Source organism: Eubalaena glacialis, chromosome 1 (genome assembly GCF_028564815.1).
Source record: "Eubalaena glacialis isolate mEubGla1 chromosome 1, mEubGla1.1.hap2.+ XY, whole genome shotgun sequence".
NCBI classification, from domain to species: Eukaryota; Metazoa; Chordata; class Mammalia; order Artiodactyla; family Balaenidae; genus Eubalaena; species Eubalaena glacialis.
Genome location: NC_083716.1, coordinates 102,159,410 through 102,300,667, shown reverse-complemented (window position 1 = coordinate 102,300,667; position 141,258 = coordinate 102,159,410).

Here is a 141,258-nt window from a genome sequence, read left to right as displayed (position 1 = left end):
TTTTTTTCAGTGCCAATCAGAGTAGGGAATGAGTGCGACTTCCACGGCATGTTGGAACCTGCTAGAACCGTGCCCGTGAACCTGTGGTAGTGCTGGGGAAATCAAGCTGTCCCAAGAAAGAGTGTACTGTTTTGCCCATCACTCGGCATACACAGTGTGAGTACGAAGGCCTACGGGCCTGGATGTTGTTTAGAAGAGCCAGGGGAGCCTGGGGGTACTCAGTGTTCTTGCAGGGAATAGGGTTTCCAGGCGAGGCACCTAGGTGTCCCGCAAAGCGTACTGGCGTTCAAATGCTGCAGAGCAGCGGCTACCGCCTCATGGAAACTGCTGCACGCCTCCGCTTCTGCAGAGCAATTCAGGGCCTTACCTCGAGGCAAGTCCTCACGTTGAGTGTCCCGTGAGCGACACCGCATGGTAGGATGCTGACTTTCTCCTTGAGTAGAGAGACTTCAGGTACGAGGTCCTCTAAGAATTCTAAGCAGAGTGTTTTCTCATGGCAGCTCAAACGAGGGCAATGTCGAAGACTTCCAGGCCATGTTGGACTGCCTAGAAATGTGGTTCTGCTGTTGTTCGAGGGCTCTGGAAATGTAGCACGCCTGAAGTAACGTGCAGTGTGTTGCCCATCACTCGGCAGACACAGAGGGCCTCCGAGGGACCTATGGGCCTCGATGTTGCTCAGTAGGCCCACAGGGGTGTGGGGGTACTCAGTGATCTTGGAACGAAAATGATGCTCACCCGAGGGGCCTAGGAGTTCTCAAAGGGTACCTTCTTTAAAATAAAGCAGAACAGCGACTAAGAGCTCATGGGAAGAGCTGCCTGCCTCCCGTTCTGCATGGCTACTCGGGGCCTTACCTCGAGGCAAGGACTCACGTTGAGATTCCCTTTAGCTCTAGAGCATGGCTAGATGAGCCCCACCCCGGCCATGGAAGCACCCTGTGTAGCCAGAGAAAACCCATTTTCTTCCCAGACCCATGCCTACGGCGTCCAGAGGCCTGACAACAGCAGAGAATTTCAGGGAGCTTCCAGGGAGCATGAATGGGGCTTTCCAAATGGAAAAGCAAGGCTAGTACCATCCCGCCCCCATTTCCATGGGCACACGCAGCATACATCCCTGTGGTTTCTGACAAGACAAAAGAGACACAGAGCACACACTTCGTCCTTCCCTGAATCAACTCCTCGAGGCAGGGTGTTCTGCATGTAGTGAACGGCCTCAACCAAGGCGCGCCCTAGCTAGACCTCTGGGCCCGTGCCTCTTCAGAAGCCTGCAGTGCTACAGGAAAAACTGTGCTTTAGTGGCAATAGGAACGCAAGCCGACTTTCTCCTGGAGGCAGGGTGACTTCAGGTAGGAGGTCCTGGTTGGAAGGCGAAGCCTAGTGTTTTTTTTCAGTGCCAATCAGAGTAGGGAATGAGTGCGACTTCCACGGCATGTTGGAACCTGCTAGAACCGTGCCCGTGAACCTGTGGTAGTGCTGGGGAAATCAAGCTGTCCCAAGAAAGAGTGTACTGTTTTGCCCATCACTCGGCATACACAGTGTGAGTACGAAGGCCTACGGGCCTGGATGTTGTTTAGAAGAGCCAGGGGAGCCTGGGGGTACTCAGTGTTCTTGCAGGGAATAGGGTTTCCAGGCGAGGCACCTAGGTGTCCCGCAAAGCGTACTGGCGTTCAAATGCTGCAGAGCAGCGGCTACGGCCTCATGGAAACTGCTGCACGCCTCCGCTTCTGCAGAGCAATTCAGGGCCTTACCTCGAGGCAAGTCCTCACGTTGAGTGTCCCGTGAGCGACACCGCATGGTAGGATGCTGACTTTCTCCTTGAGTAGAGAGACTTCAGGTACGAGGTCCTCTAAGAATTCTAAGCAGAGTGTTTTCTCATGGCAGCTCAAACGAGGGCAATGTCGAAGACTTCCAGGCCATGTTGGACTGCCTAGAATTGTGGTTCTGATGTTGTTCGAGGGCTCTGGAAATGTAGCACGCCTGAAGTAACGTGCAGTGTGTTGCCCATCACTCGGCAGACACAGAGGGCCTCCGAGGGACCTATGGGCCTCGATGTTGCTCAGTAGGCCCACAGGGGTGTGGGGGTACTCAGTGATCTTGGAACGAAAATGATGCTCACCCGAGGGGCCTAGGAGTTCTCAAAGGGTACCTTCTTTAAAATAAAGCAGAACAGCGACTAAGAGCTCATGGGAAGAGCTGCCTGCCTCCCGTTCTGCATGGCTACTCGGGGCCTTACCTCGAGGCAAGGACTCACGTTGAGATTCCCTTTAGCTCTAGAGCATGGCTAGATGAGCCCCACCCCGGCCATGGAAGCACCCTGTGTAGCCAGAGAAAACCCATTTTCTTCCCAGACCCATGCCTACGGCGTCCAGAGGCCTGACAACAGCAGAGAATTTCAGGGAGCTTCCAGGGAGCATGAATGGGGCTTTCCAAATGGAAAAGCAAGGCTAGTACCATCCCGCCCCCATTTCCATGGGCACCCGCAGCATACATCCCTGTGGTTTCTGACAAGTCAAAAGAGACACAGAGCACACACTTCGTCCTTCCCTGAATCAACTCCTCGAGGCAGGGTGTTCTGCATGTAGTGAACGGCCTCAACCAAGGCGCGCCCTAGCTAGACCTCTGGGCCCTTGCTTCTTCAGAAGCCTGCAGTGCTACAGGAAAAACTGTGCTTTAGTGGCAATAGGAACGCAAGCCGACTTTCTCCTGGAGGCAGGGTGACTTCAGGTAGGAGGTCCTGGTTGGAAGGCGAAGCCTAGTGTTTTTTTTTCAGTGCCAATCAGAGTAGGGAATGAGTGCGACTTCCACGGCATGTTGGAACCTGCTAGAACCGTGCCCGTGAACCTGTGGTAGTGCTGGGGAAATCAAGCTGTCCCAAGAAAGAGTGTACTGTTTTGCCCATCACTCGGCATACACAGTGAGTACGAAGGCCTACGGGCCTGGATGTTGTTTAGAAGAGCCAGGGGAGCCTGGGGGTACTCAGTGTTCTTGCAGGGAATAGGGTTTCCAGGCGAGGCACCTAGGTGTCCCGCAAAGCGTACTGGCGTTCAAATGCTGCAGAGCAGCGGCTACCGCCTCATGGAAACTGCTGCACGCCTCCGCTTCTGCAGAGCAATTCAGGGCCTTACCTCGAGGCAAGTCCTCACGTTGAGTGTCCCGTGAGCGACACCGCATGGTAGGATGCTGACTTTCTCCTTGAGTAGAGAGACTTCAGGTACGAGGTCCTCTAAGAATTCTAAGCAGAGTGTTTTCTCATGGCAGCTCAAACGAGGGCAATGTCGAAGACTTCCAGGCCATGTTGGACTGCCTAGAAATGTGGTTCTGCTGTTGTTCGAGGGCTCTGGAAATGTAGCACGCCTGAAGTAACGTGCAGTGTGTTGCCCATCACTCGGCAGACACAGAGGGCCTCCGAGGGACCTATGGGCCTCGATGTTGCTCAGTAGGCCCACAGGGGTGTGGGGGTACTCAGTGATCTTGGAACGAAAATGATGCTCACCCGAGGGGCCTAGGAGTTCTCAAAGGGTACCTTCTTTAAAATAAAGCAGAACAGCGACTAAGAGCTCATGGGAAGAGCTGCCTGCCTCCCGTTCTGCATGGCTACTCGGGGCCTTACCTCGAGGCAAGGACTCACGTTGAGATTCCCTTTAGCTCTAGAGCATGGCTAGATGAGCCCCACCCCGGCCATGGAAGCACCCTGTGTAGCCAGAGAAAACCCATTTTCTTCCCAGACCCATGCCTACGGCGTCCAGAGGCCTGACAACAGCAGAGAATTTCAGGGAGCTTCCAGGGAGCATGAATGGGGCTTTCCAAATGGAAAAGCAAGGCTACTACCATCCCGCCCCCATTTCCATGGGCACACGCAGCATACATCCCTGTGGTTTCTGACAAGTCAAAAGAGACACAGAGCACACACTTCGTCCTTCCCTGAATCAACTCCTCGAGGCAGGGTGTTCTGCATGTAGTGAACGGCCTCAACCAAGGCGCGCCCTAGCTAGACCTCTGGGCCCTTGCTTCTTCAGAAGCCTGCAGTGCTACAGGAAAAACTGTGCTTTAGTGGCAATAGGAACGCAAGCCGACTTTCTCCTGGAGGCAGGGTGACTTCAGGTAGGAGGTCCTGGTTGGAAGGCGAAGCCTAGTGTTTTTTTTTCAGTGCCAATCAGAGTAGGGAATGAGTGCGACTTCCACGGCATGTTGGAACCTGCTAGAACCGTGCCCGTGAACCTGTGGTAGTGCTGGGGAAATCAAGCTGTCCCAAGAAAGAGTGTACTGTTTTGCCCATCACTCGGCATACACAGTGAGTACGAAGGCCTACGGGCCTGGATGTTGTTTAGAAGAGCCAGGGGAGCCTGGGGGTACTCAGTGTTCTTGCAGGGAATAGGGTTTCCAGGCGAGGCACCTAGGTGTCCCGCAAAGCGTACTGGCGTTCAAATGCTGCAGAGCAGCGGCTACCGCCTCATGGAAACTGCTGCACGCCTCCGCTTCTGCAGAGCAATTCAGGGCCTTACCTCGAGGCAAGTCCTCACGTTGAGTGTCCCGTGAGCGACACCGCATGGTAGGATGCTGACTTTCTCCTTGAGTAGAGAGACTTCAGGTACGAGGTCCTCTAAGAATTCTAAGCAGAGTGTTTTCTCATGGCAGCTCAAACGAGGGCAATGTCGAAGACTTCCAGGCCATGTTGGACTGCCTAGAAATGTGGTTCTGCTGTTGTTCGAGGGCTCTGGAAATGTAGCACGCCTGAAGTAACGTGCAGTGTGTTACCCATCACTCGGCAGACACAGAGGGCCTCCGAGGGACCTATGGGCCTCGATGTTGCTCAGTAGGCCCACAGGGGTGTGGGGGTACTCAGTGATCTTGGAACGAAAATGATGCTCACCCGAGGGGCCTAGGAGTTCTCAAAGGGTACCTTCTTTAAAATAAAGCAGAACAGCGACTAAGAGCTCATGGGAAGAGCTGCCTGCCTCCCGTTCTGCATGGCTACTCGGGGCCTTACCTCGAGGCAAGGACTCACGTTGAGATTCCCTTTAGCTCTAGAGCATGGCTAGATGAGCCCCACCCCGGCCATGGAAGCACCCTGTGTAGCCAGAGAAAACCCATTTTCTTCCCAGACCCATGCCTACGGCGTCCAGAGGCCTGACAACAGCAGAGAATTTCAGGGAGCTTCCAGGGAGCATGAATGGGGCTTTCCAAATGGAAAAGCAAGGCTAGTACCATCCCGCCCCCATTTCCATGGGCACACGCAGCATACATCCCTGTGGTTTCTGACAAGTCAAAAGAGACACAGAGCACACACTTCGTCCTTCCCTGAATCAACTCCTCGAGGCAGGGTGTTCTGCATGTAGTGAACGGCCTCAACCAAGGCGCGCCCTAGCTAGACCTCTGGGCCCGTGCCTCTTCAGAAGCCTGCAGTGCTACAGGAAAAACTGTGCTTTAGTGGCAATAGGAACGCAAGCCGACTTTCTCCTGGAGGCAGGGTGACTTCAGGTAGGAGGTCCTGGTTGGAAGGCGAAGCCTAGTGTTGTTTTTCAGTGCCAATCAGAGTAGGGAATGAGTGCGACTTCCACGGCATGTTGGAACCTGCTAGAACCGTGCCCGTGAACCTGTGGTAGTGCTGGGGAAATCAAGCTGTCCCAAGAAAGAGTGTACTGTTTTGCCCATCACTCGGCATACACAGTGTGAGTACGAAGGCCTACGGGCCTGGATGTTGTTTAGAAGAGCCAGGGGAGCCTGGGGGTACTCAGTGTTCTTGCAGGGAATAGGGTTTCCAGGCGAGGCACCTAGGTGTCCCGCAAAGCGTACTGGCGTTCAAATGCTGCAGAGCAGCGGCTACCGCCTCATGGAAACTGCTGCACGCCTCCGCTTCTGCAGAGCAATTCAGGGCCTTACCTCGAGGCAAGTCCTCACGTTGAGTGTCCCGTGAGCGACACCGCATGGTAGGATGCTGACTTTCTCCTTGAGTAGAGAGACTTCAGGTACGAGGTCCTCTAAGAATTCTAAGCAGAGTGTTTTCTCATGGCAGCTCAAACGAGGGCAATGTCGAAGACTTCCAGGCCATGTTGGACTGCCTAGAAATGTGGTTCTGCTGTTGTTCGAGGGCTCTGGAAATGTAGCACGCCTGAAGTAACGTGCAGTGTGTTGCCCATCACTCGGCAGACACAGAGGGCCTCCGAGGGACCTATGGGCCTCGATGTTGCTCAGTAGGCCCACAGGGGTGTGGGGGTACTCAGTGATCTTGGAACGAAAATGATGCTCACCCGAGGGGCCTAGGAGTTCTCAAAGGGTACCTTCTTTAAAATAAAGCAGAACAGCGACTAAGAGCTCATGGGAAGAGCTGCCTGCCTCCCGTTCTGCATGGCTACTCGGGGCCTTACCTCGAGGCAAGGACTCACGTTGAGATTCCCTTTAGCTCTAGAGCATGGCTAGATGAGCCCCACCCCGGCCATGGAAGCACCCTGTGTAGCCAGAGAAAACCCATTTTCTTCCCAGACCCATGCCTACGGCGTCCAGAGGCCTGACAACAGCAGAGAATTTCAGGGAGCTTCCAGGGAGCATGAATGGGGCTTTCCAAATGGAAAAGCAAGGCTAGTACCATCCCGCCCCCATTTCCATGGGCACACGCAGCATACATCCCTGTGGTTTCTGACAAGTCAAAAGAGACACAGAGCACACACTTCGTCCTTCCCTGAATCAACTCCTCGAGGCAGGGTGTTCTGCATGTAGTGAACGGCCTCAACCAAGGCGCGCCCTAGCTAGACCTCTGGGCCCGTGCCTCTTCAGAAGCCTGCAGTGCTACAGGAAAAACTGTGCTTTAGTGGCAATAGGAACGCAAGCCGACTTTCTCCTGGAGGCAGGGTGACTTCAGGTAGGAGGTCCTGGTTGGAAGGCGAAGCCTAGTGTTGTTTTTCAGTGCCAATCAGAGTAGGGAATGAGTGCGACTTCCACGGCATGTTGGAACCTGCTAGAACCGTGCCCGTGAACCTGTGGTAGTGCTGGGGAAATCAAGCTGTCCCAAGAAAGAGTGTACTGTTTTGCCCATCACTCGGCATACACAGTGTGAGTACGAAGGCCTACGGGCCTGGATGTTGTTTAGAAGAGCCAGGGGAGCCTGGGGGTACTCAGTGTTCTTGCAGGGAATAGGGTTTCCAGGCGAGGCACCTAGGTGTCCCGCAAAGCGTACTGGCGTTCAAATGCTGCAGAGCAGCGGCTACCGCCTCATGGAAACTGCTGCACGCCTCCGCTTCTGCAGAGCAATTCAGGGCCTTACCTCGAGGCAAGTCCTCACGTTGAGTGTCCCGTGAGCGACACCGCATGGTAGGATGCTGACTTTCTCCTTGAGTAGAGAGACTTCAGGTACGAGGTCCTCTAAGAATTCTAAGCAGAGTGTTTTCTCATGGCAGCTCAAACGAGGGCAATGTCGAAGACTTCCAGGCCATGTTGGACTGCCTAGAAATGTGGTTCTGCTGTTGTTCGAGGGCTCTGGAAATGTAGCACGCCTGAAGTAACGTGCAGTGTGTTGCCCATCACTCGGCAGACACAGAGGGCCTCCGAGGGACCTATGGGCCTCGATGTTGCTCAGTAGGCCCACAGGGGTGTGGGGGTACTCAGTGATCTTGGAACGAAAATGATGCTCACCCGAGGGGCCTAGGAGTTCTCAAAGGGTACCTTCTTTAAAATAAAGCAGAACAGCGACTAAGAGCTCATGGGAAGAGCTGCCTGCCTCCCGTTCTGCATGGCTACTCGGGGCCTTACCTCGAGGCAAGGACTCACGTTGAGATTCCCTTTAGCTCTAGAGCATGGCTAGATGAGCCCCACCCCGGCCATGGAAGCACCCTGTGTAGCCAGAGAAAACCCATTTTCTTCGCAGACCCATGCCTACGGCGTCCAGAGGCCTGACAACAGCAGAGAATTTCAGGGAGCTTCCAGGGAGCATGAATGGGGCTTTCCAAATGGAAAAGCAAGGCTAGTACCATCCCGCCCCCATTTCCATGGGCACACGCAGCATACATCCCTGTGGTTTCTGACAAGACAAAAGAGACACAGAGCACACACTTCGTCCTTCCCTGAATCAACTCCTCGAGGCAGGGTGTTCTGCATGTAGTGAACGGCCTCAACCAAGGCGCGCCCTAGCTAGACCTCTGGGCCCGTGCCTCTTCAGAAGCCTGCAGTGCTACAGGAAAAACTGTGCTTTAGTGGCAATAGGAACGCAAGCCGACTTTCTCCTGGAGGCAGGGTGACTTCAGGTAGGAGGTCCTGGTTGGAAGGCGAAGCCTAGTGTTGTTTTTCAGTGCCAATCAGAGTAGGGAATGAGTGCGACTTCCACGGCATGTTGGAACCTGCTAGAACCGTGCCCGTGAACCTGTGGTAGTGCTGGGGAAATCAAGCTGTCCCAAGAAAGAGTGTACTGTTTTGCCCATCACTCGGCATACACAGTGTGAGTACGAAGGCCTACGGGCCTGGATGTTGTTTAGAAGAGCCAGGGGAGCCTGGGGGTACTCAGTGTTCTTGCAGGGAATAGGGTTTCCAGGCGAGGCACCTAGGTGTCCCGCAAAGCGTACTGGCGTTCAAATGCTGCAGAGCAGCGGCTACCGCCTCATGGAAACTGCTGCACGCCTCCGCTTCTGCAGAGCAATTCAGGGCCTTACCTCGAGGCAAGTCCTCACGTTGAGTGTCCCGTGAGCGACACCGCATGGTAGGATGCTGACTTTCTCCTTGAGTAGAGAGACTTCAGGTACGAGGTCCTCTAAGAATTCTAAGCAGAGTGTTTTCTCATGGCAGCTCAAACGAGGGCAATGTCGAAGACTTCCAGGCCATGTTGGACTGCCTAGAAATGTGGTTCTGCTGTTGTTCGAGGGCTCTGGAAATGTAGCACGCCTGAAGTAACGTGCAGTGTGTTGCCCATCACTCGGCACACACAGAGGGCCTCCGAGGGACCTATGGGCCTCGATGTTGCTCAGTAGGCCCACAGGGGTGTGGGGGTACTCAGTGATCTTGGAACGAAAATGATGCTCACCCGAGGGGCCTAGGAGTTCTCAAAGGGTACCTTCTTTAAAATAAAGCAGAACAGCGACTAAGAGCTCATGGGAAGAGCTGCCTGCCTCCCGTTCTGCATGGCTACTCGGGGCCTTACCTCGAGGCAAGGACTCACGTTGAGATTCCCTTTAGCTCTAGAGCATGGCTAGATGAGCCCCACCCCGGCCATGGAAGCACCCTGTGTAGCCAGAGAAAACCCATTTTCTTCCCAGACCCATGCCTACGGCGTCCAGAGGCCTGACAACAGCAGAGAATTTCAGGGAGCTTCCAGGGAGCATGAATGGGGCTTTCCAAATGGAAAAGCAAGGCTACTACCATCCCGCCCCCATTTCCATGGGCACACGCAGCATACATCCCTGTGGTTTCTGACAAGTCAAAAGAGACACAGAGCACACACTTCGTCCTTCCCTGAATCAACTCCTCGAGGCAGGGTGTTCTGCATGTAGTGAACGGCCTCAACCAAGGCGCGCCCTAGCTAGACCTCTGGGCCCTTGCTTCTTCAGAAGCCTGCAGTGCTACAGGAAAAACTGTGCTTTAGTGGCAATAGGAACGCAAGCCGACTTTCTCCTGGAGGCAGGGTGACTTCAGGTAGGAGGTCCTGGTTGGAAGGCGAAGCCTAGTGTTTTTTTTTCAGTGCCAATCAGAGTAGGGAATGAGTGCGACTTCCACGGCATGTTGGAACCTGCTAGAACCGTGCCCGTGAACCTGTGGTAGTGCTGGGGAAATCAAGCTGTCCCAAGAAAGAGTGTACTGTTTTGCCCATCACTCGGCATACACAGTGTGAGTACGAAGGCCTACGGGCCTGGATGTTGTTTAGAAGAGCCAGGGGAGCCTGGGGGTACTCAGTGTTCTTGCAGGGAATAGGGTTTCCAGGCGAGGCACCTAGGTGTCCCGCAAAGCGTACTGGCGTTCAAATGCTGCAGAGCAGCGGCTACCGCCTCATGGAAACTGCTGCACGCCTCCGCTTCTGCAGAGCAATTCAGGGCCTTACCTCGAGGCAAGTCCTCACGTTGAGTGTCCCGTGAGCGACACCGCATGGTAGGATGCTGACTTTCTCCTTGAGTAGAGAGACTTCAGGTACGAGGTCCTCTAAGAATTCTAAGCAGAGTGTTTTCTCATGGCAGCTCAAACGAGGGCAATGTCGAAGACTTCCAGGCCATGTTGGACTGCCTAGAAATGTGGTTCTGCTGTTGTTCGAGGGCTCTGGAAATGTAGCACGCCTGAAGTAACGTGCAGTGTGTTGCCCATCACTCGGCAGACACAGAGGGCCTCCGAGGGACCTATGGGCCTCGATGTTGCTCAGTAGGCCCACAGGGGTGTGGGGGTACTCAGTGATCTTGGAACGAAAATGATGCTCACCCGAGGGGCCTAGGAGTTCTCAAAGGGTACCTTCTTTAAAATAAAGCAGAACAGCGACTAAGAGCTCATGGGAAGAGCTGCCTGCCTCCCGTTCTGCATGGCTACTCGGGGCCTTACCTCGAGGCAAGGACTCACGTTGAGATTCCCTTTAGCTCTAGAGCATGGCTAGATGAGCCCCACCCCGGCCATGGAAGCACCCTGTGTAGCCAGAGAAAACCCATTTTCTTCGCAGACCCATGCCTACGGCGTCCAGAGGCCTGACAACAGCAGAGAATTTCAGGGAGCTTCCAGGGAGCATGAATGGGGCTTTCCAAATGGAAAAGCAAGGCTAGTACCATCCCGCCCCCATTTCCATGGGCACACGCAGCATACATCCCTGTGGTTTCTGACAAGACAAAAGAGACACAGAGCACACACTTCGTCCTTCCCTGAATCAACTCCTCGAGGCAGGGTGTTCTGCATGTAGTGAACGGCCTCAACCAAGGCGCGCCCTAGCTAGACCTCTGGGCCCGTGCCTCTTCAGAAGCCTGCAGTGCTACAGGAAAAACTGTGCTTTAGTGGCAATAGGAACGCAAGCCGACTTTCTCCTGGAGGCAGGGTGACTTCAGGTAGGAGGTCCTGGTTGGAAGGCGAAGCCTAGTGTTGTTTTTCAGTGCCAATCAGAGTAGGGAATGAGTGCGACTTCCACGGCATGTTGGAACCTGCTAGAACCGTGCCCGTGAACCTGTGGTAGTGCTGGGGAAATCAAGCTGTCCCAAGAAAGAGTGTACTGTTTTGCCCATCACTCGGCATACACAGTGTGAGTACGAAGGCCTACGGGCCTGGATGTTGTTTAGAAGAGCCAGGGGAGCCTGGGGGTACTCAGTGTTCTTGCAGGGAATAGGGTTTCCAGGCGAGGCACCTAGGTGTCCCGCAAAGCGTACTGGCGTTCAAATGCTGCAGAGCAGCGGCTACCGCCTCATGGAAACTGCTGCACGCCTCCGCTTCTGCAGAGCAATTCAGGGCCTTACCTCGAGGCAAGTCCTCACGTTGAGTGTCCCGTGAGCGACACCGCATGGTAGGATGCTGACTTTCTCCTTGAGTAGAGAGACTTCAGGTACGAGGTCCTCTAAGAATTCTAAGCAGAGTGTTTTCTCATGGCAGCTCAAACGAGGGCAATGTCGAAGACTTCCAGGCCATGTTGGACTGCCTAGAAATGTGGTTCTGCTGTTGTTCGAGGGCTCTGGAAATGTAGCACGCCTGAAGTAACGTGCAGTGTGTTGCCCATCACTCGGCACACACAGAGGGCCTCCGAGGGACCTATGGGCCTCGATGTTGCTCAGTAGGCCCACAGGGGTGTGGGGGTACTCAGTGATCTTGGAACGAAAATGATGCTCACCCGAGGGGCCTAGGAGTTCTCAAAGGGTACCTTCTTTAAAATAAAGCAGAACAGCGACTAAGAGCTCATGGGAAGAGCTGCCTGCCTCCCGTTCTGCATGGCTACTCGGGGCCTTACCTCGAGGCAAGGACTCACGTTGAGATTCCCTTTAGCTCTAGAGCATGGCTAGATGAGCCCCACCCCGGCCATGGAAGCACCCTGTGTAGCCAGAGAAAACCCATTTTCTTCCCAGACCCATGCCTACGGCGTCCAGAGGCCTGACAACAGCAGAGAATTTCAGGGAGCTTCCAGGGAGCATGAATGGGGCTTTCCAAATGGAAAAGCAAGGCTAGTACCATCCCGCCCCCATTTCCATGGGCACACGCAGCATACATCCCTGTGGTTTCTGACAAGTCAAAAGAGACACAGAGCACACACTTCGTCCTTCCCTGAATCAACTCCTCGAGGCAGGGTGTTCTGCATGTAGTGAACGGCCTCAACCAAGGCGCGCCCTAGCTAGACCTCTGGGCCCTTGCCTCTTCAGAAGCCTGCAGTGCTACAGGAAAAACTGTGCTTTAGTGGCAATAGGAACGCAAGCCGACTTTCTCCTGGAGGCAGGGTGACTTCAGGTAGGAGGTCCTGGTTGGAAGGCGAAGCCTATTGTTTTTTTTTCAGTGCCAATCAGAGTAGGGAATGAGTGCGACTTCCACGGCATGTTGGAACCTGCTAGAACCGTGCCCGTGAACCTGTGGTAGTGCTGGGGAAATCAAGCTGTCCCAAGAAAGAGTGTACTGTTTTGCCCATCACTCGGCATACACAGTGTGAGTACGAAAGCCTACGGGCCTGGATGTTGTTTAGAAGAGGCAGGGGAGCCTGGGGGTACTCAGTGTTCTTGCAGGGAATAGGGTTTCCAGGCGAGGCACCTAGGTGTCCCGCAAAGCGTACTGGCGTTCAAATGCTGCAGAGCAGCGGCTACCGCCTCATGGAAACTGCTGCACGCCTCCGCTTCTGCAGAGCAATTCAGGGCCTTACCTCGAGGCAAGTCCTCACGTTGAGTGTCCCGTGAGCGACACCGCATGGTAGGATGCTGACTTTCTCCTTGAGTAGAGAGACTTCAGGTACGAGGTCCTCTAAGAATTCTAAGCAGAGTGTTTTCTCATGGCAGCTCAAACGAGGGCAATGTCGAAGACTTCCAGGCCATGTTGGACTGCCTAGAAATGTGGTTCTGCTGTTGTTCGAGGGCTCTGGAAATGTAGCACGCCTGAAGTAACGTGCAGTGTGTTGCCCATCACTCGGCACACACAGAGGGCCTCCGAGGGACCTATGGGCCTCGATGTTGCTCAGTAGGCCCACAGGGGTGTGGGGGTACTCAGTGATCTTGGAACGAAAATGATGCTCACCCGAGGGGCCTAGGAGTTCTCAAAGGGTACCTTCTTTAAAATAAAGCAGAACAGCGACTAAGAGCTCATGGGAAGAGCTGCCTGCCTCCCGTTCTGCATGGCTACTCGGGGCCTTACCTCGAGGCAAGGACTCACGTTGAGATTCCCTTTAGCTCTAGAGCATGGCTAGATGAGCCCCACCCCGGCCATGGAAGCACCCTGTGTAGCCAGAGAAAACCCATTTTCTTCCCAGACCCATGCCTACGGCGTCCAGAGGCCTGACAACAGCAGAGAATTTCAGGGAGCTTCCAGGGAGCATGAATGGGGCTTTCCAAATGGAAAAGCAAGGCTAGTACCATCCCGCCCCCATTTCCATGGGCACACGCAGCATACATCCCTGTGGTTTCTGACAAGTCAAAAGAGACACAGAGCACACACTTCGTCCTTCCCTGAATCAACTCCTCGAGGCAGGGTGTTCTGCATGTAGTGAACGGCCTCAACCAAGGCGCGCCCTAGCTAGACCTCTGGGCCCGTGCCTCTTCAGAAGCCTGCAGTGCTACAGGAAAAACTGTGCTTTAGTGGCAATAGGAACGCAAGCCGACTTTCTCCTGGAGGCAGGGTGACTTCAGGTAGGAGGTCCTGGTTGGAAGGCGAAGCCTAGTGTTGTTTTTCAGTGCCAATCAGAGTAGGGAATGAGTGCGACTTCCACGGCATGTTGGAACCTGCTAGAACCGTGCCCGTGAACCTGTGGTAGTGCTGGGGAAATCAAGCTGTCCCAAGAAAGAGTGTACTGTTTTGCCCATCACTCGGCATACACAGTGTGAGTACGAAGGCCTACGGGCCTGGATGTTGTTTAGAAGAGCCAGGGGAGCCTGGGGGTACTCAGTGTTCTTGCAGGGAATAGGGTTTCCAGCCGAGGCACCTAGGTGTCCTGCAAAGCGTACTGGCGTTCAAATGCTGCAGAGCAGCGGCTACCGCCTCATGGAAACTGCTGCACGCCTCCGCTTCTGCAGAGCAATTCAGGGCCTTACCTCGAGGCAAGTCCTCACGTTGAGTGTCCCGTGAGCGACACCGCATGGTAGGATGCTGACTTTCTCCTTGAGTAGAGAGACTTCAGGTACGAGGTCCTCTAAGAATTCTAAGCAGAGTGTTTTCTCATGGCAGCTCAAACGAGGGCAATGTCGAAGACTTCCAGGCCATGTTGGACTGCCTAGAAATGTGGTTCTGCTGTTGTTCGAGGGCTCTGGAAATGTAGCACGCCTGAAGTAACGTGCAGTGTGTTGCCCATCACTCGGCACACACAGAGGGCCTCCGAGGGACCTATGGGCCTCGATGTTGCTCAGTAGGCCCACAGGGGTGTGGGGGTACTCAGTGATCTTGGAACGAAAATGATGCTCACCCGAGGGGCCTAGGAGTTCTCAAAGGGTACCCTTCTTTAAAATAAAGCAGAACAGCGACTAAGAGCTCATGGGAAGAGCTGCCTGCCTCCCGTTCTGCATGGCTACTCGGGGCCTTACCTCGAGGCAAGGACTCACGTTGAGATTCCCTTTAGCTCTAGAGCATGGCTAGATGAGCCCCACCCCGGCCATGGAAGCACCCTGTGTAGCCAGAGAAAACCCATTTTCTTCCCAGACCCATGCCTACGGCGTCCAGAGGCCTGACAACAGCAGAGAATTTCAGGGAGCTTCCAGGGAGCATGAATGGGGCTTTCCAAATGGAAAAGCAAGGCTAGTACCATCCCGCCCCCATTTCCATGGGCACACGCAGCATACATCCCTGTGGTTTCTGACAAGTCAAAAGAGACACAGAGCACACACTTCGTCCTTCCCTGAATCAACTCCTCGAGGCAGGGTGTTCTGCATGTAGTGAACGGCCTCAACCAAGGCGCGCCCTAGCTAGACCTCTGGGCCCTTGCTTCTTCAGAAGCCTGCAGTGCTACAGGAAAAACTGTGCTTTAGTGGCAATAGGAACGCAAGCCGACTTTCTCCTGGAGGCAGGGTGACTTCAGGTAGGAGGTCCTGGTTGGAAGGCGAAGCCTAGTGTTTTTTTTTCAGTGCCAATCAGAGTAGGGAATGAGTGCGACTTCCACGGCATGTTGGAACCTGCTAGAACCGTGCCCGTGAACCTGTGGTAGTGCTGGGGAAATCAAGCTGTCCCAAGAAAGAGTGTACTGTTTTGCCCATCACTCGGCATACACAGTGTGAGTACGAAGGCCTACGGGCCTGGATGTTGTTTAGAAGAGCCAGGGGAGCCTGGGGGTACTCAGTGTTCTTGCAGGGAATAGGGTTTCCAGGCGAGGCACCTAGGTGTCCCGCAAAGCGTACTGGCGTTCAAATGCTGCAGAGCAGCGGCTACCGCCTCATGGAAACTGCTGCACGCCTCCGCTTCTGCAGAGCAATTCAGGGCCTTACCTCGAGGCAAGTCCTCACGTTGAGTGTCCCGTGAGCGACACCGCATGGTAGGATGCTGACTTTCTCCTTGAGTAGAGAGACTTCAGGTACGAGGTCCTCTAAGAATTCTAAGCAGAGTGTTTTCTCATGGCAGCTCAAACGAGGGCAATGTCGAAGACTTCCAGGCCATGTTGGACTGCCTAGAAATGTGGTTCTGCTGTTGTTCGAGGGCTCTGGAAATGTAGCACGCCTGAAGTAACGTGCAGTGTGTTGCCCATCACTCGGCACACACAGAGGGCCTCCGAGGGACCTATGGGCCTCGATGTTGCTCAGTAGGCCCACAGGGGTGTGGGGGTACTCAGTGATCTTGGAACGAAAATGATGCTCACCCGAGGGGCCTAGGAGTTCTCAAAGGGTACCTTCTTTAAAATAAAGCAGAACAGCGACTAAGAGCTCATGGGAAGAGCTGCCTGTCTCCCGTTCTGCATGGCTACTCGGGGCCTTACCTCGAGGCAAGGACTCACGTTGAGATTCCCTTTAGCTCTAGAGCATGGCTAGATGAGCCCCACCCCGGCCATGGAAGCACCCTGTGTAGCCAGAGAAAACCCATTTTCTTCCCAGACCCATGCCTACGGCGTCCAGAGGCCTGACAACAGCAGAGAATTTCAGGGAGCTTCCAGGGAGCATGAATGGGGCTTTCCAAATGGAAAAGCAAGGCTAGTACCATCCCGCCCCCATTTCCATGGGCACACGCAGCATACATCCCTGTGGTTTCTGACAAGTCAAAAGAGACACAGAGCACACACTTCGTCCTTCCCTGAATCAACTCCTCGAGGCAGGGTGTTCTGCATGTAGTGAACGGCCTCAACCAAGGCGCGCCCTAGCTAGACCTCTGGGCCCTTGCTTCTTCAGAAGCCTGCAGTGCTACAGGAAAAACTGTGCTTTAGTGGCAATAGGAACGCTAGCCGACTTTCTCCTGGAGGCAGGGTGACTTCAGGTAGGAGGTCCTGGTTGGAAGGCGAAGCCTATTGTTTTTTTTTCAGTGCCAATCAGAGTAGGGAATGAGTGCGACTTCCACGGCATGTTGGAACCTGCTAGAACCGTGCCCGTGAACCTGTGGTAGTGCTGGGGAAATCAAGCTGTCCCAAGAAAGAGTGTACTGTTTTGCCCATCACTCGGCATACACAGTGTGAGTACGAAGGCCTACGGGCCTGGATGTTGTTTAGAAGAGCCAGGGGAGCCTGGGGGTACTCAGTGTTCTTGCAGGGAATAGGGTTTCCAGGCGAGGCACCTAGGTGTCCCGCAAAGCGTACTGGCGTTCAAATGCTGCACAGCAGCGGCTACCGCCTCATGGAAACTGCTGCACGCCTCCGCTTCTGCAGAGCAATTCAGGGCCTTACCTCGAGGCAAGTCCTCACGTTGAGTGTCCCGTGAGCGACACCGCATGGTAGGATGCTGACTTTCTCCTTGAGTAGAGAGACTTCAGGTACGAGGTCCTCTAAGAATTCTAAGCAGAGTGTTTTCTCATGGCAGCTCAAACGAGGGCAATGTCGAAGACTTCCAGGCCATGTTGGACTGCCTAGAAATGTGGTTCTGCTGTTGTTCGAGGGCTCTGGAAATGTAGCACGCCTGAAGTAACGTGCAGTGTGTTGCCCATCACTCGGCAGACACAGAGGGCCTCCGAGGGACCTATGGGCCTCGATGTTGCTCAGTAGGCCCACAGGGGTGTGGGGGTACTCAGTGATCTTGGAACGAAAATGATGCTCACCCGAGGGGCCTAGGAGTTCTCAAAGGGTACCTTCTTTAAAATAAAGCAGAACAGCGACTAAGAGCTCATGGGAAGAGCTGCCTGCCTCCCGTTCTGCATGGCTACTCGGGGCCTTACCTCGAGGCAAGGACTCACGTTGAGATTCCCTTTAGCTCTAGAGCATGGCTAGATGAGCCCCACCCCGGCCATGGAAGCACCCTGTGTAGCCAGAGAAAACCCATTTTCTTCCCAGACCCATGCCTACGGCGTCCAGAGGCCTGACAACAGCAGAGAATTTCAGGGAGCTTCCAGGGAGCATGAATGGGGCTTTCCAAATGGAAAAGCAAGGCTAGTACCATCCCGCCCCCATTTCCATGGGCACACGCAGCATACATCCCTGTGGTTTCTGACAAGACAAAAGAGACACAGAGCACACACTTCGTCCTTCCCTGAATCAACTCCTCGAGGCAGGGTGTTCTGCATGTAGTGAACGGCCTCAACCAAGGCGCGCCCTAGCTAGACCTCTGGGCCCGTGCCTCTTCAGAAGCCTGCAGTGCTACAGGAAAAACTGTGCTTTAGTGGCAATAGGAACGCAAGCCGACTTTCTCCTGGAGGCAGGGTGACTTCAGGTAGGAGGTCCTGGTTGGAAGGCGAAGCCTAGTGTTGTTTTTCAGTGCCAATCAGAGTAGGGAATGAGTGCGACTTCCACGGCATGTTGGAACCTGCTAGAACCGTGCCCGTGAACCTGTGGTAGTGCTGGGGAAATCAAGCTGTCCCAAGAAAGAGTGTACTGTTTTGCCCATCACTCGGCATACACAGTGTGAGTACGAAGGCCTATGGGCCTGGATGTTGTTTAGAAGAGCCAGGGGAGCCTGGGGGTACTCAGTGTTCTTGCAGGGAATAGGGTTTCCAGGCGAGGCACCTAGGTGTCCCGCAAAGCGTACTGGCGTTCAAATGCTGCAGAGCAGCGGCTACCGCCTCATGGAAACTGCTGCACGCCTCCGCTTCTGCAGAGCAATTCAGGGCCTTACCTCGAGGCAAGTCCTCACGTTGAGTGTCCCGTGAGCGACACCGCATGGTAGGATGCTGACTTTCTCCTTGAGTAGAGAGACTTCAGGTACGAGGTCCTCTAAGAATTCTAAGCAGAGTGTTTTCTCATGGCAGCTCAAACGAGGGCAATGTCGAAGACTTCCAGGCCATGTTGGACTGCCTAGAAATGTGGTTCTGCTGTTGTTCGAGGGCTCTGGAAATGTAGCACGCCTGAAGTAACGTGCAGTGTGTTGCCCATCACTCGGCAGACACAGAGGGCCTCCGAGGGACCTATGGGCCTCGATGTTGCTCAGTAGGCCCACAGGGGTGTGGGGGTACTCAGTGATCTTGGAACGAAAATGATGCTCACCCGAGGGGCCTAGGAGTTCTCAAAGGGTACCTTCTTTAAAATAAAGCAGAACAGCGACTAAGAGCTCATGGGAAGAGCTGCCTGCCTCCCGTTCTGCATGGCTACTCGGGGCCTTACCTCGAGGCAAGGACTCACGTTGAGATTCCCTTTAGCTCTAGAGCATGGCTAGATGAGCCCCACCCCGGCCATGGAAGCACCCTGTGTAGCCAGAGAAAACCCATTTTCTTCCCAGACCCATGCCTACGGCGTCCAGAGGCCTGACAACAGCAGAGAATTTCAGGGAGCTTCCAGGGAGCATGAATGGGGCTTTCCAAATGGAAAAGCAAGGCTAGTACCATCCCGCCCCCATTTCCATGGGCACCCGCAGCATACATCCCTGTGGTTTCTGACAAGTCAAAAGAGACACAGAGCACACACTTCGTCCTTCCCTGAATCAACTCCTCGAGGCAGGGTGTTCTGCATGTAGTGAACGGCCTCAACCAAGGCGCGCCCTAGCTAGACCTCTGGGCCCGTGCCTCTTCAGAAGCCTGCAGTGCTACAGGAAAAACTGTGCTTTAGTGGCAATAGGAACGCAAGCCGACTTTCTCCTGGAGGCAGGGTGACTTCAGGTAGGAGGTCCTGGTTGGAAGGCGAAGCCTAGTGTTGTTTTTCAGTGCCAATCAGAGTAGGGAATGAGTGCGACTTCCACGGCATGTTGGAACCTGCTAGAACCGTGCCCGTGAACCTGTGGTAGTGCTGGGGAAATCAAGCTGTCCCAAGAAAGAGTGTACTGTTTTGCCCATCACTCGGCATACACAGTGTGAGTACGAAGGCCTACGGGCCTGGATGTTGTTTAGAAGAGCCAGGGGAGCCTGGGGGTACTCAGTGTTCTTGCAGGGAATAGGGTTTCCAGGCGAGGCACCTAGGTGTCCCGCAAAGCGTACTGGCGTTCAAATGCTGCAGAGCAGCGGCTACCGCCTCATGGAAACTGCTGCACGCCTCCGCTTCTGCAGAGCAATTCAGGGCCTTACCTCGAGGCAAGTCCTCACGTTGAGTGTCCCGTGAGCGACACCGCATGGTAGGATGCTGACTTTCTCCTTGAGTAGAGAGACTTCAGGTACGAGGTCCTCTAAGAATTCTAAGCAGAGTGTTTTCTCATGGCAGCTCAAACGAGGGCAATGTCGAAGACTTCCAGGCCATGTTGGACTGCCTAGAAATGTGGTTCTGCTGTTGTTCGAGGGCTCTGGAAATGTAGCACGCCTGAAGTAACGTGCAGTGTGTTGCCCATCACTCGGCACACACAGAGGGCCTCCGAGGGACCTATGGGCCTCGATGTTGCTCAGTAGGCCCACAGGGGTGTGGGGGTACTCAGTGATCTTGGAACGAAAATGATGCTCACCCGAGGGGCCTAGGAGTTCTCAAAGGGTACCTTCTTTAAAATAAAGCAGAACAGCGACTAAGAGCTCATGGGAAGAGCTGCCTGCCTCCCGTTCTGCATGGCTACTCGGGGCCTTACCTCGAGGCAAGGACTCACGTTGAGATTCCCTTTAGCTCTAGAGCATGGCTAGATGAGCCCCACCCCGGCCATGGAAGCACCCTGTGTAGCCAGAGAAAACCCATTTTCTTCCCAGACCCATGCCTACGGCGTCCAGAGGCCTGACAACAGCAGAGAATTTCAGGGAGCTTCCAGGGAGCATGAATGGGGCTTTCCAAATGGAAAAGCAAGGCTAGTACCATCCCGCCCCCATTTCCATGGGCACACGCAGCATACATCCCTGTGGTTTCTGACAAGTCAAAAGAGACACAGAGCACACACTTCGTCCTTCCCTGAATCAACTCCTCGAGGCAGGGTGTTCTGCATGTAGTGAACGGCCTCAACCAAGGCGCGCCCTAGCTAGACCTCTGGGCCCTTGCCTCTTCAGAAGCCTGCAGTGCTACAGGAAAAACTGTGCTTTAGTGGCAATAGGAACGCAAGCCGACTTTCTCCTGGAGGCAGGGTGACTTCAGGTAGGAGGTCCTGGTTGGAAGGCGAAGCCTAGTGTTGTTTTTCAGTGCCAATCAGAGTAGGGAATGAGTGCGACTTCCACGGCATGTTGGAACCTGCTAGAACCGTGCCCGTGAACCTGTGGTAGTGCTGGGGAAATCAAGCTGTCCCAAGAAAGAGTGTACTGTTTTGCCCATCACTCGGCATACACAGTGTGAGTACGAAGGCCTATGGGCCTGGATGTTGTTTAGAAGAGCCAGGGGAGCCTGGGGGTACTCAGTGTTCTTGCAGGGAATAGGGTTTCCAGGCGAGGCACCTAGGTGTCCCGCAAAGCGTACTGGCGTTCAAATGCTGCAGAGCAGCGGCTACCGCCTCATGGAAACTGCTGCACGCCTCCGCTTCTGCAGAGCAATTCAGGGCCTTACCTCGAGGCAAGTCCTCACGTTGAGTGTCCCGTGAGCGACACCGCATGGTAGGATGCTGACTTTCTCCTTGAGTAGAGAGACTTCAGGTACGAGGTCCTCTAAGAATTCTAAGCAGAGTGTTTTCTCATGGCAGCTCAAACGAGGGCAATGTCGAAGACTTCCAGGCCATGTTGGACTGCCTAGAAATGTGGTTCTGCTGTTGTTCGAGGGCTCTGGAAATGTAGCACGCCTGAAGTAACGTGCAGTGTGTTGCCCATCACTCGGCACACACAGAGGGCCTCCGAGGGACCTATGGGCCTCGATGTTGCTCAGTAGGCCCACAGGGGTGTGGGGGTACTCAGTGATCTTGGAACGAAAATGATGCTCACCCGAGGGGCCTAGGAGTTCTCAAAGGGTACCTTCTTTAAAATAAAGCAGAACAGCGACTAAGAGCTCATGGGAAGAGCTGCCTGCCTCCCGTTCTGCATGGCTACTCGGGGCCTTACCTCGAGGCAAGGACTCACGTTGAGATTCCCTTTAGCTCTAGAGCATGGCTAGATGAGCCCCACCCCGGCCATGGAAGCACCCTGTGTAGCCAGAGAAAACCCATTTTCTTCCCAGACCCATGCCTACGGCGTCCAGAGGCCTGACAACAGCAGAGAATTTCAGGGAGCTTCCAGGGAGCATGAATGGGGCTTTCCAAATGGAAAAGCAAGGCTAGTACCATCCCGCCCCCATTTCCATGGGCACACGCAGCATACATCCCTGTGGTTTCTGACAAGTCAAAAGAGACACAGAGCACACACTTCGTCCTTCCCTGAATCAACTCCTCGAGGCAGGGTGTTCTGCATGTAGTGAACGGCCTCAACCAAGGCGCGCCCTAGCTAGACCTCTGGGCCCTTGCTTCTTCAGAAGCCTGCAGTGCTACAGGAAAAACTGTGCTTTAGTGGCAATAGGAACGCAAGCCGACTTTCTCCTGGAGGCAGGGTGACTTCAGGTAGGAGGTCCTGGTTGGAAGGCGAAGCCTAGTGTTATTTTTTCAGTGCCAATCAGAGTAGGGAATGAGTGCGACTTCCACGGCATGTTGGAACCTGCTAGAACCGTGCCCGTGAACCTGTGGTAGTGCTGGGGAAATCAAGCTGTCCCAAGAAAGAGTGTACTGTTTTGCCCATCACTCGGCATACACAGTGTGAGTACGAAGGCCTACGGGCCTGGATGTTGTTTAGAAGAGCCAGGGGAGCCTGGGGGTACTCAGTGTTCTTGCAGGGAATAGGGTTTCCAGGCGAGGCACCTAGGTGTCCCGCAAAGCGTACTGGCGTTCAAATGCTGCAGAGCAGTGGCTACCGCCTCATGGAAACTGCTGCACGCCTCCGCTTCTGCAGAGCAATTCAGGGCCTTACCTCGAGGCAAGTCCTCACGTTGAGTGTCCCGTGAGCGACACCGCATGGTAGGATGCTGACTTTCTCCTTGAGTAGAGAGACTTCAGGTACGAGGTCCTCTAAGAATTCTAAGCAGAGTGTTTTCTCATGGCAGCTCAAACGAGGGCAATGTCGAAGACTTCCAGGCCATGTTGGACTGCCTAGAAATGTGGTTCTGCTGTTGTTCGAGGGCTCTGGAAATGTAGCACGCCTGAAGTAACGTGCAGTGTGTTGCCCATCACTCGGCAGACACAGAGGGCCTCCGAGGGACCTATGGGCCTCGATGTTGCTCAGTAGGCCCACAGGGGTGTGGGGGTACTCAGTGATCTTGGAACGAAAATGATGCTCACCCGAGGGGCCTAGGAGTTCTCAAAGGGTACCTTCTTTAAAATAAAGCAGAACAGCGACTAAGAGCTCATGGGAAGAGCTGCCTGCCTCCCGTTCTGCATGGCTACTCGGGGCCTTACCTCGAGGCAAGGACTCACGTGGAGATTCCCTTTAGCTCTAGAGCATGGCTAGATGAGCCCCACCCCGGCCATGGAAGCACCCTGTGTAGCCAGAGAAAACCCATTTTCTTCCCAGACCCATGCCTACGGCGTCCAGAGGCCTGACAACAGCAGAGAATTTCAGGGAGCTTCCAGGGAGCATGAATGGGGCTTTCCAAATGGAAAAGCAAGGCTAGTACCATCCCGCCCCCATTTCCATGGGCACCCGCAGCATACATCCCTGTGGTTTCTGACAAGTCAAAAGAGACACAGAGCACACACTTCGTCCTTCCCTGAATCAACTCCTCGAGGCAGGGTGTTCTGCATGTAGTGAACGGCCTCAACCAAGGCGCGCCCTAGCTAGACCTCTGGGCCCGTGCCTCTTCAGAAGCCTGCAGTGCTACAGGAAAAACTGTGCTTTAGTGGCAATAGGAACGCAAGCCGACTTTCTCCTGGAGGCAGGGTGACTTCAGGTAGGAGGTCCTGGTTGGAAGGCGAAGCCTAGTGTTGTTTTTCAGTGCCAATCAGAGTAGGGAATGAGTGCGACTTCCACGGCATGTTGGAACCTGCTAGAACCGTGCCCGTGAACCTGTGGTAGTGCTGGGGAAATCAAGCTGTCCCAAGAAAGAGTGTACTGTTTTGCCCATCACTCGGCATACACAGTGTGAGTACGAAGGCCTACGGGCCTGGATGTTGTTTAGAAGAGCCAGGGGAGCCTGGGGGTACTCAGTGTTCTTGCAGGGAATAGGGTTTCCAGGCGAGGCACCTAGGTGTCCCGCAAAGCGTACTGGCGTTCAAATGCTGCAGAGCAGCGGCTACCGCCTCATGGAAACTGCTGCACGCCTCCGCTTCTGCAGAGCAATTCAGGGCCTTACCTCGAGGCAAGTCCTCACGTTGAGTGTCCCGTGAGCGACACCGCATGGTAGGATGCTGACTTTCTCCTTGAGTAGAGAGACTTCAGGTACGAGGTCCTCTAAGAATTCTAAGCAGAGTGTTTTCTCATGGCAGCTCAAACGAGGGCAATGTCGAAGACTTCCAGGCCATGTTGGACTGCCTAGAAATGTGGTTCTGCTGTTGTTCGAGGGCTCTGGAAATGTAGCACGCCTGAAGTAACGTGCAGTGTGTTGCCCATCACTCGGCACACACAGAGGGCCTCCGAGGGACCTATGGGCCTCGATGTTGCTCAGTAGGCCCACAGGGGTGTGGGGGTACTCAGTGATCTTGGAACGAAAATGATGCTCACCCGAGGGGCCTAGGAGTTCTCAAAGGGTACCTTCTTTAAAATAAAGCAGAACAGCGACTAAGAGCTCATGGGAAGAGCTGCCTGCCTCCCGTTCTGCATGGCTACTCGGGGCCTTACCTCGAGGCAAGGACTCACGTGGAGATTCCCTTTAGCTCTAGAGCATGGCTAGATGAGCCCCACCCCGGCCATGGAAGCACCCTGTGTAGCCAGAGAAAACCCATTTTCTTCCCAGACCCATGCCTACGGCGTCCAGAGGCCTGACAACAGCAGAGAATTTCAGGGAGCTTCCAGGGAGCATGAATGGGGCTTTCCAAATGGAAAAGCAAGGCTAGTACCATCCCGCCCCCATTTCCATGGGCACCCGCAGCATACATCCCTGTGGTTTCTGACAAGTCAAAAGAGACACAGAGCACACACTTCGTCCTTCCCTGAATCAACTCCTCGAGGCAGGGTGTTCTGCATGTAGTGAACGGCCTCAACCAAGGCGCGCCCTAGCTAGACCTCTGGGCCCGTGCCTCTTCAGAAGCCTGCAGTGCTACAGGAAAAACTGTGCTTTAGTGGCAATAGGAACGCAAGCCGACTTTCTCCTGGAGGCAGGGTGACTTCAGGTAGGAGGTCCTGGTTGGAAGGCGAAGCCTAGTGTTGTTTTTCAGTGCCAATCAGAGTAGGGAATGAGTGCGACTTCCACGGCATGTTGGAACCTGCTAGAACCGTGCCCGTGAACCTGTGGTAGTGCTGGGGAAATCAAGCTGTCCCAAGAAAGAGTGTACTGTTTTGCCCATCACTCGGCATACACAGTGTGAGTACGAAGGCCTACGGGCCTGGATGTTGTTTAGAAGAGCCAGGGGAGCCTGGGGGTACTCAGTGTTCTTGCAGGGAATAGGGTTTCCAGGCGAGGCACCTAGGTGTCCCGCAAAGCGTACTGGCGTTCAAATGCTGCAGAGCAGCGGCTACCGCCTCATGGAAACTGCTGCACGCCTCCGCTTCTGCAGAGCAATTCAGGGCCTTACCTCGAGGCAAGTCCTCACGTTGAGTGTCCCGTGAGCGACACCGCATGGTAGGATGCTGACTTTCTCCTTGAGTAGAGAGACTTCAGGTACGAGGTCCTCTAAGAATTCTAAGCAGAGTGTTTTCTCATGGCAGCTCAAACGAGGGCAATGTCGAAGACTTCCAGGCCATGTTGGACTGCCTAGAAATGTGGTTCTGCTGTTGTTCGAGGGCTCTGGAAATGTAGCACGCCTGAAGTAACGTGCAGTGTGTTGCCCATCACTCGGCACACACAGAGGGCCTCCGAGGGACCTATGGGCCTCGATGTTGCTCAGTAGGCCCACAGGGGTGTGGGGGTACTCAGTGATCTTGGAACGAAAATGATGCTCACCCGAGGGGCCTAGGAGTTCTCAAAGGGTACCTTCTTTAAAATAAAGCAGAACAGCGACTAAGAGCTCATGGGAAGAGCTGCCTGCCTCCCGTTCTGCATGGCTACTCGGGGCCTTACCTCGAGGCAAGGACTCACGTGGAGATTCCCTTTAGCTCTAGAGCATGGCTAGATGAGCCCCACCCCGGCCATGGAAGCACCCTGTGTAGCCAGAGAAAACCCATTTTCTTCCCAGACCCATGCCTACGGCGTCCAGAGGCCTGACAACAGCAGAGAATTTCAGGGAGCTTCCAGGGAGCATGAATGGGGCTTTCCAAATGGAAAAGCAAGGCTAGTACCATCCCGCCCCCATTTCCATGGGCACCCGCAGCATACATCCCTGTGGTTTCTGACAAGTCAAAAGAGACACAGAGCACACACTTCGTCCTTCCCTGAATCAACTCCTCGAGGCAGGGTGTTCTGCATGTAGTGAACGGCCTCAACCAAGGCGCGCCCTAGCTAGACCTCTGGGCCCGTGCCTCTTCAGAAGCCTGCAGTGCTACAGGAAAAACTGTGCTTTAGTGGCAATAGGAACGCAAGCCGACTTTCTCCTGGAGGCAGGGTGACTTCAGGTAGGAGGTCCTGGTTGGAAGGCGAAGCCTAGTGTTGTTTTTCAGTGCCAATCAGAGTAGGGAATGAGTGCGACTTCCACGGCATGTTGGAACCTGCTAGAACCGTGCCCGTGAACCTGTGGTAGTGCTGGGGAAATCAAGCTGTCCCAAGAAAGAGTGTACTGTTTTGCCCATCACTCGGCATACACAGTGTGAGTACGAAGGCCTACGGGCCTGGATGTTGTTTAGAAGAGCCAGGGGAGCCTGGGGGTACTCAGTGTTCTTGCAGGGAATAGGGTTTCCAGGCGAGGCACCTAGGTGTCCCGCAAAGCGTACTGGCGTTCAAATGCTGCAGAGCAGCGGCTACCGCCTCATGGAAACTGCTGCACGCCTCCGCTTCTGCAGAGCAATTCAGGGCCTTACCTCGAGGCAAGTCCTCACGTTGAGTGTCCCGTGAGCGACACCGCATGGTAGGATGCTGACTTTCTCCTTGAGTAGAGAGACTTCAGGTACGAGGTCCTCTAAGAATTCTAAGCAGAGTGTTTTCTCATGGCAGCTCAAACGAGGGCAATGTCGAAGACTTCCAGGCCATGTTGGACTGCCTAGAAATGTGGTTCTGCTGTTGTTCGAGGGCTCTGGAAATGTAGCACGCCTGAAGTAACGTGCAGTGTGTTGCCCATCACTCGGCACACACAGAGGGCCTCCGAGGGACCTATGGGCCTCGATGTTGCTCAGTAGGCCCACAGGGGTGTGGGGGTACTCAGTGATCTTGGAACGAAAATGATGCTCACCCGAGGGGCCTAGGAGTTCTCAAAGGGTACCTTCTTTAAAATAAAGCAGAACAGCGACTAAGAGCTCATGGGAAGAGCTGCCTGCCTCCCGTTCTGCATGGCTACTCGGGGCCTTACCTCGAGGCAAGGACTCACGTGGAGATTCCCTTTAGCTCTAGAGCATGGCTAGATGAGCCCCACCCCGGCCATGGAAGCACCCTGTGTAGCCAGAGAAAACCCATTTTCTTCCCAGACCCATGCCTACGGCGTCCAGAGGCCTGACAACAGCAGAGAATTTCAGGGAGCTTCCAGGGAGCATGAATGGGGCTTTCCAAATGGAAAAGCAAGGCTAGTACCATCCCGCCCCCATTTCCATGGGCACCCGCAGCATACATCCCTGTGGTTTCTGACAAGTCAAAAGAGACACAGAGCACACACTTCGTCCTTCCCTGAATCAACTCCTCGAGGCAGGGTGTTCTGCATGTAGTGAACGGCCTCAACCAAGGCGCGCCCTAGCTAGACCTCTGGGCCCGTGCCTCTTCAGAAGCCTGCAGTGCTACAGGAAAAACTGTGCTTTAGTGGCAATAGGAACGCAAGCCGACTTTCTCCTGGAGGCAGGGTGACTTCAGGTAGGAGGTCCTGGTTGGAAGGCGAAGCCTAGTGTTGTTTTTCAGTGCCAATCAGAGTAGGGAATGAGTGCGACTTCCACGGCATGTTGGAACCTGCTAGAACCGTGCCCGTGAACCTGTGGTAGTGCTGGGGAAATCAAGCTGTCCCAAGAAAGAGTGTACTGTTTTGCCCATCACTCGGCATACACAGTGTGAGTACGAAGGCCTACGGGCCTGGATGTTGTTTAGAAGAGCCAGGGGAGCCTGGGGGTACTCAGTGTTCTTGCAGGGAATAGGGTTTCCAGGCGAGGCACCTAGGTGTCCCGCAAAGCGTACTGGCGTTCAAATGCTGCAGAGCAGCGGCTACCGCCTCATGGAAACTGCTGCACGCCTCCGCTTCTGCAGAGCAATTCAGGGCCTTACCTCGAGGCAAGTCCTCACGTTGAGTGTCCCGTGAGCGACACCGCATGGTAGGATGCTGACTTTCTCCTTGAGTAGAGAGACTTCAGGTACGAGGTCCTCTAAGAATTCTAAGCAGAGTGTTTTCTCATGGCAGCTCAAACGAGGGCAATGTCGAAGACTTCCAGGCCATGTTGGACTGCCTAGAAATGTGGTTCTGCTGTTGTTCGAGGGCTCTGGAAATGTAGCACGCCTGAAGTAACGTGCAGTGTGTTGCCCATCACTCGGCACACACAGAGGGCCTCCGAGGGACCTATGGGCCTCGATGTTGCTCAGTAGGCCCACAGGGGTGTGGGGGTACTCAGTGATCTTGGAACGAAAATGATGCTCACCCGAGGGGCCTAGGAGTTCTCAAAGGGTACCTTCTTTAAAATAAAGCAGAACAGCGACTAAGAGCTCATGGGAAGAGCTGCCTGCCTCCCGTTCTGCATGGCTACTCGGGGCCTTACCTCGAGGCAAGGACTCACGTTGAGATTCCCTTTAGCTCTAGAGCATGGCTAGATGAGCCCCACCCCGGCCATGGAAGCACCCTGTGTAGCCAGAGAAAACCCATTTTCTTCCCAGACCCATGCCTACGGCGTCCAGAGGCCTGACAACAGCAGAGAATTTCAGGGAGCTTCCAGGGAGCATGAATGGGGCTTTCCAAATGGAAAAGCAAGGCTAGTACCATCCCGCCCCCATTTCCATGGGCACACGCAGCATACATCCCTGTGGTTTCTGACAAGTCAAAAGAGACACAGAGCACACACTTCGTCCTTCCCTGAATCAACTCCTCGAGGCAGGGTGTTCTGCATGTAGTGAACGGCCTCAACCAAGGCGCGCCCTAGCTAGACCTCTGGGCCCGTGCCTCTTCAGAAGCCTGCAGTGCTACAGGAAAAACTGTGCTTTAGTGGCAATAGGAACGCAAGCCGACTTTCTCCTGGAGGCAGGGTGACTTCAGGTAGGAGGTCCTGGTTGGAAGGCGAAGCCTAGTGTTGTTTTTCAGTGCCAATCAGAGTAGGGAATGAGTGCGACTTCCACGGCATGTTGGAACCTGCTAGAACCGTGCCCGTGAACCTGTGGTAGTGCTGGGGAAATCAAGCTGTCCCAAGAAAGAGTGTACTGTTTTGCCCATCACTCGGCATACACAGTGTGAGTACGAAGGCCTACGGGCCTGGATGTTGTTTAGAAGAGCCAGGGGAGCCTGGGGGTACTCAGTGTTCTTGCAGGGAATAGGGTTTCCAGGCGAGGCACCTAGGTGTCCCGCAAAGCGTACTGGCGTTCAAATGCTGCAGAGCAGCGGCTACCGCCTCATGGAAACTGCTGCACGCCTCCGCTTCTGCAGAGCAATTCAGGGCCTTACCTCGAGGCAAGTCCTCACGTTGAGTGTCCCGTGAGCGACACCGCATGGTAGGATGCTGACTTTCTCCTTGAGTAGAGAGACTTCAGGTACGAGGTCCTCTAAGAATTCTAAGCAGAGTGTTTTCTCATGGCAGCTCAAACGAGGGCAATGTCGAAGACTTCCAGGCCATGTTGGACTGCCTAGAAATGTGGTTCTGCTGTTGTTCGAGGGCTCTGGAAATGTAGCACGCCTGAAGTAACGTGCAGTGTGTTGCCCATCACTCGGCACACACAGAGGGCCTCCGAGGGACCTATGGGCCTCGATGTTGCTCAGTAGGCCCACAGGGGTGTGGGGGTACTCAGTGATCTTGGAACGAAAATGATGCTCACCCGAGGGGCCTAGGAGTTCTCAAAGGGTACCTTCTTTAAAATAAAGCAGAACAGCGACTAAGAGCTCATGGGAAGAGCTGCCTGCCTCCCGTTCTGCATGGCTACTCGGGGCCTTACCTCGAGGCAAGGACTCACGTGGAGATTCCCTTTAGCTCTAGAGCATGGCTAGATGAGCCCCACCCCGGCCATGGAAGCACCCTGTGTAGCCAGAGAAAACCCATTTTCTTCCCAGACCCATGCCTACGGCGTCCAGAGGCCTGACAACAGCAGAGAATTTCAGGGAGCTTCCAGGGAGCATGAATGGGGCTTTCCAAATGGAAAAGCAAGGCTAGTACCATCCCGCCCCCATTTCCATGGGCACCCGCAGCATACATCCCTGTGGTTTCTGACAAGTGAAAAGAGACACAGAGCACACACTTCGTCCTTCCCTGAATCAACTCCTCGAGGCAGGGTGTTCTGCATGTAGTGAACGGCCTCAACCAAGGCGCGCCCTAGCTAGACCTCTGGGCCCGTGCCTCTTCAGAAGCCTGCAGTGCTACAGGAAAAACTGTGCTTTAGTGGCAATAGGAACGCAAGCCGACTTTCTCCTGGAGGCAGGGTGACTTCAGGTAGGAGGTCCTGGTTGGAAGGCGAAGCCTAGTGTTATTTTTTCAGTGCCAATCAGAGTAGGGAATGAGTGCGACTTCCACGGCATGTTGGAACCTGCTAGAACCGTGCCCGTGAACCTGTGGTAGTGCTGGGGAAATCAAGCTGTCCCAAGAAAGAGTGTACTGTTTTGCCCATCACTCGGCATACACAGTGTGAGTACGAAGGCCTACGGGCCTGGATGTTGTTTAGAAGAGCCAGGGGAGCCTGGGGGTACTCAGTGTTCTTGCAGGGAATAGGGTTTCCAGGCGAGGCACCTAGGTGTCCCGCAAAGCGTACTGGCGTTCAAATGCTGCAGAGCAGCGGCTACCGCCTCATGGAAACTGCTGCACGCCTCCGCTTCTGCAGAGCAATTCAGGGCCTTACCTCGAGGCAAGTCCTCACGTTGAGTGTCCCGTGAGCGACACCGCATGGTAGGATGCTGACTTTCTCCTTGAGTAGAGAGACTTCAGGTACGAGGTCCTCTAAGAATTCTAAGCAGAGTGTTTTCTCATGGCAGCTCAAACGAGGGCAATGTGGAAGACTTCCAGGCCATGTTGGACTGCCTAGAAATGTGGTTCTGCTGTTGTTCGAGGGCTCTGGAAATGTAGCACGCCTGAAGTAACGTGCAGTGTGTTGCCCATCACTCGGCAGACACAGAGGGCCTCCGAGGGACCTATGGGCCTCGATGTTGCTCAGTAGGCCCACAGGGGTGTGGGGGTACTCAGTGATCTTGGAACGAAAATGATGCTCACCCGAGGGGCCTAGGAGTTCTCAAAGGGTACCTTCTTTAAAATAAAGCAGAACAGCGACTAAGAGCTCATGGGAAGAGCTGCCTGCCTCCCGTTCTGCATGGCTACTCGGGGCCTTACCTCGAGGCAAGGACTCACGTTGAGATTCCCTTTAGCTCTAGAGCATGGCTAGATGAGCCCCACCCCGGCCATGGAAGCACCCTGTGTAGCCAGAGAAAACCCATTTTCTTCCCAGACCCATGCCTACGGCGTCCAGAGGCCTGACAACAGCAGAGAATTTCAGGGAGCTTCCAGGGAGCATGAATGGGGCTTTCCAAATGGAAAAGCAAGGCTAGTACCATCCCGCCCCCATTTCCATGGGCACCCGCAGCATACATCCCTGTGGTTTCTGACAAGTCAAAAGAGACACAGAGCACACACTTCGTCCTTCCCTGAATCAACTCCTCGAGGCAGGGTGTTCTGCATGTAGTGAACGGCCTCAACCAAGGCGCGCCCTAGCTAGACCTCTGGGCCCGTGCCTCTTCAGAAGCCTGCAGTGCTACAGGAAAAACTGTGCTTTAGTGGCAATAGGAACGCAAGCCGACTTTCTCCTGGAGGCAGGGTGACTTCAGGTAGGAGGTCCTGGTTGGAAGGCGAAGCCTAGTGTTGTTTTTCAGTGCCAATCAGAGTAGGGAATGAGTGCGACTTCCACGGCATGTTGGAACCTGCTAGAACCGTGCCCGTGAACCTGTGGTAGTGCTGGGGAAATCAAGCTGTCCCAAGAAAGAGTGTACTGTTTTGCCCATCACTCGGCATACACAGTGTGAGTACGAAGGCCTACGGGCCTGGATGTTGTTTAGAAGAGCCAGGGGAGCCTGGGGGTACTCAGTGTTCTTGCAGGGAATAGGGTTTCCAGGCGAGGCACCTAGGTGTCCCGCAAAGCGTACTGGCGTTCAAATGCTGCAGAGCAGCGGCTACCGCCTCATGGAAACTGCTGCACGCCTCCGCTTCTGCAGAGCAATTCAGGGCCTTACCTCGAGGCAAGTCCTCACGTTGAGTGTCCCGTGAGCGACACCGCATGGTAGGATGCTGACTTTCTCCTTGAGTAGAGAGACTTCAGGTACGAGGTCCTCTAAGAATTCTAAGCAGAGTGTTTTCTCATGGCAGCTCAAACGAGGGCAATGTCGAAGACTTCCAGGCCATGTTGGACTGCCTAGAAATGTGGTTCTGCTGTTGTTCGAGGGCTCTGGAAATGTAGCACGCCTGAAGTAACGTGCAGTGTGTTGCCCATCACTCGGCACACACAGAGGGCCTCCGAGGGACCTATGGGCCTCGATGTTGCTCAGTAGGCCCACAGGGGTGTGGGGGTACTCAGTGATCTTGGAACGAAAATGATGCTCACCCGAGGGGCCTAGGAGTTCTCAAAGGGTACCTTCTTTAAAATAAAGCAGAACAGCGACTAAGAGCTCATGGGAAGAGCTGCCTGCCTCCCGTTCTGCATGGCTACTCGGGGCCTTACCTCGAGGCAAGGACTCACGTTGAGATTCCCTTTAGCTCTAGAGCATGGCTAGATGAGCCCCACCCCGGCCATGGAAGCACCCTGTGTAGCCAGAGAAAACCCATTTTCTTCCCAGACCCATGCCTACGGCGTCCAGAGGCCTGACAACAGCAGAGAATTTCAGGGAGCTTCCAGGGAGCATGAATGGGGCTTTCCAAATGGAAAAGCAAGGCTAGTACCATCCCGCCCCCATTTCCATGGGCACCCGCAGCATACATCCCTGTGGTTTCTGACAAGTGAAAAGAGACACAGAGCACACACTTCGTCCTTCCCTGAATCAACTCCTCGAGGCAGGGTGTTCTGCATGTAGTGAACGGCCTCAACCAAGGCGCGCCCTAGCTAGACCTCTGGGCCCGTGCCTCTTCAGAAGCCTGCAGTGCTACAGGAAAAACTGTGCTTTAGTGGCAATAGGAACGCAAGCCGACTTTCTCCTGGAGGCAGGGTGACTTCAGGTAGGAGGTCCTGGTTGGAAGGCGAAGCCTAGTGTTATTTTTTCAGTGCCAATCAGAGTAGGGAATGAGTGCGACTTCCACGGCATGTTGGAACCTGCTAGAACCGTGCCCGTGAACCTGTGGTAGTGCTGGGGAAATCAAGCTGTCCCAAGAAAGAGTGTACTGTTTTGCCCATCACTCGGCATACACAGTGTGAGTACGAAGGCCTACGGGCCTGGATGTTGTTTAGAAGAGCCAGGGGAGCCTGGGGGTACTCAGTGTTCTTGCAGGGAATAGGGTTTCCAGGCGAGGCACCTAGGTGTCCCGCAAAGCGTACTGGCGTTCAAATGCTGCAGAGCAGCGGCTACCGCCTCATGGAAACTGCTGCACGCCTCCGCTTCTGCAGAGCAATTCAGGGCCTTACCTCGAGGCAAGTCCTCACGTTGAGTGTCCCGTGAGCGACACCGCATGGTAGGATGCTGACTTTCTCCTTGAGTAGAGAGACTTCAGGTACGAGGTCCTCTAAGAATTCTAAGCAGAGTGTTTTCTCATGGCAGCTCAAACGAGGGCAATGTGGAAGACTTCCAGGCCATGTTGGACTGCCTAGAAATGTGGTTCTGCTGTTGTTCGAGGGCTCTGGAAATGTAGCACGCCTGAAGTAACGTGCAGTGTGTTGCCCATCACTCGGCAGACACAGAGGGCCTCCGAGGGACCTATGGGCCTCGATGTTGCTCAGTAGGCCCACAGGGGTGTGGGGGTACTCAGTGATCTTGGAACGAAAATGATGCTCACCCGAGGGGCCTAGGAGTTCTCAAAGGGTACCTTCTTTAAAATAAAGCAGAACAGCGACTAAGAGCTCATGGGAAGAGCTGCCTGCCTCCCGTTCTGCATGGCTACTCGGGGCCTTACCTCGAGGCAAGGACTCACGTGGAGATTCCCTTTAGCTCTAGAGCATGGCTAGATGAGCCCCACCCCGGCCATGGAAGCACCCTGTGTAGCCAGAGAAAACCCATTTTCTTCCCAGACCCATGCCTACGGCGTCCAGAGGCCTGACAACAGCAGAGAATTTCAGGGAGCTTCCAGGGAGCATGAATGGGGCTTTCCAAATGGAAAAGCAAGGCTAGTACCATCCCGCCCCCATTTCCATGGGCACACGCAGCATACATCCCTGTGGTTTCTGACAAGTCAAAAGAGACACAGAGCACACACTTCGTCCTTCCCTGAATCAACTCCTCGAGGCAGGGTGTTCTGCATGTAGTGAACGGCCTCAACCAAGGCGCGCCCTAGCTAGACCTCTGGGCCCTTGCTTCTTCAGAAGCCTGCAGTGCTACAGGAAAAACTGTGCTTTAGTGGCAATAGGAACGCAAGCCGACTTTCTCCTGGAGGCAGGGTGACTTCAGGTAGGAGGTCCTGGTTGGAAGGCGAAGCCTAGTGTTATTTTTTCAGTGCCAATCAGAGTAGGGAATGAGTGCGACTTCCACGGCATGTTGGAACCTGCTAGAACCGTGCCCGTGAACCTGTGGTAGTGCTGGGGAAATCAAGCTGTCCCAAGAAAGAGTGTACTGTTTTGCCCATCACTCGGCATACACAGTGTGAGTACGAAGGCCTACGGGCCTGGATGTTGTTTAGAAGAGCCAGGGGAGCCTGGGGGTACTCAGTGTTCTTGCAGGGAATAGGGTTTCCAGGCGAGGCACCTAGGTGTCCCGCAAAGCGTACTGGCGTTCAAATGCTGCAGAGCAGCGGCTACCGCCTCATGGAAACTGCTGCACGCCTCCGCTTCTGCAGAGCAATTCAGGGCCTTACCTCGAGGCAAGTCCTCACGTTGAGTGTCCCGTGAGCGACACCACATGGTAGGATGCTGACTTTCTCCTTGAGTAGAGAGACTTCAGGTACGAGGTCCTCTAAGAATTCTAAGCAGAGTGTTTTCTCATGGCAGCTCAAACGAGGGCAATGTCGAAGACTTCCAGGCCATGTTGGACTGCCTAGAAATGTGGTTCTGCTGTTGTTCGAGGGCTCTGGAAATGTAGCACGCCTGAAGTAACGTGCAGTGTGTTGCCCATCACTCGGCAGACACAGAGGGCCTCCGAGGGACCTATGGGCCTCGATGTTGCTCAGTAGGCCCACAGGGGTGTGGGGGTACTCAGTGATCTTGGAACGAAAATGATGCTCACCCGAGGGGCCTAGGAGTTCTCAAAGGGTACCTTCTTTAAAATAAAGCAGAACAGCGACTAAGAGCTCATGGGAAGAGCTGCCTGCCTCCCGTTCTGCATGGCTACTCGGGGCCTTACCTCGAGGCAAGGACTCACGTGGAGATTCCCTTTAGCTCTAGAGCATGGCTAGATGAGCCCCACCCCGGCCATGGAAGCACCCTGTGTAGCCAGAGAAAACCCATTTTCTTCCCAGACCCATGCCTACGGCGTCCAGAGGCCTGACAACAGCAGAGAATTTCAGGGAGCTTCCAGGGAGCATGAATGGGGCTTTCCAAATGGAAAAGCAAGGCTAGTACCATCCCGCCCCCATTTCCATGGGCACACGCAGCATACATCCCTGTGGTTTCTGACAAGTCAAAAGAGACACAGAGCACACACTTCGTCCTTCCCTGAATCAACTCCTCGAGGCAGGGTGTTCTGCATGTAGTGAACGGCCTCAACCAAGGCGCGCCGTAGCTAGACCTCTGGGCCCGTGCCTCTTCAGAAGCCTGCAGTGCTACAGGAAAAACTGTGCTTTAGTGGCAATAGGAACGCAAGCCGACTTTCTCCTGGAGGCAGGGTGACTTCAGGTAGGAGGTCCTGGTTGGAAGGCGAAGCCTAGTGTTGTTTTTCAGTGCCAATCAGAGTAGGGAATGAGTGCGACTTCCACGGCATGTTGGAACCTGCTAGAACCGTGCCCGTGAACCTGTGGTAGTGCTGGGGAAATCAAGCTGTCCCAAGAAAGAGTGTACTGTTTTGCCCATCACTCGGCATACACAGTGTGAGTACGAAGGCCTACGGGCCTGGATGTTGTTTAGAAGAGCCAGGGGAGCCTGGGGGTACTCAGTGTTCTTGCAGGGAATAGGGTTTCCAGGCGAGGCACCTAGGTGTCCCGCAAAGCGTACTGGCGTTCAAATGCTGCAGAGCAGCGGCTACCGCCTCATGGAAACTGCTGCACGCCTCCGCTTCTGCAGAGCAATTCAGGGCCTTACCTCGAGGCAAGTCCTCACGTTGAGTGTCCCGTGAGCGACACCGCATGGTAGGATGCTGACTTTCTCCTTGAGTAGAGAGACTTCAGGTACGAGGTCCTCTAAGAATTCTAAGCAGAGTGTTTTCTCATGGCAGCTCAAACGAGGGCAATGTCGAAGACTTCCAGGCCATGTTGGACTGCCTAGAAATGTGGTTCTGCTGTTGTTCGAGGGCTCTGGAAATGTAGCACGCCTGAAGTAACGTGCAGTGTGTTGCCCATCACTCGGCACACACAGAGGGCCTCCGAGGGACCTATGGGCCTCGATGTTGCTCAGTAGGCCCACAGGGGTGTGGGGGTACTCAGTGATCTTGGAACGAAAATGATGCTCACCCGAGGGGCCTAGGAGTTCTCAAAGGGTACCTTCTTTAAAATAAAGCAGAACAGCGACTAAGAGCTCATGGGAAGAGCTGCCTGCCTCCCGTTCTGCATGGCTACTCGGGGCCTTACCTCGAGGCAAGGACTCACGTGGAGATTCCCTTTAGCTCTAGAGCATGGCTAGATGAGCCCCACCCCGGCCATGGAAGCACCCTGTGTAGCCAGAGAAAACCCATTTTCTTCCCAGACCCATGCCTACGGCGTCCAGAGGCCTGACAACAGCAGAGAATTTCAGGGAGCTTCCAGGGAGCATGAATGGGGCTTTCCAAATGGAAAAGCAAGGCTAGTACCATCCCGCCCCCATTTCCATGGGCACACGCAGCATACATCCCTGTGGTTTCTGACAAGACAAAAGAGACACAGAGCACACACTTCGTCCTTCCCTGAATCAACTCCTCGAGGCAGGGTGTTCTGCATGTAGTGAACGGCCTCAACCAAGGCGCGCCCTAGCTAGACCTCTGGGCCCGTGCCTCTTCAGAAGCCTGCAGTGCTACAGGAAAAACTGTGCTTTAGTGGCAATAGGAACACAAGCCGACTTTCTCCTGGAGGCAGGGTGACTTCAGGTAGGAGGTCCTGGTTGGAAGGCGAAGCCTAGTGTTGTTTTTCAGTGCCAATCAGAGTAGGGAATGAGTGCGACTTCCACGGCATGTTGGAACCTGCTAGAACCGTGCCCGTGAACCTGTGGTAGTGCTGGGGAAATCAAGCTGTCCCAAGAAAGAGTGTACTGTTTTGCCCATCACTCGGCATACACAGTGTGAGTACGAAGGCCTACGGGCCTGGATGTTGTTTAGAAGAGCCAGGGGAGCCTGGGGGTACTCAGTGTTCTTGCAGGGAATAGGGTTTCCAGGCGAGGCACCTAGGTGTCCCGCAAAGCGTACTGGCGTTCAAATGCTGCAGAGCAGCGGCTACCGCCTCATGGAAACTGCTGCACGCCTCCGCTTCTGCAGAGCAATTCAGGGCCTTACCTCGAGGCAAGTCCTCACGTTGAGTGTCCCGTGAGCGACACCGCATGGTAGGATGCTGACTTTCTCCTTGAGTAGAGAGACTTCAGGTACGAGGTCCTCTAAGAATTCTAAGCAGAGTGTTTTCTCATGGAAGCTCAAACGAGGGCAATGTCGAAGACTTCCAGGCCATGTTGGACAGCCTAGAAATGTGGTTCTGCTGTTGTTCGAGGGCTCTGGAAATGTAGCACGCCTGAAGTAACGTGCAGTGTGTTGCCCATCACTCGGCACACACAGAGGGCCTCCGAGGGACCTATGGGCCTCGATGTTGCTCAGTAGGCCCACAGGGGTGTGGGGGTACTCAGTGATCTTGGAACGAAAATGATGCTCACCCGAGGGGCCTAGGAGTTCTCAAAGGGTACCTTCTTTAAAATAAAGCAGAACAGCGACTAAGAGCTCATGGGAAGAGCTGCCTGCCTCCCGTTCTGCATGGCTACTCGGGGCCTTACCTCGAGGCAAGGACTCACGTGGAGATTCCCTTTAGCTCTAGAGCATGGCTAGATGAGCCCCACCCCGGCCATGGAAGCACCCTGTGTAGCCAGAGAAAACCCATTTTCTTCCCAGACCCATGCCTACGGCGTCCAGAGGCCTGACAACAGCAGAGAATTTCAGGGAGCTTCCAGGGAGCATGAATGGGGCTTTCCAAATGGAAAAGCAAGGCTAGTACCATCCCGCCCCCATTTCCATGGGCACCCGCAGCATACATCCCTGTGGTTTCTGACAAGTCAAAAGAGACACAGAGCACACACTTCGTCCTTCCCTGAATCAACTCCTCGAGGCAGGGTGTTCTGCATGTAGTGAACGGCCTCAACCAAGGCGCGCCCTAGCTAGACCTCTGGGCCCGTGCCTCTTCAGAAGCCTGCAGTGCTACAGGAAAAACTGTGCTTTAGTGGCAATAGGAACGCAAGCCGACTTTCTCCTGGAGGCAGGGTGACTTCAGGTAGGAGGTCCTGGTTGGAAGGCGAAGCCTAGTGTTGTTTTTCAGTGCCAATCAGAGTAGGGAATGAGTGCGACTTCCACGGCATGTTGGAACCTGCTAGAACCGTGCCCGTGAACCTGTGGTAGTGCTGGGGAAATCAAGCTGTCCCAAGAAAGAGTGTACTGTTTTGCCCATCACTCGGCATACACAGTGTGAGTACGAAGGCCTACGGGCCTGGATGTTGTTTAGAAGAGCCAGGGGAGCCTGGGGGTACTCAGTGTTCTTGCAGGGAATAGGGTTTCCAGGCGAGGCACCTAGGTGTCCCGCAAAGCGTACTGGCGTTCAAATGCTGCAGAGCAGCGGCTACCGCCTCATGGAAACTGCTGCACGCCTCCGCTTCTGCAGAGCAATTCAGGGCCTTACCTCGAGGCAAGTCCTCACGTTGAGTGTCCCGTGAGCGACACCGCATGGTAGGATGCTGACTTTCTCCTTGAGTAGAGAGACTTCAGGTACGAGGTCCTCTAAGAATTCTAAGCAGAGTGTTTTCTCATGGCAGCTCAAACGAGGGCAATGTCGAAGACTTCCAGGCCATGTTGGACTGCCTAGAAATGTGGTTCTGCTGTTGTTCGAGGGCTCTGGAAATGTAGCACGCCTGAAGTAACGTGCAGTGTGTTGCCCATCACTCGGCACACACAGAGGGCCTCCGAGGGACCTATGGGCCTCGATGTTGCTCAGTAGGCCCACAGGGGTGTGGGGGTACTCAGTGATCTTGGAACGAAAATGATGCTCACCCGAGGGGCCTAGGAGTTCTCAAAGGGTACCTTCTTTAAAATAAAGCAGAACAGCGACTAAGAGCTCATGGGAAGAGCTGCCTGCCTCCCGTTCTGCATGGCTACTCGGGGCCTTACCTCGAGGCAAGGACTCACGTGGAGATTCCCTTTAGCTCTAGAGCATGGCTAGATGAGCCCCACCCCGGCCATGGAAGCACCCTGTGTAGCCAGAGAAAACCCATTTTCTTCCCAGACCCATGCCTACGGCGTCCAGAGGCCTGACAACAGCAGAGAATTTCAGGGAGCTTCCAGGGAGCATGAATGGGGCTTTCCAAATGGAAAAGCAAGGCTAGTACCATCCCGTCCCCATTTCCATGGGCACACGCAGCATACATCCCTGTGGTTTCTGACAAGTCAAAAGAGACACAGAGCACACACTTCGTCCTTCCCTGAATCAACTCCTCGAGGCAGGGTGTTCTGCATGTAGTGAACGGCCTCAACCAAGGCGCGCCCTAGCTAGACCTCTGGGCCCTTGCTTCTTCAGAAGCCTGCAGTGCTACAGGAAAAACTGTGCTTTAGTGGCAATAGGAACGCAAGCCGACTTTCTCCTGGAGGCAGGGTGACTTCAGGTAGGAGGTCCTGGTTGGAAGGCGAAGCCTATTGTTTTTTTTTCAGTGCCAATCAGAGTAGGGAATGAGTGCGACTTCCACGGCATGTTGGAACCTGCTAGAACCGTGCCCGTGAACCTGTGGTAGTGCTGGGGAAATCAAGCTGTCCCAAGAAAGAGTGTACTGTTTTGCCCATCACTCGGCATACACAGTGTGAGTACGAAGGCCTACGGGCCTGGATGTTGTTTAGAAGAGCCAGGGGAGCCTGGGGGTACTCAGTGTTCTTGCAGGGAATAGGGTTTCCAGGCGAGGCACCTAGGTGTCCCGCAAAGCGTACTGGCGTTCAAATGCTGCAGAGCAGCGGCTACCGCCTCATGGAAACTGCTGCACGCCTCCGCTTCTGCAGAGCAATTCAGGGCCTTACCTCGAGGCAAGTCCTCACGTTGAGTGTCCCGTGAGCGACACCGCATGGTAGGATGCTGACTTTCTCCTTGAGTAGAGAGACTTCAGGTACGAGGTCCTCTAAGAATTCTAAGCAGAGTGTTTTCTCATGGCAGCTCAAACGAGGGCAATGTCGAAGACTTCCAGGCCATGTTGGACTGCCTAGAAATGTGGTTCTGCTGTTGTTCGAGGGCTCTGGAAATGTAGCACGCCTGAAGTAACGTGCAGTGTGTTGCCCATCACTCGGCACACACAGAGGGCCTCCGAGGGACCTATGGGCCTCGATGTTGCTCAGTAGGCCGACAGGGGTATGGGGGTACTCAGTGATCTTGGAACGAAAATGATGCTCACCCGAGGGGCCTAGGAGTTCTCAAAGGGTACCTTCTTTAAAATAAAGCAGAACAGCGACTAAGAGCTCATGGGAAGAGCTGCCTGCCTCCCGTTCTGCATGGCTACTCGGGGCCTTACCTCGAGGCAAGGACTCACGTTGAGATTCCCTTTAGCTCTAGAGCATGGCTAGATGAGCCCCACCCCGGCCATGGAAGCACCCTGTGTAGCCAGAGAAAACCCATTTTCTTCCCAGACCCATGCCTACGGCGTCCAGAGGCCTGACAACAGCAGAGAATTTCAGGGAGCTTCCAGGGAGCATGAATGGGGCTTTCCAAATGGAAAAGCAAGGCTAGTACCATCCCGCCCCCATTTCCATGGGCACACGCAGCATACATCCCTGTGGTTTCTGACAAGACAAAAGAGACACAGAGCACACACTTCGTCCTTCCCTGAATCAACTCCTCGAGGCAGGGTGTTCTGCATGTAGTGAACGGCCTCAACCAAGGCGCGCCCTAGCTAGACCTCTGGGCCCGTGCCTCTTCAGAAGCCTGCAGTGCTACAGGAAAAACTGTGCTTTAGTGGCAATAGGAACACAAGCCGACTTTCTCCTGGAGGCAGGGTGACTTCAGGTAGGAGGTCCTGGTTGGAAGGCGAAGCCTAGTGTTTTTTTTTCAGTGCCAATCAGAGTAGGGAATGAGTGCGACTTCCACGGCATGTTGGAACTTGCTAGAACCGTGCCCGTGAACATGTGGTAGTGCTGGGGAAATCAAGCTGTCCCAGGAAAGTGTGTACTGTTTTGCCCATCACTCGGCATACACAGTGTGAGTACGAAGGCCTACGGGCCTGGATGTTGTTTAGAAGAGCCAGGGGAGCCTGGGGGTACTCAGTGTTCTTGCAGGGAATAGGGTTTCCAGGCGAGGCACCTAGGTGTCCCGCAAAGCGTACTGGCGTTCAAATGCTGCAGAGCAGCGGCTACCGCCTCATGGAAACTGCTGCACGCCTCCGCTTCTGCAGAGCAATTCAGGGCCTTACCTCGAGGCAAGTCCTCACGTTGAGTGTCCCGTGAGCGACACCGCATGGTAGGATGCTGACTTTCTCCTTGAGTAGAGAGACTTCAGGTACGAGGTCCTCTAAGAATTCTAAGCAGAGTGTTTTCTCATGGCAGCTCAAACGAGGGCAATGTCGAAGACTTCCAGGCCATGTTGGACTGCCTAGAAATGTGGTTCTGCTGTTGTTCGAGGGCTCTGGAAATGTAGCACGCCTGAAGTAACGTGCAGTGTGTTGCCCATCACTCGGCACACACAGAGGGCCTCCGAGGGACCTATGGGCCTCGATGTTGCTCAGTAGGCCCACAGGGGTGTGGGGGTACTCAGTGATCTTGGAACGAAAATGATGCTCACCCGAGGGGCCTAGGAGTTCTCAAAGGGTACCTTCTTTAAAATAAAGCAGAACAGCGACTAAGAGCTCATGGGAAGAGCTGCCTGCCTCCCGTTCTGCATGGCTACTCGGGGCCTTACCTCGAGGCAAGGACTCACGTGGAGATTCCCTTTAGCTCTAGAGCATGGCTAGATGAGCCCCACCCCGGCCATGGAAGCACCCTGTGTAGCCAGAGAAAACCCATTTTCTTCCCAGACCCATGCCTACGGCGTCCAGAGGCCTGACAACAGCAGAGAATTTCAGGGAGCTTCCAGGGAGCATGAATGGGGCTTTCCAAATGGAAAAGCAAGGCTAGTACCATCCCGCCCCCATTTCCATGGGCACACGCAGCATACATCCCTGTGGTTTCTGACAAGTCAAAAGAGACACAGAGCACACACTTCGTCCTTCCCTGAATCAACTCCTCGAGGCAGGGTGTTCTGCATGTAGTGAACGGCCTCAACCAAGGCGTGCCCTAGCTAGACCTCTGGGCCCGTGCCTCTTCAGAAGCCTGCAGTGCTACAGGAAAAACTGTGCTTTAGTGGCAATAGGAACGCAAGCCGACTTTCTCCTGGAGGCAGGGTGACTTCAGGTAGGAGGTCCTGGTTGGAAGGCGAAGCCTATTGTTTTTTTTTCAGTGCCAATCAGAGTAGGGAATGAGTGCGACTTCCACGGCATGTTGGAACCTGCTAGAACTGTGCCCGTGAACCTGTGGTAGTGCTGGGGAAATCAAGCTGTCCCAAGAAAGAGTGTAATGTTTTGCCCATCACTCGGCATACACAGTGTGAGTACGAAGGCCTACGGGCCTGGATGTTGTTTAGAAGAGCCAGGGGAGCCTGGAGGTACTCAGTGTTCTTGCAGGGAATAGGGTTTCCAGGCGAGGCACCTAGGTGTCCCGCAAAGCGTACTGGCGTTCAAATGCTGCAGAGCAGCGGCTACCGCCTCATGGAAACTGCTGCACGCCTCCGCTTCTGCAGAGCAATTCAGGGCCTTACCTCGAGGCAAGTCCTCACGTTGAGTGTCCCGTGAGCGACACCGCATGGTAGGATGCTGACTTTCTCCTTGAGTAGAGAGACTTCAGGTACGAGGTCCTCTAAGAATTCTAAGCAGAGTGTTTTCTCATGGCAGCTCAAACGAGGGCAATGTCGAAGACTTCCAGGCCATGTTGGACTGCCTAGAAATGTGGTTCTGCTGTTGTTCGAGGGCTCTGGAAATGTAGCACGCCTGAAGTAACGTGCAGTGTGTTGCCCATCACTCGGCACACACAGAGGGCCTCCGAGGGACCTATGGGCCTCGATGTTGCTCAGTAGGCCCACAGGGGTGTGGGGGTACTCAGTGATCTTGGAACGAAAATGATGCTCACCCGAGGGGCCTAGGAGTTCTCAAAGGGTACCTTCTTTAAAATAAAGCAGAACAGCGACTAAGAGCTCATGGGAAGAGCTGCCTGCCTCCCGTTCTGCATGGCTACTCGGGGCCTTACCTCGAGGCAAGGACTCACGTGGAGATTCCCTTTAGCTCTAGAGCATGGCTAGATGAGCCCCACCCCGGCCATGGAAGCACCCTGTGTAGCCAGAGAAAACCCATTTTCTTCCCAGACCCATGCCTACGGCGTCCAGAGGCCTGACAACAGCAGAGAATTTCAGGGAGCTTCCAGGGAGCATGAATGGGGCTTTCCAAATGGAAAAGCAAGGCTAGTACCATCCCGCCCCCATTTCCATGGGCACACGCAGCATACATCCCTGTGGTTTCTGACAAGTCAAAAGAGACACAGAGCACACACTTCGTCCTTCCCTGAATCAACTCCTCGAGGCAGGGTGTTCTGCATGTAGTGAACGGCCTCAACCAAGGCGCGCCCTAGCTAGACCTCTGGGCCCGTGCCTCTTCAGAAGCCTGCAGTGCTACAGGAAAAACTGTGCTTTAGTGGCAATAGGAACGCAAGCCGACTTTCTCCTGGAGGCAGGGTGACTTCAGGTAGGAGGTCCTGGTTGGAAGGCGAAGCCTAGTGTTTTTTTTTCAGTGCCAATCAGAGTAGGGAATGAGTGCGACTTCCACGGCATGTTGGAACCTGCTAGAACCGTGCCCGTGAACCTGTGGTAGTGCTGGGGAAATCAAGCTGTCCCAAGAAAGAGTGTACTGTTTTGCCCATCACTCGGCATACACAGTGTGAGTACGAAGGCCTACGGGCCTGGATGTTGTTTAGAAGAGCCAGGGGAGCCTGGGGGTACTCAGTGTTCTTGCAGGGAATAGGGTTTCCAGGCGAGGCACCTAGGTGTCCCGCAAAGCGTACTGGCGTTCAAATGCTGCAGAGCAGCGGCTACCGCCTCATGGAAACTGCTGCACGCCTCCGCTTCTGCAGAGCAATTCAGGGCCTTACCTCGAGGCAAGTCCTCACGTTGAGTGTCCCGTGAGCGACACCGCATGGTAGGATGCTGACTTTCTCCTTGAGTAGAGAGACTTCAGGTACGAGGTCCTCTAAGAATTCTAAGCAGAGTGTTTTCTCATGGCAGCTCAAACGAGGGCAATGTCGAAGACTTCCAGGCCATGTTGGACTGCCTAGAAATGTGGTTCTGCTGTTGTTCGAGGGCTCTGGAAATGTAGCACGCCTGAAGTAACGTGCAGTGTGTTGCCCATCACTCGGCACACACAGAGGGCCTCCGAGGGACCTATGGGCCTCGATGTTGCTCAGTAGGCCCACAGGGGTGTGGGGGTACTCAGTGATCTTGGAACGAAAATGATGCTCACCCGAGGGGCCTAGGAGTTCTCAAAGGGTACCTTCTTTAAAATAAAGCAGAACAGCGACTAAGAGCTCATGGGAAGAGCTGCCTGCCTCCCGTTCTGCATGGCTACTCGGGGCCTTACCTCGAGGCAAGGACTCACGTGGAGATTCCCTTTAGCTCTAGAGCATGGCTAGATGAGCCCCACCCCGGCCATGGAAGCACCCTGTGTAGCCAGAGAAAACCCATTTTCTTCCCAGACCCATGCCTACGGCGTCCAGAGGCCTGACAACAGCAGAGAATTTCAGGGAGCTTCCAGGGAGCATGAATGGGGCTTTCCAAATGGAAAAGCAAGGCTAGTACCATCCCGCCCCCATTTCCATGGGCACCCGCAGCATACATCCCTGTGGTTTCTGACAAGTCAAAAGAGACACAGAGCACACACTTCGTCCTTCCCTGAATCAACTCCTCGAGGCAGGGTGTTCTGCATGTAGTGAACGGCCTCAACCAAGGCGCGCCCTAGCTAGACCTCTGGGCCCGTGCCTCTTCAGAAGCCTGCAGTGCTACAGGAAAAACTGTGCTTTAGTGGCAATAGGAACGCAAGCCGACTTTCTCCTGGAGGCAGGGTGACTTCAGGTAGGAGGTCCTGGTTGGAAGGCGAAGCCTATTGTTTTTTTTTCAGTGCCAATCAGAGTAGGGAATGAGTGCGACTTCCACGGCATGTTGGAACCTGCTAGAACCGTGCCCGTGAACCTGTGGTAGTGCTGGGGAAATCAAGCTGTCCCAAGAAAGAGTGTACTGTTTTGCCCATCACTCGGCATACACAGTGTGAGTACGAAGGCCTACGGGCCTGGATGTTGTTTAGAAGAGCCAGGGGAGCCTGGGGGTACTCAGTGTTCTTGCAGGGAATAGGGTTTCCAGGCGAGGCACCTAGGTGTCCCGCAAAGCGTACTGGCGTTCAAATGCTGCAGAGCAGCGGCTACCGCCTCATGGAAACTGCTGCACGCCTCCGCTTCTGCAGAGCAATTCAGGGCCTTACCTCGAGGCAAGTCCTCACGTTGAGTGTCCCGTGAGCGACACCGCATGGTAGGATGCTGACTTTCTCCTTGAGTAGAGAGACTTCAGGTACGAGGTCCTCTAAGAATTCTAAGCAGAGTGTTTTCTCATGGCAGCTCAAACGAGGGCAATGTCGAAGACTTCCAGGCCATGTTGGACTGCCTAGAAATGTGGTTCTGCTGTTGTTCGAGGGCTCTGGAAATGTAGCACGCCTGAAGTAACGTGCAGTGTGTTGCCCATCACTCGGCACACACAGAGGGCCTCCGAGGGACCTATGGGCCTCGATGTTGCTCAGTAGGCCCACAGGGGTGTGGGGGTACTCAGTGATCTTGGAACGAAAATGATGCTCACCCGAGGGGCCTAGGAGTTCTCAAAGGGTACCTTCTTTAAAATAAAGCAGAACAGCGACTAAGAGCTCATGGGAAGAGCTGCCTGCCTCCCGTTCTGCATGGCTACTCGGGGCCTTACCTCGAGGCAAGGACTCACGTTGAGATTCCCTTTAGCTCTAGAGCATGGCTAGATGAGCCCCACCCCGGCCATGGAAGCACCCTGTGTAGCCAGAGAAAACCCATTTTCTTCCCAGACCCATGCCTACGGCGTCCAGAGGCCTGACAACAGCAGAGAATTTCAGGGAGCTTCCAGGGAGCATGAATGGGGCTTTCCAAATGGAAAAGCAAGGCTAGTACCATCCCGCCCCCATTTCCATGGGCACACGCAGCATACATCCCTGTGGTTTCTGACAAGTCAAAAGAGACACAGAGCACACACTTCGTCCTTCCCTGAATCAACTCCTCGAGGCAGGGTGTTCTGCATGTAGTGAACGGCCTCAACCAAGGCGCGCCCTAGCTAGACCTCTGGGCCCGTGCCTCTTCAGAAGCCTGCAGTGCTACAGGAAAAACTGTGCTTTAGTGGCAATAGGAACGCAAGCCGACTTTCTCCTGGAGGCAGGGTGACTTCAGGTAGGAGGTCCTGGTTGGAAGGCGAAGCCTATTGTTTTTTTTTCAGTGCCAATCAGAGTAGGGAATGAGTGCGACTTCCACGGCATGTTGGAACCTGCTAGAACCGTGCCCGTGAACCTGTGGTAGTGCTGGGGAAATCAAGCTGTCCCAAGAAAGAGTGTACTGTTTTGCCCATCACTCGGCATACACAGTGTGAGTACGAAGGCCTACGGGCCTGGATGTTGTTTAGAAGAGCCAGGGGAGCCTGGGGGTACTCAGTGTTCTTGCAGGGAATAGGGTTTCCAGGCGAGGCACCTAGGTGTCCCGCAAAGCGTACTGGCGTTCAAATGCTGCAGAGCAGCGGCTACCGCCTCATGGAAACTGCTGCACGCCTCCGCTTCTGCAGAGCAATTCAGGGCCTTACCTCGAGGCAAGTCCTCACGTTGAGTGTCCCGTGAGCGACACCGCATGGTAGGATGCTGACTTTCTCCTTGAGTAGAGAGACTTCAGGTACGAGGTCCTCTAAGAATTCTAAGCAGAGTGTTTTCTCATGGCAGCTCAAACGAGGGCAATGTCGAAGACTTCCAGGCCATGTTGGACTGCCTAGAAATGTGGTTCTGCTGTTGTTCGAGGGCTCTGGAAATGTAGCACGCCTGAAGTAACGTGCAGTGTGTTGCCCATCACTCGGCACACACAGAGGGCCTCCGAGGGACCTATGGGCCTCGATGTTGCTCAGTAGGCCCACAGGGGTGTGGGGGTACTCAGTGATCTTGGAACGAAAATGATGCTCACCCGAGGGGCCTAGGAGTTCTCAAAGGGTACCTTCTTTAAAATAAAGCAGAACAGCGACTAAGAGCTCATGGGAAGAGCTGCCTGCCTCCCGTTCTGCATGGCTACTCGGGGCCTTACCTCGAGGCAAGGACTCACGTTGAGATTCCCTTTAGCTCTAGAGCATGGCTAGATGAGCCCCACCCCGGCCATGGAAGCACCCTGTGTAGCCAGAGAAAACCCATTTTCTTCCCAGACCCATGCCTACGGCGTCCAGAGGCCTGACAACAGCAGAGAATTTCAGGGAGCTTCCAGGGAGCATGAATGGGGCTTTCCAAATGGAAAAGCAAGGCTAGTACCATCCCGCCCCCATTTCCATGGGCACACGCAGCATACATCCCTGTGGTTTCTGACAAGTCAAAAGAGACACAGAGCACACACTTCGTCCTTCCCTGAATCAACTCCTCGAGGCAGGGTGTTCTGCATGTAGTGAACGGCCTCAACCAAGGCGCGCCCTAGCTAGACCTCTGGGCCCGTGCCTCTTCAGAAGCCTGCAGTGCTACAGGAAAAACTGTGCTTTAGTGGCAATAGGAACGCAAGCCGACTTTCTCCTGGAGGCAGGGTGACTTCAGGTAGGAGGTCCTGGTTGGAAGGCGAAGCCTATTGTTTTTTTTTCAGTGCCAATCAGAGTAGGGAATGAGTGCGACTTCCACGGCATGTTGGAACCTGCTAGAACCGTGCCCGTGAACCTGTGGTAGTGCTGGGGAAATCAAGCTGTCCCAAGAAAGAGTGTACTGTTTTGCCCATCACTCGGCATACACAGTGTGAGTACGAAGGCCTACGGGCCTGGATGTTGTTTAGAAGAGCCAGGGGAGCCTGGGGGTACTCAGTGTTCTTGCAGGGAATAGGGTTTCCAGGCGAGGCACCTAGGTGTCCCGCAAAGCGTACTGGCGTTCAAATGCTGCAGAGCAGCGGCTACCGCCTCATGGAAACTGCTGCACGCCTCCGCTTCTGCAGAGCAATTCAGGGCCTTACCTCGAGGCAAGTCCTCACGTTGAGTGTCCCGTGAGCGACACCGCATGGTAGGATGCTGACTTTCTCCTTGAGTAGAGAGACTTCAGGTACGAGGTCCTCTAAGAATTCTAAGCAGAGTGTTTTCTCATGGCAGCTCAAACGAGGGCAATGTCGAAGACTTCCAGGCCATGTTGGACTGCCTAGAAATGTGGTTCTGCTGTTGTTCGAGGGCTCTGGAAATGTAGCACGCCTGAAGTAACGTGCAGTGTGTTGCCCATCACTCGGCACACACAGAGGGCCTCCGAGGGACCTATGGGCCTCGATGTTGCTCAGTAGGCCCACAGGGGTGTGGGGGTACTCAGTGATCTTGGAACGAAAATGATGCTCACCCGAGGGGCCTAGGAGTTCTCAAAGGGTACCTTCTTTAAAATAAAGCAGAACAGCGACTAAGAGCTCATGGGAAGAGCTGCCTGCCTCCCGTTCTGCATGGCTACTCGGGGCCTTACCTCGAGGCAAGGACTCACGTGGAGATTCCCTTTAGCTCTAGAGCATGGCTAGATGAGCCCCACCCCGGCCATGGAAGCACCCTGTGTAGCCAGAGAAAACCCATTTTCTTCCCAGACCCATGCCTACGGCGTCCAGAGGCCTGACAACAGCAGAGAATTTCAGGGAGCTTCCAGGGAGCATGAATGGGGCTTTCCAAATGGAAAAGCAAGGCTAGTACCATCCCGCCCCCATTTCCATGGGCACCCGCAGCATACATCCCTGTGGTTTCTGACAAGTCAAAAGAGACACAGAGCACACACTTCGTCCTTCCCTGAATCAACTCCTCGAGGCAGGGTGTTCTGCATGTAGTGAACGGCCTCAACCAAGGCCCGCCCTAGCTAGACCTCTGGGCCCGTGCCTCTTCAGAAGCCTGCAGTGCTACAGGAAAAACTGTGCTTTAGTGGCAATAGGAACGCAAGCCGACTTTCTCCTGGAGGCAGGGTGACTTCAGGTAGGAGGTCCTGGTTGGAAGGCGAAGCCTAGTGTTGTTTTTCAGTGCCAATCAGAGTAGGGAATGAGTGCGACTTCCACGGCATGTTGGAACCTGCTAGAACCGTGCCCGTGAACCTGTGGTAGTGCTGGGGAAATCAAGCTGTCCCAAGAAAGAGTGTACTGTTTTGCCCATCACTCGGCATACACAGTGTGAGTACGAAGGCCTACGGGCCTGGATGTTGTTTAGAAGAGCCAGGGGAGCCTGGGGGTACTCAGTGTTCTTGCAGGGAATAGGGTTTCCAGGCGAGGCACCTAGGTGTCCCGCAAAGCGTACTGGCGTTCAAATGCTGCAGAGCAGCGGCTACCGCCTCATGGAAACTGCTGCACGCCTCCGCTTCTGCAGAGCAATTCAGGGCCTTACCTCGAGGCAAGTCCTCACGTTGAGTGTCCCGTGAGCGACACCGCATGGTAGGATGCTGACTTTCTCCTTGAGTAGAGAGACTTCAGGTACGAGGTCCTCTAAGAATTCTAAGCAGAGTGTTTTCTCATGGCAGCTCAAACGAGGGCAATGTCGAAGACTTCCAGGCCATGTTGGACTGCCTAGAAATGTGGTTCTGCTGTTGTTCGAGGGCTCTGGAAATGTAGCACGCCTGAAGTAACGTGTAGTGTGTTGCCCATCACTCGGCACACACAGAGGGCCTCCGAGGGACCTATGGGCCTCGATGTTGCTCAGTAGGCCCACAGGGGTGTGGGGGTACTCAGTGATCTTGGAACGAAAATGATGCTCACCCGAGGGGCCTAGGAGTTCTCAAAGGGTACCTTCTTTAAAATAAAGCAGAACAGCGACTAAGAGCTCATGGGAAGAGCTGCCTGCCTCCCGTTCTGCATGGCTACTCGGGGCCTTACCTCGAGGCAAGGACTCACGTGGAGATTCCCTTTAGCTCTAGAGCATGGCTAGATGAGCCCCACCCCGGCCATGGAAGCACCCTGTGTAGCCAGAGAAAACCCATTTTCTTCCCAGACCCATGCCTACGGCGTCCAGAGGCCTGACAACAGCAGAGAATTTCAGGGAGCTTCCAGGGAGCATGAATGGGGCTTTCCAAATGGAAAAGCAAGGCTAGTACCATCCCGCCCCCATTTCCATGGGCACACGCAGCATACATCCCTGTGGTTTCTGACAAGTCAAGAGACACAGAGCACACACTTCGTCCTTCCCTGAATCAACTCCTCGAGGCAGGGTGTTCTGCATGTAGTGAACGGCCTCAACCAAGGCGCGCCCTAGCTAGACCTCTGGGCCCGTGCCTCTTCAGAAGCCTGCAGTGCTACAGGAAAAACTGTGCTTTAGTGGCAATAGGAACGCAAGCCGACTTTCTCCTGGAGGCAGGGTGACTTCAGGTAGGAGGTCCTGGTTGGAAGGCGAAGCCTATTGTTTTTTTTTCAGTGCCAATCAGAGTAGGGAATGAGTGCGACTTCCACGGCATGTTGGAACCTGCTAGAACCGTGCCCGTGAACCTGTGGTAGTGCTGGGGAAATCAAGCTGTCCCAAGAAAGAGTGTACTGTTTTGCCCATCACTCGGCATACACAGTGTGAGTACGAAGGCCTACGGGCCTGGATGTTGTTTAGAAGAGCCAGGGGAGCCTGGGGGTACTCAGTGTTCTTGCAGGGAATAGGGTTTCCAGGCGAGGCACCTAGGTGTCCCGCAAAGCGTACTGGCGTTCAAATGCTGCAGAGCAGCGGCTACCGCCTCATGGAAACTGCTGCACGCCTCCGCTTCTGCAGAGCAATTCAGGGCCTTACCTCGAGGCAAGTCCTCACGTTGAGTGTCCCGTGAGCGACACCGCATGGTAGGATGCTGACTTTCTCCTTGAGTAGAGAGACTTCAGGTACGAGGTCCTCTAAGAATTCTAAGCAGAGTGTTTTCTCATGGCAGCTCAAACGAGGGCAATGTCGAAGACTTCCAGGCCATGTTGGACTGCCTAGAAATGTGGTTCTGCTGTTGTTCGAGGGCTCTGGAAATGTAGCACGCCTGAAGTAACGTGCAGTGTGTTGCCCATCACTCGGCACACACAGAGGGCCTCCGAGGGACCTATGGGCCTCGATGTTGCTCAGTAGGCCCACAGGGGTGTGGGGGTACTCAGTGATCTTGGAACGAAAAAGATGCTCACCCGAGGGGCCTAGGAGTTCTCAAAGGGTACCTTCTTTAAAATAAAGCAGAACAGCGACTAAGAGCTCATGGGAAGAGCTGCCTGCCTCCCGTTCTGCATGGCTACTCGGGGCCTTACCTCGAGGCAAGGACTCACGTTGAGATTCCCTTTAGCTCTAGAGCATGGCTAGATGAGCCCCACCCCGGCCATGGAAGCACCCTGTGTAGCCAGAGAAAACCCATTTTCTTCCCAGACCCATGCCTACGGCGTCCAGAGGCCTGACAACAGCAGAGAATTTCAGGGAGCTTCCAGGGAGCATGAATGGGGCTTTCCAAATGGAAAAGCAAGGCTAGTACCATCCCGCCCCCATTTCCATGGGCACACGCAGCATACATCCCTGTGGTTTCTGACAAGTCAAAAGAGACACAGAGCACACACTTCGTCCTTCCCTGAATCAACTCCTCGAGGCAGGGTGTTCTGCATGTAGTGAACGGCCTCAACCAAGGCGCGCCCTAGCTAGACCTCTGGGCCCTTGCTTCTTCAGAAGCCTGCAGTGCTACAGGAAAAACTGTGCTTTAGTGGCAATAGGAACGCAAGCCGACTTTCTCCTGGAGGCAGGGTGACTTCAGGTAGGAGGTCCTGGTTGGAAGGCGAAGCCTATTGTTTTTTTTTCAGTGCCAATCAGAGTAGGGAATGAGTGCGACTTCCACGGCATGTTGGAACCTGCTAGAACCGTGCCCATGAACCTGTGGTAGTGCTGGGGAAATCAAGCTGTCCCAAGAAAGAGTGTACTGTTTTGCCCATCACTCGGCATACACAGTGTGAGTACGAAGGCCTACGGGCCTGGATGTTGTTTAGAAGAGCCAGGGGAGCCTGGGGGTACTCAGTGTTCTTGCAGGGAATAGGGTTTCCAGGCGAGGCACCTAGGTGTCCCGCAAAGCGTACTGGCGTTCAAATGCTGCAGAGCAGCGGCTACCGCCTCATGGAAACTGCTGCACGCCTCCGCTTCTGCAGAGCAATTCAGGGCCTTACCTCGAGGCAAGTCCTCACGTTGAGTGTCCCGTGAGCGACACCGCATGGTAGGATGCTGACTTTCTCCTTGAGTAGAGAGACTTCAGGTACGAGGTCCTCTAAGAATTCTAAGCAGAGTGTTTTCTCATGGCAGCTCAAACGAGGGCAATGTCGAAGACTTCCAGGCCATGTTGGACTGCCTAGAAATGTGGTTCTGCTGTTGTTCGAGGGCTCTGGAAATGTAGCACGCCTGAAGTAACGTGCAGTGTGTTGCCCATCACTCGGCACACACAGAGGGCCTCCGAGGGACCTATGGGCCTCGATGTTGCTCAGTAGGCCCACAGGGGTGTGGGGGTACTCAGTGATCTTGGAACGAAAATGATGCTCACCCGAGGGGCCTAGGAGTTCTCAAAGGGTACCTTCTTTAAAATAAAGCAGAACAGCGACTAAGAGCTCATGGGAAGAGCTGCCTGCCTCCCGTTCTGCATGGCTACTCGGGGCCTTACCTCGAGGCAAGGACTCACGTTGAGATTCCCTTTAGCTCTAGAGCATGGCTAGATGAGCCCCACCCCGGCCATGGAAGCACCCTGTGTAGCCAGAGAAAACCCATTTTCTTCCCAGACCCATGCCTACGGCGTCCAGAGGCCTGACAACAGCAGAGAATTTCAGGGAGCTTCCAGGGAGCATGAATGGGGCTTTCCAAATGGAAAAGCAAGGCTAGTACCATCCCGCCCCCATTTCCATGGGCACACGCAGCATACATCCCTGTGGTTTCTGACAAGTCAAAAGAGACACAGAGCACACACTTCGTCCTTCCCTGAATCAACTCCTCGAGGCAGGGTGTTCTGCATGTAGTGAACGGCCTCAACCAAGGCGCGCCCTAGCTAGACCTCTGGGCCCGTGCCTCTTCAGAAGCCTGCAGTGCTACAGGAAAAACTGTGCTTTAGTGGCAATAGGAACGCAAGCCGACTTTCTCCTGGAGGCAGGGTGACTTCAGGTAGGAGGTCCTGGTTGGAAGGCGAAGCCTATTGTTTTTTTTTCAGTGCCAATCAGAGTAGGGAATGAGTGCGACTTCCACGGCATGTTGGAACCTGCTAGAACCGTGCCCGTGAACCTGTGGTAGTGCTGGGGAAATCAAGCTGTCCCAAGAAAGAGTGTACTGTTTTGCCCATCACTCGGCATACACAGTGTGAGTACGAAGGCCTACGGGCCTGGATGTTGTTTAGAAGAGCCAGGGGAGCCTGGGGGTACTCAGTGTTCTTGCAGGGAATAGGGTTTCCAGGCGAGGCACCTAGGTGTCACGCAAAGCGTACTGGCGTTCAAATGCTGCAGAGCAGCGGCTACCGCCTCATGGAAACTGCTGCACGCCTCCGCTTCTGCAGAGCAATTCAGGGCCTTACCTCGAGGCAAGTCCTCACGTTGAGTGTCCCGTGAGCGACACCGCATGGTAGGATGCTGACTTTCTCCTTGAGTAGAGAGACTTCAGGTACGAGGTCCTCTAAGAATTCTAAGCAGAGTGTTTTCTCATGGCAGCTCAAACGAGGGCAATGTCGAAGACTTCCAGGCCATGTTGGACTGCCTAGAAATGTGGTTCTGCTGTTGTTCGAGGGCTCTGGAAATGTAGCACGCCTGAAGTAACGTGCAGTGTGTTGCCCATCACTCGGCACACACAGAGGGCCTCCGAGGGACCTATGGGCCTCGATGTTGCTCAGTAGGCCCACAGGGGTGTGGGGGTACTCAGTGATCTTGGAACGAAAATGATGCTCACCCGAGGGGCCTAGGAGTTCTCAAAGGGTACCTTCTTTAAAATAAAGCAGAACAGCGACTAAGAGCTCATGGGAAGAGCTGCCTGCCTCCCGTTCTGCATGGCTACTCGGGGCCTTACCTCGAGGCAAGGACTCACGTGGAGATTCCCTTTAGCTCTAGAGCATGGCTAGATGAGCCCCACCCCGGCCATGGAAGCACCCTGTGTAGCCAGAGAAAACCCATTTTCTTCCCAGACCCATGCCTACGGCGTCCAGAGGCCTGACAACAGCAGAGAATTTCAGGGAGCTTCCAGGGAGCATGAATGGGGCTTTCCAAATGGAAAAGCAAGGCTAGTACCATCCCGCCCCCATTTCCATGGGCACCCGCAGCATACATCCCTGTGGTTTCTGACAAGTCAAAAGAGACACAGAGCACACACTTCGTCCTTCCCTGAATCAACTCCTCGAGGCAGGGTGTTCTGCATGTAGTGAACGGCCTCAACCAAGGCGCGCCCTAGCTAGACCTCTGGGCCCGTGCCTCTTCAGAAGCCTGCAGTGCTACAGGAAAAACTGTGCTTTAGTGGCAATAGGAACGCAAGCCGACTTTCTCCTGGAGGCAGGGTGACTTCAGGTAGGAGGTCCTGGTTGGAAGGCGAAGCCTAGTGTTGTTTTTCAGTGCCAATCAGAGTAGGGAATGAGTGCGACTTCCACGGCATGTTGGAACCTGCTAGAACCGTGCCCGTGAACCTGTGGTAGTGCTGGGGAAATCAAGCTGTCCCAAGAAAGAGTGTACTGTTTTGCCCATCACTCGGCATACACAGTGTGAGTACGAAGGCCTACGGGCCTGGATGTTGTTTAGAAGAGCCAGGGGAGCCTGGGGGTACTCAGTGTTCTTGCAGGGAATAGGGTTTCCAGGCGAGGCACCTAGGTGTCCCGCAAAGCGTACTGGCGTTCAAATGCTGCAGAGCAGCGGCTACCGCCTCATGGAAACTGCTGCACGCCTCCGCTTCTGCAGAGCAATTCAGGGCCTTACCTCGAGGCAAGTCCTCACGTTGAGTGTCCCGTGAGCGACACCGCATGGTAGGATGCTGACTTTCTCCTTGAGTAGAGAGACTTCAGGTACGAGGTCCTCTAAGAATTCTAAGCAGAGTGTTTTCTCATGGCAGCTCAAACGAGGGCAATGTCGAAGACTTCCAGGCCATGTTGGACTGCCTAGAAATGTGGTTCTGCTGTTGTTCGAGGGCTCTGGAAATGTAGCACGCCTGAAGTAACGTGCAGTGTGTTGCCCATCACTCGGCACACACAGAGGGCCTCCGAGGGACCTATGGGCCTCGATGTTGCTCAGTAGGCCCACAGGGGTGTGGGGGTACTCAGTGATCTTGGAACGAAAATGATGCTCACCCGAGGGGCCTAGGAGTTCTCAAAGGGTACCTTCTTTAAAATAAAGCAGAACAGCGACTAAGAGCTCATGGGAAGAGCTGCCTGCCTCCCGTTCTGCATGGCTACTCGGGGCCTTACCTCGAGGCAAGGACTCACGTTGAGATTCCCTTTAGCTCTAGAGCATGGCTAGATGAGCCCCACCCCGGCCATGGAAGCACCCTGTGTAGCCAGAGAAAACCCATTTTCTTCCCAGACCCATGCCTACGGCGTCCAGAGGCCTGACAACAGCAGAGAATTTCAGGGAGCTTCCAGGGAGCATGAATGGGGCTTTCCAAATGGAAAAGCAAGGCTAGTACCATCCCGCCCCCATTGCCATGGGCACACGCAGCATACATCCCTGTGGTTTCTGACAAGTCAAAAGAGACACAGAGCACACACTTCGTCCTTCCCTGAATCAACTCCTCGAGGCAGGGTGTTCTGCATGTAGTGAACGGCCTCAACCAAGGCGCGCCCTAGCTAGACCTCTGGGCCCGTGCCTCTTCAGAAGCCTGCAGTGCTACAGGAAAAACTGTGCTTTAGTGGCAATAGGAACGCAAGCCGACTTTCTCCTGGAGGCAGGGTGACTTCAGGTAGGAGGTCCTGGTTGGAAGGCGAAGCCTAGTGTTGTTTTTCAGTGCCAATCAGAGTAGGGAATGAGTGCGACTTCCACGGCATGTTGGAACCTGCTAGAACCGTGCCCGTGAACCTGTGGTAGTGCTGGGGAAATCAAGCTGTCCCAAGAAAGAGTGTACTGTTTTGCCCATCACTCGGCATACACAGTGTGAGTACGAAGGCCTACGGGCCTGGATGTTGTTTAGAAGAGCCAGGGGAGCCTGGGGGTACTCAGTGTTCTTGCAGGGAATAGGGTTTCCAGGCGAGGCACCTAGGTGTCCCGCAAAGCGTACTGGCGTTCAAATGCTGCAGAGCAGCGGCTACCGCCTCATGGAAACTGCTGCACGCCTCCGCTTCTGCAGAGCAATTCAGGGCCTTACCTCGAGGCAAGTCCTCACGTTGAGTGTCCCGTGAGCGACACCGCATGGTAGGATGCTGACTTTCTCCTTGAGTAGAGAGACTTCAGGTACGAGGTCCTCTAAGAATTCTAAGCAGAGTGTTTTCTCATGGCAGCTCAAACGAGGGCAATGTCGAAGACTTCCAGGCCATGTTGGACTGCCTAGAAATGTGGTTCTGCTGTTGTTCGAGGGCTCTGGAAATGTAGCACGCCTGAAGTAACGTGCAGTGTGTTGCCCATCACTCGGCACACACAGAGGGCCTCCGAGGGACCTATGGGCCTCGATGTTGCTCAGTAGGCCCACAGGGGTGTGGGGGTACTCAGTGATCTTGGAACGAAAATGATGCTCACCCGAGGGGCCTAGGAGTTCTCAAAGGGTACCTTCTTTAAAATAAAGCAGAACAGCGACTAAGAGCTCATGGGAAGAGCTGCCTGCCTCCCGTTCTGCATGGCTACTCGGGGCCTTACCTCGAGGCAAGGACTCACGTTGAGATTCCCTTTAGCTCTAGAGCATGGCTAGATGAGCCCCACCCCGGCCATGGAAGCACCCTGTGTAGCCAGAGAAAACCCATTTTCTTCCCAGACCCATGCCTACGGCGTCCAGAGGCCTGACAACAGCAGAGAATTTCAGGGAGCTTCCAGGGAGCATGAATGGGGCTTTCCAAATGGAAAAGCAAGGCTAGTACCATCCCGCCCCCATTTCCATGGGCACACGCAGCATACATCCCTGTGGTTTCTGACAAGTCAAAAGAGACACAGAGCACACACTTCGTCCTTCCCTGAATCAACTCCTCGAGGCAGGGTGTTCTGCATGTAGTGAACGGCCTCAACCAAGGCGCGCCCTAGCTAGACCTCTGGGCCCGTGCCTCTTCAGAAGCCTGCAGTGCTACAGGAAAAACTGTGCTTTAGTGGCAATAGGAACGCAAGCCGACTTTCTCCTGGAGGCAGGGTGACTTCAGGTAGGAGGTCCTGGTTGGAAGGCGAAGCCTATTGTTTTTTTTTCAGTGCCAATCAGAGTAGGGAATGAGTGCGACTTCCACGGCATGTTGGAACCTGCTAGAACCGTGCCCGTGAACCTGTGGTAGTGCTGGGGAAATCAAGCTGTCCCAAGAAAGAGTGTACTGTTTTGCCCATCACTCGGCATACACAGTGTGAGTACGAAGGCCTACGGGCCTGGATGTTGTTTAGAAGAGCCAGGGGAGCCTGGGGGTACTCAGTGTTCTTGCAGGGAATAGGGTTTCCAGGCGAGGCACCTAGGTGTCCCGCAAAGCGTACTGGCGTTCAAATGCTGCAGAGCAGCGGCTACCGCCTCATGGAAACTGCTGCACGCCTCCGCTTCTGCAGAGCAATTCAGGGCCTTACCTCGAGGCAAGTCCTCACGTTGAGTGTCCCGTGAGCGACACCGCATGGTAGGATGCTGACTTTCTCCTTGAGTAGAGAGACTTCAGGTACGAGGTCCTCTAAGAATTCTAAGCAGAGTGTTTTCTCATGGCAGCTCAAACGAGGGCAATGTCGAAGACTTCCAGGCCATGTTGGACTGCCTAGAAATGTGGTTCTGCTGTTGTTCGAGGGCTCTGGAAATGTAGCACGCCTGAAGTAACGTGCAGTGTGTTGCCCATCACTCGGCACACACAGAGGGCCTCCGAGGGACCTATGGGCCTCGATGTTGCTCAGTAGGCCCACAGGGGTGTGGGGGTACTCAGTGATCTTGGAACGAAAATGATGCTCACCCGAGGGGCCTAGGAGTTCTCAAAGGGTACCTTCTTTAAAATAAAGCAGAACAGCGACTAAGAGCTCATGGGAAGAGCTGCCTGCCTCCCGTTCTGCATGGCTACTCGGGGCCTTACCTCGAGGCAAGGACTCACGTTGAGATTCCCTTTAGCTCTAGAGCATGGCTAGATGAGCCCCACCCCGGCCATGGAAGCACCCTGTGTAGCCAGAGAAAACCCATTTTCTTCCCAGACCCATGCCTACGGCGTCCAGAGGCCTGACAACAGCAGAGAATTTCAGGGAGCTTCCAGGGAGCATGAATGGGGCTTTCCAAATGGAAAAGCAAGGCTAGTACCATCCCGCCCCCATTTCCATGGGCACCCGCAGCATACATCCCTGTGGTTTCTGACAAGTCAAAAGAGACACAGAGCACACACTTCGTCCTTCCCTGAATCAACTCCTCGAGGCAGGGTGTTCTGCATGTAGTGAACGGCCTTAACCAAGGCGCGCCCTAGCTAGACCTCTGGGCCCGTGCCTCTTCAGAAGCCTGCAGTGCTACAGGAAACACTGTGCTTTAGTGGCAATAGGAACGCAAGCCGACTTTCTCCTGGAGGCAGGGTGACTTCAGGTAGGAGGTCCTGGTTGGAAGGCGAAGCCTAGTGTTGTTTTTCAGTGCCAATCAGAGTAGGGAATGAGTGCGACTTCCACGGCATGTTGGAACCTGCTAGAACCGTGCCCGTGAACCTGTGGTAGTGCTGGGGAAATCAAGCTGTCCCAAGAAAGAGTGTACTGTTTTGCCCATCACTCGGCATACACAGTGTGAGTACGAAGGCCTACGGGCCTGGATGTTGTTTAGAAGAGCCAGGGGAGCCTGGGGGTACTCAGTGTTCTTGCAGGGAATAGGGTTTCCAGGCGAGGCACCTAGGTGTCCCGCAAAGCGTACTGGCGTTCAAATGCTGCAGAGCAGCGGCTACCGCCTCATGGAAACTGCTGCACGCCTCCGCTTCTGCAGAGCAATTCAGGGCCTTACCTCGAGGCAAGTCCTCACGTTGAGTGTCCCGTGAGCGACACTGCATGGTAGGATGCTGACTTTCTCCTTGAGTAGAGAGACTTCAGGTACGAGGTCCTCTAAGAATTCTAAGCAGAGTGTTTTCTCATGGCAGCTCAAACGAGGGCAATGTCGAAGACTTCCAGGCCATGTTGGACTGCCTAGAAATGTGGTTCTGCTGTTGTTCGAGGGCTCTGGAAATGTAGCACGCCTGAAGTAACGTGCAGTGTGTTGCCCATCACTCGGCACACACAGAGGGCCTCCGAGGGACCTATGGGCCTCGATGTTGCTCAGTAGGCCCACAGGGGTGTGGGGGTACTCAGTGATCTTGGAACGAAAATGATGCTCACCCGAGGGGCCTAGGAGTTCTCAAAGGGTACCTTCTTTAAAATAAAGCAGAACAGCGACTAAGAGCTCATGGGAAGAGCTGCCTGCCTCCCGTTCTGCATGGCTACTCGGGGCCTTACCTCGAGGCAAGGACTCACGTGGAGATTCCCTTTAGCTCTAGAGCATGGCTAGATGAGCCCCACCCCGGCCATGGAAGCACCCTGTGTAGCCAGAGAAAACCCATTTTCTTCCCAGACCCATGCCTACGGCGTCCAGAGGCCTGACAACAGCAGAGAATTTCAGGGAGCTTCCAGGGAGCATGAATGGGGCTTTCCAAATGGAAAAGCAAGGCTAGTACCATCCCGCCCCCATTTCCATGGGCACACGCAGCATACATCCCTGTGGTTTCTGACAAGTCAAAAGAGACACAGAGCACACACTTCGTCCTTCCCTGAATCAACTCCTCGAGGCAGGGTGTTCTGCATGTAGTGAACGGCCTCAACCAAGGCGCGCCCTAGCTAGACCTCTGGGCCCGTGCCTCTTCAGAAGCCTGCAGTGCTACAGGAAAAACTGTGCTTTAGTGGCAATAGGAACGCAAGCCGACTTTCTCCTGGAGGCAGGGTGACTTCAGGTAGGAGGTCCTGGTTGGAAGGCGAAGCCTAGTGTTGTTTTTCAGTGCCAATCAGAGTAGGGAATGAGTGCGACTTCCACGGCATGTTGGAACCTGCTAGAACCGTGCCCGTGAACCTGTGGTAGTGCTGGGGAAATCAAGCTGTCCCAAGAAAGAGTGTACTGTTTTGCCCATCACTCGGCATACACAGTGTGAGTACGAAGGCCTACGGGCCTGGATGTTGTTTAGAAGAGCCAGGGGAGCCTGGGGGTACTCAGTGTTCTTGCAGGGAATAGGGTTTCCAGGCGAGGCACCTAGGTGTCCCGCAAAGCGTACTGGCGTTCAAATGCTGCAGAGCAGCGGCTACCGCCTCATGGAAACTGCTGCACGCCTCCGCTTCTGCAGAGCAATTCAGGGCCTTACCTCGAGGCAAGTCCTCACGTTGAGTGTCCCGTGAGCGACACCGCATGGTAGGATGCTGACTTTCTCCTTGAGTAGAGAGACTTCAGGTACGAGGTCCTCTAAGAATTCTAAGCAGAGTGTTTTCTCATGGCAGCTCAAACGAGGGCAATGTCGAAGACTTCCAGGCCATGTTGGACTGCCTAGAAATGTGGTTCTGCTGTTGTTCGAGGGCTCTGGAAATGTAGCACGCCTGAAGTAACGTGCAGTGTGTTGCCCATCACTCGGCAGACACAGAGGGCCTCCGAGGGACCTATGGGCCTCGATGTTGCTCAGTAGGCCCACAGGGGTGTGGGGGTACTCAGTGATCTTGGAACGAAAATGATGCTCACCCGAGGGGCCTAGGAGTTCTCAAAGGGTACCTTCTTTAAAATAAAGCAGAACAGCGACTAAGAGCTCATGGGAAGAGCTGCCTGCCTCCCGTTCTGCATGGCTACTCGGGGCCTTACCTCGAGGCAAGGACTCACGTGGAGATTCCCTTTAGCTCTAGAGCATGGCTAGATGAGCCCCACCCCGGCCATGGAAGCACCCTGTGTAGCCAGAGAAAACCCATTTTCTTCCCAGACCCATGCCTACGGCGTCCAGAGGCCTGACAACAGCAGAGAATTTCAGGGAGCTTCCAGGGAGCATGAATGGGGCTTTCCAAATGGAAAAGCAAGGCTAGTACCATCCCGCCCCCATTTCCATGGGCACACGCAGCATACATCCCTGTGGTTTCTGACAAGACAAAAGAGACACAGAGCACACACTTCGTCCTTCCCTGAATCAACTCCTCGAGGCAGGGTGTTCTGCATGTAGTGAACGGCCTCAACCAAGGCGCGCCCTAGCTAGACCTCTGGGCCCGTGCCTCTTCAGAAGCCTGCAGTGCTACAGGAAAAACTGTGCTTTAGTGGCAATAGGAACGCAAGCCGACTTTCTCCTGGAGGCAGGGTGACTTCAGGTAGGAGGTCCTGGTTGGAAGGCGAAGCCTAGTGTTTTTTTTCAGTGCCAATCAGAGTAGGGAATGAGTGCGACTTCCACGGCATGTTGGAACCTGCTAGAACCGTGCCCGTGAACCTGTGGTAGTGCTGGGGAAATCAAGCTGTCCCAGGAAAGAGTGTACTGTTTTGCCCATCACTCGGCATACACAGTGTGAGTACGAAGGCCTACGGGCCTGGATGTTGTTTAGAAGAGCCAGGGGAGCCTGGGGGTACTCAGTGTTCTTGCAGGGAATAGGGTTTCCAGGCGAGGCACCTAGGTGTCCCGCAAAGCGTACTGGCGTTCAAATGCTGCAGAGCAGCGGCTACCGCCTCATGGAAACTGCTGCACGCCTCCGCTTCTGCAGAGCAATTCAGGGCCTTACCTCGAGGCAAGTCCTCACGTTGAGTGTCCCGTGAGTGACACCGCATGGTAGGATGCTGACTTTCTCCTTGAGTAGAGAGACTTCAGGTACGAGGTCCTCTAAGAATTCTAAGCAGAGTGTTTTCTCATGGCAGCTCAAACGAGGGCAATGTCGAAGACTTCCAGGCCATGTTGGACTGCCTAGAATTGTGGTTCTGATGTTGTTCGAGGGCTCTGGAAATGTAGCACGCCTGAAGTAACGTGCAGTGTGTTGCCCATCACTCGGCAGACACAGAGGGCCTCCGAGGGACCTATGGGCCTCGATGTTGCTCAGTAGGCCCACAGGGGTGTGGGGGTACTCAGTGATCTTGGAACGAAAATGATGCTCACCCGAGGGGCCTAGGAGTTCTCAAAGGGTACCTTCTTTAAAATAAAGCAGAACAGCGACTAAGAGCTCATGGGAAGAGCTGCCTGCCTCCCGTTCTGCATGGCTACTCGGGGCCTTACCTCGAGGCAAGGACTCACGTTGAGATTCCCTTTAGCTCTAGAGCATGGCTAGATGAGCCCCACCCCGGCCATGGAAGCACCCTGTGTAGCCAGAGAAAACCCATTTTCTTCCCAGACCCATGCCTACGGCGTCCAGAGGCCTGACAACAGCAGAGAATTTCAGGGAGCTTCCAGGGAGCATGAATGGGGCTTTCCAAATGGAAAAGCAAGGCTAGTACCATCCCGCCCCCATTTCCATGGGCACACGCAGCATACATCCCTGTGGTTTCTGACAAGTCAAAAGAGACACAGAGCACACACTTCGTCCTTCCCTGAATCAACTCCTCGAGGCAGGGTGTTCTGCATGTAGTGAACGGCCTCAACCAAGGCGCGCCCTAGCTAGACCTCTGGGCCCTTGCTTCTTCAGAAGCCTGCAGTGCTACAGGAAAAACTGTGCTTTAGTGGCAATAGGAACGCAAGCCGACTTTCTCCTGGAGGCAGGGTGACTTCAGGTAGGAGGTCCTGGTTGGAAGGCGAAGCCTATTGTTTTTTTTTCAGTGCCAATCAGAGTAGGGAATGAGTGCGACTTCCACGGCATGTTGGAACCTGCTAGAACCGTGCCCGTGAACCTGTGGTAGTGCTGGGGAAATCAAGCTGTCCCAAGAAAGAGTGTACTGTTTTGCCCATCACTCGGCATACACAGTGTGAGTACGAAGGCCTACGGGCCTGGATGTTGTTTAGAAGAGCCAGGGGAGCCTGGGGGTACTCAGTGTTCTTGCAGGGAATAGGGTTTCCAGGCGAGGCACCTAGGTGTCCCGCAAAGCGTACTGGCGTTCAAATGCTGCAGAGCAGCGGCTACCGCCTCATGGAAACTGCTGCACGCCTCCGCTTCTGCAGAGCAATTCAGGGCCTTACCTCGAGGCAAGTCCTCACATTGAGTGTCCCGTGAGCGACACCGCATGGTAGGATGCTGACTTTCTCCTTGAGTAGAGAGACTTCAGGTACGAGGTCCTCTAAGAATTCTAAGCAGAGTGTTTTCTCATGGCAGCTCAAACGAGGGCAATGTCGAAGACTTCCAGGCCATGTTGGACTGCCTAGAAATGTGGTTCTGCTGTTGTTCGAGGGCTCTGGAAATGTAGCACGCCTGAAGTAACGTGCAGTGTGTTGCCCATCACTCGGCACACACAGAGGGCCTCCGAGGGACCTATGGGCCTCGATGTTGCTCAGTAGGCCCACAGGGGTGTGGGGGTACTCAGTGATCTTGGAACGAAAATGATGCTCACCCGAGGGGCCTAGGAGTTCTCAAAGGGTACCTTCTTTAAAATAAAGCAGAACAGCGACTAAGAGCTCATGGGAAGAGCTGCCTGCCTCCCGTTCTGCATGGCTACTCGGGGCCTTACCTCGAGGCAAGGACTCACGTTGAGATTCCCTTTAGCTCTAGAGCATGGCTAGATGAGCCCCACCCCGGCCATGGAAGCACCCTGTGTAGCCAGAGAAAACCCATTTTCTTCCCAGACCCATGCCTACGGCGTCCAGAGGCCTGACAACAGCAGAGAATTTCAGGGAGCTTCCAGGGAGCATGAATGGGGCTTTCCAAATGGAAAAGCAAGGCTAGTACCATCCCGCCCCCATTTCCATGGGCACACGCAGCATACATCCCTGTGGTTTCTGACAAGACAAAAGAGACACAGAGCACACACTTCGTCCTTCCCTGAATCAACTCCTCGAGGCAGGGTGTTCTGCATGTAGTGAACGGCCTCAACCAAGGCGCGCCCTAGCTAGACCTCTGGGCCCGTGCCTCTTCAGAAGCCTGCAGTGCTACAGGAAACACTGTGCTTTAGTGGCAATAGGAACGCAAGCCGACTTTCTCCTGGAGGCAGGGTGACTTCAGGTAGGAGGTCCTGGTTGGAAGGCGAAGCCTAGTGTTTTTATTCTGTGCCAATCAGAGTAGGGAATGAGTGCGACTTCCACGGCATATTGGAACCTGCTAGAACCGTGCCCGTGAACCTGTGGTAGTGCTGGGGAAATCAAGCTGTCCCAAGAAAGAGTGTACTGTTTTGCCCATCACTCGGCATACACAGTGTGAGTACGAAGGCCTACGGGCCTGGATGTTGTTTAGAAGAGCCAGGGGAGCCTGGGGGTACTCAGTGTTCTTGCAGGGAATAGGGTTTCCAGGCGAGGCACCTAGGTGTCCCGCAAAGCGTACTGGCGTTCAAATGCTGCAGAGCAGCGACTACGGCCTCATGGAAACTGCTGCACGCCTCCGCTTCTGCAGAGCAATTCAGGGCCTTACCTCGAGGCAAGTCCTCACGTTGAGTGTCCCGTGAGCGACACCGCATGGTAGGATGCTGACTTTCTCCTTGAGTAGAGAGACTTCAGGTACGAGGTCCTCTAAGAATTCTAAGCAGAGTGTTTTCTCATGGCAGCTCAAACGAGGGCAATGTCGAAGACTTCCAGGCCATGTTGGACTGCCTAGAATTGTGGTTCTGATGTTGTTCGAGGGCTCTGGAAATGTAGCACGCCTGAAGTAACGTGCAGTGTGTTGCCCATCACTCGGCAGACACAGAGGGCCTCCGAGGGACCTATGGGCCTCGATGTTGCTCAGTAGGCCCACAGGGGTGTGGGGGTACTCAGTGATCTTGGAACGAAAATGATGCTCACCCGAGGGGCCTAGGAGTTCTCAAAGGGTACCTTCTTTAAAATAAAGCAGAACAGCGACTAAGAGCTCATGGGAAGAGCTGCCTGCCTCCCGTTCTGCATGGCTACTCGGGGCCTTACCTCGAGGCAAGGACTCACGTTGAGATTCCCTTTAGCTCTAGAGCATGGCTAGATGAGCCCCACCCCGGCCATGGAAGCACCCTGTGTAGCCAGAGAAAACCCATTTTCTTCCCAGACCCATGCCTACGGCGTCCAGAGGCCTGACAACAGCAGAGAATTTCAGGGAGCTTCCAGGGAGCATGAATGGGGCTTTCCAAATGGAAAAGCAAGGCTAGTACCATCCCGCCCCCATTTCCATGGGCACATGCAGCATACATCCCTGTGGTTTCTGACAAGTCAAAAGAGACACAGAGCACACACTTCGTCCTTCCCTGAATCAACTCCTCGAGGCAGGGTGTTCTGCATGTAGTGAACGGCCTCAACCAAGGCGCGCCCTAGCTAGACCTCTGGGCCCGTGCCTCTTCAGAAGCCTGCAGTGCTACAGGAAAAACTGTGCTTTAGTGGCAATAGGAACGCAAGCCGACTTTCTCCTGGAGGCAGGGTGACTTCAGGTAGGAGGTCCTGGTTGGAAGGCGAAGCCTAGTGTTGTTTTTCAGTGCCAATCAGAGTAGGGAATGAGTGCGACTTCCACGGCATGTTGGAACCTGCTAGAACCGTGCCCGTGAACCTGTGGTAGTGCTGGGGAAATCAAGCTGTCCCAAGAAAGAGTGTACTGTTTTGCCCATCACTCGGCATACACAGTGTGAGTACGAAGGCCTACGGGCCTGGATGTTGTTTAGAAGAGCCAGGGGAGCCTGGGGGTACTCAGTGTTCTTGCAGGGAATAGGGTTTCCAGGCGAGGCACCTAGGTGTCCCGCAAAGCGTACTGGCGTTCAAATGCTGCAGAGCAGCGGCTACCGCCTCATGGAAACTGCTGCACGCCTCCGCTTCTGCAGAGCAATTCAGGGCCTTACCTCGAGGCAAGTCCTCACGTTGAGTGTCCCGTGAGCGACACCGCATGGTAGGATGCTGACTTTCTCCTTGAGTAGAGAGACTTCAGGTACGAGGTCCTCTAAGAATTCTAAGCAGAGTGTTTTCTCATGGCAGCTCAAACGAGGGCAATGTCGAAGACTTCCAGGCCATGTTGGACTGCCTAGAAATGTGGTTCTGCTGTTGTTCGAGGGCTCTGGAAATGTAGCACGCCTGAAGTAACGTGCAGTGTGTTGCCCATCACTCGGCAGACACAGAGGGCCTCCGAGGGACCTATGGGCCTCGATGTTGCTCAGTAGGCCCACAGGGGTGTGGGGGTACTCAGTGATCTTGGAACGAAAATGATGCTCACCCGAGGGGCCTAGGAGTTCTCAAAGGGTACCCTTCTTTAAAATAAAGCAGAACAGCGACTAAGAGCTCATGGGAAGAGCTGCCTGCCTCCCGTTCTGCATGGCTACTCGGGGCCTTACCTCGAGGCAAGGACTCACGTTGAGATTCCCTTTAGCTCTAGAGCATGGCTAGATGAGCCCCACCCCGGCCATGGAAGCACCCTGTGTAGCCAGAGAAAACCCATTTTCTTCCCAGACCCATGCCTACGGCGTCCAGAGGCCTGACAACAGCAGAGAATTTCAGGGAGCTTCCAGGGAGCATGAATGGGGCTTTCCAAATGGAAAAGCAAGGCTAGTACCATCCCGCCCCCATTTCCATGGGCACACGCAGCATACATCCCTGTGGTTTCTGACAAGACAAAAGAGACACAGAGCACACACTTCGTCCTTCCCTGAATCAACTCCTCGAGGCAGGGTGTTCTGCATGTAGTGAACGGCCTCAACCAAGGCGCGCCCTAGCTAGACCTCTGGGCCCGTGCCTCTTCAGAAGCCTGCAGTGCTACAGGAAAAACTGTGCTTTAGTGGCAATAGGAACGCAAGCCGACTTTCTCCTGGAGGCAGGGTGACTTCAGGTAGGAGGTCCTGGTTGGAAGGCGAAGCCTAGTGTTTTTTTTCAGTGCCAATCAGAGTAGGGAATGAGTGCGACTTCCACGGCATGTTGGAACCTGCTAGAACCGTGCCCGTGAACCTGTGGTAGTGCTGGGGAAATCAAGCTGTCCCAAGAAAGAGTGTACTGTTTTGCCCATCACTCGGCATACACAGTGTGAGTACGAAGGCCTACGGGCCTGGATGTTGTTTAGAAGAGCCAGGGGAGCCTGGGGGTACTCAGTGTTCTTGCAGGGAATAGGGTTTCCAGGCGAGGCACCTAGGTGTCCCGCAAAGCGTACTGGCGTTCAAATGCTGCAGAGCAGCGACTACGGCCTCATGGAAACTGCTGCACGCCTCCGCTTCTGCAGAGCAATTCAGGGCCTTACCTCGAGGCAAGTCCTCACGTTGAGTGTCCCGTGAGCGACACCGCATGGTAGGATGCTGACTTTCTCCTTGAGTAGAGAGACTTCAGGTACGAGGTCCTCTACGAATTCTAAGCAGAGTGTTTTCTCATGGCAGCTCAAACGAGGGCAATGTCGAAGACTTCCAGGCCATGTTGGACTGCCTAGAATTGTGGTTCTGCTGTTGTTCGAGGGCTCTGGAAATGTAGCACGCCTGAAGTAACGTGCAGTGTGTTGCCCATCACTCGGCAGACACAGAGGGCCTCCGAGGGACCTATGGGCCTCGATGTTGCTCAGTAGGCCCACAGGGGTGTGGGGGTACTCAGTGATCTTGGAACGAAAATGATGCTCACCCGAGGGGCCTAGGAGTTCTCAAAGGGTACCTTCTTTAAAATAAAGCAGAACAGCGACTAAGAGCTCATGGGAAGAGCTGCCTGCCTCCCGTTCTGCATGGCTACTCGGGGCCTTACCTCGAGGCAAGGACTCACGTTGAGATTCCCTTTAGCTCTAGAGCATGGCTAGATGAGCCCCACCCCGGCCATGGAAGCACCCTGTGTAGCCAGAGAAAACCCATTTTCTTCCCAGACCCATGCCTACGGCGTCCAGAGGCCTGACAACAGCAGAGAATTTCAGGGAGCTTCCAGGGAGCATGAATGGGGCTTTCCAAATGGAAAAGCAAGGCTAGTACCATCCCGCCCCCATTTCCATGGGCACACGCAGCATACATCCCTGTGGTTTCTGACAAGTCAAAAGAGACACAGAGCACACACTTCGTCCTTCCCTGAATCAACTCCTCGAGGCAGGGTGTTCTGCATGTAGTGAACGGCCTCAACCAAGGCGCGCCCTAGCTAGACCTCTGGGCCCGTGCCTCTTCAGAAGCCTGCAGTGCTACAGGAAAAACTGTGCTTTAGTGGCAATAGGAACGCAAGCCGACTTTCTCCTGGAGGCAGGGTGACTTCAGGTAGGAGGTCCTGGTTGGAAGGCGAAGCCTATTGTTTTTTTTTCAGTGCCAATCAGAGTAGGGAATGAGTGCGACTTCCACGGCATGTTGGAACCTGCTAGAACCGTGCCCGTGAACCTGTGGTAGTGCTGGGGAAATCAAGCTGTCCCAAGAAAGAGTGTACTGTTTTGCCCATCACTCGGCATACACAGTGTGAGTACGAAGGCCTACGGGCCTGGATGTTGTTTAGAAGAGCCAGGGGAGCCTGGGGGTACTCAGTGTTCTTGCAGGGAATAGGGTTTCCAGGCGAGGCACCTAGGTGTCCCGCAAAGCGTACTGGCGTTCAAATGCTGCAGAGCAGCGGCTACCGCCTCATGGAAACTGCTGCACGCCTCCGCTTCTGCAGAGCAATTCAGGGCCTTACCTCGAGGCAAGTCCTCACGTTGAGTGTCCCGTGAGCGACACCGCATGGTAGGATGCTGACTTTCTCCTTGAGTAGAGAGACTTCAGGTACGAGGTCCTCTAAGAATTCTAAGCAGAGTGTTTTCTCATGGCAGCTCAAACGAGGGCAATGTCGAAGACTTCCAGGCCATGTTGGACTGCCTAGAAATGTGGTTCTGCTGTTGTTCGAGGGCTCTGGAAATGTAGCACGCCTGAAGTAACGTGCAGTGTGTTGCCCATCACTCGGCAGACACAGAGGGCCTCCGAGGGACCTATGGGCCTCGATGTTGCTCAGTAGGCCCACAGGGGTGTGGGGGTACTCAGTGATCTTGGAACGAAAATGATGCTCACCCGAGGGGCCTAGGAGTTCTCAAAGGGTACCTTCTTTAAAATAAAGCAGAACAGCGACTAAGAGCTCATGGGAAGAGCTGCCTGCCTCCCGTTCTGCATGGCTACTCGGGGCCTTACCTCGAGGCAAGGACTCACGTTGAGATTCCCTTTAGCTCTAGAGCATGGCTAGATGAGCCCCACCCCGGCCATGGAAGCACCCTGTGTAGCCAGAGAAAACCCATTTTCTTCCCAGACCCATGCCTACGGCGTCCAGAGGCCTGACAACAGCAGAGAATTTCAGGGAGCTTCCAGGGAGCATGAATGGGGCTTTCCAAATGGAAAAGCAAGGCTAGTACCATCCCGCCCCCATTTCCATGGGCACACGCAGCATACATCCCTGTGGTTTCTGACAAGTCAAAAGAGACACAGAGCACACACTTCGTCCTTCCCTGAATCAACTCCTCGAGGCAGGGTGTTCTGCATGTAGTGAACGGCCTCAACCAAGGCGCGCCCTAGCTAGACCTCTGGGCCCGTGCCTCTTCAGAAGCCTGCAGTGCTACAGGAAAAACTGTGCTTTAGTGGCAATAGGAACGCAAGCCGACTTTCTCCTGGAGGCAGGGTGACTTCAGGTAGGAGGTCCTGGTTGGAAGGCGAAGCCTATTGTTTTTTTTTCAGTGCCAATCAGAGTAGGGAATGAGTGCGACTTCCACGGCATGTTGGAACCTGCTAGAACCGTGCCCGTGAACCTGTGGTAGTGCTGGGGAAATCAAGCTGTCCCAAGAAAGAGTGTACTGTTTTGCCCATCACTCGGCATACACAGTGTGAGTACGAAGGCCTACGGGCCTGGATGTTGTTTAGAAGAGCCAGGGGAGCCTGGGGGTACTCAGTGTTCTTGCAGGGAATAGGGTTTCCAGGCGAGGCACCTAGGTGTCCCGCAAAGCGTACTGGCGTTCAAATGCTGCAGAGCAGCGGCTACCGCCTCATGGAAACTGCTGCACGCCTCCGCTTCTGCAGAGCAATTCAGGGCCTTACCTCGAGGCAAGTCCTCACGTTGAGTGTCCCGTGAGCGACACCGCATGGTAGGATGCTGACTTTCTCCTTGAGTAGAGAGACTTCAGGTACGAGGTCCTCTAAGAATTCTAAGCAGAGTGTTTTCTCATGGCAGCTCAAACGAGGGCAATGTCGAAGACTTCCAGGCCATGTTGGACTGCCTAGAAATGTGGTTCTGCTGTTGTTCGAGGGCTCTGGAAATGTAGCACGCCTGAAGTAACGTGCAGTGTGTTGCCCATCACTCGGCACACACAGAGGGCCTCCGAGGGACCTATGGGCCTCGATGTTGCTCAGTAGGCCCACAGGGGTGTGGGGGTACTCAGTGATCTTGGAACGAAAATGATGCTCACCCGAGGGGCCTAGGAGTTCTCAAAGGGTACCTTCTTTAAAATAAAGCAGAACAGCGACTAAGAGCTCATGGGAAGAGCTGCCTGCCTCCCGTTCTGCATGGCTACTCGGGGCCTTACCTCGAGGCAAGGACTCACGTTGAGATTCCCTTTAGCTCTAGAGCATGGCTAGATGAGCCCCACCCCGGCCATGGAAGCACCCTGTGTAGCCAGAGAAAACCCATTTTCTTCCCAGACCCATGCCTACGGCGTCCAGAGGCCTGACAACAGCAGAGAATTTCAGGGAGCTTCCAGGGAGCATGAATGGGGCTTTCCAAATGGAAAAGCAAGGCTAGTACCATCCCGCCCCCATTTCCATGGGCACACGCAGCATACATCCCTGTGGTTTCTGACAAGTCAAAAGAGACACAGAGCACACACTTCGTCCTTCCCTGAATCAACTCCTCGAGGCAGGGTGTTCTGCATGTAGTGAACGGCCTCAACCAAGGCGCGCCCTAGCTAGACCTCTGGGCCCGTGCCTCTTCAGAAGCCTGCAGTGCTACAGGAAAAACTGTGCTTTAGTGGCAATAGGAACGCAAGCCGACTTTCTCCTGGAGGCAGGGTGACTTCAGGTAGGAGGTCCTGGTTGGAAGGCGAAGCCTATTGTTTTTTTTTCAGTGCCAATCAGAGTAGGGAATGAGTGCGACTTCCACGGCATGTTGGAACCTGCTAGAACCGTGCCCGTGAACCTGTGGTAGTGCTGGGGAAATCAAGCTGTCCCAAGAAAGAGTGTACTGTTTTGCCCATCACTCGGCATACACAGTGTGAGTACGAAGGCCTACGGGCCTGGATGTTGTTTAGAAGAGCCAGGGGAGCCTGGGGGTACTCAGTGTTCTTGCAGGGAATAGGGTTTCCAGGCGAGGCACCTAGGTGTCCCGCAAAGCGTACTGGCGTTCAAATGCTGCAGAGCAGCGGCTACCGCCTCATGGAAACTGCTGCACGCCTCCGCTTCTGCAGAGCAATTCAGGGCCTTACCTCGAGGCAAGTCCTCACGTTGAGTGTCCCGTGAGCGACACCGCATGGTAGGATGCTGACTTTCTCCTTGAGTAGAGAGACTTCAGGTACGAGGTCCTCTAAGAATTCTAAGCAGAGTGTTTTCTCATGGCAGCTCAAACGAGGGCAATGTCGAAGACTTCCAGGCCATGTTGGACTGCCTAGAAATGTGGTTCTGCTGTTGTTCGAGGGCTCTGGAAATGTAGCACGCCTGAAGTAACGTGCAGTGTGTTGCCCATCACTCGGCACACACAGAGGGCCTCCGAGGGACCTATGGGCCTCGATGTTGCTCAGTAGGCCCACAGGGGTGTGGGGGTACTCAGTGATCTTGGAACGAAAATGATGCTCACCCGAGGGGCCTAGGAGTTCTCAAAGGGTACCTTCTTTAAAATAAAGCAGAACAGCGACTAAGAGCTCATGGGAAGAGCTGCCTGCCTCCCGTTCTGCATGGCTACTCGGGGCCTTACCTCGAGGCAAGGACTCACGTTGAGATTCCCTTTAGCTCTAGAGCATGGCTAGATGAGCCCCACCCCGGCCATGGAAGCACCCTGTGTAGCCAGAGAAAACCCATTTTCTTCCCAGACCCATGCCTACGGCGTCCAGAGGCCTGACAACAGCAGAGAATTTCAGGGAGCTTCCAGGGAGCATGAATGGGGCTTTCCAAATGGAAAAGCAAGGCTAGTACCATCCCGCCCCCATTTCCATGGGCACACGCAGCATACATCCCTGTGGTTTCTGACAAGTCAAAAGAGACACAGAGCACACACTTCGTCCTTCCCTGAATCAACTCCTCGAGGCAGGGTGTTCTGCATGTAGTGAACGGCCTCAACCAAGGCGCGCCCTAGCTAGACCTCTGGGCCCGTGCCTCTTCAGAAGCCTGCAGTGCTACAGGAAAAACTGTGCTTTAGTGGCAATAGGAACGCAAGCCGACTTTCTCCTGGAGGCAGGGTGACTTCAGGTAGGAGGTCCTGGTTGGAAGGCGAAGCCTATTGTTTTTTTTTCAGTGCCAATCAGAGTAGGGAATGAGTGCGACTTCCACGGCATGTTGGAACCTGCTAGAACCGTGCCCGTGAACCTGTGGTAGTGCTGGGGAAATCAAGCTGTCCCAAGAAAGAGTGTACTGTTTTGCCCATCACTCGGCATACACAGTGTGAGTACGAAGGCCTACGGGCCTGGATGTTGTTTAGAAGAGCCAGGGGAGCCTGGGGGTACTCAGTGTTCTTGCAGGGAATAGGGTTTCCAGGCGAGGCACCTAGGTGTCCCGCAAAGCGTACTGGCGTTCAAATGCTGCAGAGCAGCGGCTACCGCCTCATGGAAACTGCTGCACGCCTCCGCTTCTGCAGAGCAATTCAGGGCCTTACCTCGAGGCAAGTCCTCACGTTGAGTGTCCCGTGAGCGACACCGCATGGTAGGATGCTGACTTTCTCCTTGAGTAGAGAGACTTCAGGTACGAGGTCCTCTAAGAATTCTAAGCAGAGTGTTTTCTCATGGCAGCTCAAACGAGGGCAATGTCGAAGACTTCCAGGCCATGTTGGACTGCCTAGAAATGTGGTTCTGCTGTTGTTCGAGGGCTCTGGAAATGTAGCACGCCTGAAGTAACGTGCAGTGTGTTGCCCATCACTCGGCACACACAGAGGGCCTCCGAGGGACCTATGGGCCTCGATGTTGCTCAGTAGGCCCACAGGGGTGTGGGGGTACTCAGTGATCTTGGAACGAAAATGATGCTCACCCGAGGGGCCTAGGAGTTCTCAAAGGGTACCTTCTTTAAAATAAAGCAGAACAGCGACTAAGAGCTCATGGGAAGAGCTGCCTGCCTCCCGTTCTGCATGGCTACTCGGGGCCTTACCTCGAGGCAAGGACTCACGTTGAGATTCCCTTTAGCTCTAGAGCATGGCTAGATGAGCCCCACCCCGGCCATGGAAGCACCCTGTGTAGCCAGAGAAAACCCATTTTCTTCCCAGACCCATGCCTACGGCGTCCAGAGGCCTGACAACAGCAGAGAATTTCAGGGAGCTTCCAGGGAGCATGAATGGGGCTTTCCAAATGGAAAAGCAAGGCTAGTACCATCCCGCCCCCATTTCCATGGGCACACGCAGCATACATCCCTGTGGTTTCTGACAAGTCAAAAGAGACACAGAGCACACACTTCGTCCTTCCCTGAATCAACTCCTCGAGGCAGGGTGTTCTGCATGTAGTGAACGGCCTCAACCAAGGCGCGCCCTAGCTAGACCTCTGGGCCCGTGCCTCTTCAGAAGCCTGCAGTGCTACAGGAAAAACTGTGCTTTAGTGGCAATAGGAACGCAAGCCGACTTTCTCCTGGAGGCAGGGTGACTTCAGGTAGGAGGTCCTGGTTGGAAGGCGAAGCCTATTGTTTTTTTTTCAGTGCCAATCAGAGTAGGGAATGAGTGCGACTTCCACGGCATGTTGGAACCTGCTAGAACCGTGCCCGTGAACCTGTGGTAGTGCTGGGGAAATCAAGCTGTCCCAAGAAAGAGTGTACTGTTTTGCCCATCACTCGGCATACACAGTGTGAGTACGAAGGCCTACGGGCCTGGATGTTGTTTAGAAGAGCCAGGGGAGCCTGGGGGTACTCAGTGTTCTTGCAGGGAATAGGGTTTCCAGGCGAGGCACCTAGGTGTCCCGCAAAGCGTACTGGCGTTCAAATGCTGCAGAGCAGCGGCTACCGCCTCATGGAAACTGCTGCACGCCTCCGCTTCTGCAGAGCAATTCAGGGCCTTACCTCGAGGCAAGTCCTCACGTTGAGTGTCCCGTGAGCGACACCGCATGGTAGGATGCTGACTTTCTCCTTGAGTAGAGAGACTTCAGGTACGAGGTCCTCTAAGAATTCTAAGCAGAGTGTTTTCTCATGGCAGCTCAAACGAGGGCAATGTCGAAGACTTCCAGGCCATGTTGGACTGCCTAGAAATGTGGTTCTGCTGTTGTTCGAGGGCTCTGGAAATGTAGCACGCCTGAAGTAACGTGCAGTGTGTTGCCCATCACTCGGCACACACAGAGGGCCTCCGAGGGACCTATGGGCCTCGATGTTGCTCAGTAGGCCCACAGGGGTGTGGGGGTACTCAGTGATCTTGGAACGAAAATGATGCTCACCCGAGGGGCCTAGGAGTTCTCAAAGGGTACCTTCTTTAAAATAAAGCAGAACAGCGACTAAGAGCTCATGGGAAGAGCTGCCTGCCTCCCGTTCTGCATGGCTACTCGGGGCCTTACCTCGAGGCAAGGACTCACGTTGAGATTCCCTTTAGCTCTAGAGCATGGCTAGATGAGCCCCACCCCGGCCATGGAAGCACCCTGTGTAGCCAGAGAAAACCCATTTTCTTCCCAGACCCATGCCTACGGCGTCCAGAGGCCTGACAACAGCAGAGAATTTCAGGGAGCTTCCAGGGAGCATGAATGGGGCTTTCCAAATGGAAAAGCAAGGCTAGTACCATCCCGCCCCCATTTCCATGGGCACACGCAGCATACATCCCTGTGGTTTCTGACAAGTCAAAAGAGACACAGAGCACACACTTCGTCCTTCCCTGAATCAACTCCTCGAGGCAGGGTGTTCTGCATGTAGTGAACGGCCTCAACCAAGGCGCGCCCTAGCTAGACCTCTGGGCCCGTGCCTCTTCAGAAGCCTGCAGTGCTACAGGAAAAACTGTGCTTTAGTGGCAATAGGAACGCAAGCCGACTTTCTCCTGGAGGCAGGGTGACTTCAGGTAGGAGGTCCTGGTTGGAAGGCGAAGCCTATTGTTTTTTTTTCAGTGCCAATCAGAGTAGGGAATGAGTGCGACTTCCACGGCATGTTGGAACCTGCTAGAACCGTGCCCGTGAACCTGTGGTAGTGCTGGGGAAATCAAGCTGTCCCAAGAAAGAGTGTACTGTTTTGCCCATCACTCGGCATACACAGTGTGAGTACGAAGGCCTACGGGCCTGGATGTTGTTTAGAAGAGCCAGGGGAGCCTGGGGGTACTCAGTGTTCTTGCAGGGAATAGGGTTTCCAGGCGAGGCACCTAGGTGTCCCGCAAAGCGTACTGGCGTTCAAATGCTGCAGAGCAGCGGCTACCGCCTCATGGAAACTGCTGCACGCCTCCGCTTCTGCAGAGCAATTCAGGGCCTTACCTCGAGGCAAGTCCTCACGTTGAGTGTCCCGTGAGCGACACCGCATGGTAGGATGCTGACTTTCTCCTTGAGTAGAGAGACTTCAGGTACGAGGTCCTCTAAGAATTCTAAGCAGAGTGTTTTCTCATGGCAGCTCAAACGAGGGCAATGTCGAAGACTTCCAGGCCATGTTGGACTGCCTAGAAATGTGGTTCTGCTGTTGTTCGAGGGCTCTGGAAATGTAGCACGCCTGAAGTAACGTGCAGTGTGTTGCCCATCACTCGGCAGACACAGAGGGCCTCCGAGGGACCTATGGGCCTCGATGTTGCTCAGTAGGCCCACAGGGGTGTGGGGGTACTCAGTGATCTTGGAACGAAAATGATGCTCACCCGAGGGGCCTAGGAGTTCTCAAAGGGTACCTTCTTTAAAATAAAGCAGAACAGCGACTAAGAGCTCATGGGAAGAGCTGCCTGCCTCCCGTTCTGCATGGCTACTCGGGGCCTTACCTCGAGGCAAGGACTCACGTTGAGATTCCCTTTAGCTCTAGAGCATGGCTAGATGAGCCCCACCCCGGCCATGGAAGCACCCTGTGTAGCCAGAGAAAACCCATTTTCTTCCCAGACCCATGCCTACGGCGTCCAGAGGCCTGACAACAGCAGAGAATTTCAGGGAGCTTCCAGGGAGCATGAATGGGGCTTTCCAAATGGAAAAGCAAGGCTAGTACCATCCCGCCCCCATTTCCATGGGCACACGCAGCATACATCCCTGTGGTTTCTGACAAGTCAAAAGAGACACAGAGCACACACTTCGTCCTTCCCTGAATCAACTCCTCGAGGCAGGGTGTTCTGCATGTAGTGAACGGCCTCAACCAAGGCGCGCCCTAGCTAGACCTCTGGGCCCTTGCTTCTTCAGAAGCCTGCAGTGCTACAGGAAAAACTGTGCTTTAGTGGCAATAGGAACGCAAGCCGACTTTCTCCTGGAGGCAGGGTGACTTCAGGTAGGAGGTCCTGGTTGGAAGGCGAAGCCTATTGTTTTTTTTTCAGTGCCAATCAGAGTAGGGAATGAGTGCGACTTCCACGGCATGTTGGAACCTGCTAGAACCGTGCCCGTGAACCTGTGGTAGTGCTGGGGAAATCAAGCTGTCCCAAGAAAGAGTGTACTGTTTTGCCCATCACTCGGCATACACAGTGTGAGTACGAAGGCCTACGGGCCTGGATGTTGTTTAGAAGAGCCAGGGGAGCCTGGGGGTACTCAGTGTTCTTGCAGGGAATAGGGTTTCCAGGCGAGGCACCTAGGTGTCCCGCAAAGCGTACTGGCGTTCAAATGCTGCAGAGCAGCGGCTACCGCCTCATGGAAACTGCTGCACGCCTCCGCTTCTGCAGAGCAATTCAGGGCCTTACCTCGAGGCAAGTCCTCACGTTGAGTGTCCCGTGAGCGACACCGCATGGTAGGATGCTGACTTTCTCCTTGAGTAGAGAGACTTCAGGTACGAGGTCCTCTAAGAATTCTAAGCAGAGTGTTTTCTCATGGCAGCTCAAACGAGGGCAATGTCGAAGACTTCCAGGCCATGTTGGACTGCCTAGAAATGTGGTTCTGCTGTTGTTCGAGGGCTCTGGAAATGTAGCACGCCTGAAGTAACGTGCAGTGTGTTGCCCATCACTCGGCACACACAGAGGGCCTCCGAGGGACCTATGGGCCTCGATGTTGCTCAGTAGGCCCACAGGGGTGTGGGGGTACTCAGTGATCTTGGAACGAAAATGATGCTCACCCGAGGGGCCTAGGAGTTCTCAAAGGGTACCTTCTTTAAAATAAAGCAGAACAGCGACTAAGAGCTCATGGGAAGAGCTGCCTGCCTCCCGTTCTGCATGGCTACTCGGGGCCTTACCTCGAGGCAAGGACTCACGTGGAGATTCCCTTTAGCTCTAGAGCATGGCTAGATGAGCCCCACCCCGGCCATGGAAGCACCCTGTGTAGCCAGAGAAAACCCATTTTCTTCCCAGACCCATGCCTACGGCGTCCAGAGGCCTGACAACAGCAGAGAATTTCAGGGAGCTTCCAGGGAGCATGAATGGGGCTTTCCAAATGGAAAAGCAAGGCTAGTACCATCCCGCCCCCATTTCCATGGGCACACGCAGCATACATCCCTGTGGTTTCTGACAAGACAAAAGAGACACAGAGCACACACTTCGTCCTTCCCTGAATCAACTCCTCGAGGCAGGGTGTTCTGCATGTAGTGAACGGCCTCAACCAAGGCGCGCCCTAGCTAGACCTCTGGGCCCGTGCCTCTTCAGAAGCCTGCAGTGCTACAGGAAAAACTGTGCTTTAGTGGCAATAGGAACGCAAGCCGACTTTCTCCTGGAGGCAGGGTGACTTCAGGTAGGAGGTCCTGGTTGGAAGGTGAAGCCTAGTGTTTTTTTTTCAGTGCCAATCAGAGTAGGGAATGAGTGCGACTTCCACGGCATGTTGGAACCTGCTAGAACCGTGCCCGTGAACCTGTGGTAGTGCTGGGGAAATCAAGCTGTCCCAAGAAAGAGTGTACTGTTTTGCCCATCACTCGGCATACACAGTGTGAGTACGAAGGCCTACGGGCCTGGATGTTGTTTAGAAGAGCCAGGGGAGCCTGGGGGTACTCAGTGTTCTTGCAGGGAATAGGGTTTCCAGGCGAGGCACCTAGGTGTCCCGCAAAGCGTACTGGCGTTCAAATGCTGCAGAGCAGCGGCTACCGCCTCATGGAAACTGCTGCACGCCTCCGCTTCTGCAGAGCAATTCAGGGCCTTACCTCGAGGCAAGTCCTCACGTTGAGTGTCCCGTGAGCGACACCGCATGGTAGGATGCTGACTTTCTCCTTGAGTAGAGAGACTTCAGGTACGAGGTCCTCTAAGAATTCTAAGCAGAGTGTTTTCTCATGGCAGCTCAAACGAGGGCAATGTCGAAGACTTCCAGGCCATGTTGGACTGCCTAGAAATGTGGTTCTGCTGTTGTTCGAGGGCTCTGGAAATGTAGCACGCCTGAAGTAACGTGCAGTGTGTTGCCCATCACTCGGCAGACACAGAGGGCCTCCGAGGGACCTATGGGCCTCGATGTTGCTCAGTAGGCCCACAGGGGTGTGGGGGTACTCAGTGATCTTGGAACGAAAATGATGCTCACCCGAGGGGCCTAGGAGTTCTCAAAGGGTACCTTCTTTAAAATAAAGCAGAACAGCGACTAAGAGCTCATGGGAAGAGCTGCCTGCCTCCCGTTCTGCATGGCTACTCGGGGCCTTACCTCGAGGCAAGGACTCACGTTGAGATTCCCTTTAGCTCTAGAGCATGGCTAGATGAGCCCCACCCCGGCCATGGAAGCACCCTGTGTAGCCAGAGAAAACCCATTTTCTTCCCAGACCCATGCCTACGGCGTCCAGAGGCCTGACAACAGCAGAGAATTTCAGGGAGCTTCCAGGGAGCATGAATGGGGCTTTCCAAATGGAAAAGCAAGGCTAGTACCATCCCGCCCCCATTTCCATGGGCACACGCAGCATACATCCCTGTGGTTTCTGACAAGTCAAAAGAGACACAGAGCACACACTTCGTCCTTCCCTGAATCAACTCCTCGAGGCAGGGTGTTCTGCATGTAGTGAACGGCCTCAACCAAGGCGCGCCCTAGCTAGACCTCTGGGCCCGTGCCTCTTCAGAAGCCTGCAGTGCTACAGGAAAAACTGTGCTTTAGTGGCAATAGGAACGCAAGCCGACTTTCTCCTGGAGGCAGGGTGACTTCAGGTAGGAGGTCCTGGTTGGAAGGCGAAGCCTATTGTTTTTTTTTCAGTGCCAATCAGAGTAGGGAATGAGTGCGACTTCCACGGCATGTTGGAACCTGCTAGAACCGTGCCCGTGAACCTGTGGTAGTGCTGGGGAAATCAAGCTGTCCCAAGAAAGAGTGTACTGTTTTGCCCATCACTCGGCATACACAGTGTGAGTACGAAGGCCTACGGGCCTGGATGTTGTTTAGAAGAGCCAGGGGAGCCTGGGGGTACTCAGTGTTCTTGCAGGGAATAGGGTTTCCAGGCGAGGCACCTAGGTGTCCCGCAAAGCGTACTGGCGTTCAAATGCTGCAGAGCAGCGGCTACCGCCTCATGGAAACTGCTGCACGCCTCCGCTTCTGCAGAGCAATTCAGGGCCTTACCTCGAGGCAAGTCCTCACGTTGAGTGTCCCGTGAGCGACACCGCATGGTAGGATGCTGACTTTCTCCTTGAGTAGAGAGACTTCAGGTACGAGGTCCTCTAAGAATTCTAAGCAGAGTGTTTTCTCATGGCAGCTCAAACGAGGGCAATGTCGAAGACTTCCAGGCCATGTTGGACTGCCTAGAAATGTGGTTCTGCTGTTGTTCGAGGGCTCTGGAAATGTAGCACGCCTGAAGTAACGTGCAGTGTGTTGCCCATCACTCGGCACACACAGAGGGCCTCCGAGGGACCTATGGGCCTCGATGTTGCTCAGTAGGCCCACAGGGGTGTGGGGGTACTCAGTGATCTTGGAACGAAAATGATGCTCACCCGAGGGGCCTAGGAGTTCTCAAAGGGTACCTTCTTTAAAATAAAGCAGAACAGCGACTAAGAGCTCATGGGAAGAGCTGCCTGCCTCCCGTTCTGCATGGCTACTCGGGGCCTTACCTCGAGGCAAGGACTCACGTTGAGATTCCCTTTAGCTCTAGAGCATGGCTAGATGAGCCCCACCCCGGCCATGGAAGCACCCTGTGTAGCCAGAGAAAACCCATTTTCTTCCCAGACCCATGCCTACGGCGTCCAGAGGCCTGACAACAGCAGAGAATTTCAGGGAGCTTCCAGGGAGCATGAATGGGGCTTTCCAAATGGAAAAGCAAGGCTAGTACCATCCCGCCCCCATTTCCATGGGCACACGCAGCATACATCCCTGTGGTTTCTGACAAGTCAAAAGAGACACAGAGCACACACTTCGTCCTTCCCTGAATCAACTCCTCGAGGCAGGGTGTTCTGCATGTAGTGAACGGCCTCAACCAAGGCGCGCCCTAGCTAGACCTCTGGGCCCGTGCCTCTTCAGAAGCCTGCAGTGCTACAGGAAAAACTGTGCTTTAGTGGCAATAGGAACGCAAGCCGACTTTCTCCTGGAGGCAGGGTGACTTCAGGTAGGAGGTCCTGGTTGGAAGGCGAAGCCTAGTGTTGTTTTTCAGTGCCAATCAGAGTAGGGAATGAGTGCGACTTCCACGGCATGTTGGAACCTGCTAGAACCGTGCCCGTGAACCTGTGGTAGTGCTGGGGAAATCAAGCTGTCCCAAGAAAGAGTGTACTGTTTTGCCCATCACTCGGCATACACAGTGTGAGTACGAAGGCCTACGGGCCTGGATGTTGTTTAGAAGAGCCAGGGGAGCCTGGGGGTACTCAGTGTTCTTGCAGGGAATAGGGTTTCCAGGCGAGGCACCTAGGTGTCCCGCAAAGCGTACTGGCGTTCAAATGCTGCAGAGCAGCGGCTACCGCCTCATGGAAACTGCTGCACGCCTCCGCTTCTGCAGAGCAATTCAGGGCCTTACCTCGAGGCAAGTCCTCACGTTGAGTGTCCCGTGAGCGACACCGCATGGTAGGATGCTGACTTTCTCCTTGAGTAGAGAGACTTCAGGTACGAGGTCCTCTAAGAATTCTAAGCAGAGTGTTTTCTCATGGCAGCTCAAACGAGGGCAATGTCGAAGACTTCCAGGCCATGTTGGACTGCCTAGAAATGTGGTTCTGCTGTTGTTCGAGGGCTCTGGAAATGTAGCACGCCTGAAGTAACGTGCAGTGTGTTGCCCATCACTCGGCACACACAGAGGGCCTCCGAGGGACCTATGGGCCTCGATGTTGCTCAGTAGGCCCACAGGGGTGTGGGGGTACTCAGTGATCTTGGAACGAAAATGATGCTCACCCGAGGGGCCTAGGAGTTCTCAAAGGGTACCTTCTTTAAAATAAAGCAGAACAGCGACTAAGAGCTCATGGGAAGAGCTGCCTGCCTCCCGTTCTGCATGGCTACTCGGGGCCTTACCTCGAGGCAAGGACTCACGTTGAGATTCCCTTTAGCTCTAGAGCATGGCTAGATGAGCCCCACCCCGGCCATGGAAGCACCCTGTGTAGCCAGAGAAAACCCATTTTCTTCCCAGACCCATGCCTACGGCGTCCAGAGGCCTGACAACAGCAGAGAATTTCAGGGAGCTTCCAGGGAGCATGAATGGGGCTTTCCAAATGGAAAAGCAAGGCTAGTACCATCCCGCCCCCATTTCCATGGGCACACGCAGCATACATCCCTGTGGTTTCTGACAAGTCAAAAGAGACACAGAGCACACACTTCGTCCTTCCCTGAATCAACTCCTCGAGGCAGGGTGTTCTGCATGTAGTGAACGGCCTCAACCAAGGCGCGCCCTAGCTAGACCTCTGGGCCCTTGCTTCTTCAGAAGCCTGCAGTGCTACAGGAAAAACTGTGCTTTAGTGGCAATAGGAACGCAAGCCGACTTTCTCCTGGAGGCAGGGTGACTTCAGGTAGGAGGTCCTGGTTGGAAGGCGAAGCCTAGTGTTTTTTTTTTCAGTGCCAATCAGAGTAGGGAATGAGTGCGACTTCCACGGCATGTTGGAACCTGCTAGAACCGTGCCCGTGAACCTGTGGTAGTGCTGGGGAAATCAAGCTGTCCCAAGAAAGAGTGTACTGTTTTGCCCATCACTCGGCATACACAGTGTGAGTATGAAGGCCTACGGGCCTGGATGTTGTTTAGAAGAGCCAGGGGAGCCTGGGGGTACTCAGTGTTCTTGCAGGGAATAGGGTTTCCAGGCGAGGCACCTAGGTGTCCCGCAAAGCGTACTGGCGTTCAAATGCTGCAGAGCAGCGGCTACCGCCTCATGGAAACTGCTGCACGCCTCCGCTTCTGCAGAGCAATTCAGGGCCTTACCTCGAGGCAAGTCCTCACGTTGAGTGTCCCGTGAGCGACACCGCATGGTAGGATGCTGACTTTCTCCTTGAGTAGAGAGACTTCAGGTACGAGGTCCTCTAAGAATTCTAAGCAGAGTGTTTTCTCATGGCAGCTCAAACGAGGGCAATGTCGAAGACTTCCAGGCCATGTTGGACTGCCTAGAAATGTGGTTCTGCTGTTGTTCGAGGGCTCTGGAAATGTAGCACGCCTGAAGTAACGTGCAGTGTGTTGCCCATCACTCGGCACACACAGAGGGCCTCCGAGGGACCTATGGGCCTCGATGTTGCTCAGTAGGCCCACAGGGGTGTGGGGGTACTCAGTGATCTTGGAACGAAAATGATGCTCACCCGAGGGGCCTAGGAGTTCTCAAAGGGTACCTTCTTTAAAATAAAGCAGAACAGCGACTAAGAGCTCATGGGAAGAGCTGCCTGCCTCCCGTTCTGCATGGCTACTCGGGGCCTTACCTCGAGGCAAGGACTCACGTTGAGATTCCCTTTAGCTCTAGAGCATGGCTAGATGAGCCCCACCCCGGCCATGGAAGCACCCTGTGTAGCCAGAGAAAACCCATTTTCTTCCCAGACCCATGCCTACGGCGTCCAGAGGCCTGACAACAGCAGAGAATTTCAGGGAGCTTCCAGGGAGCATGAATGGGGCTTTCCAAATGGAAAAGCAAGGCTAGTACCATCCCGCCCCCATTTCCATGGGCACACGCAGCATACATCCCTGTGGTTTCTGACAAGTCAAAAGAGACACAGAGCACACACTTCGTCCTTCCCTGAATCAACTCCTCGAGGCAGGGTGTTCTGCATGTAGTGAATGGCCTCAACCAAGGCGCGCCCTAGCTAGACCTCTGGGCCCTTGCTTCTTCAGAAGCCTGCAGTGCTACAGGAAAAACTGTGCTTTAGTGGCAATAGGAACGCAAGCCGACTTTCTCCTGGAGGCAGGGTGACTTCAGGTAGGAGGTCCTGGTTGGAAGGCGAAGCCTATTGTTTTTTTTTCAGTGCCAATCAGAGTAGGGAATGAGTGCGACTTCCACGGCATGTTGGAACCTGCTAGAACCGTGCCCGTGAACCTGTGGTAGTGCTGGGGAAATCAAGCTGTCCCAAGAAAGAGTGTACTGTTTTGCCCATCACTCGGCATACACAGTGTGAGTACGAAGGCCTACGGGCCTGGATGTTGTTTAGAAGAGCCAGGGGAGCCTGGGGGTACTCAGTGTTCTTGCAGGGAATAGGGTTTCCAGGCGAGGCACCTAGGTGTCCCGCAAAGCGTACTGGCGTTCAAATGCTGCAGAGCAGCGGCTACCGCCTCATGGAAACTGCTGCACGCCTCCGCTTCTGCAGAGCAATTCAGGGCCTTACCTCGAGGCAAGTCCTCACGTTGAGTGTCCCGTGAGCGACACCGCATGGTAGGATGCTGACTTTCTCCTTGAGTAGAGAGACTTCAGGTACGAGGTCCTCTAAGAATTCTAAGCAGAGTGTTTTCTCATGGCAGCTCAAACGAGGGCAATGTCGAAGACTTCCAGGCCATGTTGGACTGCCTAGAAATGTGGTTCTGCTGTTGTTCGAGGGCTCTGGAAATGTAGCACGCCTGAAGTAACGTGCAGTGTGTTGCCCATCACTCGGCAGACACAGAGGGCCTCCGAGGGACCTATGGGCCTCGATGTTGCTCAGTAGGCCCACAGGGGTGTGGGGGTACTCAGTGATCTTGGAACGAAAATGATGCTCACCCGAGGGGCCTAGGAGTTCTCAAAGGGTACCTTCTTTAAAATAAAGCAGAACAGCGACTAAGAGCTCATGGGAAGAGCTGCCTGCCTCCCGTTCTGCATGGCTACTCGGGGCCTTACCTCGAGGCAAGGACTCACATTGAGATTCCCTTTAGCTCTAGAGCATGGCTAGATGAGCCCCACCCCGGCCATGGAAGCACCCTGTGTAGCCAGAGAAAACCCATTTTCTTCCCAGACCCATGCCTACGGCGTCCAGAGGCCTGACAACAGCAGAGAATTTCAGGGAGCTTCCAGGGAGCATGAATGGGGCTTTCCAAATGGAAAAGCAAGGCTAGTACCATCCCGCCCCCATTTCCATGGGCACACGCAGCATACATCCCTGTGGTTTCTGACAAGACAAAAGAGACACAGAGCACACACTTCGTCCTTCCCTGAATCAACTCCTCGAGGCAGGGTGTTCTGCATGTAGTGAACGGCCTCAACCAAGGCGCGCCCTAGCTAGACCTCTGGGCCCGTGCCTCTTCAGAAGCCTGCAGTGCTACAGGAAACACTGTGCTTTAGTGGCAATAGGAACGCAAGCCGACTTTCTCCTGGAGGCAGGGTGACTTCAGGTAGGAGGTCCTGGTTGGAAGGCGAAGCCTAGTGTTTTTATTCAGTGCCAATCAGAGTAGGGAATGAGTGCGACTTCCACGGCATGTTGGAACCTGCTAGAACCGTGCCCGTGAACCTGTGGTAGTGCTGGGGAAATCAAGCTGTCCCAAGAAAGAGTGTACTGTTTTGCCCATCACTCGGCATACACAGTGTGAGTACGAAGGCCTACGGGCCTGGATGTTGTTTAGAAGAGCCAGGGGAGCCTGGGGGTACTCAGTGTTCTTGCAGGGAATAGGGTTTCCAGGCGAGGCACCTAGGTGTCCCGCAAAGCGTACTGGCGTTCAAATGCTGCAGAGCAGCGACTACGGCCTCATGGAAACTGCTGCACGCCTCCGCTTCTGCAGAGCAATTCAGGGCCTTACCTCGAGGCAAGTCCTCACGTTGAGTGTCCCGTGAGCGACACCGCATGGTAGGATGCTGACTTTCTCCTTGAGTAGAGAGACTTCAGGTACGAGGTCCTCTAAGAATTCTAAGCAGAGTGTTTTCTCATGGCAGCTCAAACGAGGGCAATGTCGAAGACTTCCAGGCCATGTTGGACTGCCTAGAATTGTGGTTCTGATGTTGTTCGAGGGCTCTGGAAATGTAGCACGCCTGAAGTAACGTGCAGTGTGTTGCCCATCACTCGGCAGACACAGAGGGCCTCCGAGGGACCTATGGGCCTCGATGTTGCTCAGTAGGCCCACAGGGGTGTGGGGGTACTCAGTGATCTTGGAACGAAAATGATGCTCACCCGAGGGGCCTAGGAGTTCTCAAAGGGTACCTTCTTTAAAATAAAGCAGAACAGCGACTAAGAGCTCATGGGAAGAGCTGCCTGCCTCCCGTTCTGCATGGCTACTCGGGGCCTTACCTCGAGGCAAGGACTCACGTTGAGATTCCCTTTAGCTCTAGAGCATGGCTAGATGAGCCCCACCCCGGCCATGGAAGCACCCTGTGTAGCCAGAGAAAACCCATTTTCTTCCCAGACCCATGCCTACGGCGTCCAGAGGCCTGACAACAGCAGAGAATTTCAGGGAGCTTCCAGGGAGCATGAATGGGGCTTTCCAAATGGAAAAGCAAGGCTAGTACCATCCCGCCCCCATTTCCATGGGCACACGCAGCATACATCCCTGTGGTTTCTGACAAGTCAAAAGAGACACAGAGCACACACTTCGTCCTTCCCTGAATCAACTCCTCGAGGCAGGGTGTTCTGCATGTAGTGAACGGCCTCAACCAAGGCGCGCCCTAGCTAGACCTCTGGGCCCGTGCCTCTTCAGAAGCCTGCAGTGCTACAGGAAGAACTGTGCTTTAGTGGCAATAGGAACGCAAGCCGACTTTCTCCTGGAGGCAGGGTGACTTCAGGTAGGAGGTCCTGGTTGGAAGGCGAAGCCTAGTGTTTTTTTTCAGTGCCAATCAGAGTAGGGAATGAGTGCGACTTCCACGGCATGTTGGAACCTGCTAGAACCGTGCCCGTGAACCTGTGGTAGTGCTGGGGAAATCAAGCTGTCCCAAGAAAGAGTGTACTGTTTTGCCCATCACTCGGCATACACAGTGTGAGTACGAAGGCCTACGGGCCTGGATGTTGTTTAGAAGAGCCAGGGGAGCCTGGGGGTACTCAGTGTTCTTGCAGGGAATAGGGTTTCCAGGCGAGGCACCTAGGTGTCCCGCAAAGCGTACTGGCGTTCAAATGCTGCAGAGCAGCGGCTACCGCCTCATGGAAACTGCTGCACGCCTCCGCTTCTGCAGAGCAATTCAGGGCCTTACCTCGAGGCAAGTCCTCACGTTGAGTGTCCCGTGAGCGACACCGCATGGTAGGATGCTGACTTTCTCCTTGAGTAGAGAGACTTCAGGTACGAGGTCCTCTAAGAATTCTAAGCAGAGTGTTTTCTCATGGCAGCTCAAACGAGGGCAATGTCGAAGACTTCCAGGCCATGTTGGACTGCCTAGAAATGTGGTTCTGCTGTTGTTCGAGGGCTCTGGAAATGTAGCACGCCTGAAGTAACGTGCAGTGTGTTGCCCATCACTCGGCAGACACAGAGGGCCTCCGAGGGACCTATGGGCCTCGATGTTGCTCAGTAGGCCCACAGGGGTGTGGGGGTACTCAGTGATCTTGGAACGAAAATGATGCTCACCCGAGGGGCCTAGGAGTTCTCAAAGGGTACCCTTCTTTAAAATAAAGCAGAACAGCGACTAAGAGCTCATGGGAAGAGCTGCCTGCCTCCCGTTCTGCATGGCTACTCGGGGCCTTACCTCGAGGCAAGGACTCACGTTGAGATTCCCTTTAGCTCTAGAGCATGGCTAGATGAGCCCCACCCCGGCCATGGAAGCACCCTGTGTAGCCAGAGAAAACCCATTTTCTTCCCAGACCCATGCCTACGGCGTCCAGAGGCCTGACAACAGCAGAGAATTTCAGGGAGCTTCCAGGGAGCATGAATGGGGCTTTCCAAATGGAAAAGCAAGGCTAGTACCATCCCGCCCCCATTTCCATGGGCACACGCAGCATACATCCCTGTGGTTTCTGACAAGTCAAAAGAGACACAGAGCACACACTTCGTCCTTCCCTGAATCAACTCCTCGAGGCAGGGTGTTCTGCATGTAGTGAACGGCCTCAACCAAGGCGCGCCCTAGCTAGACCTCTGGGCCCTTGCTTCTTCAGAAGCCTGCAGTGCTACAGGAAAAACTGTGCTTTAGTGGCAATAGGAACGCAAGCCGACTTTCTCCTGGAGGCAGGGTGACTTCAGGTAGGAGGTCCTGGTTGGAAGGCGAAGCCTAGTGTTTTTTTTTCAGTGCCAATCAGAGTAGGGAATGAGTGCGACTTCCACGGCATGTTGGAACCTGCTAGAACCGTGCCCGTGAACCTGTGGTAGTGCTGGGGAAATCAAGCTGTCCCAAGAAAGAGTGTACTGTTTTGCCCATCACTCGGCATACACAGTGTGAGTACGAAGGCCTACGGGCCTGGATGTTGTTTAGAAGAGCCAGGGGAGCCTGGGGGTACTCAGTGTTCTTGCAGGGAATAGGGTTTCCAGGCGAGGCACCTAGGTGTCCCGCAAAGCGTACTGGCGTTCAAATGCTGCAGAGCAGCGGCTACCGCCTCATGGAAACTGCTGCACGCCTCCGCTTCTGCAGAGCAATTCAGGGCCTTACCTCGAGGCAAGTCCTCACGTTGAGTGTCCCGTGAGCGACACCGCATGGTAGGATGCTGACTTTCTCCTTGAGTAGAGAGACTTCAGGTACGAGGTCCTCTAAGAATTCTAAGCAGAGTGTTTTCTCATGGCAGCTCAAACGAGGGCAATGTCGAAGACTTCCAGGCCATGTTGGACTGCCTAGAATTGTGGTTCTGCTGTTGTTCGAGGGCTCTGGAAATGTAGCACGCCTGAAGTAACGTGCAGTGTGTTGCCCATCACTCGGCAGACACAGAGGGCCTCCGAGGGACCTATGGGCCTCGATGTTGCTCAGTAGGCCCACAGGGGTGTGGGGGTACTCAGTGATCTTGGAACGAAAATGATGCTCACCCGAGGGGCCTAGGAGTTCTCAAAGGGTACTTTCTTTAAAATAAAGCAGAACAGCGACTAAGAGCTCATGGGAAGAGCTGCCTGCCTCCCGTTCTGCATGGCTACTCGGGGCCTTACCTCGAGGCAAGGACTCACATTGAGATTCCCTTTAGCTCTAGAGCATGGCTAGATGAGCCCCACCCCGGCCATGGAAGCACCCTGTGTAGCCAGAGAAAACCCATTTTCTTCCCAGACCCATGCCTACGGCGTCCAGAGGCCTGACAACAGCAGAGAATTTCAGGGAGCTTCCAGGGAGCATGAATGGGGCTTTCCAAATGGAAAAGCAAGGCTAGTACCATCCCGCCCCCATTTCCATGGGCACACGCAGCATACATCCCTGTGGTTTCTGACAAGACAAAAGAGACACAGAGCACACACTTCGTCCTTCCCTGAATCAACTCCTCGAGGCAGGGTGTTCTGCATGTAGTGAACGGCCTCAACCAAGGCGCGCCCTAGCTAGACCTCTGGGCCCGTGCCTCTTCAGAAGCCTGCAGTGCTACAGGAAAAACTGTGCTTTAGTGGCAATAGGAACGCAAGCCGACTTTCTCCTGGAGGCAGGGTGACTTCAGGTAGGAGGTCCTGGTTGGAAGGCGAAGCCTAGTGTTTTTTTTCAGTGCCAATCAGAGTAGGGAATGAGTGCGACTTCCACGGCATGTTGGAACCTGCTAGAACCGTGCCCGTGAACCTGTGGTAGTGCTGGGGAAATCAAGCTGTCCCAAGAAAGAGTGTACTGTTTTGCCCATCACTCGGCATACACAGTGTGAGTACGAAGGCCTACGGGCCTGGATGTTGTTTAGAAGAGCCAGGGGAGCCTGGGGGTACTCAGTGTTCTTGCAGGGAATAGGGTTTCCAGGCGAGGCACCTAGGTGTCCCGCAAAGCGTACTGGCGTTCAAATGCTGCAGAGCAGCGACTACGGCCTCATGGAAACTGCTGCACGCCTCCGCTTCTGCAGAGCAATTCAGGGCCTTACCTCGAGGCAAGTCCTCACGTTGAGTGTCCCGTGAGCGACACCGCATGGTAGGATGCTGACTTTCTCCTTGAGTAGAGAGACTTCAGGTACGAGGTCCTCTAAGAATTCTAAGCAGAGTGTTTTCTCATGGCAGCTCAAACGAGGGCAATGTCGAAGACTTCCAGGCCATGTTGGACTGCCTAGAATTGTGGTTCTGATGTTGTTCGAGGGCTCTGGAAATGTAGCACGCCTGAAGTAACGTGCAGTGTGTTGCCCATCACTCGGCAGACACAGAGGGCCTCCGAGGGACCTATGGGCCTCGATGTTGCTCAGTAGGCCCACAGGGGTGTGGGGGTACTCAGTGATCTTGGAACGAAAATGATGCTCACCCGAGGGGCCTAGGAGTTCTCAAAGGGTACCCTTCTTTAAAATAAAGCAGAACAGCGACTAAGAGCTCATGGGATTAGCTGCCTGCCTCCCGTTCTGCATGGCTACTCGGGGCCTTACCTCGAGGCAAGGACTCACGTTGAGATTCCCTTTAGCTCTAGAGCATGGCTAGATGAGCCCCACCCCGGCCATGGAAGCACCCTGTGTAGCCAGAGAAAACCCATTTTCTTCCCAGACCCATGCCTACGGCGTCCAGAGGCCTGACAACAGCAGAGAATTTCAGGGAGCTTCCAGGGAGCATGAATGGGGCTTTCCAAATGGAAAAGCAAGGCTAGTACCATCCCGCCCCCATTTCCATGGGCACACGCAGCATACATCCCTGTGGTTTCTGACAAGTCAAAAGAGACACAGAGCACACACTTCGTCCTACCCTGAATCAACTCCTCGAGGCAGGGTGTTCTGCATGTAGTGAACGGCCTCAACCAAGGCGCGCCCTAGCTAGACCTCTGGGCCCTTGCTTCTTCAGAAGCCTGCAGTGCTACAGGAAAAACTGTGCTTTAGTGGCAATAGGAACGCAAGCCGACTTTCTCCTGGAGGCAGGGTGACTTCAGGTAGGAGGTCCTGGTTGGAAGGCGAAGCCTATTGTTTTTTTTTCAGTGCCAATCAGAGTAGGGAATGAGTGCGACTTCCACGGCATGTTGGAACCTGCTAGAACCGTGCCCGTGAACCTGTGGAAGTGCTGGGGAAATCAAGCTGTCCCAAGAAAGAGTGTACTGTTTTGCCCATCACTCGGCATACACAGTGTGAGTACGAAGGCCTACGGGCCTGGATGTTGTTTAGAAGAGCCAGGGGAGCCTGGGGGTACTCAGTGTTCTTGCAGGGAATAGGGTTTCCAGGCGAGGCACCTAGGTGTCCCGCAAAGCGTACTGGCGTTCAAATGCTGCAGAGCAGCGGCTACCGCCTCATGGAAACTGCTGCACGCCTCCGCTTCTGCAGAGCAATTCAGGGCCTTACCTCGAGGCAAGTCCTCACGTTGAGTGTCCCGTGAGCGACACCGCATGGTAGGATGCTGACTTTCTCCTTGAGTAGAGAGACTTCAGGTACGAGGTCCTCTAAGAATTCTAAGCAGAGTGTTTTCTCATGGCAGCTCAAACGAGGGCAATGTCGAAGACTTCCAGGCCATGTTGGACTGCCTAGAAATGTGGTTCTGCTGTTGTTCGAGGGCTCTGGAAATGTAGCACGCCTGAAGTAACGTGCAGTGTGTTGCCCATCACTCGGCAGACACAGAGGGCCTCCGAGGGACCTATGGGCCTCGATGTTGCTCAGTAGGCCCACAGGGGTGTGGGGGTACTCACTGATCTTGGAACGAAAATGATGCTCACCCGAGGGGCCTAGGAGTTCTCAAAGGGTACCTTCTTTAAAATAAAGCAGAACAGCGACTAAGAGCTCATGGGAAGAGCTGCCTGCCTCCCGTTCTGCATGGCTACTCGGGGCCTTACCTCGAGGCAAGGACTCACGTTGAGATTCCCTTTAGCTCTAGAGCATGGCTAGATGAGCCCCACCCCGGCCATGGAAGCACCCTGTGTAGCCAGAGAAAACCCATTTTCTTCCCAGACCCATGCCTACGGCGTCCAGAGGCCTGACAACAGCAGAGAATTTCAGGGAGCTTCCAGGGAGCATGAATGGGGCTTTCCAAATGGAAAAGCAAGGCTAGTACCATCCCGCCCCCATTTCCATGGGCACCCGCAGCATACATCCCTGTGGTTTCTGACAAGACAAAAGAGACACAGAGCACACACTTCGTCCTTCCCTGAATCAACTCCTCGAGGCAGGGTGTTCTGCATGTAGTGAACGGCCTCAACCAAGGCGCGCCCTAGCTAGACCTCTGGGCCCGTGCCTCTTCAGAAGCCTGCAGTGCTACAGGAAAAACTGTGCTTTAGTGGCAATAGGAACGCAAGCCGACTTTCTCCTGGAGGCAGGGTGACTTCAGGTAGGAGGTCCTGGTTGGAAGGCGAAGCCTAGTGTTGTTTTTCAGTGCCAATCAGAGTAGGGAATGAGTGCGACTTCCACGGCATGTTGGAACCTGCTAGAACCGTGCCCGTGAACCTGTGGTAGTGCTGGGGAAATCAAGCTGTCCCAAGAAAGAGTGTACTGTTTTGCCCATCACTCGGCATACACAGTGTGAGTACGAAGGCCTACGGGCCTGGATGTTGTTTAGAAGAGCCAGGGGAGCCTGGGGGTACTCAGTGTTCTTGCAGGGAATAGGGTTTCCAGGCGAGGCACCTAGGTGTCCCGCAAAGCGTACTGGCGTTCAAATGCTGCAGAGCAGCGGCTACCGCCTCATGGAAACTGCTGCACGCCTCCGCTTCTGCAGAGCAATTCAGGGCCTTACCTCGAGGCAAGTCCTCACGTTGAGTGTCCCGTGAGCGACACCGCATGGTAGGATGCTGACTTTCTCCTTGAGTAGAGAGACTTCAGGTACGAGGTCCTCTAAGAATTCTAAGCAGAGTGTTTTCTCATGGCAGCTCAAACGAGGGCAATGTCGAAGACTTCCAGGCCATGTTGGACTGCCTAGAAATGTGGTTCTGCTGTTGTTCGAGGGCTCTGGAAATGTAGCACGCCTGAAGTAACGTGCAGTGTGTTGCCCATCACTCGGCACACACAGAGGGCCTCCGAGGGACCTATGGGCCTCGATGTTGCTCAGTAGGCCCACAGGGGTGTGGGGGTACTCAGTGATCTTGGAACGAAAATGATGCTCACCCGAGGGGCCTAGGAGTTCTCAAAGGGTACCTTCTTTAAAATAAAGCAGAACAGCGACTAAGAGCTCATGGGAAGAGCTGCCTGCCTCCCGTTCTGCATGGCTACTCGGGGCCTTACCTCGAGGCAAGGACTCACGTTGAGATTCCCTTTAGCTCTAGAGCATGGCTAGATGAGCCCCACCCCGGCCATGGAAGCACCCTGTGTAGCCAGAGAAAACCCATTTTCTTCCCAGACCCATGCCTACGGCGTCCAGAGGCCTGACAACAGCAGAGAATTTCAGGGAGCTTCCAGGGAGCATGAATGGGGCTTTCCAAATGGAAAAGCAAGGCTAGTACCATCCCGCCCCCATTTCCATGGGCACACGCAGCATACATCCCTGTGGTTTCTGACAAGTCAAAAGAGACACAGAGCACACACTTCGTCCTTCCCTGAATCAACTCCTCGAGGCAGGGTGTTCTGCATGTAGTGAACGGCCTCAACCAAGGCGCGCCCTAGCTAGACCTCTGGGCCCTTGCTTCTTCAGAAGCCTGCAGTGCTACAGGAAAAACTGTGCTTTAGTGGCAATAGGAACGCAAGCCGACTTTCTCCTGGAGGCAGGGTGACTTCAGGTAGGAGGTCCTGGTTGGAAGGCGAAGCCTAGTGTTGTTTTTCAGTGCCAATCAGAGTAGGGAATGAGTGCGACTTCCACGGCATGTTGGAACCTGCTAGAACCGTGCCCATGAACCTGTGGTAGTGCTGGGGAAATCAAGCTGTCCCAAGAAAGAGTGTACTGTTTTGCCCATCACTCGGCATACACAGTGTGAGTACGAAGGCCTACGGGCCTGGATGTTGTTTAGAAGAGCCAGGGGAGCCTGGGGGTACTCAGTGTTCTTGCAGGGAATAGGGTTTCCAGGCGAGGCACCTAGGTGTCCCGCAAAGCGTACTGGCGTTCAAATGCTGCAGAGCAGCGGCTACCGCCTCATGGAAACTGCTGCACGCCTCCGCTTCTGCAGAGCAATTCAGGGCCTTACCTCGAGGCAAGTCCTCACGTTGAGTGTCCCGTGAGCGACACCGCATGGTAGGATGCTGACTTTCTCCTTGAGTAGAGAGACTTCAGGTACGAGGTCCTCTAAGAATTCTAAGCAGAGTGTTTTCTCATGGCAGCTCAAACGAGGGCAATGTCGAAGACTTCCAGGCCATGTTGGACTGCCTAGAAATGTGGTTCTGCTGTTGTTCGAGGGCTCTGGAAATGTAGCACGCCTGAAGTAACGTGCAGTGTGTTGCCCATCACTCGGCAGACACAGAGGGCCTCCGAGGGACCTATGGGCCTCGATGTTGCTCAGTAGGCCCACAGGGGTGTGGGGGTACTCAGTGATCCTGGAACGAAAATGATGCTCACCCGAGGGGCCTAGGAGTTCTCAAAGGGTACCTTCTTTAAAATAAAGCAGAACAGCGACTAAGAGCTCATGGGAAGAGCTGCCTGCCTCCCGTTCTGCATGGCTACTCGGGGCCTTACCTCGAGGCAAGGACTCACGTTGAGATTCCCTTTAGCTCTAGAGCATGGCTAGATGAGCCCCACCCCGGCCATGGAAGCACCCTGTGTAGCCAGAGAAAACCCATTTTCTTCCCAGACCCATGCCTACGGCGTCCAGAGGCCTGACAACAGCAGAGAATTTCAGGGAGCTTCCAGGGAGCATGAATGGGGCTTTCCAAATGGAAAAGCAAGGCTAGTACCATCCCGCCCCCATTTCCATGGGCACACGCAGCATACATCCCTGTGGTTTCTGACAAGTCAAAAGAGACACAGAGCACACACTTCGTCCTTCCCTGAATCAACTCCTCGAGGCAGGGTGTTCTGCATGTAGTGAACGGCCTCAACCAAGGCGCGCCCTAGCTAGACCTCTGGGCCCGTGCCTCTTCAGAAGCCTGCAGTGCTACAGGAAAAACTGTGTTTTAGTGGCAATAGGAACGCAAGCCGACTTTCTCCTGGAGGCAGGGTGACTTCAGGTAGGAGGTCCTGGTTGGAAGGCGAAGCCTAGTGTTGTTTTTCAGTGCCAATCAGAGTAGGGAATGAGTGCGACTTCCACGGCATGTTGGAACCTGCTAGAACCGTGCCCGTGAACCTGTGGTAGTGCTGGGGAAATCAAGCTGTCCCAAGAAAGAGTGTACTGTTTTGCCCATCACTCGGCATACACAGTGTGAGTACGAAGGCCTACGGGCCTGGATGTTGTTTAGAAGAGCCAGGGGAGCCTGGGGGTACTCAGTGTTCTTGCAGGGAATAGGGTTTCCAGGCGAGGCACCTAGGTGTCCCGCAAAGCGTACTGGCATTCAAATGCTGCAGAGCAGCGGCTACGGCCTCATGGAAACTGCTGCACGCCTCCGCTTCTGCAGAGCAATTCAGGGCCTTACCTCGAGGCAAGTCCTCACGTTGAGTGTCCCGTGAGCGACACCGCATGGTAGGATGCTGACTTTCTCCTTGAGTAGAGAGACTTCAGGTACGAGGTCCTCTAAGAATTCTAAGCAGAGTGTTTTCTCATGGCAGCTCAAACGAGGGCAATGTCGAAGACTTCCAGGCCATGTTGGACTGCCTAGAAATGTGGTTCTGCTGTTGTTCGAGGGCTCTGGAAATGTAGCACGCCTGAAGTAACGTGCAGTGTGTTGCCCATCACTCGGCAGACACAGAGGGCCTCCGAGGGACCTATGGGCCTTGATGTTGCTCAGTAGGCCCACAGGGGTGTGGGGGTACTCAGTGATCTTGGAACGAAAATGATGCTCACCCGAGGGGCCTAGGAGTTCTCAAAGGGTACCTTCTTTAAAATAAAGCAGAACAGCGACTAAGAGCTCATGGGAAGAGCTGCCTGCCTCCCGTTCTGCATGGCTACTCGGGGCCTTACCTCGAGGCAAGGACTCACGTTGAGATTCCCTTTAGCTCTAGAGCATGGCTAGATGAGCCCCACCCCGGCCATGGAAGCACCCTGTGTAGCCAGAGAAAACCCATTTTCTTCCCAGACCCATGCCTACGGCGTCCAGAGGCCTGACAACAGCAGAGAATTTCAGGGAGCTTCCAGGGAGCATGAATGGGGCTTTCCAAATGGAAAAGCAAGGCTAGTACCATCCCGCCCCCATTTCCATGGGCACACGCAGCATACATCCCTGTGGTTTCTGACAAGTCAAAAGAGACACAGAGCACACACTTCGTCCTTCCCTGAATCAACTCCTCGAGGCAGGGTGTTCTGCATGTAGTGAACGGCCTCAACCAAGGCGCGCCCTAGCTAGACCTCTGGGCCCTTGCTTCTTCAGAAGCCTGCAGTGCTACAGGAAAAACTGTGCTTTAGTGGCAATAGGAACGCAAGCCGACTTTCTCCTGGAGGCAGGGTGACTTCAGGTAGGAGGTCCTGGTTGGAAGGCGAAGCCTAGTGTTGTTTTTCAGTGCCAATCAGAGTAGGGAATGAGTGCGACTTCCACGGCATGTTGGAACCTGCTAGAACCGTGCCCATGAACCTGTGGTAGTGCTGGGGAAATCAAGCTGTCCCAAGAAAGAGTGTACTGTTTTGCCCATCACTCGGCATACACAGTGTGAGTACGAAGGCCTACGGGCCTGGATGTTGTTTAGAAGAGCCAGGGGAGCCTGGGGGTACTCAGTGTTCTTGCAGGGAATAGGGTTTCCAGGCGAGGCACCTAGGTGTCCCGCAAAGCGTACTGGCGTTCAAATGCTGCAGAGCAGCGGCTACCGCCTCATGGAAACTGCTGCACGCCTCCGCTTCTGCAGAGCAATTCAGGGCCTTACCTCGAGGCAAGTCCTCACGTTGAGTGTCCCGTGAGCGACACCGCATGGTAGGATGCTGACTTTCTCCTTGAGTAGAGAGACTTCAGGTACGAGGTCCTCTAAGAATTCTAAGCAGAGTGTTTTCTCATGGCAGCTCAAACGAGGGCAATGTCGAAGACTTCCAGGCCATGTTGGACTGCCTAGAAATGTGGTTCTGCTGTTGTTCGAGGGCTCTGGAAATGTAGCACGCCTGAAGTAACGTGCAGTGTGTTGCCCATCACTCGGCAGACACAGAGGGCCTCCGAGGGACCTATGGGCCTCGATGTTGCTCAGTAGGCCCACAGGGGTGTGGGGGTACTCAGTGATCCTGGAACGAAAATGATGCTCACCCGAGGGGCCTAGGAGTTCTCAAAGGGTACCTTCTTTAAAATAAAGCAGAACAGCGACTAAGAGCTCATGGGAAGAGCTGCCTGCCTCCCGTTCTGCATGGCTACTCGGGGCCTTACCTCGAGGCAAGGACTCACGTTGAGATTCCCTTTAGCTCTAGAGCATGGCTAGATGAGCCCCACCCCGGCCATGGAAGCACCCTGTGTAGCCAGAGAAAACCCATTTTCTTCCCAGACCCATGCCTACGGCGTCCAGAGGCCTGACAACAGCAGAGAATTTCAGGGAGCTTCCAGGGAGCATGAATGGGGCTTTCCAAATGGAAAAGCAAGGCTAGTACCATCCCGCCCCCATTTCCATGGGCACACGCAGCATACATCCCTGTGGTTTCTGACAAGTCAAAAGAGACACAGAGCACACACTTCGTCCTTCCCTGAATCAACTCCTCGAGGCAGGGTGTTCTGCATGTAGTGAACGGCCTCAACCAAGGCGCGCCCTAGCTAGACCTCTGGGCCCGTGCCTCTTCAGAAGCCTGCAGTGCTACAGGAAAAACTGTGCTTTAGTGGCAATAGGAACGCAAGCCGACTTTCTCCTGGAGGCAGGGTGACTTCAGGTAGGAGGTCCTGGTTGGAAGGCGAAGCCTAGTGTTGTTTTTCAGTGCCAATCAGAGTAGGGAATGAGTGCGACTTCCACGGCATGTTGGAACCTGCTAGAACCGTGCCCGTGAACCTGTGGTAGTGCTGGGGAAATCAAGCTGTCCCAAGAAAGAGTGTACTGTTTTGCCCATCACTCGGCATACACAGTGTGAGTACGAAGGCCTACGGGCCTGGATGTTGTTTAGAAGAGCCAGGGGAGCCTGGGGGTACTCAGTGTTCTTGCAGGGAATAGGGTTTCCAGGCGAGGCACCTAGGTGTCCCGCAAAGCGTACTGGCGTTCAAATGCTGCAGAGCAGCGGCTACGGCCTCATGGAAACTGCTGCACGCCTCCGCTTCTGCAGAGCAATTCAGGGCCTTACCTCGAGGCAAGTCCTCACGTTGAGTGTCCCGTGAGCGACACCGCATGGTAGGATGCTGACTTTCTCCTTGAGTAGAGAGACTTCAGGTACGAGGTCCTCTAAGAATTCTAAGCAGAGTGTTTTCTCATGGCAGCTCAAACGAGGGCAATGTCGAAGACTTCCAGGCCATGTTGGACTGCCTAGAATTGTGGTTCTGATGTTGTTCGAGGGCTCTGGAAATGTAGCACGCCTGAAGTAACGTGCAGTGTGTTGCCCATCACTCGGCAGACACAGAGGGCCTCCGAGGGACCTATGGGCCTCGATGTTGCTCAGTAGGCCCACAGGGGTGTGGGGGTACTCAGTGATCCTGGAACGAAAATGATGCTCACCCGAGGGGCCTAGGAGTTCTCAAAGGGTACCTTCTTTAAAATAAAGCAGAACAGCGACTAAGAGCTCATGGGAAGAGCTGCCTGCCTCCCGTTCTGCATGGCTACTCGGGGCCTTACCTCGAGGCAAGGACTCACGTTGAGATTCCCTTTAGCTCTAGAGCATGGCTAGATGAGCCCCACCCCGGCCATGGAAGCACCCTGTGTAGCCAGAGAAAACCCATTTTCTTCCCAGACCCATGCCTACGGTGTCCAGAGGCCTGACAACAGCAGAGAATTTCAGGGAGCTTCCAGGGAGCATGAATGGGGCTTTCCAAATGGAAAAGCAAGGCTAGTACCATCCCGCCCCCATTTCCATGGGCACACGCAGCATACATCCCTGTGGTTTCTGACAAGACAAAAGAGACACAGAGCACACACTTCGTCCTTCCCTGAATCAACTCCTCGAGGCAGGGTGTTCTGCATGTAGTGAACGGCCTCAACCAAGGCGCGCCCTAGCTAGACCTCTGGGCCCGTGCCTCTTCAGAAGCCTGCAGTGCTACAGGAAAAACTGTGCTTTAGTGGCAATAGGAACGCAAGCCGACTTTCTCCTGGAGGCAGGGTGACTTCAGGTAGGAGGTCCTGGTTGGAAGGCGAAGCCTAGTGTTTTTTTTCAGTGCCAATCAGAGTAGGGAATGAGTGCGACTTCCACGGCATGTTGGAACCTGCTAGAACCGTGCCCGTGAACCTGTGGTAGTGCTGGGGAAATCAAGCTGTCCCAAGAAAGAGTGTACTGTTTTGCCCATCACTCGGCATACACAGTGTGAGTACGAAGGCCTACGGGCCTGGATGTTGTTTAGAAGAGCCAGGGGAGCCTGGGGGTACTCAGTGTTCTTGCAGGGAATAGGGTTTCCAGGCGAGGCACCTAGGTGTCCCGCAAAGCGTACTGGCGTTCAAATGCTGCAGAGCAGCGGCTACCGCCTCATGGAAACTGCTGCACGCCTCCGCTTCTGCAGAGCAATTCAGGGCCTTACCTCGAGGCAAGTCCTCACGTTGAGTGTCCCGTGAGCGACACCGCATGGTAGGATGCTGACTTTCTCCTTGAGTAGAGAGACTTCAGGTACGAGGTCCTCTAAGAATTCTAAGCAGAGTGTTTTCTCATGGCAGCTCAAACGAGGGCAATGTCGAAGACTTCCAGGCCATGTTGGACTGCCTAGAAATGTGGTTCTGCTGTTGTTCGAGGGCTCTGGAAATGTAGCACGCCTGAAGTAACGTGCAGTGTGTTGCCCATCACTCGGCAGACACAGAGGGCCTCCGAGGGACCTATGGGCCTCGATGTTGCTCAGTAGGCCCACAGGGGTGTGGGGGTACTCAGTGATCTTGGAACGAAAATGATGCTCACCCGAGGGGCCTAGGAGTTCTCAAAGGGTACTTTCTTTAAAATAAAGCAGAACAGCGACTAAGAGCTCATGGGAAGAGCTGCCTGCCTCCCGTTCTGCATGGCTACTCGGGGCCTTACCTCGAGGCAAGGACTCACGTTGAGATTCCCTTTAGCTCTAGAGCATGGCTAGATGAGCCCCACCCCGGCCATGGAAGCACCCTGTGTAGCCAGAGAAAACCCATTTTCTTCCCAGACCCATGCCTACGGCGTCCAGAGGCCTGACAACAGCAGAGAATTTCAGGGAGCTTCCAGGGAGCATGAATGGGGCTTTCCAAATGGAAAAGCAAGGCTAGTACCATCCCGCCCCCATTTCCATGGGCACACGCAGCATACATCCCTGTGGTTTCTGACAAGACAAAAGAGACACAGAGCACACACTTCGTCCTTCCCTGAATCAACTCCTCGAGGCAGGGTGTTCTGCATGTAGTGAACGGCCTCAACCAAGGCGCGCCCTAGCTAGACCTCTGGGCCCGTGCCTCTTCAGAAGCCTGCAGTGCTACAGGAAAAACTGTGCTTTAGTGGCAATAGGAACGCAAGCCGACTTTCTCCTGGAGGCAGGGTGACTTCAGGTAGGAGGTCCTGGTTGGAAGGCGAAGCCTAGTGTTTTTTTTCAGTGCCAATCAGAGTAGGGAATGAGTGCGACTTCCACGGCATGTTGGAACCTGCTAGAACCGTGCCCGTGAACCTGTGGTAGTGCTGGGGAAATCAAGCTGTCCCAAGAAAGAGTGTACTGTTTTGCCCATCACTCGGCATACACAGTGTGAGTACGAAGGCCTACGGGCCTGGATGTTGTTTAGAAGAGCCAGGGGAGCCTGGGGGTACTCAGTGTTCTTGCAGGGAATAGGGTTTCCAGGCGAGGCACCTAGGTGTCCCGCAAAGCGTACTGGCGTTCAAATGCTGCAGAGCAGCGACTACGGCCTCATGGAAACTGCTGCACGCCTCCGCTTCTGCAGAGCAATTCAGGGCCTTACCTCGAGGCAAGTCCTCACGTTGAGTGTCCCGTGAGCGACACCGCATGGTAGGATGCTGACTTTCTCCTTGAGTAGAGAGACTTCAGGTACGAGGTCCTCTACGAATTCTAAGCAGAGTGTTTTCTCATGGCAGCTCAAACGAGGGCAATGTCGAAGACTTCCAGGCCATGTTGGACTGCCTAGAATTGTGGTTCTGATGTTGTTCGAGGGCTCTGGAAATGTAGCACGCCTGAAGTAACGTGCAGTGTGTTGCCCATCACTCGGCAGACACAGAGGGCCTCCGAGGGACCTATGGGCCTCGATGTTGCTCAGTAGGCCCACAGGGGTGTGGGGGTACTCAGTGATCTTGGAACGAAAATGATGCTCACCCGAGGGGCCTAGGAGTTCTCAAAGGGTACCCTTCTTTAAAATAAAGCAGAACAGCGACTAAGAGCTCATGGGATTAGCTGCCTGCCTCCCGTTCTGCATGGCTACTCGGGGCCTTACCTCGAGGCAAGGACGCACGTTGAGATTCCCTTTAGCTCTAGAGCATGGCTAGATGAGCCCCACCCCGGCCATGGAAGCACCCTGTGTAGCCAGAGAAAACCCATTTTCTTCCCAGACCCATGCCTACGGCGTCCAGAGGCCTGACAACAGCAGAGAATTTCAGGGAGCTTCCAGGGAGCATGAATGGGGCTTTCCAAATGGAAAAGCAAGGCTAGTACCATCCCGCCCCCATTTCCATGGGCACACGCAGCATACATCCCTGTGGTTTCTGACAAGTCAAAAGAGACACAGAGCACACACTTCGTCCTACCCTGAATCAACTCCTCGAGGCAGGGTGTTCTGCATGTAGTGAACGGCCTCAACCAAGGCGCGCCCTAGCTAGACCTCTGGGCCCTTGCTTCTTCAGAAGCCTGCAGTGCTACAGGAAAAACTGTGCTTTAGTGGCAATAGGAACGCAAGCCGACTTTCTCCTGGAGGCAGGGTGACTTCAGGTAGGAGGTCCTGGTTGGAAGGCGAAGCCTATTGTTTTTTTTTCAGTGCCAATCAGAGTAGGGAATGAGTGCGACTTCCACGGCATGTTGGAACCTGCTAGAACCGTGCCCGTGAACCTGTGGTAGTGCTGGGGAAATCAAGCTGTCCCAAGAAAGAGTGTACTGTTTTGCCCATCACTCGGCATACACAGTGTGAGTACGAAGGCCTACGGGCCTGGATGTTGTTTAGAAGAGCCAGGGGAGCCTGGGGGTACTCAGTGTTCTTGCAGGGAATAGGGTTTCCAGGCGAGGCACCTAGGTGTCCCGCAAAGCGTACTGGCGTTCAAATGCTGCAGAGCAGCGGCTACCGCCTCATGGAAACTGCTGCACGCCTCCGCTTCTGCAGAGCAATTCAGGGCCTTACCTCGAGGCAAGTCCTCACGTTGAGTGTCCCGTGAGCGACACCGCATGGTAGGATGCTGACTTTCTCCTTGAGTAGAGAGACTTCAGGTACGAGGTCCTCTAAGAATTCTAAGCAGAGTGTTTTCTCATGGCAGCTCAAACGAGGGCAATGTCGAAGACTTCCAGGCCATGTTGGACTGCCTAGAAATGTGGTTCTGCTGTTGTTCGAGGGCTCTGGAAATGTAGCACGCCTGAAGTAACGTGCAGTGTGTTGCCCATCACTCGGCAGACACAGAGGGCCTCCGAGGGACCTATGGGCCTCGATGTTGCTCAGTAGGCCCACAGGGGTGTGGGGGTACTCAGTGATCTTGGAACGAAAATGATGCTCACCCGAGGGGCCTAGGAGTTCTCAAAGGGTACCTTCTTTCAAATAAAGCAGAACAGCGACTAAGAGCTCATGGGAAGAGCTGCCTGCCTCCCGTTCTGCATGGCTACTCGGGGCCTTACCTCGAGGCAAGGACTCACGTTGAGATTCCCTTTAGCTCTAGAGCATGGCTAGATGAGCCCCACCCCGGCCATGGAAGCACCCTGTGTAGCCAGAGAAAACCCATTTTCTTCCCAGACCCATGCCTACGGCGTCCAGAGGCCTGACAACAGCAGAGAATTTCAGGGAGCTTCCAGGGAGCATGAATGGGGCTTTCCAAATGGAAAAGCAAGGCTAGTACCATCCCGCCCCCATTTCCATGGGCACCCGCAGCATACATCCCTGTGGTTTCTGACAAGACAAAAGAGACACAGAGCACACACTTCGTCCTTCCCTGAATCAACTCCTCGAGGCAGGGTGTTCTGCATGTAGTGAACGGCCTCAACCAAGGCGCGCCCTAGCTAGACCTCTGGGCCCGTGCCTCTTCAGAAGCCTGCAGTGCTACAGGAAAAACTGTGCTTTAGTGGCAATAGGAACGCAAGCCGACTTTCTCCTGGAGGCAGGGTGACTTCAGGTAGGAGGTCCTGGTTGGAAGGCGAAGCCTAGTGTTGTTTTTCAGTGCCAATCAGAGTAGGGAATGAGTGCGACTTCCACGGCATGTTGGAACCTGCTAGAACCGTGCCCGTGAACCTGTGGTAGTGCTGGGGAAATCAAGCTGTCCCAAGAAAGAGTGTACTGTTTTGCCCATCACTCGGCATACACAGTGTGAGTACGAAGGCCTACGGGCCTGGATGTTGTTTAGAAGAGCCAGGGGAGCCTGGGGGTACTCAGTGTTCTTGCAGGGAATAGGGTTTCCAGGCGAGGCACCTAGGTGTCCCGCAAAGCGTACTGGCGTTCAAATGCTGCAGAGCAGCGGCTACCGCCTCATGGAAACTGCTGCACGCCTCCGCTTCTGCAGAGCAATTCAGGGCCTTACCTCGAGGCAAGTCCTCACGTTGAGTGTCCCGTGAGCGACACCGCATGGTAGGATGCTGACTTTCTCCTTGAGTAGAGAGACTTCAGGTACGAGGTCCTCTAAGAATTCTAAGCAGAGTGTTTTCTCATGGCAGCTCAAACGAGGGCAATGTCGAAGACTTCCAGGCCATGTTGGACTGCCTAGAAATGTGGTTCTGCTGTTGTTCGAGGGCTCTGGAAATGTAGCACGCCTGAAGTAACGTGCAGTGTGTTGCCCATCACTCGGCAGACACAGAGGGCCTCCGAGGGACCTATGGGCCTCGATGTTGCTCAGTAGGCCCACAGGGGTGTGGGGGTACTCAGTGATCTTGGAACGAAAATGATGCTCACCCGAGGGGCCTAGGAGTTCTCAAAGGGTACCCTTCTTTAAAATAAAGCAGAACAGCGACTAAGAGCTCATGGGATTAGCTGCCTGCCTCCCGTTCTGCATGGCTACTCGGGGCCTTACCTCGAGGCAAGGACTCACGTTGAGATTCCCTTTAGCTCTAGAGCATGGCTAGATGAGCCCCACCCCGGCCATGGAAGCACCCTGTGTAGCCAGAGAAAACCCATTTTCTTCCCAGACCCATGCCTACGGCGTCCAGAGGCCTGACAACAGCAGAGAATTTCAGGGAGCTTCCAGGGAGCATGAATGGGGCTTTCCAAATGGAAAAGCAAGGCTAGTACCATCCCGCCCCCATTTCCATGGGCACACGCAGCATACATCCCTGTGGTTTCTGACAAGTCAAAAGAGACACAGAGCACACACTTCGTCCTACCCTGAATCAACTCCTCGAGGCAGGGTGTTCTGCATGTAGTGAACGGCCTCAACCAAGGCGCGCCCTAGCTAGACCTCTGGGCCCTTGCTTCTTCAGAAGCCTGCAGTGCTACAGGAAAAACTGTGCTTTAGTGGCAATAGGAACGCAAGCCGACTTTCTCCTGGAGGCAGGGTGACTTCAGGTAGGAGGTCCTGGTTGGAAGGCGAAGCCTATTGTTTTTTTTTCAGTGCCAATCAGAGTAGGGAATGAGTGCGACTTCCACGGCATGTTGGAACCTGCTAGAACCGTGCCCGTGAACCTGTGGAAGTGCTGGGGAAATCAAGCTGTCCCAAGAAAGAGTGTACTGTTTTGCCCATCACTCGGCATACACAGTGTGAGTACGAAGGCCTACGGGCCTGGATGTTGTTTAGAAGAGCCAGGGGAGCCTGGGGGTACTCAGTGTTCTTGCAGGGAATAGGGTTTCCAGGCGAGGCACCTAGGTGTCCCGCAAAGCGTACTGGCGTTCAAATGCTGCAGAGCAGCGGCTACCGCCTCATGGAAACTGCTGCACGCCTCCGCTTCTGCAGAGCAATTCAGGGCCTTACCTCGAGGCAAGTCCTCACGTTGAGTGTCCCGTGAGCGACACCGCATGGTAGGATGCTGACTTTCTCCTTGAGTAGAGAGACTTCAGGTACGAGGTCCTCTAAGAATTCTAAGCAGAGTGTTTTCTCATGGCAGCTCAAACGAGGGCAATGTCGAAGACTTCCAGGCCATGTTGGACTGCCTAGAAATGTGGTTCTGCTGTTGTTCGAGGGCTCTGGAAATGTAGCACGCCTGAAGTAACGTGCAGTGTGTTGCCCATCACTCGGCAGACACAGAGGGCCTCCGAGGGACCTATGGGCCTCGATGTTGCTCAGTAGGCCCACAGGGGTGTGGGGGTACTCAGTGATCTTGGAACGAAAATGATGCTCACCCGAGGGGCCTAGGAGTTCTCAAAGGGTACCTTCTTTAAAATAAAGCAGAACAGCGACTAAGAGCTCATGGGAAGAGCTGCCTGCCTCCCGTTCTGCATGGCTACTCGGGGCCTTACCTCGAGGCAAGGACTCACGTTGAGATTCCCTTTAGCTCTAGAGCATGGCTAGATGAGCCCCACCCCGGCCATGGAAGCACCCTGTGTAGCCAGAGAAAACCCATTTTCTTCCCAGACCCATGCCTACGGCGTCCAGAGGCCTGACAACAGCAGAGAATTTCAGGGAGCTTCCAGGGAGCATGAATGGGGCTTTCCAAATGGAAAAGCAAGGCTAGTACCATCCCGCCCCCATTTCCATGGGCACCCGCAGCATACATCCCTGTGGTTTCTGACAAGACAAAAGAGACACAGAGCACACACTTCGTCCTTCCCTGAATCAACTCCTCGAGGCAGGGTGTTCTGCATGTAGTGAACGGCCTCAACCAAGGCGCGCCCTAGCTAGACCTCTGGGCCCGTGCCTCTTCAGAAGCCTGCAGTGCTACAGGAAAAACTGTGCTTTAGTGGCAATAGGAACGCAAGCCGACTTTCTCCTGGAGGCAGGGTGACTTCAGGTAGGAGGTCCTGGTTGGAAGGCGAAGCCTAGTGTTGTTTTTCAGTGCCAATCAGAGTAGGGAATGAGTGCGACTTCCACGGCATGTTGGAACCTGCTAGAACCGTGCCCGTGAACCTGTGGTAGTGCTGGGGAAATCAAGCTGTCCCAAGAAAGAGTGTACTGTTTTGCCCATCACTCGGCATACACAGTGTGAGTACGAAGGCCTACGGGCCTGGATGTTGTTTAGAAGAGCCAGGGGAGCCTGGGGGTACTCAGTGTTCTTGCAGGGAATAGGGTTTCCAGGCGAGGCACCTAGGTGTCCCGCAAAGCGTACTGGCGTTCAAATGCTGCAGAGCAGCGGCTACCGCCTCATGGAAACTGCTGCACGCCTCCGCTTCTGCAGAGCAATTCAGGGCCTTACCTCGAGGCAAGTCCTCACGTTGAGTGTCCCGTGAGCGACACCGCATGGTAGGATGCTGACTTTCTCCTTGAGTAGAGAGACTTCAGGTACGAGGTCCTCTAAGAATTCTAAGCAGAGTGTTTTCTCATGGCAGCTCAAACGAGGGCAATGTCGAAGACTTCCAGGCCATGTTGGACTGCCTAGAAATGTGGTTCTGCTGTTGTTCGAGGGCTCTGGAAATGTAGCACGCCTGAAGTAACGTGCAGTGTGTTGCCCATCACTCGGCACACACAGAGGGCCTCCGAGGGACCTATGGGCCTCGATGTTGCTCAGTAGGCCCACAGGGGTGTGGGGGTACTCAGTGATCTTGGAACGAAAATGATGCTCACCCGAGGGGCCTAGGAGTTCTCAAAGGGTACCTTCTTTAAAATAAAGCAGAACAGCGACTAAGAGCTCATGGGAAGAGCTGCCTGCCTCCCGTTCTGCATGGCTACTCGGGGCCTTACCTCGAGGCAAGGACTCACGTTGAGATTCCCTTTAGCTCTAGAGCATGGCTAGATGAGCCCCACCCCGGCCATGGAAGCACCCTGTGTAGCCAGAGAAAACCCATTTTCTTCCCAGACCCATGCCTACGGCGTCCAGAGGCCTGACAACAGCAGAGAATTTCAGGGAGCTTCCAGGGAGCATGAATGGGGCTTTCCAAATGGAAAAGCAAGGCTAGTACCATCCCGCCCCCATTTCCATGGGCACACGCAGCATACATCCCTGTGGTTTCTGACAAGTCAAAAGAGACACAGAGCACACACTTCGTCCTTCCCTGAATCAACTCCTCGAGGCAGGGTGTTCTGCATGTAGTGAACGGCCTCAACCAAGGCGCGCCCTAGCTAGACCTCTGGGCCCTTGCTTCTTCAGAAGCCTGCAGTGCTACAGGAAAAACTGTGCTTTAGTGGCAATAGGAACGCAAGCCGACTTTCTCCTGGAGGCAGGGTGACTTCAGGTAGGAGGTCCTGGTTGGAAGGCGAAGCCTAGTGTTGTTTTTCAGTGCCAATCAGAGTAGGGAATGAGTGCGACTTCCACGGCATGTTGGAACCTGCTAGAACCGTGCCCATGAACCTGTGGTAGTGCTGGGGAAATCAAGCTGTCCCAAGAAAGAGTGTACTGTTTTGCCCATCACTCGGCATACACAGTGTGAGTACGAAGGCCTACGGGCCTGGATGTTGTTTAGAAGAGCCAGGGGAGCCTGGGGGTACTCAGTGTTCTTGCAGGGAATAGGGTTTCCAGGCGAGGCACCTAGGTGTCCCGCAAAGCGTACTGGCGTTCAAATGCTGCAGAGCAGCGGCTACCGCCTCATGGAAACTGCTGCACGCCTCCGCTTCTGCAGAGCAATTCAGGGCCTTACCTCGAGGCAAGTCCTCACGTTGAGTGTCCCGTGAGCGACACCGCATGGTAGGATGCTGACTTTCTCCTTGAGTAGAGAGACTTCAGGTACGAGGTCCTCTAAGAATTCTAAGCAGAGTGTTTTCTCATGGCAGCTCAAACGAGGGCAATGTCGAAGACTTCCAGGCCATGTTGGACTGCCTAGAAATGTGGTTCTGCTGTTGTTCGAGGGCTCTGGAAATGTAGCACGCCTGAAGTAACGTGCAGTGTGTTGCCCATCACTCGGCAGACACAGAGGGCCTCCGAGGGACCTATGGGCCTCGATGTTGCTCAGTAGGCCCACAGGGGTGTGGGGGTACTCAGTGATCCTGGAACGAAAATGATGCTCACCCGAGGGGCCTAGGAGTTCTCAAAGGGTACCTTCTTTAAAATAAAGCAGAACAGCGACTAAGAGCTCATGGGAAGAGCTGCCTGCCTCCCGTTCTGCATGGCTACTCGGGGCCTTACCTCGAGGCAAGGACTCACGTTGAGATTCCCTTTAGCTCTAGAGCATGGCTAGATGAGCCCCACCCCGGCCATGGAAGCACCCTGTGTAGCCAGAGAAAACCCATTTTCTTCCCAGACCCATGCCTACGGCGTCCAGAGGCCTGACAACAGCAGAGAATTTCAGGGAGCTTCCAGGGAGCATGAATGGGGCTTTCCAAATGGAAAAGCAAGGCTAGTACCATCCCGCCCCCATTTCCATGGGCACACGCAGCATACATCCCTGTGGTTTCTGACAAGTCAAAAGAGACACAGAGCACACACTTCGTCCTTCCCTGAATCAACTCCTCGAGGCAGGGTGTTCTGCATGTAGTGAACGGCCTCAACCAAGGCGCGCCCTAGCTAGACCTCTGGGCCCGTGCCTCTTCAGAAGCCTGCAGTGCTACAGGAAAAACTGTGTTTTAGTGGCAATAGGAACGCAAGCCGACTTTCTCCTGGAGGCAGGGTGACTTCAGGTAGGAGGTCCTGGTTGGAAGGCGAAGCCTAGTGTTGTTTTTCAGTGCCAATCAGAGTAGGGAATGAGTGCGACTTCCACGGCATGTTGGAACCTGCTAGAACCGTGCCCGTGAACCTGTGGTAGTGCTGGGGAAATCAAGCTGTCCCAAGAAAGAGTGTACTGTTTTGCCCATCACTCGGCATACACAGTGTGAGTACGAAGGCCTACGGGCCTGGATGTTGTTTAGAAGAGCCAGGGGAGCCTGGGGGTACTCAGTGTTCTTGCAGGGAATAGGGTTTCCAGGCGAGGCACCTAGGTGTCCCGCAAAGCGTACTGGCATTCAAATGCTGCAGAGCAGCGGCTACGGCCTCATGGAAACTGCTGCACGCCTCCGCTTCTGCAGAGCAATTCAGGGCCTTACCTCGAGGCAAGTCCTCACGTTGAGTGTCCCGTGAGCGACACCGCATGGTAGGATGCTGACTTTCTCCTTGAGTAGAGAGACTTCAGGTACGAGGTCCTCTAAGAATTCTAAGCAGAGTGTTTTCTCATGGCAGCTCAAACGAGGGCAATGTCGAAGACTTCCAGGCCATGTTGGACTGCCTAGAAATGTGGTTCTGCTGTTGTTCGAGGGCTCTGGAAATGTAGCACGCCTGAAGTAACGTGCAGTGTGTTGCCCATCACTCGGCAGACACAGAGGGCCTCCGAGGGACCTATGGGCCTTGATGTTGCTCAGTAGGCCCACAGGGGTGTGGGGGTACTCAGTGATCTTGGAACGAAAATGATGCTCACCCGAGGGGCCTAGGAGTTCTCAAAGGGTACCTTCTTTAAAATAAAGCAGAACAGCGACTAAGAGCTCATGGGAAGAGCTGCCTGCCTCCCGTTCTGCATGGCTACTCGGGGCCTTACCTCGAGGCAAGGACTCACGTTGAGATTCCCTTTAGCTCTAGAGCATGGCTAGATGAGCCCCACCCCGGCCATGGAAGCACCCTGTGTAGCCAGAGAAAACCCATTTTCTTCCCAGACCCATGCCTACGGCGTCCAGAGGCCTGACAACAGCAGAGAATTTCAGGGAGCTTCCAGGGAGCATGAATGGGGCTTTCCAAATGGAAAAGCAAGGCTAGTACCATCCCGCCCCCATTTCCATGGGCACACGCAGCATACATCCCTGTGGTTTCTGACAAGTCAAAAGAGACACAGAGCACACACTTCGTCCTTCCCTGAATCAACTCCTCGAGGCAGGGTGTTCTGCATGTAGTGAACGGCCTCAACCAAGGCGCGCCCTAGCTAGACCTCTGGGCCCTTGCTTCTTCAGAAGCCTGCAGTGCTACAGGAAAAACTGTGCTTTAGTGGCAATAGGAACGCAAGCCGACTTTCTCCTGGAGGCAGGGTGACTTCAGGTAGGAGGTCCTGGTTGGAAGGCGAAGCCTAGTGTTGTTTTTCAGTGCCAATCAGAGTAGGGAATGAGTGCGACTTCCACGGCATGTTGGAACCTGCTAGAACCGTGCCCATGAACCTGTGGTAGTGCTGGGGAAATCAAGCTGTCCCAAGAAAGAGTGTACTGTTTTGCCCATCACTCGGCATACACAGTGTGAGTACGAAGGCCTACGGGCCTGGATGTTGTTTAGAAGAGCCAGGGGAGCCTGGGGGTACTCAGTGTTCTTGCAGGGAATAGGGTTTCCAGGCGAGGCACCTAGGTGTCCCGCAAAGCGTACTGGCGTTCAAATGCTGCAGAGCAGCGGCTACCGCCTCATGGAAACTGCTGCACGCCTCCGCTTCTGCAGAGCAATTCAGGGCCTTACCTCGAGGCAAGTCCTCACGTTGAGTGTCCCGTGAGCGACACCGCATGGTAGGATGCTGACTTTCTCCTTGAGTAGAGAGACTTCAGGTACGAGGTCCTCTAAGAATTCTAAGCAGAGTGTTTTCTCATGGCAGCTCAAACGAGGGCAATGTCGAAGACTTCCAGGCCATGTTGGACTGCCTAGAAATGTGGTTCTGCTGTTGTTCGAGGGCTCTGGAAATGTAGCACGCCTGAAGTAACGTGCAGTGTGTTGCCCATCACTCGGCAGACACAGAGGGCCTCCGAGGGACCTATGGGCCTCGATGTTGCTCAGTAGGCCCACAGGGGTGTGGGGGTACTCAGTGATCCTGGAACGAAAATGATGCTCACCCGAGGGGCCTAGGAGTTCTCAAAGGGTACCTTCTTTAAAATAAAGCAGAACAGCGACTAAGAGCTCATGGGAAGAGCTGCCTGCCTCCCGTTCTGCATGGCTACTCGGGGCCTTACCTCGAGGCAAGGACTCACGTTGAGATTCCCTTTAGCTCTAGAGCATGGCTAGATGAGCCCCACCCCGGCCATGGAAGCACCCTGTGTAGCCAGAGAAAACCCATTTTCTTCCCAGACCCATGCCTACGGCGTCCAGAGGCCTGACAACAGCAGAGAATTTCAGGGAGCTTCCAGGGAGCATGAATGGGGCTTTCCAAATGGAAAAGCAAGGCTAGTACCATCCCGCCCCCATTTCCATGGGCACACGCAGCATACATCCCTGTGGTTTCTGACAAGTCAAAAGAGACACAGAGCACACACTTCGTCCTTCCCTGAATCAACTCCTCGAGGCAGGGTGTTCTGCATGTAGTGAACGGCCTCAACCAAGGCGCGCCCTAGCTAGACCTCTGGGCCCGTGCCTCTTCAGAAGCCTGCAGTGCTACAGGAAAAACTGTGCTTTAGTGGCAATAGGAACGCAAGCCGACTTTCTCCTGGAGGCAGGGTGACTTCAGGTAGGAGGTCCTGGTTGGAAGGCGAAGCCTAGTGTTGTTTTTCAGTGCCAATCAGAGTAGGGAATGAGTGCGACTTCCACGGCATGTTGGAACCTGCTAGAACCGTGCCCGTGAACCTGTGGTAGTGCTGGGGAAATCAAGCTGTCCCAAGAAAGAGTGTACTGTTTTGCCCATCACTCGGCATACACAGTGTGAGTACGAAGGCCTACGGGCCTGGATGTTGTTTAGAAGAGCCAGGGGAGCCTGGGGGTACTCAGTGTTCTTGCAGGGAATAGGGTTTCCAGGCGAGGCACCTAGGTGTCCCGCAAAGCGTACTGGCGTTCAAATGCTGCAGAGCAGCGGCTACGGCCTCATGGAAACTGCTGCACGCCTCCGCTTCTGCAGAGCAATTCAGGGCCTTACCTCGAGGCAAGTCCTCACGTTGAGTGTCCCGTGAGCGACACCGCATGGTAGGATGCTGACTTTCTCCTTGAGTAGAGAGACTTCAGGTACGAGGTCCTCTAAGAATTCTAAGCAGAGTGTTTTCTCATGGCAGCTCAAACGAGGGCAATGTCGAAGACTTCCAGGCCATGTTGGACTGCCTAGAATTGTGGTTCTGATGTTGTTCGAGGGCTCTGGAAATGTAGCACGCCTGAAGTAACGTGCAGTGTGTTGCCCATCACTCGGCAGACACAGAGGGCCTCCGAGGGACCTATGGGCCTCGATGTTGCTCAGTAGGCCCACAGGGGTGTGGGGGTACTCAGTGATCCTGGAACGAAAATGATGCTCACCCGAGGGGCCTAGGAGTTCTCAAAGGGTACCTTCTTTAAAATAAAGCAGAACAGCGACTAAGAGCTCATGGGAAGAGCTGCCTGCCTCCCGTTCTGCATGGCTACTCGGGGCCTTACCTCGAGGCAAGGACTCACGTTGAGATTCCCTTTAGCTCTAGAGCATGGCTAGATGAGCCCCACCCCGGCCATGGAAGCACCCTGTGTAGCCAGAGAAAACCCATTTTCTTCCCAGACCCATGCCTACGGTGTCCAGAGGCCTGACAACAGCAGAGAATTTCAGGGAGCTTCCAGGGAGCATGAATGGGGCTTTCCAAATGGAAAAGCAAGGCTAGTACCATCCCGCCCCCATTTCCATGGGCACACGCAGCATACATCCCTGTGGTTTCTGACAAGACAAAAGAGACACAGAGCACACACTTCGTCCTTCCCTGAATCAACTCCTCGAGGCAGGGTGTTCTGCATGTAGTGAACGGCCTCAACCAAGGCGCGCCCTAGCTAGACCTCTGGGCCCGTGCCTCTTCAGAAGCCTGCAGTGCTACAGGAAAAACTGTGCTTTAGTGGCAATAGGAACGCAAGCCGACTTTCTCCTGGAGGCAGGGTGACTTCAGGTAGGAGGTCCTGGTTGGAAGGCGAAGCCTAGTGTTTTTTTTCAGTGCCAATCAGAGTAGGGAATGAGTGCGACTTCCACGGCATGTTGGAACCTGCTAGAACCGTGCCCGTGAACCTGTGGTAGTGCTGGGGAAATCAAGCTGTCCCAAGAAAGAGTGTACTGTTTTGCCCATCACTCGGCATACACAGTGTGAGTACGAAGGCCTACGGGCCTGGATGTTGTTTAGAAGAGCCAGGGGAGCCTGGGGGTACTCAGTGTTCTTGCAGGGAATAGGGTTTCCAGGCGAGGCACCTAGGTGTCCCGCAAAGCGTACTGGCGTTCAAATGCTGCAGAGCAGCGGCTACCGCCTCATGGAAACTGCTGCACGCCTCCGCTTCTGCAGAGCAATTCAGGGCCTTACCTCGAGGCAAGTCCTCACGTTGAGTGTCCCGTGAGCGACACCGCATGGTAGGATGCTGACTTTCTCCTTGAGTAGAGAGACTTCAGGTACGAGGTCCTCTAAGAATTCTAAGCAGAGTGTTTTCTCATGGCAGCTCAAACGAGGGCAATGTCGAAGACTTCCAGGCCATGTTGGACTGCCTAGAAATGTGGTTCTGCTGTTGTTCGAGGGCTCTGGAAATGTAGCACGCCTGAAGTAACGTGCAGTGTGTTGCCCATCACTCGGCAGACACAGAGGGCCTCCGAGGGACCTATGGGCCTCGATGTTGCTCAGTAGGCCCACAGGGGTGTGGGGGTACTCAGTGATCTTGGAACGAAAATGATGCTCACCCGAGGGGCCTAGGAGTTCTCAAAGGGTACTTTCTTTAAAATAAAGCAGAACAGCGACTAAGAGCTCATGGGAAGAGCTGCCTGCCTCCCGTTCTGCATGGCTACTCGGGGCCTTACCTCGAGGCAAGGACTCACGTTGAGATTCCCTTTAGCTCTAGAGCATGGCTAGATGAGCCCCACCCCGGCCATGGAAGCACCCTGTGTAGCCAGAGAAAACCCATTTTCTTCCCAGACCCATGCCTACGGCGTCCAGAGGCCTGACAACAGCAGAGAATTTCAGGGAGCTTCCAGGGAGCATGAATGGGGCTTTCCAAATGGAAAAGCAAGGCTAGTACCATCCCGCCCCCATTTCCATGGGCACACGCAGCATACATCCCTGTGGTTTCTGACAAGACAAAAGAGACACAGAGCACACACTTCGTCCTTCCCTGAATCAACTCCTCGAGGCAGGGTGTTCTGCATGTAGTGAACGGCCTCAACCAAGGCGCGCCCTAGCTAGACCTCTGGGCCCGTGCCTCTTCAGAAGCCTGCAGTGCTACAGGAAAAACTGTGCTTTAGTGGCAATAGGAACGCAAGCCGACTTTCTCCTGGAGGCAGGGTGACTTCAGGTAGGAGGTCCTGGTTGGAAGGCGAAGCCTAGTGTTTTTTTTCAGTGCCAATCAGAGTAGGGAATGAGTGCGACTTCCACGGCATGTTGGAACCTGCTAGAACCGTGCCCGTGAACCTGTGGTAGTGCTGGGGAAATCAAGCTGTCCCAAGAAAGAGTGTACTGTTTTGCCCATCACTCGGCATACACAGTGTGAGTACGAAGGCCTACGGGCCTGGATGTTGTTTAGAAGAGCCAGGGGAGCCTGGGGGTACTCAGTGTTCTTGCAGGGAATAGGGTTTCCAGGCGAGGCACCTAGGTGTCCCGCAAAGCGTACTGGCGTTCAAATGCTGCAGAGCAGCGACTACGGCCTCATGGAAACTGCTGCACGCCTCCGCTTCTGCAGAGCAATTCAGGGCCTTACCTCGAGGCAAGTCCTCACGTTGAGTGTCCCGTGAGCGACACCGCATGGTAGGATGCTGACTTTCTCCTTGAGTAGAGAGACTTCAGGTACGAGGTCCTCTACGAATTCTAAGCAGAGTGTTTTCTCATGGCAGCTCAAACGAGGGCAATGTCGAAGACTTCCAGGCCATGTTGGACTGCCTAGAATTGTGGTTCTGATGTTGTTCGAGGGCTCTGGAAATGTAGCACGCCTGAAGTAACGTGCAGTGTGTTGCCCATCACTCGGCAGACACAGAGGGCCTCCGAGGGACCTATGGGCCTCGATGTTGCTCAGTAGGCCCACAGGGGTGTGGGGGTACTCAGTGATCTTGGAACGAAAATGATGCTCACCCGAGGGGCCTAGGAGTTCTCAAAGGGTACCCTTCTTTAAAATAAAGCAGAACAGCGACTAAGAGCTCATGGGATTAGCTGCCTGCCTCCCGTTCTGCATGGCTACTCGGGGCCTTACCTCGAGGCAAGGACGCACGTTGAGATTCCCTTTAGCTCTAGAGCATGGCTAGATGAGCCCCACCCCGGCCATGGAAGCACCCTGTGTAGCCAGAGAAAACCCATTTTCTTCCCAGACCCATGCCTACGGCGTCCAGAGGCCTGACAACAGCAGAGAATTTCAGGGAGCTTCCAGGGAGCATGAATGGGGCTTTCCAAATGGAAAAGCAAGGCTAGTACCATCCCGCCCCCATTTCCATGGGCACACGCAGCATACATCCCTGTGGTTTCTGACAAGTCAAAAGAGACACAGAGCACACACTTCGTCCTACCCTGAATCAACTCCTCGAGGCAGGGTGTTCTGCATGTAGTGAACGGCCTCAACCAAGGCGCGCCCTAGCTAGACCTCTGGGCCCTTGCTTCTTCAGAAGCCTGCAGTGCTACAGGAAAAACTGTGCTTTAGTGGCAATAGGAACGCAAGCCGACTTTCTCCTGGAGGCAGGGTGACTTCAGGTAGGAGGTCCTGGTTGGAAGGCGAAGCCTATTGTTTTTTTTTCAGTGCCAATCAGAGTAGGGAATGAGTGCGACTTCCACGGCATGTTGGAACCTGCTAGAACCGTGCCCGTGAACCTGTGGTAGTGCTGGGGAAATCAAGCTGTCCCAAGAAAGAGTGTACTGTTTTGCCCATCACTCGGCATACACAGTGTGAGTACGAAGGCCTACGGGCCTGGATGTTGTTTAGAAGAGCCAGGGGAGCCTGGGGGTACTCAGTGTTCTTGCAGGGAATAGGGTTTCCAGGCGAGGCACCTAGGTGTCCCGCAAAGCGTACTGGCGTTCAAATGCTGCAGAGCAGCGGCTACCGCCTCATGGAAACTGCTGCACGCCTCCGCTTCTGCAGAGCAATTCAGGGCCTTACCTCGAGGCAAGTCCTCACGTTGAGTGTCCCGTGAGCGACACCGCATGGTAGGATGCTGACTTTCTCCTTGAGTAGAGAGACTTCAGGTACGAGGTCCTCTAAGAATTCTAAGCAGAGTGTTTTCTCATGGCAGCTCAAACGAGGGCAATGTCGAAGACTTCCAGGCCATGTTGGACTGCCTAGAAATGTGGTTCTGCTGTTGTTCGAGGGCTCTGGAAATGTAGCACGCCTGAAGTAACGTGCAGTGTGTTGCCCATCACTCGGCAGACACAGAGGGCCTCCGAGGGACCTATGGGCCTCGATGTTGCTCAGTAGGCCCACAGGGGTGTGGGGGTACTCAGTGATCTTGGAACGAAAATGATGCTCACCCGAGGGGCCTAGGAGTTCTCAAAGGGTACCTTCTTTCAAATAAAGCAGAACAGCGACTAAGAGCTCATGGGAAGAGCTGCCTGCCTCCCGTTCTGCATGGCTACTCGGGGCCTTACCTCGAGGCAAGGACTCACGTTGAGATTCCCTTTAGCTCTAGAGCATGGCTAGATGAGCCCCACCCCGGCCATGGAAGCACCCTGTGTAGCCAGAGAAAACCCATTTTCTTCCCAGACCCATGCCTACGGCGTCCAGAGGCCTGACAACAGCAGAGAATTTCAGGGAGCTTCCAGGGAGCATGAATGGGGCTTTCCAAATGGAAAAGCAAGGCTAGTACCATCCCGCCCCCATTTCCATGGGCACCCGCAGCATACATCCCTGTGGTTTCTGACAAGACAAAAGAGACACAGAGCACACACTTCGTCCTTCCCTGAATCAACTCCTCGAGGCAGGGTGTTCTGCATGTAGTGAACGGCCTCAACCAAGGCGCGCCCTAGCTAGACCTCTGGGCCCGTGCCTCTTCAGAAGCCTGCAGTGCTACAGGAAAAACTGTGCTTTAGTGGCAATAGGAACGCAAGCCGACTTTCTCCTGGAGGCAGGGTGACTTCAGGTAGGAGGTCCTGGTTGGAAGGCGAAGCCTAGTGTTGTTTTTCAGTGCCAATCAGAGTAGGGAATGAGTGCGACTTCCACGGCATGTTGGAACCTGCTAGAACCGTGCCCGTGAACCTGTGGTAGTGCTGGGGAAATCAAGCTGTCCCAAGAAAGAGTGTACTGTTTTGCCCATCACTCGGCATACACAGTGTGAGTACGAAGGCCTACGGGCCTGGATGTTGTTTAGAAGAGCCAGGGGAGCCTGGGGGTACTCAGTGTTCTTGCAGGGAATAGGGTTTCCAGGCGAGGCACCTAGGTGTCCCGCAAAGCGTACTGGCGTTCAAATGCTGCAGAGCAGCGGCTACCGCCTCATGGAAACTGCTGCACGCCTCCGCTTCTGCAGAGCAATTCAGGGCCTTACCTCGAGGCAAGTCCTCACGTTGAGTGTCCCGTGAGCGACACCGCATGGTAGGATGCTGACTTTCTCCTTGAGTAGAGAGACTTCAGGTACGAGGTCCTCTAAGAATTCTAAGCAGAGTGTTTTCTCATGGCAGCTCAAACGAGGGCAATGTCGAAGACTTCCAGGCCATGTTGGACTGCCTAGAAATGTGGTTCTGCTGTTGTTCGAGGGCTCTGGAAATGTAGCACGCCTGAAGTAACGTGCAGTGTGTTGCCCATCACTCGGCACACACAGAGGGCCTCCGAGGGACCTATGGGCCTCGATGTTGCTCAGTAGGCCCACAGGGGTGTGGGGGTACTCAGTGATCTTGGAACGAAAATGATGCTCACCCGAGGGGCCTAGGAGTTCTCAAAGGGTACCTTCTTTAAAATAAAGCAGAACAGCGACTAAGAGCTCATGGGAAGAGCTGCCTGCCTCCCGTTCTGCATGGCTACTCGGGGCCTTACCTCGAGGCAAGGACTCACGTTGAGATTCCCTTTAGCTCTAGAGCATGGCTAGATGAGCCCCACCCCGGCCATGGAAGCACCCTGTGTAGCCAGAGAAAACCCATTTTCTTCCCAGACCCATGCCTACGGCGTCCAGAGGCCTGACAACAGCAGAGAATTTCAGGGAGCTTCCAGGGAGCATGAATGGGGCTTTCCAAATGGAAAAGCAAGGCTAGTACCATCCCGCCCCCATTTCCATGGGCACACGCAGCATACATCCCTGTGGTTTCTGACAAGTCAAAAGAGACACAGAGCACACACTTCGTCCTTCCCTGAATCAACTCCTCGAGGCAGGGTGTTCTGCATGTAGTGAACGGCCTCAACCAAGGCGCGCCCTAGGTAGACCTCTGGGCCCTTGCTTCTTCAGAAGCCTGCAGTGCTACAGGAAAAACTGTGCTTTAGTGGCAATAGGAACGCAAGCCGACTTTCTCCTGGAGGCAGGGTGACTTCAGGTAGGAGGTCCTGGTTGGAAGGCGAAGCCTAGTGTTGTTTTTCAGTGCCAATCAGAGTAGGGAATGAGTGCGACTTCCACGGCATGTTGGAACCTGCTAGAACCGTGCCCATGAACCTGTGGTAGTGCTGGGGAAATCAAGCTGTCCCAAGAAAGAGTGTACTGTTTTGCCCATCACTCGGCATACACAGTGTGAGTACGAAGGCCTACGGGCCTGGATGTTGTTTAGAAGAGCCAGGGGAGCCTGGGGGTACTCAGTGTTCTTGCAGGGAATAGGGTTTCCAGGCGAGGCACCTAGGTGTCCCGCAAAGCGTACTGGCGTTCAAATGCTGCAGAGCAGCGGCTACCGCCTCATGGAAACTGCTGCACGCCTCCGCTTCTGCAGAGCAATTCAGGGCCTTACCTCGAGGCAAGTCCTCACGTTGAGTGTCCCGTGAGCGACACCGCATGGTAGGATGCTGACTTTCTCCTTGAGTAGAGAGACTTCAGGTACGAGGTCCTCTAAGAATTCTAAGCAGAGTGTTTTCTCATGGCAGCTCAAACGAGGGCAATGTCGAAGACTTCCAGGCCATGTTGGACTGCCTAGAAATGTGGTTCTGCTGTTGTTCGAGGGCTCTGGAAATGTAGCACGCCTGAAGTAACGTGCAGTGTGTTGCCCATCACTCGGCAGACACAGAGGGCCTCCGAGGGACCTATGGGCCTCGATGTTGCTCAGTAGGCCCACAGGGGTGTGGGGGTACTCAGTGATCCTGGAACGAAAATGATGCTCACCCGAGGGGCCTAGGAGTTCTCAAAGGGTACCTTCTTTAAAATAAAGCAGAACAGCGACTAAGAGCTCATGGGAAGAGCTGCCTGCCTCCCGTTCTGCATGGCTACTCGGGGCCTTACCTCGAGGCAAGGACTCACGTTGAGATTCCCTTTAGCTCTAGAGCATGGCTAGATGAGCCCCACCCCGGCCATGGAAGCACCCTGTGTAGCCAGAGAAAACCCATTTTCTTCCCAGACCCATGCCTACGGCGTCCAGAGGCCTGACAACAGCAGAGAATTTCAGGGAGCTTCCAGGGAGCATGAATGGGGCTTTCCAAATGGAAAAGCAAGGCTAGTACCATCCCGCCCCCATTTCCATGGGCACACGCAGCATACATCCCTGTGGTTTCTGACAAGTCAAAAGAGACACAGAGCACACACTTCGTCCTTCCCTGAATCAACTCCTCGAGGCAGGGTGTTCTGCATGTAGTGAACGGCCTCAACCAAGGCGCGCCCTAGCTAGACCTCTGGGCCCGTGCCTCTTCAGAAGCCTGCAGTGCTACAGGAAAAACTGTGCTTTAGTGGCAATAGGAACGCAAGCCGACTTTCTCCTGGAGGCAGGGTGACTTCTGCTAGGAGGTCCTGGTTGGAAGGCGAAGCCTAGTGTTGTTTTTCAGTGCCAATCAGAGTAGGGAATGAGTGCGACTTCCACGGCATGTTGGAACCTGCTAGAACCGTGCCCGTGAACCTGTGGTAGTGCTGGGGAAATCAAGCTGTCCCAAGAAAGAGTGTACTGTTTTGCCCATCACTCGGCATACACAGTGTGAGTACGAAGGCCTACGGGCCTGGATGTTGTTTAGAAGAGCCAGGGGAGCCTGGGGGTACTCAGTGTTCTTGCAGGGAATAGGGTTTCCAGGCGAGGCACCTAGGTGTCCCGCAAAGCGTACTGGCATTCAAATGCTGCAGAGCAGCGGCTACGGCCTCATGGAAACTGCTGCACGCCTCCGCTTCTGCAGAGCAATTCAGGGCCTTACCTCGAGGCAAGTCCTCACGTTGAGTGTCCCGTGAGCGACACCGCATGGTAGGATGCTGACTTTCTCCTTGAGTAGAGAGACTTCAGGTACGAGGTCCTCTAAGAATTCTAAGCAGAGTGTTTTCTCATGGCAGCTCAAACGAGGGCAATGTCGAAGACTTCCAGGCCATGTTGGACTGCCTAGAATTGTGGTTCTGATGTTGTTCGAGGGCTCTGGAAATGTAGCACGCCTGAAGTAACGTGCAGTGTGTTGCCCATCACTCGGCAGACACAGAGGGCCTCCGAGGGACCTATGGGCCTCGATGTTGCTCAGTAGGCCCACAGGGGTGTGGGGGTACTCAGTGATCCTGGAACGAAAATGATGCTCACCCGAGGGGCCTAGGAGTTCTCAAAGGGTACCTTCTTTAAAATAAAGCAGAACAGCGACTAAGAGCTCATGGGAAGAGCTGCCTGCCTCCCGTTCTGCATGGCTACTCGGGGCCTTACCTCGAGGCAAGGACTCACGTTGAGATTCCCTTTAGCTCTAGAGCATGGCTAGATGAGCCCCACCCCGGCCATGGAAGCACCCTGTGTAGCCAGAGAAAACCCATTTTCTTCCCAGACCCATGCCTACGGTGTCCAGAGGCCTGACAACAGCAGAGAATTTCAGGGAGCTTCCAGGGAGCATGAATGGGGCTTTCCAAATGGAAAAGCAAGGCTAGTACCATCCCGCCCCCATTTCCATGGGCACACGCAGCATACATCCCTGTGGTTTCTGACAAGACAAAAGAGACACAGAGCACACACTTCGTCCTTCCCTGAATCAACTCCTCGAGGCAGGGTGTTCTGCATGTAGTGAACGGCCTCAACCAAGGCGCGCCCTAGCTAGACCTCTGGGCCCGTGCCTCTTCAGAAGCCTGCAGTGCTACAGGAAAAACTGTGCTTTAGTGGCAATAGGAACGCAAGCCGACTTTCTCCTGGAGGCAGGGTGACTTCTGCTAGGAGGTCCTGGTTGGAAGGCGAAGCCTAGTGTTTTTTTTCAGTGCCAATCAGAGTAGGGAATGAGTGCGACTTCCACGGCATGTTGGAACCTGCTAGAACCGTGCCCGTGAACCTGTGGTAGTGCTGGGGAAATCAAGCTGTCCCAAGAAAGAGTGTACTGTTTTGCCCATCACTCGGCATACACAGTGTGAGTACGAAGGCCTACGGGCCTGGATGTTGTTTAGAAGAGCCAGGGGAGCCTGGGGGTACTCAGTGTTCTTGCAGGGAATAGGGTTTCCAGGCGAGGCACCTAGGTGTCCCGCAAAGCGTACTGGCGTTCAAATGCTGCAGAGCAGCGGCTACCGCCTCATGGAAACTGCTGCACGCCTCCGCTTCTGCAGAGCAATTCAGGGCCTTACCTCGAGGCAAGTCCTCACGTTGAGTGTCCCGTGAGTGACACCGCATGGTAGGATGCTGACTTTCTCCTTGAGTAGAGAGACTTCAGGTACGAGGTCCTCTAAGAATTCTAAGCAGAGTGTTTTCTCATGGCAGCTCAAACGAGGGCAATGTCGAAGACTTCCAGGCCATGTTGGACTGCCTAGAATTGTGGTTCTGATGTTGTTCGAGGGCTCTGGAAATGTAGCACGCCTGAAGTAACGTGCAGTGTGTTGCCCATCACTCGGCAGACACAGAGGGCCTCCGAGGGACCTATGGGCCTCGATGTTGCTCAGTAGGACCACAGGGGTGTGGGGGTACTCAGTGATCTTGGAACGAAAATGATGCTCACCCGAGGGGCCTAGGAGTTCTCAAAGGGTACCTTCTTTAAAATAAAGCAGAACAGCGACTAAGAGCTCATGGGAAGAGCTGCCTGCCTCCCGTTCTGCATGGCTACTCGGGGCCTTACCTCGAGGCAAGGACTCACGTTGAGATTCCCTTTAGCTCTAGAGCATGGCTAGATGAGCCCCACCCCGGCCATGGAAGCACCCTGTGTAGCCAGAGAAAACCCATTTTCTTCCCAGACCCATGCCTACGGCGTCCAGAGGCCTGACAACAGCAGAGAATTTCAGGGAGCTTCCAGGGAGCATGAATGGGGCTTTCCAAATGGAAAAGCAAGGCTAGTACCATCCCGCCCCCATTTCCATGGGCACACGCAGCATACATCCCTGTGGTTTCTGACAAGTCAAAAGAGACACAGAGCACACACTTCGTCCTTCCCTGAATCAACTCCTCGAGGCAGGGTGTTCTGCATGTAGTGAACGGCCTCAACCAAGGCGCGCCCTAGCTAGACCTCTGGGCCCTTGCTTCTTCAGAAGCCTGCAGTGCTACAGGAAAAACTGTGCTTTAGTGGCAATAGGAACGCAAGCCGACTTTCTCCTGGAGGCAGGGTGACTTCAGGTAGGAGGTCCTGGTTGGAAGGCGAAGCCTATTGTTTTTTTTTCAGTGCCAATCAGAGTAGGGAATGAGTGCGACTTCCACGGCATGTTGGAACCTGCTAGAACCGTGCCCGTGAACCTGTGGTAGTGCTGGGGAAATCAAGCTGTCCCAAGAAAGAGTGTACTGTTTTGCCCATCACTCGGCATACACAGTGTGAGTACGAAGGCCTACGGGCCTGGATGTTGTTTAGAAGAGCCAGGGGAGCCTGGGGGTACTCAGTGTTCTTGCAGGGAATAGGGTTTCCAGGCGAGGCACCTAGGTGTCCCGCAAAGCGTACTGGCGTTCAAATGCTGCAGAGCAGCGGCTACCGCCTCATGGAAACTGCTGCACGCCTCCGCTTCTGCAGAGCAATTCAGGGCCTTACCTCGAGGCAAGTCCTCACGTTGAGTGTCCCGTGAGCGACACCGCATGGTAGGATGCTGACTTTCTCCTTGAGTAGAGAGACTTCAGGTACGAGGTCCTCTAAGAATTCTAAGCAGAGTGTTTTCTCATGGCAGCTCAAACGAGGGCAATGTCGAAGACTTCCAGGCCATGTTGGACTGCCTAGAATTGTGGTTCTGCTGTTGTTCGAGGGCTCTGGAAATGTAGCACGCCTGAAGTAACGTGCAGTGTGTTGCCCATCACTCGGCAGACACAGAGGGCCTCCGAGGGACCTATGGGCCTCGATGTTGCTCAGTAGGCCCACAGGGGTGTGGGGGTACTCAGTGATCCTGGAACGAAAATGAAGCTCACCCGAGGGGCCTAGGAGTTCTCAAAGGGTACCTTCTTTAAAATAAAGCAGAACAGCGACTAAGAGCTCATGGGAAGAGCTGCCTGCCTCCCGTTCTGCATGGCTACTCGGGGCCTTACCTCGAGGCAAGGACTCACGTTGAGATTCCCTTTAGCTCTAGAGCATGGCTAGATGAGCCCCACCCCGGCCATGGAAGCACCCTGTGTAGCCAGAGAAAACCCATTTTCTTCCCAGACCCATGCCTACGGCGTCCAGAGGCCTGACAACAGCAGAGAATTTCAGGGAGCTTCCAGGGAGCATGAATGGGGCTTTCCAAATGGAAAAGCAAGGCTAGTACCATCCCGCCCCCATTTCCATGGGCACACGCAGCATACATCCCTGTGGTTTCTGACAAGACAAAAGAGACACAGAGCACACACTTCGTCCTTCCCTGAATCAACTCCTCGAGGCAGGGTGTTCTGCATGTAGTGAACGGCCTCAACCAAGGCGCGCCCTAGCTAGACCTCTGGGCCCGTGCCTCTTCAGAAGCCTGCAGTGCTACAGGAAAAACTGTGCTTTAGTGGCAATAGGAACGCAAGCCGACTTTCTCCTGGAGGCAGGGTGACTTCAGGTAGGAGGTCCTGGTTGGAAGGCGAAGCCTAGTGTTTTTTTTCAGTGCCAATCAGAGTAGGGAATGAGTGCGACTTCCACGGCATGTTGGAACCTGCTAGAACCGTGCCCGTGAACCTGTGGTAGTGCTGGGGAAATCAAGCTGTCCCAAGAAAGAGTGTACTGTTTTGCCCATCACTCGGCATACACAGTGTGAGTACGAAGGCCTACGGGCCTGGATGTTGTTTAGAAGAGCCAGGGGAGCCTGGGGGTACTCAGTGTTCTTGCAGGGAATAGGGTTTCCAGGCGAGGCACCTAGGTGTCCCGCAAAGCGTACTGGCGTTCAAATGCTGCAGAGCAGCGGCTACCGCCTCATGGAAACTGCTGCACGCCTCCGCTTCTGCAGAGCAATTCAGGGCCTTACCTCGAGGCAAGTCCTCACGTTGAGTGTCCCGTGAGTGACACCGCATGGTAGGATGCTGACTTTCTCCTTGAGTAGAGAGACTTCAGGTACGAGGTCCTCTAAGAATTCTAAGCAGAGTGTTTTCTCATGGCAGCTCAAACGAGGGCAATGTCGAAGACTTCCAGGCCATGTTGGACTGCCTAGAATTGTGGTTCTGATGTTGTTCGAGGGCTCTGGAAATGTAGCACGCCTGAAGTAACGTGCAGTGTGTTGCCCATCACTCGGCAGACACAGAGGGCCTCCGAGGGACCTATGGGCCTCGATGTTGCTCAGTAGGCCCACAGGGGTGTGGGGGTACTCAGTGATCTTGGAACGAAAATGATGCTCACCCGAGGGGCCTAGGAGTTCTCAAAGGGTACCTTCTTTAAAATAAAGCAGAACAGCGACTAAGAGCTCATGGGAAGAGCTGCCTGCCTCCCGTTCTGCATGGCTACTCGGGGCCTTACCTCGAGGCAAGGACTCACGTTGAGATTCCCTTTAGCTCTAGAGCATGGCTAGATGAGCCCCACCCCGGCCATGGAAGCACCCTGTGTAGCCAGAGAAAACCCATTTTCTTCCCAGACCCATGCCTACGGCGTCCAGAGGCCTGACAACAGCAGAGAATTTCAGGGAGCTTCCAGGGAGCATGAATGGGGCTTTCCAAATGGAAAAGCAAGGCTAGTACCATCCCGCCCCCATTTCCATGGGCACACGCAGCATACATCCCTGTGGTTTCTGACAAGACAAAAGAGACACAGAGAACACACTTCGTCCTTCCCTGAATCAACTCCTCGAGGCAGGGTGTTCTGCATGTAGTGAACGGCCTCAACCAAGGCGCGCCCTAGCTAGACCTCTGGGCCCGTGCCTCTTCAGAAGCCTGCAGTGCTACAGGAAACACTGTGCTTTAGTGGCAATAGGAACGCAAGCCGACTTTCTCCTGGAGGCAGGGTGACTTCAGGTAGGAGGTCCTGGTTGGAAGGCGAAGCCTAGTGTTTTTATTCAGTGCCAATCAGAGTAGGGAATGAGTGCGACTTCCACGGCATGTTGGAACCTGCTAGAACCGTGCCCGTGAACCTGTGGTAGTGCTGGGGAAATCAAGCTGTCCCAAGAAAGAGTGTACTGTTTTGCCCATCACTCGGCATACACAGTGTGAGTACGAAGGCCTACGGGCCTGGATGTTGTTTAGAAGAGCCAGGGGAGCCTGGGGGTACTCAGTGTTCTTGCAGGGAATAGGGTTTCCAGGCGAGGCACCTAGGTGTCCCACAAAGCGTACTGGCATTCAAATGCTGCAGAGCAGCGGCTACGGCCTCATGGAAACTGCTGCACGCCTCCGCTTCTGCAGAGCAATTCAGGGCCTTACCTCGAGGCAAGTCCTCACGTTGAGTGTCCCGTGAGCGACACCGCATGGTAGGATGCTGACTTTCTCCTTGAGTAGAGAGACTTCAGGTACGAGGTCCTCTAAGAATTCTAAGCAGAGTGTTTTCTCATGGCAGCTCAAACGAGGGCAATGTCGAAGACTTCCAGGCCATGTTGGACTGCCTAGAATTGTGGTTCTGATGTTGTTCGAGGGCTCTGGAAATGTAGCACGCCTGAAGTAACGTGCAGTGTGTTGCCCATCACTCGGCAGACACAGAGGGCCTCCGAGGGACCTATGGGCCTCGATGTTGCTCAGTAGGCCCACAGGGGTGTGGGGGTACTCAGTGATCCTGGAACGAAAATGATGCTCACCCGAGGGGCCTAGGAGTTCTCAAAGGGTACCTTCTTTAAAATAAAGCAGAACAGCGACTAAGAGCTCATGGGAAGAGCTGCCTGCCTCCCGTTCTGCATGGCTACTCGGGGCCTTACCTCGAGGCAAGGACTCACGTTGAGATTCCCTTTAGCTCTAGAGCATGGCTAGATGAGCCCCACCCCGGCCATGGAAGCACCCTGTGTAGCCAGAGAAAACCCATTTTCTTCCCAGACCCATGCCTACGGCGTCCAGAGGCCTGACAACAGCAGAGAATTTCAGGGAGCTTCCAGGGAGCATGAATGGGGCTTTCCAAATGGAAAAGCAAGGCTAGTACCATCCCGCCCCCATTTCCATGGGCACACGCAGCATACATCCCTGTGGTTTCTGACAAGTCAAAAGAGACACAGAGCACACACTTCGTCCTTCCCTGAATCAACTCCTCGAGGCAGGGTGTTCTGCATGTAGTGAACGGCCTCAACCAAGGCGCGCCCTAGCTAGACCTCTGGGCCCGTGCCTCTTCAGAAGCCTGCAGTGCTACAGGAAAAACTGTGCTTTAGTGGCAATAGGAACGCAAGCCGACTTTCTCCTGGAGGCAGGGTGACTTCAGGTAGGAGGTCCTGGTTGGAAGGCGAAGCCTAGTGTTGTTTTTCAGTGCCAATCAGAGTAGGGAATGAGTGCGACTTCCACGGCATGTTGGAACCTGCTAGAACCGTGCCCGTGAACCTGTGGTAGTGCTGGGGAAATCAAGCTGTCCCAAGAAAGAGTGTACTGTTTTGCCCATCACTCGGCATACACAGTGTGAGTACGAAGGCCTACGGGCCTGGATGTTGTTTAGAAGAGCCAGGGGAGCCTGGGGGTACTCAGTGTTCTTGCAGGGAATAGGGTTTCCAGGCGAGGCACCGAGGTGTCCCGCAAAGCGTACTGGCGTTCAAATGCTGCAGAGCAGCGGCTACCGCCTCATGGAAACTGCTGCACGCCTCCGCTTCTGCAGAGCAATTCAGGGCCTTACCTCGAGGCAAGTCCTCACGTTGAGTGTCCCGTGAGCGACACCGCATGGTAGGATGCTGACTTTCTCCTTGAGTAGAGAGACTTCAGGTACGAGGTCCTCTAAGAATTCTAAGCAGAGTGTTTTCTCATGGCAGCTCAAACGAGGGCAATGTCGAAGACTTCCAGGCCATGTTGGACTGCCTAGAAATGTGGTTCTGCTGTTGTTCGAGGGCTCTGGAAATGTAGCACGCCTGAAGTAACGTGCAGTGTGTTGCCCATCACTCGGCAGACACAGAGGGCCTCCGAGGGACCTATGGGCCTCGATGTTGCTCAGTAGGCCCACAGGGGTGTGGGGGTACTCAGTGATCTTGGAACGAAAATGATGCTCACCCGAGGGGCCTAGGAGTTCTCAAAGGGTACCCTTCTTTAAAATAAAGCAGAACAGCGACTAAGAGCTCATGGGAAGAGCTGCCTGCCTCCCGTTCTGCATGGCTACTCGGGGCCTTACCTCGAGGCAAGGACTCACGTTGAGATTCCCTTTAGCTCTAGAGCATGGCTAGATGAGCCCCACCCCGGCCATGGAAGCACCCTGTGTAGCCAGAGAAAACCCATTTTCTTCCCAGACCCATGCCTACGGCGTCCAGAGGCCTGACAACAGCAGAGAATTTCAGGGAGCTTCCAGGGAGCATGAATGGGGCTTTCCAAATGGAAAAGCAAGGCTAGTACCATCCCGCCCCCATTTCCATGGGCACACGCAGCATACATCCCTGTGGTTTCTGACAAGTCAAAAGAGACACAGAGCACACACTTCGTCCTTCCCTGAATCAACTCCTCGAGGCAGGGTGTTCTGCATGTAGTGAACGGCCTCAACCAAGGCGCGCCCTAGCTAGACCTCTGGGCCCTTGCTTCTTCAGAAGCCTGCAGTGCTACAGGAAAAACTGTGCTTTAGTGGCAATAGGAATGCAAGCCGACTTTCTCCTGGAGGCAGGGTGACTTCAGGTAGGAGGTCCTGGTTGGAAGACGAAGCCTATTGTTTTTTTTTCAGTGCCAATCAGAGTAGGGAATGAGTGCGACTTCCACGGCATGTTGGAACCTGCTAGAACCATGCCCGTGAACCTGTGGTAGTGCTGGGGAAATCAAGCTGTCCCAAGAAAGAGTGTACTGTTTTGCCCATCACTCGGCATACACAGTGTGAGTACGAAGGCCTACGGGCCTGGATGTTGTTTAGAAGAGCCAGGGGAGCCTGGGGGTACTCAGTGTTCTTGCAGGGAATAGGGTTTCCAGGCGAGGCACCGAGGTGTCCCGCAAAGCGTACTGGCGTTCAAATGCTGCAGAGCAGCGGCTACCGCCTCATGGAAACTGCTGCACGCCTCCGCTTCTGCAGAGCAATTCAGGGCCTTACCTCGAGGCAAGTCCTCACGTTGAGTGTCCCGTGAGCGACACCGCATGGTAGGATGCTGACTTTCTCCTTGAGTAGAGAGACTTCAGGTACGAGGTCCTCTAAGAATTCTAAGCAGAGTGTTTTCTCATGGCAGCTCAAACGAGGGCAATGTCGAAGACTTCCAGGCCATGTTGGACTGCCTAGAAATGTGGTTCTGCTGTTGTTCGAGGGCTCTGGAAATGTAGCACGCCTGAAGTAACGTGCAGTGTGTTGCCCATCACTCGGCAGACACAGAGGGCCTCCGAGGGACCTATGGGCCTCGATGTTGCTCAGTAGGCCCACAGGGGTGTGGGGGTACTCAGTGATCTTGGAACGAAAATGATGCTCACCCGAGGGGCCTAGGAGTTCTCAAAGGGTACCTTCTTTAAAATAAAGCAGAACAGCGACTAAGAGCTCATGGGAAGAGCTGCCTGCCTCCCGTTCTGCATGGCTACTCGGGGCCTTACCTCGAGGCAAGGACTCACGTTGAGATTCCCTTTAGCTCTAGAGCATGGCTAGATGAGCCCCACCCCGGCCATGGAAGCACCCTGTGTAGCCAGAGAAAACCCATTTTCTTCCCAGACCCATGCCTACGGCGTCCAGAGGCCAGACAACAGCAGAGAATTTCAGGGAGCTTCCAGGGAGCATGAATGGGGCTTTCCAAATGGAAAAGCAAGGCTAGTACCATCCCGCCCCCATTTCCATGGGCACACGCAGCATACATCCCTGTGGTTTCTGACAAGACAAAAGAGACACAGAGCACACACTTCGTCCTTCCCTGAATCAACTCCTCGAGGCAGGGTGTTCTGCATGTAGTGAACGGCCTCAACCAAGGCGCGCCCTAGCTAGACCTCTGGGCCCGTGCCTCTTCAGAAGCCTGCAGTGCTACAGGAAAAACTGTGCTTTAGTGGCAATAGGAACGCAAGCCGACTTTCTCCTGGAGGCAGGGTGACTTCAGGTAGGAGGTCCTGGTTGGAAGGCGAAGCCTAGTGTTGTTTTTCAGTGCCAATCAGAGTAGGGAATGAGTGCGACTTCCACGGCATGTTGGAACCTGCTAGAACCGTGCCCGTGAACCTGTGGTAGTGCTGGGGAAATCAAGCTGTCCCAAGAAAGAGTGTACTGTTTTGCCCATCACTCGGCATACACAGTGTGAGTACGAAGGCCTACGGGCCTGGATGTTGTTTAGAAGAGCCAGGGGAGCCTGGGGGTACTCAGTGTTCTTGCAGGGAATAGGGTTTCCAGGCGAGGCACCTAGGTGTCCCGCAAAGCGTACTGGCGTTCAAATGCTGCAGAGCAGCGGCTACCGCCTCATGGAAACTGCTGCACGCCTCCGCTTCTGCAGAGCAATTCAGGGCCTTACCTCGAGGCAAGTCCTCACGTTGAGTGTCCCGTGAGCGACACCGCATGGTAGGATGCTGACTTTCTCCTTGAGTAGAGAGACTTCAGGTACGAGGTCCTCTAAGAATTCTAAGCAGAGTGTTTTCTCATGGCAGCTCAAACGAGGGCAATGTCGAAGACTTCCAGGCCATGTTGGACTGCCTAGAAATGTGGTTCTGCTGTTGTTCGAGGGCTCTGGAAATGTAGCACGCCTGAAGTAACGTGCAGTGTGTTGCCCATCACTCGGCAGACACAGAGGGCCTCCGAGGGACCTATGGGCCTCGATGTTGCTCAGTAGGCCCACAGGGGTGTGGGGGTACTCAGTGATCTTGGAACGAAAATGATGCTCACCCGAGGGGCCTAGGAGTTCTCAAAGGGTACCTTCTTTAAAATAAAGCAGAACAGCGACTAAGAGCTCATGGGAAGAGCTGCCTGCCTCCCGTTCTGCATGGCTACTCGGGGCCTTACCTCGAGGCAAGGACTCACGTTGAGATTCCCTTTAGCTCTAGAGCATGGCTAGATGAGCCCCACCCCGGCCATGGAAGCACCCTGTGTAGCCAGAGAAAACCCATTTTCTTCCCAGACCCATGCCTACGGCGTCCAGAGGCCTGACAACAGCAGAGAATTTCAGGGAGCTTCCAGGGAGCATGAATGGGGCTTTCCAAATGGAAAAGCAAGGCTAGTACCATCCCGCCCCCATTTCCATGGGCACACGCAGCATACATCCCTGTGGTTTCTGACAAGACAAAAGAGACACAGAGCACACACTTCGTCCTTCCCTGAATCAACTCCTCGAGGCAGGGTGTTCTGCATGTAGTGAACGGCCTCAACCAAGGCGCGCCCTAGCTAGACCTCTGGGCCCGTGCCTCTTCAGAAGCCTGCAGTGCTACAGGAAAAACTGTGCTTTAGTGGCAATAGGAACGCAAGCCGACTTTCTCCTGGAGGCAGGGTGACTTCAGGTAGGAGGTCCTGGTTGGAAGGCGAAGCCTAGTGTTGTTTTTCAGTGCCAATCAGAGTAGGGAATGAGTGCGACTTCCACGGCATGTTGGAACCTGCTAGAACCGTGCCCGTGAACCTGTGGTAGTGCTGGGGAAATCAAGCTGTCCCAAGAAAGAGTGTACTGTTTTGCCAATCACTCGGCATACACAGTGTGAGTACGAAGGCCTACGGGCCTGGATGTTGTTTAGAAGAGCCAGGGGAGCCTGGGGGTACTCAGTGTTCTTGCAGGGAATAGGGTTTCCAGGCGAGGCACCTAGGTGTCCCGCAAAGCGTACTGGCGTTCAAATGCTGCAGAGCAGCGGCTACGGCCTCATGGAAACTGCTGCACGCCTCCGCTTCTGCAGAGCAATTCAGGGCCTTACCTCGAGGCAAGTCCTCACGTTGAGTGTCCCGTGAGCGACACCGCATGGTAGGATGCTGACTTTCTCCTTGAGTAGAGAGACTTCAGGTACGAGGTCCTCTAAGAATTCTAAGCAGAGTGTTTTCTCATGGCAGCTCAAACGAGGGCAATGTCGAAGACTTCCAGGCCATGTTGGACTGCCTAGAATTGTGGTTCTGCTGTTGTTCGAGGGCTCTGGAAATGTAGCACGCCTGAAGTAACGTGCAGTGTGTTGCCCATCACTCGGCAGACACAGAGGGCCTCCGAGGGACCTATGGGCCTCGATGTTGCTCAGTAGGCCCACAGGGGTGTGGGGGTACTCAGTGATCCTGGAACGAAAATGATGCTCACCCGAGGGGCCTAGGAGTTCTCAAAGGGTACCTTCTTTAAAATAAAGCAGAACAGCGACTAAGAGCTCATGGGAAGAGCTGCCTGCCTCCCGTTCTGCATGGCTACTCGGGGCCTTACCTCGAGGCAAGGACTCACGTTGAGATTCCCTTTAGCTCTAGAGCATGGCTAGATGAGCCCCACCCCGGCCATGGAAGCACCCTGTGTAGCCAGAGAAAACCCATTTTCTTCCCAGACCCATGCCTACGGCGTCCAGAGGCCTGACAACAGCAGAGAATTTCAGGGAGCTTCCAGGGAGCATGAATGGGGCTTTCCAAATGGAAAAGCAAGGCTAGTACCATCCCGCCCCCATTTCCATGGGCACACGCAGCATACATCCCTGTGGTTTCTGACAAGTCAAAAGAGACACAGAGCACACACTTCGTCCTTCCCTGAATCAACTCCTCGAGGCAGGGTGTTCTGCATGTAGTGAACGGCCTCAACCAAGGCGCGCCCTAGCTAGACCTCTGGGCCCGTGCCTCTTCAGAAGCCTGCAGTGCTACAGGAAAAACTGTGCTTTAGTGGCAATAGGAACGCAAGCCGACTTTCTCCTGGAGGCAGGGTGACTTCAGGTAGGAGGTCCTGGTTGGAAGGCGAAGCCTAGTGTTGTTTTTCAGTGCCAATCAGAGTAGGGAATGAGTGCGACTTCCACGGCATGTTGGAACCTGCTAGAACCGTGCCCGTGAACCTGTGGTAGTGCTGGGGAAATCAAGCTGTCCCAAGAAAGAGTGTACTGTTTTGCCCATCACTCGGCATACACAGTGTGAGTACGAAGGCCTACGGGCCTGGATGTTGTTTAGAAGAGCCAGGGGAGCCTGGGGGTACTCAGTGTTCTTGCAGGGAATAGGGTTTCCAGGCGAGGCACCGAGGTGTCCCGCAAAGCGTACTGGCGTTCAAATGCTGCAGAGCAGCGGCTACCGCCTCATGGAAACTGCTGCACGCCTCCGCTTCTGCAGAGCAATTCAGGGCCTTACCTCGAGGCAAGTCCTCACGTTGAGTGTCCCGTGAGCGACACCGCATGGTAGGATGCTGACTTTCTCCTTGAGTAGAGAGACTTCAGGTACGAGGTCCTCTAAGAATTCTAAGCAGAGTGTTTTCTCATGGCAGCTCAAACGAGGGCAATGTCGAAGACTTCCAGGCCATGTTGGACTGCCTAGAAATGTGGTTCTGCTGTTGTTCGAGGGCTCTGGAAATGTAGCACGCCTGAAGTAACGTGCAGTGTGTTGCCCATCACTCGGCAGACACAGAGGGCCTCCGAGGGACCTATGGGCCTCGATGTTGCTCAGTAGGCCCACAGGGGTGTGGGGGTACTCAGTGATCTTGGAACGAAAATGATGCTCACCCGAGGGGCCTAGGAGTTCTCAAAGGGTACCCTTCTTTAAAATAAAGCAGAACAGCGACTAAGAGCTCATGGGAAGAGCTGCCTGCCTCCCGTTCTGCATGGCTACTCGGGGCCTTACCTCGAGGCAAGGACTCACGTTGAGATTCCCTTTAGCTCTAGAGCATGGCTAGATGAGCCCCACCCCGGCCATGGAAGCACCCTGTGTAGCCAGAGAAAACCCATTTTCTTCCCAGACCCATGCCTACGGCGTCCAGAGGCCTGACAACAGCAGAGAATTTCAGGGAGCTTCCAGGGAGCATGAATGGGGCTTTCCAAATGGAAAAGCAAGGCTAGTACCATCCCGCCCCCATTTCCATGGGCACACGCAGCATACATCCCTGTGGTTTCTGACAAGTCAAAAGAGACACAGAGCACACACTTCGTCCTTCCCTGAATCAACTCCTCGAGGCAGGGTGTTCTGCATGTAGTGAACGGCCTCAACCAAGGCGCGCCCTAGCTAGACCTCTGGGCCCTTGCTTCTTCAGAAGCCTGCAGTGCTACAGGAAAAACTGTGCTTTAGTGGCAATAGGAATGCAAGCCGACTTTCTCCTGGAGGCAGGGTGACTTCAGGTAGGAGGTCCTGGTTGGAAGACGAAGCCTATTGTTTTTTTTTCAGTGCCAATCAGAGTAGGGAATGAGTGCGACTTCCACGGCATGTTGGAACCTGCTAGAACCGTGCCCGTGAACCTGTGGTAGTGCTGGGGAAATCAAGCTGTCCCAAGAAAGAGTGTACTGTTTTGCCCATCACTCGGCATACACAGTGTGAGTACGAAGGCCTACGGGCCTGGATGTTGTTTAGAAGAGCCAGGGGAGCCTGGGGGTACTCAGTGTTCTTGCAGGGAATAGGGTTTCCAGGCGAGGCACCGAGGTGTCCCGCAAAGCGTACTGGCGTTCAAATGCTGCAGAGCAGCGGCTACCGCCTCATGGAAACTGCTGCACGCCTCCGCTTCTGCAGAGCAATTCAGGGCCTTACCTCGAGGCAAGTCCTCACGTTGAGTGTCCCGTGAGCGACACCGCATGGTAGGATGCTGACTTTCTCCTTGAGTAGAGAGACTTCAGGTACGAGGTCCTCTAAGAATTCTAAGCAGAGTGTTTTCTCATGGCAGCTCAAACGAGGGCAATGTCGAAGACTTCCAGGCCATGTTGGACTGCCTAGAAATGTGGTTCTGCTGTTGTTCGAGGGCTCTGGAAATGTAGCACGCCTGAAGTAACGTGCAGTGTGTTGCCCATCACTCGGCAGACACAGAGGGCCTCCGAGGGACCTATGGGCCTCGATGTTGCTCAGTAGGCCCACAGGGGTGTGGGGGTACTCAGTGATCTTGGAACGAAAATGATGCTCACCCGAGGGGCCTAGGAGTTCTCAAAGGGTACCTTCTTTAAAATAAAGCAGAACAGCGACTAAGAGCTCATGGGAAGAGCTGCCTGCCTCCCGTTCTGCATGGCTACTCGGGGCCTTACCTCGAGGCAAGGACTCACGTTGAGATTCCCTTTAGCTCTAGAGCATGGCTAGATGAGCCCCACCCCGGCCATGGAAGCACCCTGTGTAGCCAGAGAAAACCCATTTTCTTCCCAGACCCATGCCTACGGCGTCCAGAGGCCAGACAACAGCAGAGAATTTCAGGGAGCTTCCAGGGAGCATGAATGGGGCTTTCCAAATGGAAAAGCAAGGCTAGTACCATCCCGCCCCCATTTCCATGGGCACACGCAGCATACATCCCTGTGGTTTCTGACAAGACAAAAGAGACACAGAGCACACACTTCGTCCTTCCCTGAATCAACTCCTCGAGGCAGGGTGTTCTGCATGTAGTGAACGGCCTCAACCAAGGCGCGCCCTAGCTAGACCTCTGGGCCCGTGCCTCTTCAGAAGCCTGCAGTGCTACAGGAAAAACTGTGCTTTAGTGGCAATAGGAACGCAAGCCGACTTTCTCCTGGAGGCAGGGTGACTTCAGGTAGGAGGTCCTGGTTGGAAGGCGAAGCCTAGTGTTGTTTTTCAGTGCCAATCAGAGTAGGGAATGAGTGCGACTTCCACGGCATGTTGGAACCTGCTAGAACCGTGCCCGTGAACCTGTGGTAGTGCTGGGGAAATCAAGCTGTCCCAAGAAAGAGTGTACTGTTTTGCCCATCACTCGGCATACACAGTGTGAGTACGAAGGCCTACGGGCCTGGATGTTGTTTAGAAGAGCCAGGGGAGCCTGGGGGTACTCAGTGTTCTTGCAGGGAATAGGGTTTCCAGGCGAGGCACCTAGGTGTCCCGCAAAGCGTACTGGCGTTCAAATGCTGCAGAGCAGCGGCTACCGCCTCATGGAAACTGCTGCACGCCTCCGCTTCTGCAGAGCAATTCAGGGCCTTACCTCGAGGCAAGTCCTCACGTTGAGTGTCCCGTGAGTGACACCGCATGGTAGGATGCTGACTTTCTCCTTGAGTAGAGAGACTTCAGGTACGAGGTCCTCTAAGAATTCTAAGCAGAGTGTTTTCTCATGGCAGCTCAAACGAGGGCAATGTCGAAGACTTCCAGGCCATGTTGGACTGCCTAGAATTGTGGTTCTGCTGTTGTTCGAGGACTCTGGAAATGTAGCACGCCTGAAGTAACGTGCAGTGTGTTGCCCATCACTCGGCAGACACAGAGGGCCTCCGAGGGACCTATGGGCCTCGATGTTGCTCAGTAGGCCCACAGGGGTGTGGGGGTACTCAGTGATCTTGGAACGAAAATGATGCTCACCCGAGGGGCCTAGGAGTTCTCAAAGGGTACCTTCTTTAAAATAAAGCAGAACAGCGACTAAGAGCTCATGGGAAGAGCTGCCTGCCTCCCGTTCTGCATGGCTACTCGGGGCCTTACCTCGAGGCAAGGACTCACGTTGAGATTCCCTTTAGCTCTAGAGCATGGCTAGATGAGCCCCACCCCGGCCATGGAAGCACCCTGTGTAGCCAGAGAAAACCCATTTTCTTCCCAGACCCATGCCTACGGCGTCCAGAGGCCTGACAACAGCAGAGAATTTCAGGGAGCTTCCAGGGAGCATGAATGGGGCTTTCCAAATGGAAAAGCAAGGCTAGTACCATCCCGCCCCCATTTCCATGGGCACACGCAGCATACATCCCTGTGGTTTCTGACAAGTCAAAAGAGACACAGAGCACACACTTCGTCCTTCCCTGAATCAACTCCTCGAGGCAGGGTGTTCTGCATGTAGTGAACGGCCTCAACCAAGGCGCGCCCTAGCTAGACCTCTGGGCCCTTGCTTCTTCAGAAGCCTGCAGTGCTACAGGAAAAACTGTGCTTTAGTGGCAATAGGAATGCAAGCCGACTTTCTCCTGGAGGCAGGGTGACTTCAGGTAGGAGGTCCTGGTTGGAAGACGAAGCCTATTGTTTTTTTTTCAGTGCCAATCAGAGTAGGGAATGAGTGCGACTTCCACGGCATGTTGGAACCTGCTAGAACCATGCCCGTGAACCTGTGGTAGTGCTGGGGAAATCAAGCTGTCCCAAGAAAGAGTGTACTGTTTTGCCCATCACTCGGCATACACAGTGTGAGTACGAAGGCCTACGGGCCTGGATGTTGTTTAGAAGAGCCAGGGGAGCCTGGGGGTACTCAGTGTTCTTGCAGGGAATAGGGTTTCCAGGCGAGGCACCGAGGTGTCCCGCAAAGCGTACTGGCGTTCAAATGCTGCAGAGCAGCGGCTACCGCCTCATGGAAACTGCTGCACGCCTCCGCTTCTGCAGAGCAATTCAGGGCCTTACCTCGAGGCAAGTCCTCACGTTGAGTGTCCCGTGAGCGACACCGCATGGTAGGATGCTGACTTTCTCCTTGAGTAGAGAGACTTCAGGTACGAGGTCCTCTAAGAATTCTAAGCAGAGTGTTTTCTCATGGCAGCTCAAACGAGGGCAATGTCGAAGACTTCCAGGCCATGTTGGACTGCCTAGAAATGTGGTTCTGCTGTTGTTCGAGGGCTCTGGAAATGTAGCACGCCTGAAGTAACGTGCAGTGTGTTGCCCATCACTCGGCAGACACAGAGGGCCTCCGAGGGACCTATGGGCCTCGATGTTGCTCAGTAGGCCCACAGGGGTGTGGGGGTACTCAGTGATCTTGGAACGAAAATGATGCTCACCCGAGGGGCCTAGGAGTTCTCAAAGGGTACCTTCTTTAAAATAAAGCAGAACAGCGACTAAGAGCTCATGGGAAGAGCTGCCTGCCTCCCGTTCTGCATGGCTACTCGGGGCCTTACCTCGAGGCAAGGACTCACGTTGAGATTCCCTTTAGCTCTAGAGCATGGCTAGATGAGCCCCACCCCGGCCATGGAAGCACCCTGTGTAGCCAGAGAAAACCCATTTTCTTCCCAGACCCATGCCTACGGCGTCCAGAGGCCAGACAACAGCAGAGAATTTCAGGGAGCTTCCAGGGAGCATGAATGGGGCTTTCCAAATGGAAAAGCAAGGCTAGTACCATCCCGCCCCCATTTCCATGGGCACACGCAGCATACATCCCTGTGGTTTCTGACAAGACAAAAGAGACACAGAGCACACACTTCGTCCTTCCCTGAATCAACTCCTCGAGGCAGGGTGTTCTGCATGTAGTGAACGGCCTCAACCAAGGCGCGCCCTAGCTAGACCTCTGGGCCCGTGCCTCTTCAGAAGCCTGCAGTGCTACAGGAAAAACTGTGCTTTAGTGGCAATAGGAACGCAAGCCGACTTTCTCCTGGAGGCAGGGTGACTTCAGGTAGGAGGTCCTGGTTGGAAGGCGAAGCCTAGTGTTGTTTTTCAGTGCCAATCAGAGTAGGGAATGAGTGCGACTTCCACGGCATGTTGGAACCTGCTAGAACCGTGCCCGTGAACCTGTGGTAGTGCTGGGGAAATCAAGCTGTCCCAAGAAAGAGTGTACTGTTTTGCCCATCACTCGGCATACACAGTGTGAGTACGAAGGCCTACGGGCCTGGATGTTGTTTAGAAGAGCCAGGGGAGCCTGGGGGTACTCAGTGTTCTTGCAGGGAATAGGGTTTCCAGGCGAGGCACCTAGGTGTCCCGCAAAGCGTACTGGCGTTCAAATGCTGCAGAGCAGCGGCTACCGCCTCATGGAAACTGCTGCACGCCTCCGCTTCTGCAGAGCAATTCAGGGCCTTACCTCGAGGCAAGTCCTCACGTTGAGTGTCCCGTGAGCGACACCGCATGGTAGGATGCTGACTTTCTCCTTGAGTAGAGAGACTTCAGGTACGAGGTCCTCTAAGAATTCTAAGCAGAGTGTTTTCTCATGGCAGCTCAAACGAGGGCAATGTCGAAGACTTCCAGGCCATGTTGGACTGCCTAGAAATGTGGTTCTGCTGTTGTTCGAGGGCTCTGGAAATGTAGCACGCCTGAAGTAACGTGCAGTGTGTTGCCCATCACTCGGCAGACACAGAGGGCCTCCGAGGGACCTATGGGCCTCGATGTTGCTCAGTAGGCCCACAGGGGTGTGGGGGTACTCAGTGATCTTGGAACGAAAATGATGCTCACCCGAGGGGCCTAGGAGTTCTCAAAGGGTACCTTCTTTAAAATAAAGCAGAACAGCGACTAAGAGCTCATGGGAAGAGCTGCCTGCCTCCCGTTCTGCATGGCTACTCGGGGCCTTACCTCGAGGCAAGGACTCACGTTGAGATTCCCTTTAGCTCTAGAGCATGGCTAGATGAGCCCCACCCCGGCCATGGAAGCACCCTGTGTAGCCAGAGAAAACCCATTTTCTTCCCAGACCCATGCCTACGGCGTCCAGAGGCCTGACAACAGCAGAGAATTTCAGGGAGCTTCCAGGGAGCATGAATGGGGCTTTCCAAATGGAAAAGCAAGGCTAGTACCATCCCGCCCCCATTTCCATGGGCACACGCAGCATACATCCCTGTGGTTTCTGACAAGACAAAAGAGACACAGAGCACACACTTCGTCCTTCCCTGAATCAACTCCTCGAGGCAGGGTGTTCTGCATGTAGTGAACGGCCTCAACCAAGGCGCGCCCTAGCTAGACCTCTGGGCCCGTGCCTCTTCAGAAGCCTGCAGTGCTACAGGAAAAACTGTGCTTTAGTGGCAATAGGAACGCAAGCCGACTTTCTCCTGGAGGCAGGGTGACTTCAGGTAGGAGGTCCTGGTTGGAAGGCGAAGCCTAGTGTTGTTTTTCAGTGCCAATCAGAGTAGGGAATGAGTGCGACTTCCACGGCATGTTGGAACCTGCTAGAACCGTGCCCGTGAACCTGTGGTAGTGCTGGGGAAATCAAGCTGTCCCAAGAAAGAGTGTACTGTTTTGCCCATCACTCGGCATACACAGTGTGAGTACGAAGGCCTACGGGCCTGGATGTTGTTTAGAAGAGCCAGGGGAGCCTGGGGGTACTCAGTGTTCTTGCAGGGAATAGGGTTTCCAGGCGAGGCACCTAGGTGTCCCGCAAAGCGTACTGGCGTTCAAATGCTGCAGAGCAGCGGCTACGGCCTCATGGAAACTGCTGCACGCCTCCGCTTCTGCAGAGCAATTCAGGGCCTTACCTCGAGGCAAGTCCTCACGTTGAGTGTCCCGTGAGCGACACCGCATGGTAGGATGCTGACTTTCTCCTTGAGTAGAGAGACTTCAGGTACGAGGTCCTCTAAGAATTCTAAGCAGAGTGTTTTCTCATGGCAGCTCAAACGAGGGCAATGTCGAAGACTTCCAGGCCATGTTGGACTGCCTAGAATTGTGGTTCTGCTGTTGTTCGAGGGCTCTGGAAATGTAGCACGCCTGAAGTAACGTGCAGTGTGTTGCCCATCACTCGGCAGACACAGAGGGCCTCCGAGGGACCTATGGGCCTCGATGTTGCTCAGTAGGCCCACAGGGGTGTGGGGGTACTCAGTGATCCTGGAACGAAAATGATGCTCACCCGAGGGGCCTAGGAGTTCTCAAAGGGTACCTTCTTTAAAATAAAGCAGAACAGCGACTAAGAGCTCATGGGAAGAGCTGCCTGCCTCCCGTTCTGCATGGCTACTCGGGGCCTTACCTCGAGGCAAGGACTCACGTTGAGATTCCCTTTAGCTCTAGAGCATGGCTAGATGAGCCCCACCCCGGCCATGGAAGCACCCTGTGTAGCCAGAGAAAACCCATTTTCTTCCCAGACCCATGCCTACGGCGTCCAGAGGCCTGACAACAGCAGAGAATTTCAGGGAGCTTCCAGGGAGCATGAATGGGGCTTTCCAAATGGAAAAGCAAGGCTAGTACCATCCCGCCCCCATTTCCATGGGCACACGCAGCATACATCCCTGTGGTTTCTGACAAGTCAAAAGAGACACAGAGCACACACTTCGTCCTTCCCTGAATCAACTCCTCGAGGCAGGGTGTTCTGCATGTAGTGAACGGCCTCAACCAAGGCGCGCCCTAGCTAGACCTCTGGGCCCGTGCCTCTTCAGAAGCCTGCAGTGCTACAGGAAAAACTGTGCTTTAGTGGCAATAGGAACGCAAGCCGACTTTCTCCTGGAGGCAGGGTGACTTCAGGTAGGAGGTCCTGGTTGGAAGGCGAAGCCTAGTGTTGTTTTTCAGTGCCAATCAGAGTAGGGAATGAGTGCGACTTCCACGGCATGTTGGAACCTGCTAGAACCGTGCCCGTGAACCTGTGGTAGTGCTGGGGAAATCAAGCTGTCCCAAGAAAGAGTGTACTGTTTTGCCCATCACTCGGCATACACAGTGTGAGTACGAAGGCCTACGGGCCTGGATGTTGTTTAGAAGAGCCAGGGGAGCCTGGGGGTACTCAGTGTTCTTGCAGGGAATAGGGTTTCCATGCGAGGCACCGAGGTGTCCCGCAAAGCGTACTGGCGTTCAAATGCTGCAGAGCAGCGGCTACCGCCTCATGGAAACTGCTGCACGCCTCCGCTTCTGCAGAGCAATTCAGGGCCTTACCTCGAGGCAAGTCCTCACGTTGAGTGTCCCGTGAGCGACACCGCATGGTAGGATGCTGACTTTCTCCTTGAGTAGAGAGACTTCAGGTACGAGGTCCTCTAAGAATTCTAAGCAGAGTGTTTTCTCATGGCAGCTCAAACGAGGGCAATGTCGAAGACTTCCAGGCCATGTTGGACTGCCTAGAAATGTGGTTCTGCTGTTGTTCGAGGGCTCTGGAAATGTAGCACGCCTGAAGTAACGTGCAGTGTGTTGCCCATCACTCGGCAGACACAGAGGGCCTCCGAGGGAC